This window comes from Phyllobates terribilis, unplaced genomic scaffold (assembly GCF_046119375.1).
Source record: "Phyllobates terribilis strain yellow unplaced genomic scaffold, ASM4611937v1 Scaffold_12__6_contigs__length_324123572, whole genome shotgun sequence".
Taxonomy (NCBI): domain Eukaryota; kingdom Metazoa; phylum Chordata; class Amphibia; order Anura; family Dendrobatidae; genus Phyllobates; species Phyllobates terribilis.
This window is the reverse complement of record NW_027362772.1, coordinates 151380463-151505760: the sequence shown is the minus strand read 5'-3', so window position 1 is coordinate 151505760 and position 125298 is coordinate 151380463. Positions and strand designations below refer to the sequence as shown.

Here is a 125298-nt window from a genome sequence, read left to right as displayed (position 1 = left end):
GTGACCGACAGTACGGTCATGTGACCAGTGATGAAGTAGCACAATCATAATGGTATACGGCATGTAAAACATTATCTCACGTTGTAGCAGGACCTTCAATTTTAATAGCGAGCATTTTTATTGGTATATGGTCTCCCATGCTGGTATTTGTGTTGCCCCATCCTGTCGCCATCATCCTGTTATGTGCTGCCCCCATCCTATCCTGGTATGCATGGCACCCCTCATCCCTATCCTGGTATGCATGGCACCCCTCATCCCTATCCTGGTATGCATGGCACCACTCACCCTCAATCCTAGTATGCATGGCACCCCTCACCCCCCCAATCCTGCTATGCACGGCACCCCTCACCCCCCAATCCTGCTATGCACGGCACCCCTCACCCCCCAATTCTGGTATGCATGGTCCCCTCATCCCCAATCCTGGTATGCATGGCACCCCTCACCCCCCAATCCTGGTATGCATGGCACCCCTCATCCCAATCCTGGAATGCATGGCGCCCCTCATACCCAATTCTGGTATGCATTGTACCCCATCCCTCATCCCTATCCTGGTATGTATGGTACCCCTCATCCCTATCCTTATATGCATGGCCTCTCATCTGAATCCTGGTATGCATGGTACCCCCCTTCCCCAATCCTGGTATGTGTTGCCCCCTCATTTCCCAATCCTGGTATGCGTGGCCCCCTCACACCTTACACGCTGCACACATACAAAAAAAAAACCACTTATACTCACCTTTCTTCCCTGTGCTCCAGCGCTGCTATGTCCTGTTCTGCCGGAGGCCGGGGGAGGAGTGTAGTGCCGGAGTACGCGCGTGCCCATACCGTGCTGTCCGGCGCCATTTTGCTGAAGACACACTGCAAATGTGTCTTCAGTAAAATGGCGCCAGATAGCACTATGCGCATGCGCCGATTCAGACGGCGCATTCATCTCCCGATTACCGGCCCAAACACACGGTGCGCTTTCCCGGATAGGTGAGTTGTTAGGGGGAGGGAGATCGCGGTATGCGTTCAGTGCTAACGCATACTGCGATCTCCGGGGCCACAATCCTCATCCTAAACTCCACGTTTAGGATGTGATTGAATTCCTCTGTGGGGTCCAGACTGCTCAGGCTTGTTGCGCTTGCGCAGTCTATAGAGGTTTCAGACAGAGGGATGCTTGTAAGATTATATTTTCGATATAATATAATTTTTTTTTTCATTTAAAAAATTACAAAGAGGAAAATGGGCTGATGCAAAAGTTTTGGCACCCTTGAAGATTTGTTTGTTCAGATAACTTTAGCCAAGGTTTCAGACCTTAATTAACCTGTTAGGGTTGTGGCTTGTTCACCATCATCGTTAGGAAAGGTCAGGTGATGCAAATTTCCCAGCTTTATAAAACCCAGCCTCCTCTAACCCTGTGCCAAAAAACAGCAGCCGTGGGTTCTTCTATGCAGCTGCCTAGCACTCTGAAAATAAAAATAGTGGAGGCCCACAAAGCAGGAGAAGGCTATAAGAAGATAGCAAAGCGTTTTCAAGTTGCCCTTTCCTCAGTTCGAAATGTAATTAAGAAATAGCAGTTATGAGGAGCAGTGGAGGTCAAGATAAGGTCTGGAAGACCAAGCAAAATTTCAGTGAGCGCTGCTCGTAGGACTGCTAGTGAGGCAAATCAGAACCCCCTCTTGACTGCAAAAAACCTTCAGAAAGATTTAGCAGACTCTGGAGCTGTTGTACATTGTTCTACTGTTCAGAAACACCTGCACAAATATGGCCTTCATGGAAGAGTCATCAGAAGAAAACGTCTCCTGCATCTTCACCATAAAATTCAGTATCAGAAGTATGAAAAAGAACATCTAAACAAGCTTGATGCATTTTGGAAAACAAGTCCTGTGGACCGATGAGGTTAAAATAGAACTCTTTGGCCACAATGATCAAAGGTATGTGTGGCGAAAAAAGGGCACAGAATTTCATTAAAAGAACATCTTGCCATCCATTAAGCATGAGGGTGGATCAATCATGCTTTTGGGTTGTGTTGCAGCCAATGGCATGGGAAAGATTTCACAGGTAGAGGGAAGAATGAATTCAATGAAATTTGAAATGTATTACCATATTTGTAAAAACTAATAAGAGTGTACACAGGAAAATGTATGCTAAAATAAACGCCATCAGCCCTTTCTGACATTTGACATGTACATGAACAGCACATGTTGTGTGCACGAGTCAGGGGCGAGCTCATGCCCTGTAATCACAGCAATCAGAGCGAGTCTAGCCTCTGTTAACCCTAGAAAAGCGTTTGTACCCCTATAAAGCCCTGCAATCCAATAAATACACATTGCTGTAAGAAATAATCAGGTTTTGAAGTCTCAGGTGAGGAGAAATTAAAAAGGGGGAAAAAAAAATACCAGACTCTCACCTCCACAAAATAAGAAGCCCTCATACAAATGAAAGTTATGGGTCTCAGAAAATTATACCTAAGTTTTATTTCTTTCTGTAAAACAAACAGAAAAGTAAACTTTACGTCGCTATAATTGCACTGACCTGCAAAATAAAATGTACCAGGTTATTTTTACTCTACAGGGCTCTTTCAGAAGACCGCGATAATCGGTCCGATGTCGGATCACAATGACTGGACTGGCCGCACATCTCCTGACCTGAGTGTGACCGCTTCATAGAATATATGAAGCTGTCACGCTCGGGTTACAAGATGTGTGACCAGTCCATGCATTGCTATCCATCATCGGATTATCACGGACATCTGAAAGAGCCCTAATGGCGAAACCCCAGTAACAGTGGTGGAATGACATTTTTACATTTTTCAAAGATTTTTTTTTTTTACTCCCCATTTCTCAGTAGAAAACATAACAAAAAAAAGTGAATTGTGTCATTCAAAAAAAGAAGCCTTCATATAGCTATAGTGGCACAAAAAATAATTAAAAAAAAATATTTATAGCTTTTGGAAGACCAGACTGGGGTTGAAAGCAAAAATAAAAAAATCTAAAGCTGAAAAAGATGGCTAGTTATCGTTAACAATTCGCAGAATACAGTTAGCTCACTTAAAAAAAAAAAAAAAAAGAAATTCAGAACTATTGCTGATTAGCAACTACCAAAATAGTGGCATTAAAAAATACAAAAACAAGCCCTACATCAACGGAAAAGTAAAAGGTATGACTCTCACAATATGGAAATAAAAAAAAATATATATATAAAAAAAAAAACACCTAACATGGCTGCTTCCTTCGCAGGTTATACATCTGGTGTATCTGTTGTAGTGAATGCTTGTAGTCTGACACACAGGTAAGTATATAACTTTACCTCCGAGCCGTAACCTGACGCCGTGTCTCCAGCCTTCTGCACTCGGCCCTGCAGCCATTATACGGTACGGTATGTTTTTTTTTGTTTTTTTTTACCAAATGCTAAAACTGACCTGTCATTATGATTCTCCAGATCATTACGAGTTTGTAGATGCCAAACATGTTTAAGTGGTGAAAGAAAATCCAAAGTTTGTAAAAAAAAAAAAAAAAAAAAACATGCCGCCATTTTCCGAGACCCGTAGCGTCTCCATTTTTCGGGATCTGGGGCCAAGCTGACGTTTTTATTGATACCATTTTGGGGTAGATACGATCTTTTGATCGCCCGTTATTGCATTTTATTGCAATGTTGCTTCGACCAAAAAAACGTAATTCTGGCGTTTCGATTCTTTCTCCTCGCTACGCCGTTTACCGATTGGATTAATTATTTTTATATATTGATAGATTGGGCGATTCTGAACACGGCGATACCAAATATGTATATTTTTTATTTTACTTTAAATAGTGCAAAAGGGGGGGGTTTGAACCTTTATATTTTTAAAAACTGTTTTTTTTTTTTACTTTACACATTCTTCAATAGTCTCCATGGGAGACTTGAAGCTGTGATCATCTGATTGCTTGTGTTACACATAGCAGGGCTTCAGCCCTACTATGTGTAACAAATATGCTGATCTGCTATGAACGCCGATCGCTGGGCGGCGCTCATAGCAGATCGGCTATGACAACCAGAGGGGTCTCCTGCAGACCCCGGGTTGTCTTGCCAACCAATCAGTGGCCTGCAATCATGTGACGGGCGCACCGATGGACAGGATTAGTGACGCGCTTCCGGCACGGCCTTGTTAAATACCGCTGTCGGAGTTTGACAGCGGCATTTAACATGTTAACAGCCGCAGGTGGATCGCGATTCCACCCATGGCTGTTAGGGGCACATGATAACTGATCAGATCAGCTGTCATGTGCCGGGAAAAATGCGGGCTCAGCACTGGAGTCCACATGAAAGGGAGGGAGACAACCTTGGACGTACCTATACATCCAAGGTCGTAAAGGGGTTAAGGAAAAGGCACCACTAACCAAACAACACCATGAAGACCAAAGAGATCTCCAAACAAGTCAGGGACAAAGTTGTTGGGAAGTACAAGTCAGGGTTGGGTTAAAAAAAATATCCCAATCTCTGATGATCCCCGGAGCACCATCAAATCCATTATCATCCAATGGAAAGAACATGGTACCACAACAAACATGCCAAGAGAGTGCGCCCACCAACCAAAATTCTCAGCCCGGGCAATAAGGGCATTAATCAGAGAGGCAGCACAGAGACGAAAGGTAACCCTGAAGGAGCTGCAGGGTTCCCAAGCAGAGACTGGAGTATCTGTCCATACGACCACAATAAGCCGTACACTCCATAGAGGCGGCCTCTATGGAAGAGTGGACAGAAAAAAGCCTTTACTTAAACACAAAAATTGTAAAGCTCATTTTGAGTTTGCCAAAACACATATGGGAGAGTCCCCAAATGTATGGAGGAAGATGCTGTGGTCAGATGAGACCAAAATTGAACTTTTTGGCCACCAAGGTAAACACTATGGTGCCAAACCAACAGCTCATCACCCCAAGAACAGCATCCCCACAGTGAAACATGGTGGTGACAGCATCCTGCTGTGGGGATGTTTTTTGGCAGCAGGGACAAGGAAAATGGTCCGAGTTGAGGGGAAGATGGATGGCGCGAAATACAGGGATATTCTTGAGCAAAACCTGTTTCAGTCTCTCAGTGATTTGAGACTGGGATAGAGGTTCACCTTCCAACAAGACAATGACCCAAAGCATACTGCTAAAGCAACACTCGAGTGGTTTAAGGAGAAATGTGTAAATGTTTTGGAGTGGTCTAGTCAAAGCCCAGACCCTAATCCAACTGAGAATCTGTGCTCAGACTTGAAGATTGCTGTTCACCAGAGGAAACCATCTAACTTGAAGGAGCTGGAGCAGTTTTGCCTTGAGGAATGGGCAAAATCCCAGTGACAAGATGTGGAAAATTCATAGAGACTTATCCCAAGCGACTTGCAGCTGTAATTGCCACAAAACGAGGCTCTTCTAAAAGTACTGACTTTAGGAGGGGGTGAATAGTTATGCTCACTGAAGTTTTCAGTTATTTTGTCCTATTTGTTGTTTGCTTCACAAAAAACACAAATGTTCCCAGTTGTAGACGTGTCCTTTACATGAACTGATGCAAACCTTAAAAAAAATAGTGAGATTCAAGGTTGTGAGGTAGCAATATACGGAAAATGCCAAGGGGGTGAATACTTTCACAAGCCACTGCAGAAGGGCTCATGCACTGCTATGTATAGCACAAGCAGTCAGACCGTTGCAGTTTCAAGTGCCCTAAGGGCACTTATTAAATACAATAAGAAGTAAAAAATAAAAAGTTTTAAAAAATATGAAAAATGAAAAAAACAAAAAGTTCAAATCACCCTCTCTTGCCCCATTAAAAATAAAGCAAAAAAATTCCCACATATTTGGTATCGCTGTGTTAGTAAAAGTCCAATTTATCAAAATATAAAATTAATCCGATTGGTAAACGACATAATGAGAAAAAAAATCGCCAGAGTTAAGTTTTTTCGGGAAGCCACAACATTGCAATAAAATGCAATAAGAGGCGATCAAAACATTGTATCTTCCCCAAAATGGTATCAGTAAAGACATCAGAGCGCAAAAAATCAGCCCTCACCCAGCCCCAGATCCTGAAAAATTAAAACGTTTCGGATATCGGAAAATGGCGACACAAGCAAATTTTTTATTTTCTTTTTTTTACAAATGTCTGAATTTTTTTCACCATTTAAATAAAAAAAAAACTATACATATTTGGTATCTGCGTACTTGTGCTGACCTGGAGAATGATATTGCCAAGTCAGTTTTAAAATATAGTGAACATGGTAAAAAAAAAGAATAGTAATTTTACATCATTTAGACGCCGCCACAGAGTTTTCCCAGGTGAAGCCGCTTCGGAAAAACACTAGTGATGGTTTCCTAGTAGTGTGTGTCCACACTGAGTCCTTTTAAGTGAAACTCCAAATTTTTGAGGAGAAGTTTGGAGAGCTTCTGCTCCAAAAACTTACCAAAAAGACCCTGTGTGAACATACGCTTACGTAAGTTTCTATATGAAGCATTGATACATGAGTAAGACCGACTGGCCATGCAGGGGTATGGAAAAAGCTGCCTGACAATCCCTGAGCAGTAATTACAGCAGCCTTGGTTGTCAGACACTTTTCCCGAGAGCACATTGTCACCAAATTATAGAGGGACGTAGACGACTCCAGGATTGTCAGAGCCGTCTGCAGTTGGTTGTGTTTGGCTTCGTCTCTAGGTCACTCGTTGGCACCCTGGTACATTTACATTGCATCACGCCTAATCCTGATTCTCGCCCGACCACTTTTTTTTTTTCTCCATCTCCTCCAATAACTGTCAGTCAGTCTTCTCGGCTGTTCCGTCCTGAGGATGTCACTCAGGGGCCAACCCTGTTTTATGAGCCTTATAAATGCCAGCAATAAATCATTAACCCGCCGCTATCACTGAGGTGACACATTGACTCCGGCACGGCTTCCTTATTTGTGACTTTACTGAAATATACAAGGAACTGAGGGGATTGTCTGAATATTTCCTGACCCTGTTAGACACAGTTGGATATTTACTTTCAAGATGGATCGTATTGAAGATGGGGATTCAGAATACAATTCACATCCATTTGGAACAGGTAGGTAACAAGTTATTTGTCTGAGAATTTAACATTTTTCCAGTCTGCAGTATTTTATAGATCAGCTGTCTCCAACCTGGGGCTCTCTAGGCATTTTGCAAATACAACACCCAGCGTGTCCTCACGGAAACTGGACATTGGAGACCTCTGGTTGTCACATAGTTTGTTGGCTAGAAGCTCGATAAGAGGGTCAAGTCATTGGGTTGGTGTTATGGTTGGCGTTGCTTCCCACTTGTTTCATATGACAATTCAAGTGATGAGTAAAGCTGGTCATACAGATGCAAGACCCGGGGACCATAGCCGGAGACGAGACCAGATCAGTGTCGGCCCAGACCGGCGATTCCCAGCTCCGCTGCAGAAGACTAACCGGTGTTTCCCAAATTGCGGAATGGTGTCGGACTACTCTCATTTCCGGCTTTAATCCAGATTTTCTAACTACCCTTTCCCTGAAACTCCAAAGCGTTTAATTGTGTAGCCAGGCTCTTATTTATGCCGCCCATGTTTTGGACAATAGAAATTGGCAGACATGTTCCCTTTTATTTTTTGCGATTTCCATTTTTCCTCTCCTTTTTCAAAGAGTCATAACTTTTCTTGTTTTTGTCCGCTGACATAGACACGTGATGGCTTGTTGTTTTGCACAACGAGTTGTTGTTCATTCCTTTTACCATACAGAGTAGGGGCTTATTCACACATCAGTATTCGGTCAGTATTTTTCATCAGTATTTGCATGCCAAAACCAGGAGTGGAACAATCAGAGGAAAACTAAAATTTAAAGAGTGACACCTGTTTTGTGTTTGGGAGATACTTCTGATTTTGGCTTGCAAATAATGAGAGAATGGCAAAAAAAAAAATTCCAAGTGTGATAAAATTGTGAAAAACACAATTGTTTTTTTTTTTTTTGGGGGGGGGGGGTGTTTTTAGGGCTTTAATTGTGCAGTAAAACTGACCTGACAACATGATTCTCCAGGTCAGTATCATTACGGTGATACCAAACCTTATATAGTCACTTGTTATTTAGTGGCTTAAAAAAAATGGGATTGTGCCGCCATTTTCCAAGACCCATAACTTTTTTTTTTCCTCTTCAATGGGGCTTGTTTTTTTTTAGCATGGAGTGATAGTGTTTTTATTTATACCATTTTGGAGCAGTTTTTACATTCAATGGTTACATAGTTACATAGTTTATAAGGCCGAAAAAAGACAAGCGTCCAACAAGTTCAGCCTATTTCTTGTGCACTGCAGCTATTCCGCAGCGTTGATCCAGGGGAAGGCAACAAAAAACCATGCGGTATAGGCCAATTTACATCATTGAGGAAAAATTCACTTCCCGACACCAATCTGGCAGTCAGATTAAATCCCTGGATTAATTAACTAAGCATAAAATGTAATTTTATTGTTCTCAAGAAAGGCGTCCAGGCCTCTCTTGAACTCTTTAAGTGTTGAGCGGAATGTTTACACTGAGCGATGATCGGGAACAACAACGTTTGTAAATACAGTAGTTTGTAAAAGAACCTTAACCAAATCAATCCTCTAGTAACGAGATACCATCTTGGGATTTATTTACAAACATTTGGAAAACTTTTTTTTTTTTTTACCAAACTTTCTTCCTTTTTAAGACAAGCGCCTTAGGTAATGCAGCAGAACAATCCCAAGTTAAATGCTTATTCCAGGGCTACTATCTATCGGAAACCTCATCAACATAATAAAGGTGATCTTTACAGTGCCAGTAATTTGTGAGTGGGGAGAGGAAATGGGCTGATAAACACCCAGTCGCCTCTGTTGTGTCTCCATTGACAGTATACAGATGTGCTGGTGGTGGGGGAAAGGAGTTGTGAGAAATTTGATGCTATCCTCTATCAGGGATCATACACAAAGTACTGTGCAAACGTTTTAGGCAAGTGTAGAAAAAATGCTGCAAAGTTAGAATGGTTTCAAAAATAGAAGGGTTAATAATTTATTTTTATCAATTAAAATGCAAAGTGAAATTAAATCAATATTTGCTGTGATGGCACTTTCCATTGAAAACAGCATCAATTCTTCTGGGTACACTTGCGCAAAGTCTTAGATTTTGAAGGATGATAGTCAGGTGCATGAGTAATCAATTATACCAAACGTGAGGATGATCGTCATTTTCATATGTTGGTTGAAACACAGTCGTTAACAGAAACAGCTGTGTAGGAGGCTTAAAACTGGGTGAGGGACAGTTATACTCTGCTACAAAGGTGAGGTTGTAGAAGACGATCACAGGTCAGCAACAAGACACAAGGTAGTTATAGTGCATCAGCAAGGTCTCTCCCAGGCAAAGATTTCAAAGCAGACTGGGGTTTCCAAGATGTGCTGTTCAAGCTTATATGAAGAAGCACCTTTTGTTGCCATATTAGTGTAACATATTCTTAGGGGAATACAGTACACTAAGGCTGTATAGAGTTTCTGTAAAAATCTACACACTTTGTACAAATAGTTTTATCACATACAGGAGGCCTAATACATTGCTTCTTCAAAAGAAAGTATTCTGACAAAAAGTTGTTGTTACGGACTTACTTGGCGAGGTGGCTTCTGTAAGCTGTAGGTCAGGGTGATCAGTATGGACTGGAGGTGATGATGCAGCAGAAGTGAACTTGCCGGACAGCACATGGATTAGCGAGGACCAAGACAGCGGGGTCTGCAGGACTGCAGATGGGCAAGAAAACTCATAGCTGCCTGATCTGGCTTTAGAAAACTTTGGATGATGACATCAGAGATGATTGTTGGGCTACCAGAGGGAGCTGGTCATAGGAGAATGGAGCAAGGCCTGGCGCTGGAGCCAGGACAGGTGAGTCACAGATTGTATATTAGGCAATACCTCATAACTCCTTTCCTTCCCCCAAAAATCTATTTTACTATGCACCCTCCATTTTAACATATGTAGTGGATATCATTAGTCCACTTAGTCCAGAAAATCCAAAGGTCTTTGAGTCGGACTGCCCAGATTGGGGAGTACCATTTTTTACTTATGGACCAGTGGACCAAAACAATCCTGGCCTGCTGTGTAATATCCCTCAAATAAATGTAGACAATATTTATGCAGATAGAGAATGTGGTACAAATTAGAACAAAGACGGGCATGAGATGCGGGAGTCATAGAGGTTGGACCACAACTAATCAATATTTGATGGGTCTCTTTAAATTGGATTGGCAGACTTTGAAACTCCATATCATTCTATATAATTCTGTATAATCCTTTTTGAAAGTCTTTCCCAATATTAAAAAGATTTTCATTGGTCTCGATGGGTTTTGTTGTAATTTTTTTTAGATTTTTTTACCATTAGAGTTCTTTTCGTCTTCTATCTTGAGGAGCACAATGCTCCCTAGCCTCCCGACTTGCTGCTTGCTGGGAGCGGTGTGCTCCTGAAGATTAACAGCTCTGGTGTGGTTGAGCAGCCGGCATAAATTGAGTGTCCTGTAGTGCTGCTGACAGTGGCAACATTACCTCTGTAGCATCAGAGAAGAGTCGTTACATTGAACAGAGATCTGGCCAGGTTCAGAGCAGCACTTGCAAGCTCTATAGCAAAGAGCTTGCAAGCGCTGCACTCCTTGCCAAGGAAACCAGCCACCAATGATAGGAAAGGTGGACGGTAATCAACGAGCTGTAAACTATAGAATTACAAATTCCTCTGTTCTTGAGATTTTTATACAGAGGTAAATTCCAAAGTTTCTTGTTTTTATTCTACCCATTGACCAAAATAAGACAAAATCCCTTTACGGTCAATGGGCAACAGACTAAAAAACTGTTATAGTTAGAAAGTCGTCATCTTCAGAGTTAAAACCTACTGCAAACAACCTGATAGAAAAGCAGCAACACAACTGTATTCTGCAGTTTCCTCTGCAAGGACAAGGTTTTTTTTTTTTACACTTTTCAATTAAGAACAATCAAATAATTGGTGCATCTTTAAGTCCCATAGTGGGATTAAAAATAGTTTAAATAAAGTTTAGTAAAATTTAATTTAAAAAAATGTCCATAATTAAAAATAAATAAATAAATTGTAAGTTTTCAAAAAGACCCATAAATTAAAGTTAACATCACACAGTGAAAGATACAAAAAACGAAATATCAACAGCATCATTGCCATTGTTTCCCAACCTCCTACTTCCCCCAAAACATATTTCAAACTATTAAGTTACTTAATAATTTTTAAAAATTAGAAATGGTTCTATTAAACATGGCTTTAAAATAAAAGTAAACTTAAGACTATTGAAACATTTTAAAAAATATATCCGACACCCACAGAACTTATTTATCAGCCATTTTTTCTCTTTGGTGACATGTAATTTTTATCCTAATTCAGTAAATTCTTACAGCTACGGGGTTAATTCTATGAGGGACAAAACATTAACCACAAATATATGTATATAATCTGCAGATGTGATGTGGAAGACAGATGAGTCCCCAGAGTCGTCACTACGTTACCGGGGTCCTGAACAGCAGACATGGGCTGAAACCTTCCCGCCAACCAGGGAGAATGTTCTAGAAGACAAGTGGGTGGATATGTGGCTAGAGGATGAAAAGAAGCCCATAAAAGACCTTTACTGCTCTATGCAGAAGAAGAGAGAAATAAGGTAACTTCTCTATGACCAATTGTTTAAATCCAGTTTTTGGGTTAAATATATTTTTAAATATTTTTGGATTTTGGGCAATTATTTATTTATTTTTTGTACATATCACAATCTGTGTTAAAAAAAATAGAAATCTTATAATATCCCCAGTTGCCATTTAGGCTTTTTTTTTTAGACTCAACTTTCTGTTATTTCAGGAAACAACACATGTACATAGCTACAATGATCAGATCCTGACCATTCAGGTCTAATGAGAGTGTGAAAAGGTCATTATGAATGGTGGGAGAGCAGGGTCAGATTTGACATCACCTTTTGTGATTGGTGAGTCCTGTGTTATCAGCTGTGTATAGAGGTGTTACCAGTTATTGTAATCCTGCCTCTGCTGATAAGGAGTCTGCTGAAAGCTCTTACTGAAAGGTTTATAAGCACAAGCCCATTACAAGCTCACTAACTAATGCACCTAAGACTAAATTCACACATCCATTGGTCACGGTCCGTTTTTTTTCCTTGAATATATAGGAAGAAACAGGAGAGAAAAATTGCAAAGAAGACAGGATGGGAGTCCTGGAAAGAAGAACAGAGAAGATCCAGCCGAAAATTCAAGAGTATAGCATCAGGTGGTCTACAATACCTGGTTCTCTGGAAAGGCACCCTGCAAACTATAGGAGGTATGTGAGTAATAAAGGGGAATAACTAAACCAAATATTGAGGCTGATGATGGTTGTAATAGCACCAACATCCCAGGCTTTAATGACATCTCCTCTCTGCACAGTGACCTCTGCACAGGGTTCGGAGCATGCTCACAAAGCTCTTCTATAGGAGCGAATGAACATCTCTGGACCATGGATTACTGTGGTCCCTGTCCCTATTATAAAGCATATCTCTTAGGCAACATAGACCGCCTTACATCTACCATGTATGATTTAGAATACTGATGTCCTCCTAGGTGACAGAAGGTCCTGGGTGTGACTGCTACTTACACCCCAGTAGTAAATATAGAAATGGCTAAAAATTACAATCTGTCTTCATGAATATAATTTTTCTATCTACTATAGGTCAATTTGGCACCGGGATCCAATCATACTTCAGTTTTCTAAGGTTCTTGGTGCTCATGAACTTTGTGACATTCCTCCTGGTGGCCGGATTCATTGTGATTCCCAACATCGTCTTTAATGAATCGGGTTCAGAGCAGACTGTTATCATGGCTAACAGAAGCGGTGAGTTCTGTAAAGTCTGTGAATGGACTTGTAAGATAATGTCATGGGCTAGTTATATAGTATATGATGGGGTTAGGGGTCAGGCTGGGCAGCCGCATCCTTCACCACCAGAGCTCAGCTTTCATCTTCGTTTATTGGTCATTGTGCTTTAATCAAATGCTAGTTCTGATTTGCTGCAAAAGGCTTGGGTGTAATTGCTGGGGTAACATGGGTATAATTGCTGGGGTAACGTGGGTGTAACTGCTGGGGTAACATGGGTGTAACTGCTGGGGTAACATGGGTGTAACTGCTGGAGGTTACATGGGTGTAATTGCTGGGGTAACATGGGTGCAACTGCTAGGGTAACATGGGTGTAACTGCCGGGGTAACATGGGTGTAACTGCCGGGGTAACATGGGTGTAATTGCTGGGGTAACATGGGTGTAACTGCTGGGGTAACATGGGTGTAACTGCTAGGGTAACATGGGTGTAACTGCTAGGGTAACATGGGTGTAACTGCTAGGGTAACATGGGTGTAACTGCTGGGGTAACATGGGTGTAACTGCTGGGGTAATATGGGTGTAACTGCTGGGGTAACATGGGTGTAATTGCTGGGGTAAAATGGGTGTAACTGCTGGGGTAACATGGGTGTAACTGCTGGGGTAAAATCGGTGTAACTGCTTGGGTAACATGGGTGTAACTGCTAGGGTAACATGGGTGTAACTGCTAGGGTAACATGGGTGTAACTGCTGGGGTAACATGGGTGTAACTGCTGGGATAACATGGGTGTAACTGCTGGGGTAACATCGGTGTAACTGCTGGGGTAACATCGGTGTAACTGCTAGGGTAACATGGGTGTAACTGCTGGGGTAACATGGGTGTAACTGCTGGGATAACATGGGTGTAACTGCTGGGGTAACATCGGTGTAACTGCTAGGATAACATGGGTGTAACTGCTGGGATAACATGGGTGTAACTGCTGGGGTAACATGGGAGTAACTGCTGGGGTAACATGGGTGTAACTGCTAGGGTAACATGGGTGTAACTGCTAGGGTAACATGGGTGTAACTGCTAGGGTAACATGGGTTTAACTGAAAGGGTAACATGGCTGTAACTGCTAGGGTAACATGGGTGTAACTGCTGGGGTAACATCGGTGTAACTGCTAGGGTAACATGGGTGTAACTGCTGGGGTAACATGGGTATAACTGCTGGGGTAACATGGGTGTAACTGCTGGGGTAACATGGGTCTAACTGCTAGGGTAACATGGGTGTAACTGCTAGGGTAACATGGGTGTTACTGCTAGGGTAACATGGGTGTAACTGCTAGGGTAACATGGGTTTAACTGAAAGGGTAACATGGCTGTAACTGCTAGGTTAACGTGGGTGTAACTGCTAGGGTAACATGGGTGTAACTGCTGGGGTAACATGGGTGTAACTGCTAGGGTAACATGGGTGTAACTGCTGGGGTAACATGGGTATAACTGCTGGGGTAACATGGGTGTAACTGCTGGGGTAACATGGGTGTAACTGCTAGGGTAACATGGGTGTAACTGCTAGGGTAACATGGGTGTAACTGCTAGGGTAACATGGGTGTAACTGCTAGGGTAACATGGGTGTAACTGCTGGGGTAACATGGCTGTAATTGCTGGGGAAACATGGCTGTAACTGCTGGGGTAACATGGCTGTAACTGCTGGGGTAACATGTGTGTAACTGCTGGGGTAACATGGGTGTAACTGCTGGGGTAACATGGGTGTAACTGCCGGGGTAACATGGGTGTAACTGCTGGGGTAACATGGGTGTAACTGCTGGGGTAACATGGGTGTAACTGCCGGGGTAACATGGGTGTAACTGCCGGGGTAACATGGGTGTAACTGCTGGGGTAACATGGCTGTAACTGCTAGGGTAACATGGGTGCAACTGCTGGGGTAACGTGGCTGTAACTGCCGGGGTAACATGGCTGTAACTGCCGGGGTAACATGGCTGTAACTGCCGGGGTAACATGGCTGTAACTGCCGGGGTAACATGACTGTAACTGCCGGGGTAACATGGGTGTAACTGCTGGGGTAACATGGGTGTAACTGCTGGGGTAACATGGGTGTAACTGCTGGGGTAACATGGGTGTAACTGCTAGGGTAACATGAGTGTAACTGCTAGGGTAACATGGGTGTAACTGCTGTGGTAACATCGGTGTAACTGCTGAGGTAACATTGGTGTAACTGCTGGGTTAACATGGGTGTAACTGCCTGGGTAACATGGGTGTAAATGCCGGGGTAACATGGGTGTAACTGCCTGGGTAACATGGGTGTAAATGCCGGGGTAACATGGGTGTAACTGCTAGGGTAACATGGGTGTAACTGCTGGAGTAACATGGGTGTAATTTCCGGGGTAACATGGGTGTAACTGCTAGGGTAACATGGGTGTAACTGCGGGGGTAACATGTGTGTAACTGTTGAGGTAACATGGGTGTAACTGAAAGGGTAACTTGGTTGTAACTGCTGGGGTAACATGGGTGTAACTGCTGGGTTAACAGGGGTGTAACTGCTAGGGTAACATGGGTGTAACTGCTAGGGTAACATGGGTGTAACTGCTAGGGTAACTTGGGTGTACCTGCTGGGGTAACATGGGTGTAACTGCTGGGGTAACATGCGTATAACTGCTGGGGTAACATGCGTGTAACTGCTGGGGTAACATGGGTGTAATTGTTAGGGTAACATGGGTGTAACTGCTGGTGTAACATGGGTGTAACTGCTGGGGTAACATGCATGTAACTGCTAGCTTAACAAGGGTGTAACTGCTAGGGTAACATGGGTGTAACTGCTGGGGTAACATGGGTGTAACTGCTGGGGTAACATGGGTGTAACTGCTGGAATAGCATGGGTGTAACTGCCGGGGTAACATGGGTGTAACTGCCGGGGTAACATGGGTGTAACTGCTAGGGTAACATGGGTGTAATTGCTGGGGTAGCATGGGTGCAACTGCTAGGGTAACATGGGTGTAACTGCCGGGGTAACATGGGTGTAACTGCTAGGGTAACATGGGTGTAATTGCTGGGGTAACATGGGTGTAACTGCTGGGGTAACATGGGTGTAACTGCTAGGGTAACATGGGTGTAACTGCTAGGGTAACATGGGTGTAACTGCTGGGGTAACATGGGTGTAACTGCTGGGGTAATATGGGTGTAACTGCTGGGGTAACATGGGTGTAATTGCTGGGGTAACATGGGTGTAATTGCTGGGGTAAAATGGGTGTAACTGCTGGGGTAACATGGGTGTAACTGCTGGGGTAAAATCGGAGTAACTGCTTGGGTAACATGGGTGTAACTGCTAGGGTAACATGGGTGTAACTGCTAGGGTAACATGGGTGTAACTGCTGGGGTAACATGGGTGTAACTGCTGGGATAACATGGGTGTAACTGCTGGGGTAACATGGGTGTAACTGCTAGGATAACATGGGTGTAACTGCTGGGGTAACATGGGTGTAACTGCTGGGGTAACATGGGAGTTACTGCTGGGGTAACATGGGAGTTACTGCTGGGGTAACATGGGTGTAACTGCTAGGGTAACATGGGTGTAACTGCTAGGGTAACATGGGTTTAACTGAAAGGGTAACATGGCTGTAACTGCTAGGTTAACGTGGGTGTAACTGCTAGGGTAACATGGGTGTAACTGCTGGGGTAACATGGGTGTAACTGCTAGGGTAACATGGGTGTAACTGCTAGGGTAACATGGGTGTAACTGCTAGGGTAACATGGGTGTAACTGCTGGGGTAACATGGGTGTAACTGCTGGGGTAACATGGCTGTAACTGCTGGGGTAACATGGCTGTAATTGCTGGGGTAACATGGCTGTAACTGCTGCAGTAACATGGGTGTAACTGCTGGGGTAACATGGGTGTAACTGCCGGGGTAACATGGGTGTAACTGCTGGGGTAACATGGGTGTAACTGCTAGGGTAACATGGGTGCAACTGCCGGGGTAACATGGCTGTAACTGCCGGGGTAACATGGCTGTAACTGTCGGGGTAACATGGGTGTAACTGCCGGGTGTAACATGGGTATAACTGCCGGGGTAACATGGGTGTAGCTGCTGGGGTAACATGGGTGTAACTGCTAGGGTAACATGGGTGTAACTGCTGGTGTAACATGGGTGTAACTGCTGGGGTAACATGCATGTAAGTGCTAGGTTAACAAGGGTGTAACTGCTAGGGTAACATGGGTGTAACTGCTGGGGTAACATGGGTGTAACTGCTAGGGTAACATGGGTGTAACTGCTGGGGTAACATGGCTGTAACTGCTGGGGTAACATGAGTGTAACTGCTGGGGTAACATGGGTGTAACTGCTGGGGTAACATGGGTGTTACTGCTGGGGTAACATGGGTGTAACTGCTGGGGTAACATGGCTGTAAATGCTGGGATAACATGGGTAGAAACTGCTGGGGTAACATGGGTGTAACTGCTGGGGTAACATGGGTGTTACTGTTAGGATAACATGGGTGTAACTGCTGGGGTAGCTTGGGTGAAACTGCTGGGGTAAAATGGATGTAACTGCTAGGGTAACATGGCTGTAACTCCTGGGGTAACATGGGTGTAACTGCTGGGGTAAAATGGGTGTAACTGCTAGGGTAACATGGGTGTAACTGCTAGGGTAACATGGGTGTAACAGCTGGGGTAACATGGCTGTAACTGCTGGGGTCACATGGCTGTAATTTCTGGGGTAACATGACTGTAACTGCTGGGATAACATGGGTGTAACTGCTAGGGTAACATGGGTGTAACTGCTAGAGTAACATGGGTGTAACTGCTAGAGTAACATGGGTGTAACTGCTGGGGTAACATGGGTGTAACTGCTGGGGTAACATGGGTGTTACTGCTGGGGTAACATGGGTAGAAACTGCTAGGGTAACATGGGTGTTACTGCTAGGATAACATGGGTGTAACTGCTGGGGTAACATGGGTAGAAACTGCTAGGGTAACATGGGTGTTACTGCTAGGATAACATGGGTGTAACTGCTGGGGTAACATGGGTGTAACTGCTGGGGTAACGTGGGTGTAACTGCTGGGGTAACATGGGTGTAACTGCTGGGGTAACATGGGTGTTACTGCTAGGATAACATGGGTGTAACTGCCAGGTTAACATGGGTGTAACTGCTGGGGTAACATGGGTGTAACTGCTGGGGTAACATGGGTGTAACTGCTGGGGTAACATGGGTGTAACTGCTAGGGTAACATGGGTGTAATTGCTAGGGTAACATGGCTGTAAGTTCTGGGGTGACATGGGTGTAACTGCTGGGGTAACAAGGGTGTAACTGCTGGGGTAACATGGGTGTAACTGCTAAGGTAACATGGCTGTAACTGCTGGGGTAGCATGGGTGTAACTGCTGGGGTAACGTGTGTAACTGCTGGGGTAACATGGGTGTAACTTCTAGGGTAACATGGGTGTAACTTCTGGGGTAACATAGGTGTAACTGCTAGGGTAACATGGGTGTAACTGCTAGGGCAACATGGGTGTAACTGCTGGGGTAACATGGGTGTAACTGCTGGGGTAACATGGGTGTAACTGCTGGGGTAACATGGGTGTAACTTCTAAGGTAATATGGGTGTAACTGCTGGGGTAACATGGGTGTAACTGCTAGGGTAACATGGGTGTAACTGCTGGGGTAACATGCGTGTAACTTCTGGGGTAACATGGGTGTAACTGCGGGGGTAACATGGGTGTAACTGCGAAGGTAACATGGGTGTAACTGCTGGGGTAACATGGGTGTAACTGCTGTGTTAACATGGGTGTAACTGCCGGGGTACCATGGGTGTAACTGCCAGAGTAACATGGGTGTAACTGCCGGGGTAACATGGGTGTAACTGCTGAGGTAACATGGGTGTAACTGAAAGGGTAACTTGGGTGTAACTGTTGGGGTAACATGGGTGTAACTGCTGGGGTAACATGGGTGTAACTGCTGGTGTAATATGGGTGTAACTGCTGGGGTAACATGGGTGTAACTGCTAGGGTAACATGGGTGTAACTGCTGGGAGTAACATGGGTGTAACTGCTAGGGTATCATGGGTGTAACTGCTGGGGTAACATGGGTGTAACTGCTGGGGTACCATGGGTGTAACTGCAAGGGTAACATGAGTGTAACTGCTAGGGTAACATGGCTGTAACTGCTGGGGTAACATGGCTGTAACTGCTGGGGTAACATGGGTGTAACTGCCGGGGTAACATGGGTGTAACTGGTGGGGTAAGATGGGTGTAACTGCTAGGGTAAGATGGGTGTAACTGCTGGAGGTAACATGGGTGTAATTGCTGGGGGTAACATGGATGTAACTGCTGGGATAACATGGGTGTAACTGCTAGTGTAACATGGGTGTAACTGCTGGGGTAACATGCATGTAACTGCTGGGGTAACATGGGTGTAACTGCCGGGGTACCATGGGTGTAACTGCTAGGGTAACATGGGTGTAACTACTGGGGCAACATGGGTGTAACTGCCGGGGTACCATGGGTGTAATTGCTGGGGTAACATGGGTGTAACTGCTAGGGTATCATGGGTGTAACTGCTGGGGTAACATGGGTGTAACTGCCGGGGAACCATGGGTGTAACCGCTAGGGTAACATGGGTGTAACTGCCGGGGTAACATGGGTGTAACTGCTGGGGTAACATGGGTGTAACTGCCGGGGTAACATGGGTGTAACTGCTGAGGTAACATGGGTGTAACTGCCGGGGAACCATGGGTGTAACCGCTAGGGTAACATGGGTGTAACTGCCGGGGTAACATGGGTGTAACTGCTAGGGTAACATGGGTGTAACTGCTAGGGTAACATGGGTGTAACTGCTAGGATAACATGGGTGTAACTGCTAGGGTAACATGGGTGTAACTGCTAGGGTGACATGGGTGTAACTGCTAGGGTAACTTGGGTGTAACTGCTGGGGTAACATGGGTGTAACTGCTAGGGTTACATGCGTGTAACTGCTAGGGTAACATGGGTGTAACTGCTAGGATAACATGGGTGTAACTGCTAGGGTAACATGGGTGTAACTGCTAGGGTGACATGGGTGTAACTGCTAGGGTAACTTGGGTGTAACTGCTGGGGTAACATGGGTGTAACTGCTAGGGTTACATGCGTGTAACTGCTAGGGTAACATGGGTGTAACTGCTAGGTAACATGGGTGTAACTGATAGGGTAACATGGGTGTAACTGATAGGGTAACATGGGTGTAACTGCTGAGGTAACATGGGTGTAACTGAAAGGGTAACTTGGGTGTAACTGTTGGGGTAACATGGGTGTAACTGCTGGGGTAACATGGGTGTAACTGCTGGTGTAATATGGGTGTAACTGCTGGGGTAACATGGGTGTAACTGCTAGGGTAACATGGGTGTAACTGCTGTGGTAACATCGGTGTAACTGCTGAGGTAACATTGGTGTAACTGCTGGGTTAACATGGGTGTAACTGCCTGGGTAACATGGGTGTAAATGCCGGGGTAACATGGGTGTAACTGCCTGGGTAACATGGGTGTAAATGCCGGGGTAACATGGGTGTAACTGCTAGGGTAACATGGGTGTAACTGCTGGAGTAACATGGGTGTAATTTCCGGGGTAACATGGGTGTAACTGCTAGGGTAACATGGGTGTAACTGCGGGGGTAACATGTGTGTAACTGTTGAGGTAACATGGGTGTAACTGAAAGGGTAACTTGGTTGTAACTGCTGGGGTAACATGGGTGTAACTGCTGGGTTAACAGGGGTGTAACTGCTAGGGTAACATGGGTGTAACTGCTAGGGTAACATGGGTGTAACTGCTAGGGTAACTTGGGTGTACCTGCTGGGGTAACATGGGTGTAACTGCTGGGGTAACATGCGTATAACTGCTGGGGTAACATGCGTGTAACTGCTGGGGTAACATGGGTGTAATTGTTAGGGTAACATGGGTGTAACTGCTGGTGTAACATGGGTGTAACTGCTGGGGTAACATGCATGTAACTGCTAGCTTAACAAGGGTGTAACTGCTAGGGTAACATGGGTGTAACTGCTGGGGTAACATGGGTGTAACTGCTGGGGTAACATGGGTGTAACTGCTGGAATAGCATGGGTGTAACTGCCGGGGTAACATGGGTGTAACTGCCGGGGTAACATGGGTGTAACTGCTAGGGTAACATGGGTGTAATTGCTGGGGTAGCATGGGTGCAACTGCTAGGGTAACATGGGTGTAACTGCCGGGGTAACATGGGTGTAACTGCTAGGGTAACATGGGTGTAATTGCTGGGGTAACATGGGTGTAACTGCTGGGGTAACATGGGTGTAACTGCTAGGGTAACATGGGTGTAACTGCTGGGGTAACATGGGTGTAACTGCTGGGGTAATATGGGTGTAACTGCTGGGGTAACATGGGTGTAATTGCTGGGGTAACATGGGTGTAATTGCTGGGGTAAAATGGGTGTAACTGCTGGGGTAACATGGGTGTAACTGCTGGGGTAAAATCGGAGTAACTGCTTGGGTAACATGGGTGTAACTGCTAGGGTAACATGGGTGTAACTGCTAGGGTAACATGGGTGTAACTGCTGGGGTAACATGGGTGTAACTGCTGGGATAACATGGGTGTAACTGCTGGGGTAACATGGGTGTAACTGCTAGGATAACATGGGTGTAACTGCTGGGGTAACATGGGTGTAACTGCTGGGGTAACATGGGAGTTACTGCTGGGGTAACATGGGTGTAACTGCTGGGGTAACATGGGTGTAACTGCTAGGGTAACATGGGTGTAACTGCTAGGGTAACATGGGTTTAACTGAAAGGGTAACATGGCTGTAACTGCTAGGTTAACGTGGGTGTAACTGCTAGGGTAACATGGGTGTAACTGCTGGGGTAACATGGGTGTAACTGCTAGGGTAACATGGGTGTAACTGCTAGGGTAACATGGGTGTAACTGCTGGGGTAACATGGCTGTAACTGCTGGGGTAACATGGCTGTAATTGCTGGGGTAACATGGCTGTAACTGCTGGGGTAACATGGGTGTAACTGCCGGGGTAACATGGGTGTAACTGCTGGGGTAACATGGGTGTAACTGCTAGGGTAACATGGGTGCAACTGCCGGGGTAACATGGCTGTAACTGCCGGGGTAACATGGCTGTAACTGTCGGGGTAACATGGGTGTAACTGCCGGGTGTAACATGGGTATAACTGCCGGGGTAACATGGGTGTAGCTGCTGGGGTAACATGGGTGTAACTGCTGTGGTAACATCGGTGTAACTGCTGAGGTAACATGGCTGTAACTGCTGGGGTCACATGGCTGTAATTTCTGGGGTAACATGACTGTAACTGCTGGGATAACATGGGTGTAACTGCTAGGGTAACATGGGTGTAACTGCTAGAGTAACATGGGTGTAACTGCTAGAGTAACATGGGTGTAACTGCTGGGGTAACATGGGTGTAACTGCTGGGGTAACATGGGTGTTACTGCTGGGGTAACATGGGTAGAAACTGCTAGGGTAACATGGGTGTTACTGCTAGGATAACATGGGTGTAACTGCTGGGGTAACATGGGTGTAACTGCTGGGGTAACGTGGGTGTAACTGCTGGGGTAACATGGGTGTAACTGCTGGGGTAACATGGGTGTAACTGCTGGGGTAACGTGGGTGTAACTGCTGGGGTAACATGGGTGTAACTGCTGGGGTAACATGGGTGTTACTGCTAGGATAACATGGGTGTAACTGCCAGGTTAACATGGGTGTAACTGCTGGGGTAACATGGGTGTAACTGCTGGGGTAGCATGGGTGTAACTGCTGGGGTAACATGGGTGTAACTGCTAGGGTAACATGGGTGTAATTGCTAGGGTAACATGGCTGTAAGTTCTGGGGTGACATGGGTGTAACTGCTGGGGTAACAAGGGTGTAACTGCTGGGGTAACATGGGTGTAACTGCTAAGGTAACATGGCTGTAACTGCTGGGGTAGCATGGGTGTAACTGCTGGGGTAACATGGGTGTAACTGCTGGGGTAACATGGGTGTAACTTCTAGGGTAACATGGGTGTAACTTCTCGGGTAACATAGGTGTAACTGCTAGGGTAACATGGGTGTAACTGCTAGGGCAACATCGGTGTAACTGCTGGGGTAACATGGGTGTAACTGCTGGGGTAACATGGGTGTAACTGCTGGGGTAACATGGGTGTAACTTCTAAGGTAATATGGGTGTAACTGCTGGGGTAACATGGGTGTAACTGCTAGGGTAACATGGGTGTAACTGCTGGGGTAACATGCGTGTAACTTCTGGGGTAACATGGGTGTAACTGCGGGGGTAACATGGGTGTAACTGCGAAGGTAACATGGGTGTAACTGCTGGGGTAACATGGGTGTAACTGCTGTGTTAACATGGGTGTAACTGCCGGGGTACCATGGGTGTAACTGCCAGAGTAACATGGGTGTAACTGCCGGGGTAACATGGGTGTAACTTCTGAGGTAACATGGGTGTAACTGAAAGGGTAACTTGGGTGTAACTGTTGGGGTAACATGGGTGTAACTGCTGGGGTAACATGGGTGTAACTGCTGGTGTAATATGGGTGTAACTGCTGGGGTAACATGGGTGTAACTGCTAGGGTAACATGGGTGTAACTGCTGGGAGTAACATGGGTGTAACTGCTAGGGTATCATGGGTGTAACTGCTGGGGTAACATGGGTGTAACTGCTGGGGTACCATGGGTGTAACTGCAAGGGTAACATGAGTGTAACTGCTAGGGTAACATGGCTGTAACTGCTGGGGTAACATGGCTGTAACTGCTGGGGTAACATGGGTGTAACTGCCGGGGTAACATGGGTGTAACTGGTGGGGTAAGATGGGTGTAACTGCTAGGGTAAGATGGGTGTAACTGCTGGAGGTAACATGGGTGTAATTGCTGGGGGTAACATGGATGTAACTGCTGGGATAACATGGGTGTAACTGCTAGTGTAACATGGGTGTAACTGCTGGGGTAACATGCATGTAACTGCTGGGGTAACATGGGTGTAACTGCCGGGGTACCATGGGTGTAACTGCTAGGGTAACATGGGTGTAACTACTGGGGCAACATGGGTGTAACTGCCGGGGTACCATGGGTGTAATTGCTGGGGTAACATGGGTGTAACTGCTAGGGTATCATGGGTGTAACTGCTGGGGTAACATGGGTGTAACTGCTGAGGTAACATGGGTGTAACTGCCGGGGAACCATGGGTGTAACCGCTAGGGTAACATGGGTGTAACTGCCGGGGTAACATGGGTGTAACTGCTGGGGTAACATGGGTGTAACTGCTGTGTTAACATGGGTGTAACTGCCGGGGTACCATGGGTGTAACTGCCAGGGTAACATGGGTGTAACTGCCGGGGTAACATGGGTGTAACTGCTGAGGTAACTTGGGTGTAACTGAAAGGGTAACTTGGGTGTAACTGTTGGGGTAACATGGGTGTAACTGCTGGGGTAACATGGGTGTAACTGCTGGGTTAACAGGGGTGTAACTGCTAGGGTAACATGGGTGTAACTGCTAGGGCAACATGGGTGTAACTGCTAAGATAACATGGGTGTAACTGCTAGGGTAACATGGGTGTAACTGCTAGGGTGACATGGGTGTAACTGCTAGGGTAACTTGGGTGTAACTGCTGGGGTAACATGGGTGTAACTGCTAGGGTTACATGCGTGTAACTGCTAGGGTAACATGGGTGTAACTGCTAGGATAACATGGGTGTAACTGCTAGGGTAACATGGGTGTAACTGCTAGGGTGACATGGGTGTAACTGCTAGGGTAACTTGGGTGTAACTGCTGGGGTAACATGGGTGTAACTGCTAGGGTTACATGCGTGTAACTGCTAGGGTAACATGGGTGTAACTGCTAGGTAACATGGGTGTAACTGATAGGGTAACATGGGTGTAACTGCTGAGGTAACATGGGTGTAACTGAAAGGGTAACTTGGGTGTAACTGTTGGGGTAACATGGGTGTAACTGCTGGGGTAACATGGGTGTAACTGCTGGTGTAATATGGGTGTAACTGCTGGGGTAACATGGGTGTAACTGCTAGGGTAACATGGGTGTAACTGCTGGGAGTAACATGGGTGTAACTGCTAGGGTATCATGGGTGTAACTGCTGGGGTAACATGGGTGTAACTGCTGGGGTACCATGGGTGTAACTGCAAGGGTAACATGAGTGTAACTGCTAGGGTAACATGGCTGTAACTGCTGGGGTAACATGGCTGTAACTGCTGGGGTAACATGGGTGTAACTGCCGGGGTAACATGGGTGTAACTGGTGGGGTAAGATGGGTGTAACTGCTAGGGTAAGATGGGTGTAACTGCTGGAGGTAACATGGGTGTAATTGCTGGGGGTAACATGGATGTAACTGCTGGGATAACATGGGTGTAACTGCTAGTGTAACATGGGTGTAACTGCTGGGGTAACATGCATGTAACTGCTGGGGTAACATGGGTGTAACTGCCGGGGTACCATGGGTGTAACTGCTAGGGTAACATGGGTGTAACTGCTGGGGTAACATGGGTGTAACTGCCGGGGTACCATGGGTGTAATTGCTGGGGTAACATGGGTGTAACTGCTAGGGTATCATGGGTGTAACTGCTGGGGTAACATGGGTGTAACTGCTGGGGTAACATGGGTGTAACTGCTGGGGTAACATGAGTGTAACTGCTGAGGTAACATGGGTGTAACTGCCGGGGAACCATGGGTGTAACCGCTAGGGTAACATGGGTATAACTGCCGGGGTAACATGGGTGTAACTGCTGGGGTAACATGGGTGTAACTGCTGTGTTAACATGGGTGTAACTGCCGGGTTACCATGGGTGTAACTGCCAGGGTAACATGGGTGTAACTGCCGGGGTAACATGGGTGTAATTGCTGAGGTAACTTGGGTGTAACTGAAAGGGTAACTTGGGTGTAACTGTTGGGGTAACATGGGTGTAACTGCTGGGGTAACATGGGTGTAACTGCTGGGTTAACAGGGGTGTAACTGCTAGGGTAACATGGGTGTAACTGCTAGGGTAACATGGGTGTAACTGCTAGGATAACATGGGTGTAACTGCTAGGGTAACATGGGTGTAACTGCTAGGGTGACATGGGTGTAACTGCTAGGGTAACTTGGGTGTAACTGCTGGGGTAACATGGGTGTAACTGCTAGGGTTACATGCGTGTAACTGCTAGGGTAACATGGGTGTAACTGCTAGGATAACATGGGTGTAACTGCTAGGGTAACATGGGTGTAACTGCTAGGGTGACATGGGTGTAACTGCTAGGGTAACTTGGGTGTAACTGTTGGGGTAACATGGGTGTAACTGCTAGGGTTACATGCGTGTAACTGCTAGGGTAACATGGGTGTAACTGCTAGGTAACATGGGTGTAACTGATAGGGTAACATGGGTGTAACTGATAGGGTAACATGGGTGTAACTTCTAGGGTAACATAGGTGTAACTGCTAGGGTAACATGGGTGTAACTGCTAGGGTAACAACGGTTTAAATTTTGGGGTAACATGGGTGTAACTGCTAGGGTAACATGGGTGTAACTGCTGGGGTAACATGGGTGTAACTGCTGGGGTAACATGCGTGTAACTTCTGGGGTAACATGGGTGTAACTGCTAGGGTAACATGGGTGTAACTACGTGGGTAACATATGTGTAGCTGCGAAGGTAACATGGGTGTAACTGCTGGAGTAACATGCTTGTAACTGCTGGGGTAACATGGGTGTAACTTCTGGGCTAACATGGATGTAACTGATAGGGTAACATGGGTTTAAATGCTAGATTAACATGGGTGTAACTGCTAGGTTAACATGGGTGTAACTGCTAGGGTAACATGGGTGTAACTTCTAGGGTAACATCGGCGTAACTGCTGGGTTAACATGGGTGTAACTGCTGGGTTAACATGGGTGTAACTGCTGGGGTAACATGGGTGTAACTGCTGGGGTAACATGGGTGTAACTGCTAGGGTAACATGGGTGTAACTGCTGGGGTAACATGGGTGTAACTGCTGTGGTAACATGGGTAGAAACTGCTGTGGTAACATGGGTAGAAACTGCTACGGTAACATGGGTGTAACTGCTGGGGTAACATGGGTAGAAACTGCTACGGTAACATGGGTGTAACTGCTGGGGTAACATGGGTAGAAACTGCCAGGGTAACGTGGGTGTAACTGCTGTGGTAACATGAGTGTAACTGCTGGGGTAACATGGGTGTAACTGCCGGGGTACAATGGGTGCAACTGCTAGGGTAACATGGGTGTAACTGCTGTGGTAACATGGGTGTAACTGCCGGGGTACCATGGGTATAACTGCCGGGGTACCATGGGTGTAACTGCTGGGGTACCATGGGTGTAACTGCCGGGGTACCATTGGTGTAACTGCCGGGGTAACATAGGTGTAACTGCTGGGGTAACATGGGTAGACACTGCTACGGTAACATGGGTGTAACTGCTGGGATAACATGGCTGTAACTGCTGGGGTAGCATGGGTAGAAACTGCTGGGGTAACATGGTTTTAACTGCTGGGGTAACATGGGTGTAACTGCTGGTGTAATATGGGTGTAACTGCTGGTGTAATATGGGTGTAACTGCTGGGGTAACATGGGTGTAACTGCTGGGAGTAACATGGGTGTAACTGCTAGGGTATCATGGGTGTAACTGCTGGGGTAACATGGGTGTAACTGCTGGGGTACCATGGGTGTAACTGCAAGGGTAACATGAGTGTAACTGCTAGGGTAACATGGCTGTAACTGCTGGGGTAACATGACTGTAACTGCTGGGGTAACATGGGTGTAACTGCCGGGGTAACATGGGTGTAACTGGTGGGGTAACATGGGTGTAACTGCTAGGGTAAGATGGGTGTAACTGCTGGAGGTAACATGGGTGTAATTGCTGGGGGTAACATGGGTGTAACTGCTGGGGTAACATGGGTGTAACTGCTAGTGTAACATGGGTGTAACTGCTGGGGTAACATGCATGTAACTGCTGGGGTAACATGGGTGTAACTGCTGGGGTAACATGGGTGTAACTGCCGGGGTACCATGGGTGTAATTGCTGGGGTAACATGGGTGTAACTGCTGTGGTAACATGGGTGTAACTGCTAGGGTAACATGGGTGTAACTGCTGGGGTAACATGAGTGTAACTGCTGAGGTAACATGGGTGTAACTGCCGGGGAACCATGGGTGTAACCGCTAGGGTAACATGGGTGTAACTGCCGGGGTACCATGGGTGTAATTGCTGGGGTAACATGGGTGTAACTGCCGGGGTAACATGGGTGTAACTGCTGGGGTAACATGGGTATAACTGCCGGGGTACCATGGGTGTAACTGCTAGGGTAACATGGGTGTAACTGCTGGGGTAACATGGGTGTAACTGCCGGGGTACCATGGGTGTAATTGCTGGGGTAACATGGGTGTAACTGCCGGGGTAACATGGGTGTAACTGCTGGGGTAACATGGGTGTAACTGCTGGGGTAACATGGGTGTAACTGCCGGGGTACCATGGGTGTAACTGCTGGGGTAACATGGGTAGACACTGCTACGGTAACATGGGTGTAACTGCTGGGGTAACATGGCTGTAACTGCTGGGGTAACATGGGTAGAAACTGCTGGGGTAACATGGGTAGACACTGCTACGGTAACATGGGTGTAACTGCTGGGGTAACATGGCTGTAACTGCTGGGGTAACATGGGTAGAAACTGCTGGGGTAACATGGGTGTAACTGCCGGGGTACCATGGGTGCAACTGCTAGGGTAACATGGGTGTAACTGCTGTGGTAACATGGGTGTAACTGCTGGGGTACCATGGGTGTAACTGCTGGGGTACCATGGGTGTAACTGCCGGGGTACCATGGGTGTAACTGCCGGGGTACCATGGGTGTAACTGCTGGGGTTACATAGGTGTAACTGCTGGGGCAACATGGGTAGAAACTGCTACGGTAACATGGGCGTAACTGCTGGGGTAACATGGGTGTAACTGCTGAAGTAACATGGGTGTAACTGCCGGGGTACCATGGGTGTAACCGCTAGGGTAACATGGGTGTAACTGCTGGGGTAACATGGGTGTAACTGCTAGGGTAACATGGGTGTAACTGCTGGGGTAACATGGGTGTAACTGCTGGGGTAACATGGGTGTAACTGCTGAGGTAACATGGGTGTAACTGCCGGGGAACCATGGGTGTAACTGCTGGGGTAACATGGGTAGACACTGCTACGGTAACATGGGTGTAACTGTTTGGTAACATGGCTGTAACTGCTGGGGTAACATGGGTAGAAACTGCTGGGGTAACATGGTTGTAACTGCTGGGGTAACATGGGTGTAACTGCTGGTGTAATATGGGTGTAACTGCTGGGGTAACATGGGTGTAACTGCTGGGAGTAACATGGGTGTAACTGCTAGGGTATCATGGGTGTAACTGCTGGGGTAACATGGGTGTAACTGCTGGGGTACCATGGGTGTAACTGCAAGGGTAACATGAGTGTAACTGCTAGGGTAACATGGCTGTAACTGCCGGGGTAACATGGGTGTAACTGCCGGGGTAACATGGGTGTAACTGGTGGGGTAACATGGGTGTAACTGCTAGGGTAAGATGGGTGTAACTGCTGGAGGTTACATGGGTGTAATTGCTGGGGGTAACATGGGTGTAACTGCTGGGGTAACATGGGTGTAACTGCTAGTGTAACATGGGTGTAACTGCTGAAGTAACATGCATGTAACTGCTGGGGTAACATGGGTGTAACTGCTGGGGTAACATGGGTGTAACTGCCGGGGTACCATGGGTGTAACTGCTAGGGTAACATGGGTGTAACTGCTGGGGTAACATGGGTGTAACTGCCGGGGTACCATGGGTGTAATTGCTGGGGTAACATGGGTGTAACTGCTAGGGTACCATGGGTGTAACTGCTGGGGTAACATGGGTGTAACTGCTGGGGTAACATGGGTGTAACTGCTGGGGTAACATGGGTGTAACTGCTGAGGTAACATGGGTGTAACCGCTAGCGTAACATGGGTGTAACTGCTGGGGTAACATGGGTGTAACTGCCGGGGTACCATGGGTGTAACTGCCGGGGTACCATGGGTGTAACTGCTGGGGTAACATGGGTGTATCTGCCGGGGTACCATGGGTGTAATTGCCGGGGTACCATGGGTGTAACTGCTAGGGTACCATGGGTGTAACTGCTGGGGTAACATGGGTGTAACTGCTGGGGTAACATGGGTGTAACTGCTGGGGTAACATGGGTGTAACTGCTGAGGTAACATGGGTGTAACCGCTAGCGTAACATGGGTGTAACTGCCGGGGTAACATGGGTGTAACTGCTGGGGTAACATGGGTGTAACTGCTGGGGTAACATGGGTGTAACTGCCGGGGTACCATGGGTGTAACTGCTGGGGTAACATGGGTAGACACTGCTACGGTAACATGGGTGTAACTGCTGGGGTAACATGGGTTTAACTGAAAGGGTAACATGGCTGTAACTGCTAGGTTAACGTGGGTGTAACTGCTAGGGTAACATGGGTGTAACTGCTGGGGTAACATGCATGTAACTGCTAGGGTAACATGGGTGTAACTTCTGGGGTAACATAGGTGTAACTGCCGGGGTAACATGGGTGTAACTGATAGGGTAAGATGGGTGTAACTGCTAGGATAACATGGGTGTAATAGCTGGGGTAACATGGGTGTAACTGCTCGGGGGGCTCATCTCCACTCAAACATAAGGTGCAGTCTGTAATGACTATAGATGATAAATCTGACATCAGTGCATTTTCCCGTACTGTGACATCACTGTGTTTATTATTCCTGTACTGTGACATCACTGTGTTTATTATCCCTGTACTGTGACATCACTGTGTTTATTATCCCTGTACTGTGACATCACTGTGTGCACTATCCCTGTACTGTGACATCACTGTGTGAACTATCCCTACTGTGACATCACTGTGTGCATTATCCAACCATGACACCACTGTGTGCATTATCCAACTATGACACTACTGTCTGCATCATGCAATTGTGACATCACTATGTGCACTATCCCTACTGTGACATCACTATGTGCACTATCCCTACTGTGACATCACTGTGTGCACTATTCCTACTGTGACAACACTGTGTGCACTATCCCTACTGTGACATCACTGTGTGCACTATCTCTACTGTTACATCACTGTGTGCGCTATCTCTACTGTTACATCACTGTGTGCGCTATCTCTACTGTGACATCACCGTGTGCACTATCCCTACTGTGACATCACCGTGTGCACTATTCCTACTGTGACATCACTGTGTGCACTATCCCTACTGTGACATCACTGTGTGCACTATCTCTACTGTTACATCACTGTGTGCACTATCTCTATTGTGACATCACTGTGTGCATTATCCAACTGTGACATCACTGTGTGCATTATCCAACTATGACACTACTGTCTGCATCATGCAATTGTGACATCACTATGTGCACTATCCCTACTGTGACATCACTATGTGCACTATCCCTACTGTGACATCACTGTGTGCACTATTCCTACTGTGACAACACTGTGTGCACTATCCCTACTGTGACATCACTGTGTGCACTATCTCTACTGTTACATCACTGTGTGCACTGTCTCTACTGTGACATCACTGTGTGCGCTATCTCTACTGTGACATCACCGTGTGCACTATCCCTACTGTGACATCACTGTGTGCACTATTCCTACTGTGACATCACTGTGTGCACTATCCCTACTGTGACATCACTGTGTGCACTATCTCTATTGTGACATCACTGTGTGCATTATCCAACTGTGACATCACTGTGTGCATTATACAATTATGACATCACTGAGTGCACTGTCCCTACTGTAACACCACTGTGCGCATTATCCAAATGTGACATCATTGTGTGCACTATTCCTACTGTGACATCACTGTGTGCACTATCCCTATTGTGACATCACTGTGTGCATTATCCAACTGTGACATCACTGTGTGCACTATCTCTACTGTAACACCACAGTGCGCATTATCCAAATGTGACATTATTGTGTGCACTATTCCTACTGTGACATCACTGTGTGCACTATCCAAATGTGACATCACTTTGCAATAGTCACACTTTTATTTTCTTTTGTTGCCTTGGCGACCAACCACTGCTGCTAGACAGCAGAGCATACACAGTTTTGACAGGATGTAAAATTCTTGGTTAAGTTGTAGCAAAATCTCTGCCTATTGCTGTAGTAATTTTCCCTGTGAGGCAGCGCTGATCACAGTCACCCTGGGTTTTGTTCACGTCATCTGGACCAAATGTCTGAATCAGACTGGTTGTAGAAGATCTAACTGCACAGGATTCAAAAAACCTTCCGTATCTTCTCGACCATTTTTATTGCTGATGAGCACATTATCCTGCTTTCCCAGCAATAATGAGTTGTACTAAATGCTCAAGCAGACCAACACTGACCCTGACCCATCTAGCATCAACCAGAATTGCCAGATACGCAGTCTGACCCTGCCTGGTCTTTATCTCTTCCTTGTGGGACATCTCATGCCCTGAATACTTGGCTATCTTGAATATCACACATCACATGACTTTTATTTCTGCTGGCTCGCTGGTTCCACCACCTTCCCTATCCCGTAAAGGATTGTGTTGCACATGCTGGGCAGCAGATAATGCCAGAGAGACAGTGACCTAAAAAATAGCAGAGCCAAATGAGAGTAAATACAGCACTAAAGCCTGCCATACACATTATATGTGAATGTCACGCTCTCTCCCTTAATAATCCATGTCTCCCATACACAGGTGCGCTTGTTCAAGTTAGTGCTCCTGTGTTCTCTATGAGAGAACCTATGCCAAACATGTCTGGCAGCTGCTTATTTCCGGGAGAACATGCTAGTTTTTGGTGATCCAAAAACTAGCATGATCAATCAATATCTCTCCCGACAATCAGTTGTCCAGGACCTCCATACACATTAGACTAATCTTGATTGAATCCACCAATATCGACTGGTTCGGCCGACATTAGTCTAATGTGTACGGGGGCCTTTACTTACCATATCTAATAGAGGGGCATGCTGGTTATGTCTGTGAAAAGGTAAAAGAGGGCTCAAGGGGACAATTTTTTAGAGTGGTAATCCCACCCACAGCCAAGTCATGGCAATATTCAAACAAAAGTCTATTAAATAGCTGGGCAGTGCCTGCAAGGGCATACACCAGAGCATTTTGCATCGTTAATTGCCCACCGATTGGTAAATACTTACTGATGGGTGGAGATGTGCACTAAACACCCAGTAACAAGTTGCTCACACTGTATAGACTGACATTGTTCTAGGCAGCACAGGTCCTGTACAATGTGCTGCCGAGACCTTTTGTGCAAATCAAAAGATCATTTCACCTGACGAACAAGCGTTTTATTGTGAATTAAGATGGAGAAAGGGTTGATTTGTGCTGGTCCAGGGCAGCCAAAGGAAAGGATGGTGGCTGGGATACACCAAAGCGGGAGCCTTATTTGACCTGGAGCTTGTGGGCAGCACAGCCTGTACTTCCCCAACTGCAACTGTTATAGTTTTATTTGCATTAATATTATGTTACTTGCTGCAGGTAAATGATATTGTAGTTGCATAAAGGCTTGTACGTAACTACTGGCACCAAGCCAGGGCTAACACATAGGATCATTGTAACCAGGAACTAAACAATTTATTCCAGGCAAACAAGATATTATGCAAATCTGTTTCCAATAAAGTCACATTAAGCTATAATATATAGCGGCAAAACAAAAGTTTTATTTCAAGTATCCAACATTTAGGGGTTTAAGGAAATCCTGTGCAAACACTGATAAGTTTTGCCTGAGTTTCCCTTCAACAGCAAATGTGTCACAACATTTATCAATGCTAACTGCACACTTTATTAAAAATAAAAATTAGACCTGATGAGGATGGTGTACTTACTTTGGAAATCTATCTCAGAATGTCTTTAAAATCATTTTGTAAATTCTGCCATAGAGTGAGAGAGCTCATGAGTCCAAGTGTATTCAATATCCTCCTACCCAGCCTGACTGACAGCTGCAGCTTGTACTTAGTGGTGTGAGATCTCAGCAGCAGCAGGGGGAGGGGCGCTGATTAACTGTCAATTAAGCTGATTAGGTGGAGACTGAGTTTAAACTTTCAAAAAGCATTATACAGCCATTCTAACAAGGATTAGTAAAATAAGTGCACCAGCCTCATCAGGTCTAAGGGTAGGAGCGTTTCTATTGCAATCACAGAGGGTGTGTTTGCTTGAGTTTCCTCCAGGTATTCCAGTTTCCTCCCACACTCCAAAGGGTATTTAGATTGTGAGGCCCAAAGGGGACAGCGATGATGATGTTTGTAAAGCGCTGCAGAATATGATGGCATTCGTGACGACACAGCATTTATTCTTAATTAGGCCAGATTTATTTTTCAGTAGGTCAGGAGACATAGACCATTGTTCATATGAGGTTGATCGTTGACTCTTGAATTGATGTTTAGCCTTGGGAGACAGCAACGCAGGGTAACTGAACAATTGATGTTTGCTATGTTGATTACCCATTGTATCAGTCCACGCAAATGGATGACCTGCAAACATTGACAAACAAACCTATGCAGGTTGATTGAATACTCAAACAATGAGAGTTGACCTCATCCCACCTTCACCCTGATCAGGCCATTATCCACAGAAGGACAGATGTGTGTATTAAAAGGGACCTCTATCCTTCTGCACAGACACTCTGCATGACAGTAGCCAAGGTAGCTTGGCACCAACCAAAAGAATACAGATTTGAGACACTCTACAGGACGCCAGCTTAAGGGACCACGGCCCCAGCTGGAGGAATATAGATCTGCTCCATTGACCATCACTGAACCCATGGAGACGTTCGGAGAAGCCAGGTTGGGATCATCAGGTCACCTGGCCGTGTACCTCAATAGACTGTCAGCTTCCTAAGCTTGTCGTTACCTTCTCTCTGTGGGTGCCCTTCAAAAGCAAAGGGGGTACTGGTGGGGGTAGTCAGTCCTGAAAACCCCGAAATTGCAGCTGCTCTAATCCTGGTGAGACTCTGTAATTTGCACCATCTTGTGTATTTACTGGTACTGTTCTATATGTTATTGTCTGTTGGTTCAATAAAGTATTGCCACACTGTTTTACCCTCACCCTGTGTTGTCTGAGTAGTATTCTGCCCACAGGAAAGGATTACAGGTGTTCAGTGGGATGAGCCCCGGTCCATGTGATCCTTCTAAAGACAGCCGGGCCAGTGAGAGCACCCACTAACCCCTGCGTCTCCACAGCGCTATATAAACAAAGCATAATAATAAATAAAGGATGAAGGATATTATTATAGGAGTGCCTAGGAAGCAGGACATTATTACATGATGGGGAACATTACACCAGGAAGGGGCCCCGGATGGAGGACATTGTTATAGAATGGGATCCAGGATGGGGGGCATTATTACTGGAAGGAACCAGGATGGGGACATTATTACTGGAATGAGCCATGATGGGGAACATTACACCAGGAAGGGACCCAAGATGGAGGACATTGTTATAGAATGGGATCCAGGATGGGGGGCATTATTACTGGAAGGAACCAGGATGGGGACATTATTACTGGAATGAGCCATGATGGGGACATTATTATTGGAAGGGGCCCAGGATGGGAGACATTATTACTGAAATGAGCCATGATGGGGACATTATTACTGGAAGGAACCAGGATGGGGGACATTATTACTGGAAGGTGCCCAGGATGGGGGACATTATTACTGAAATGAGCCATGATGGGGACATTATTACTGGAAGGAACCAGGATGGGGACATTATTACTGGAATGAGCCATGATGGGGACATTATTATTGGAAGGGGCCCAGGATGGGGGACATTATTACTGAAATGAGCCATGATGGGGACATTATTATTGGAAGGTACCCAGGATGGGGACATTATTACTGGAATGAGCCATGATGGGGACATTATTACTGGAAGGAGCCCAGGACGGGGGACATTATTACATAGGGTGCGAACACATCTCTTTATAGGATTTAGAACATTACAAAGGCCCATTATATTCACCTCTGATGTATTTACAAGCCAGCTGTTATTTTTTCTTTTTAGATGTTTGCTTTTACAAGTACAATCCAAATCCACAAGGACTAGAGAGATTTTACATCTTCATCATTGACATCCTGATGGGAACGGTGAGGATAAAAACAGATGATATTTATTGTGCTTCATGTGACATGGGGTCTATTTTTTTTCTATGTCAATTTGTAACCCCTTCCTGACAGTCAATTTTTATTTTTGTGTTTTCTTCCCCTTCCATAACCTTTTTTTTTTTTTTTTTGTGGGACAAATTGTATATTTGAGAGTTAAACCATTTATTTTACCCTACAATGTACTGGAGAACAGGAAAAAACATTCCAAGTGCGGTGAAATAGCCCAAAAAAAATGCAATTCCAACATTGTTTTTTGGGGGTGGGTTTTGTTTTCATGACGCCGTTCACTAAGTGGTAAATGTGTCCAGGCATCACGATTCTCCAGATCAGTGCGAATATGGTGATACCAGTCATGTATATATATTTTTATAATTTTAGTGAAATTTGTAAAACGATATATATTTTTTATTACTTGTGTCGTCATTTTCTGAGACTCCTGTAATTTTTTAATTTTTACAATGATTGAGCTATTTGCGAACTTGTTTTTTTTTTGCAGGGCAAGCTGACATTCTGTTTTATATCATCTTGGCCTACATGCAATGTTTTGATAAGTTTGTCTTCCGAGTGCAGTCCGATGATTTCCACAAACTCATTGACTTGCATGGTTGAGAGCGATCTGAATATCTGAATATCAGATCAAACTTGAGCATGCAGCAATTTTTTCCTTGAACAGGCCGTGTCCAAGGAAAAAAAAAAATCAGACATGTGCTCGGACTCATAGGATAACACTGCTCCAACTGCGATCTGATGTTTTGTCGGATAGCACTCTGACCAAAAATACGCTTCTCTCACGAGCCCTTAGGGCAGGGATGTCAATCTCAAACACACAGAGGGCCAAAATTAAAAATTTGGACAAAGCCGCAAGCTAACCAGTATAAAGTATAATGGGCCCATATAGTCCTCCATACAGAATAATGGGCCCAACATAGTCCTCCATACAGAATAATGGCCCCATAGAGTCCTCCATACAGAATAATGGCCCCACATAGTCCTCCATACAGAATAAGGGGCCCACATAGTCCTCCATACAGAATAAAGGGCCCCAAATAGTCCTCCATATACAATAACATCCCCATATAGTCCTCCATACAGAATAATGGCCCCACATAGTCCTCCACACAGAATAATGGGCCCACATAGTCTTCCATACAAAATAGTGAGACCCATATAGTCCTCCATACAGTATAATGGGTCCACATAGTCCTCCATACAGTATAATGGTCCCCACATAGTCCTCCATACAGTATAAGGGGCCCACATAGTCCTCCATACAGTATAAGGGGCCCACATAGTCCTCCATACAGTATAAGGGGCCCACATAGTCCTCCATACAGTATAATAGGCCCCACATAGTCCTCCATACAGTATAATGGGCCCCACATAGTCCTCCATATAGAATAACATCCTCATATAGTCCTCCATGCAGAATAATGAACCCCACATAGTGCTCCATACAGAATAATATCCCCACATATTGCTTCATACAGAATAATGTACCCACATAGTCCTCCATACAGTATAAGGGGCCCACATAGTCCTCCATGCAGAATAATGAACCACACATAGTGCTCCATACAGAATAATGTCCCCATATATTCCTCCGTAAAGAATAAAGGCCCCACATAGTGCTCCATGCAGAATAATGTCCCCATATAGTCCTCCATACAGAATAATGGGTACCACATAGTCCTCCATACAGAATAATGGCTCCACATAGTCCTCCATACAGTATAATGGGCCCCACATAGTCCTCCATATAGTATAATGGCCCCACATAGTCCTCCATACAGTATAATGGGCCCCACATAGTCCTCCATACAGTATAATGGGCCCCATATAGTCCTCCATACAGTATAATGGGCCCCACATAGTCCTCCATACAGAATAATGGGCACCACATAGTCCTCCATACAGAATAAGGGGCACAGACAGTCCTCCATACAGTATAATGGGCCCCACATAGTCCTCCATATAGAATAATGTCCCCTTATAGTGCTCCATACAGAACAATGTCCCCACATAGTCGTCCATACAGAATAATGGGCCCACATAGTCTTCCATACAAAATAATAACACCCATATAGTCCTCCATACAGAATAATGAGCCCCACATAGTCCTCCATACAGTATAATGGTCCCCACATAGTCCTTCATACAGTATAAGGGGCCCACATAGTCCTCCATACAGTATAATGAGCCCCACTTAGTCCTCCATATAGAATAACATCCGCATATAGTCCTCCATGCAGAATAATGAACCCCACACAGTGCTCCATACAGAATAATGTCCCCACATAGTCCTCCATACAGTATAAGGGGCCCACATACTCCTCCATGCAGAATAATGAACCCCACATAGTGCTCCATACAGAATAATGTCCCCACATAGTCCTTCATACAGAATAATGGGCCCCACATAGTCCTCCATACAGAATAATGGCCCCACATAGTCCTCCATACAGAATAATGGGCCCCACAAAGCCCTCCATACAGAATAATGGCCCCACATAGTCATACATACAGAATAATGGGCCCCACATAGACCTCCATACAGAATAATGGCCCCACATAGTCCTGCATACGGAATAAGGGGCCCACATAGTCCTCCATACAGTATAATGGGCCCCAAATAGTCCTCCATACAGAATAAAGGGCCCCACATAGTCCTCCATATAGAATAACGTCTCCATATAGTGCTCCATACAAATAATGGGCCCCACATAGTCCTCCACACAGAATAATTGGCCCACATAGTTTTCCATACAAAATAATGAGACCAATATAGTCCTCCATACAGTATAATGGGTCCACATAGTCGTCCATACAGTATAATGGTCCCCACATAGTCCTCCATACAGTATAAGGGGCCCACATAGTCCTCCATACAGTATAAGGGGCCCACATAGTCCTCCATACAGTATAATGGGCCCCACATAGTCCTCCATACAGTATAATGGGCCCTACATAGTCCTCCATATAGAATAACGTCCCCATATAGTGCTCCATGCAGAATAATGAGCCCCACATAGTCCTCCATACAATATAATGGCCCCACATAGTCCTCCATGCAGAATAATGTCTCCACATAGTCCTCCATACAGAATAATGGGCACCACATAGTCCTCCATACAGTATAATGGCCCCACATAGTCCTCCATACAGTATAATGGGCCCACATAATCTTCCATACAATATAATGGCCCCACGTAGTCCTCCATACAGAATAATTTGCCCCACATAGTTCTCCATAAAGTATAAAGGGCCCACATAATCCTCCATACAGCATAATGCCCCAAATAGTCCTCCATACAGAATAATGGCCCCACATAGTGCTCCATACAGAATAATGCGCCCACATAGTCCTCCATAGAGAATAATGGGCCCACATAGTCCTCCATACAGAATAATGGCCCCACATAGTCCTCCATACAGAATAATGGCCCCACATACTCCTCCATACAGTATAATGGGCCCCACATAGTCCTCCATACAAAATAATGGGACCCATATAGTCCTCCATACAGAATAATGAGCCTCACATAGTCCTCCATACAGAATAATGGCCCCACATAGTCCTCCATACAGAATAATGGCCCCACATAGTCCTCCATAAAGAATAATGGCCCCACATAGTCCTCCATACAGTATAATGGGCCCCACCTTGCTCTCCATACAGAATAATGGGCCCCACTTAGTGCTCCATACAGATAATGGGCCCCACATAGTCCTGCATATAGAATAACGTCCCCATATAGTGCTCAATGCAGAATAATGAGCCCCACATAGTCCTCCATACAGAATAATGGGCCCACAAAGTCCTCCATAAAGAATAATGGACCCACATAGTGCCCCATGCAGAATAATGTCCCCATATAGTCCTCCATACAGAATAATGGGCACCACATAGTCCTCCATACAGAATAATGGCCCCACATAGTCCTCCATACAGTATAATGGCCCCACATAGTCCTCCATACAGAATAATGGCCCCACATAGTCCTCCATACAGTATAATGGGCCCCACATAGTCCTACATACAGTATAATGGGCCCCACATAGTCCTCCATACAGAATAATGGGCCCCACATCGCCCTCCATACAGAATAATGGGCACCACATAGTCGTCCATACAGAACAAGGGGCCCAGATAGTCCTCCATACAGTGTAATGGGCCCCACATAGTCCTACATATAGAATAACATCCCCTTATAGTGTTCCATACAGAATAATGTCCCCACATAGTCCTCCATACAGTATAATGGCCTCACATAGTCCTCCATACAGAATGATGAGCCCCACATAGTCCTCCATACAGTATAATGGTCCCCACATAGACCTCCATACAGAATAAGGGCCCCCACATAGTCCTCCATACAGTATAAGGGGCCCACATAGTCCTCCATACAGTATAATGAGCCCCACATAGTCCTCGATATAGAATAACGTCCTCATATAGTCCTCCATGCCGAATAATGAACCCCACATAGTCCTTCATACAGAATAATGGGTCCACATAGTCGTCCATACAGTATAATGGTCCCCACATAATCCTCCATACAGTATAAGGGGCCAAAATAGTCCTCCATACAGTATAAGGGGCCCACATAGTCCTCCATACAGTATAAGGGGCCCACATAGTCCTCCATGCAGAATAACGAGCCCCACATAGTCCTCCATACAGAATAACGGGCCCACAAAGTCCTACATAAAGAATAATGGCCCCACATAGTGCTCCATGCAGAATAATGTCTCCACATAGTCCTCCATACAGAATAATGGGCACCACATAGTCCTCCATACAGTATAATGGCCCCACATAGTCCTCCATACAGTATAATGACCCCACATTGTCCTCCATACAAAATAATGGTCCCACATTGTCCTCCATACAGAATAATGGGCACCACATAGTCCTCCATACAGTATAATAGGCCCCACATCGCCCTCCATACAGAATAACGGGTCCCACATAGTCTTCCATACAGAATAATGGGCCCCACATAGTCCGCAATACAGAATAATGGCCCCACATAGTCCGCAATACAGAATAATGGCCCCACATAGTGCTCCATACAGAATAATGGGCCTCACGTAGTTCTCCATACAGAATAATGGCCGCACATAGTCCTCCATACAGTATAATGGGCCCCACATAGTCCTCCATACAGAATAATGGTCCCCACATATCCTCCATACAGTTTAATGGGCCCCACATAGTCCTCCATACAGTATAATGGGCCCCAAATGATCCTCCATACATATAATGGGCCCCACATAGTCCTCCATACAGTATAATAGGCCCCACATCGCCCTCCATACAGAATAACGGGCCCCACATAGTCTTCCCCACAGAATAATGGGCCCCACATAGTCCGCAATACAGAATAATGGCCCCACATAGTCCGCAATACAGAATAATGGCCCCACATCGTCCTCCATACAGAATAATGGGCCCCACATAGTTCTCCATACAGAATAATGGCGCACATAGTCCTCCATACAGAATAATGGTCCCCACATAGTCCTCCATACAGTATAATGGGCCCCACATAGTTCTCCATACAGTATAATGGGCCCCACATAGTCCTCCATACAGTATAATGGGACCCACATAGTCCTCCAAACTGAATAATGGGCCCCACATAATCCTCTATACGGTATAATGGTCCCACATAGTCCTTCATACAGTATAATGGGCACCACATAGTTCTCCATACAGAATAATTGGCCCCACATTGTCCTCCAAACAGAATAATAGGCCAACATAATCCTCCATACAATATAATGGGCCCCACATTGTTCTCCATACAGAATAATGGGCCCTCATTGTCCTCCATACAGGATAATGGCCCACATAGTCCTCCATGCAGTATAATGGCCCCACATAGTCCTCCATACAGAATAATGGGCCCCAAATAGTCCTTCATACAGTATAATGGCCCACATAGTCCTCCATACAGTATAATGGGCCCCACATAGTCCTCCATAAAGAATAATGGCCCCACATAGTCCTCCGTACAGTATAATGGACCCCCACATTGTCCTCCATAAAGAATAATGGCCCTACAAAGTCCTTTATACAGAATAATGGGCCCCACATAGTCCTCCATACAGAATATAGGGTCCCACATAGTCCTATATACAGATTAATGGGCCCAACATAGTCCTCCATACAGAATAATGGGCCCCATATAGTCCTCCATACAGATTAATTGCCCCACATAGTCCTCCACACAGAATAATGGTCCCGACACAGTCCTCCATACAGAAAAATGGGCCCACATACTCCTCCACACAGAATAATGGCCCCACATAGTCCTCCATACGGAATAATGGTCCCGACATAGTCCTCCATACAGAATAATGGGCCCACATAATCCTCCACACAGAAAAATGGCCCCACATAGTCCTCCATACAGAATAATGGGCCCCACGTAGTTCACCATACAGAATAAAGGCCGCACATAGTCCTCCATACAGTATAATGGGCCCCACATAGTCCTCCATGCAGCATAATGGTCCCCACATAGTCCTCCATACAGTATAATGGGCCCCACATAGTCCTCCATACAGTATAATGGGCCCCACATGATCCTGCATACATATAATGGGCACCACATAGTCCTCCATACAGAATAATGGTCCCACATTGTCCTCGATACAGAATAATGGGCACCACATAGTCCTCCATACAGTATAATAGGCCCCACATCGCCCTCCATACAGAATAACGGGCCCCACATCGCCCTCCATACAGAATAACGGGCCCCACATAGTCTTCCATACAGAATAATGGGCCCCACATAGTCCTCCATACAGAATAATGGGCCCCACGTAGTTCTCCATATAGAATAATGGCCGCACATAGTCCTCCATAAAGTATAATGGGCCCCACATAGTCCTTCATACAGAATAATGGTCCCCACAAAGTCCTCCATACAGTATAATGGGCCCCACATAGTCCTCCATACAGTATAATGGGCCCCACATGATCCTTCATACATATAATGGGCCCCACATAGTCCTCCATACAGTATAATGGGCCCCACATGATCCTGCATACATATAATGGGCACCACATAGTCCTCCATACAGAATAATGGTCCCACATTGTCCTCGATACAGAATAATGGGCACCACATAGTCCTCCATACAGTATAATGGGCCCCACATAGTCCTCCATACAGTATAATGGGCCCCACATGATCCTGCATACATATAATGGGCACCACATAGTCCTCCATACAGAATAATGGTCCCACATTGTCCTCGATACAGAATAATGGTCCCCACAAAGTCCTCCATACAGTATAATGGGCCCCACATAGTCCTCCATACAGTATAATGGGCCCCACATGATCCTTCATACATATAATGGGCCCCACATAGTCCTCCATACAGTATAATGGGCCCCACATAGTCCTCCATAAAGAATAATGGCCCCACATAGTCCTCCATAAAGTATAATGGACCCCCACATTGTCCTCCATAAAGAATAATGGCCCCACAAAGTTCTTTTATACAGAATAATGGGCCCCACATAGTCCTCCATACAGAATAATCGGTCCCACATAGTCCTTTATACAGAATAATGGGCCCCACAAAGTCCTCCGTACAGAACAATGGGCCCCATATAGTCCTCCATACAGTATAATGGACCCCACATAGTCCTCCATACAGAATAATGGCCCCATAGAGTCCTCCATACAGAATAATGGCCCCATATAGTCCTCCATACAGAATAAGGGGCCCACATAGTCCTCCATACAGTATAATGGGCCCCAAGTAGTCCTTCATACAGAATAAACAGTCCCACATAGTCCTCCGTATAGAATAACATCCCCATATAGTCCTACATACAGAATAAAGGGCCCCACATTGTCCTGCACACAGAATAATGGGCCCACATAGTCTTCCATACAAAATAGTGAGACCCATATAGTCCTCCATACAGTATAATGGGTCCACATAGTCCTCCATACAGTATATTGGTCCCCACATAGTCCTCCATACAGTATAAGGGGCCCACATAGTCCTCCATACAGTATAAGGGGCCCACATAGTCCTCCATACAGTATAATGGGCCCCACATAGTCCTCCATACAGTATATTGGGCCCCACATAGTCCTCCATATAGAATAACGTCCTCATATAGTCCTCCATGCAGAATAATGAACCCCACATAGTGCTTCATACAGAATAATGTCCCCACATAGTACTCCATACAGTATAAGGGGCCCACATAGTCCTCCATGCAGAATAATGAACCCCACATAGTGCTCCATACGGTATAATGGGCCCAACATAGTGCTCCATACGGTATAATGGGCCCAACATAGTCCTCCATACAGTATAATAGCCCCACATAGTCCTCCATACAGTATAATGGGCCCCACATAGTCCTCGATACAGTATAATGGGCCCCATATAGTCCTCCATACAGTATAATGGGCCCCACATAGTCCTCCATACAGAATAATGGGCACAACATAGTCTTCCATACAAAATAAGGGGCCCAGACTGTCCTCCATACAGTATAATGGGCCCCACATAGTCCTCCATATAGAATAACGTCCCCTTATAGTGCTCCATACACAACAATGTCTCCACATAGTCGTCCATACTGAATAATGGGCCCACATAGTCTTCCATACAAAATAATAACACCCATATAGTCCTTCATACAGAATATTGAGCCCCACATAGTCCTCCATACAGTTTAATGGTCCCCACATAGTCCTCCATACAGTATAAGGGGCCCACATAGTCCTCCATACAGTATAATGAGCCCCACATAGTCCTCCATATAGAATAACGTCCTCATATAGTCCTCCATGCAGAATAATGAACCCCACATAGTGCTCCATATAGAATAATGTCCCCACATAGTCCTTCATACAGAATAATGGGCCCCACATAGTCCGCCATACAGAATAATGGCCCCACATAGTCCTCCATACAGAATAATGAATCCCACAAAGTCCTCCATACAGAATAATGGCCCCACATAGCAATACATACAGAATAATGGGCCCCACATAGTCCTCCATACAGAATAATGGCCCCACATAGTCATCCATAAAGAATAATGGCCCCACATAGTCCTCCATACAGAATAAGGGGCCCACATAGTCCTCCATACAGTATAATGGGCCCCAAATAGTCCTCCATACAGAATAAAGGGCCCCACATAGTCCTCCATATAGAATAATGTCTCCATATAGTGCTCCATACAGAATAATAGGCCCCACATAGTCCTCCACACAGAATAATGGGCCCACATAGTCTTCCATACAAAATAATGAGACCAATATAGTCTTCCATACAGTATAATGGGTCCACATAGTCGTCCATACAGTATAATGGTCCCCACATAGTCCTCCATACAGTAGAAGGGGCCCACATAGTCCTCCATACAGTATAAGGGGCCCACATAGTCCTACATACAGTATAATGGGCCCCACATAGTCCTCCATACAGTATAATGGGCCCTACATAGTCCTCCATATAGAATAATGTCCCCATATAGTGCTCCATGCAGAATAATGAGCCCCACATAGTCCTCCATACAGAATAATGGCCCCACATAGTCCTCCATACAGTATAATGGCCCCACATAGTCCTCCATGCAGAATAATGTCTCCACATCGTCCTCCATACAGAATAATGGGCACCACATAGTCCTCCATACAGTATAATGGCCCCACATAGTCCTCCATACAGTATAATGGGCCCACATAATCTTCCATATAATATAATGGCCCCATGTAGTCCTCCATATAGAATAATTTGCCCCACATAGTCCTTCATAAAGTATAATGGGCCCACATAATCCTCCATACAGCATAATGGCCCCACATAGTCCTCCATACAGAATAATAGCCCCACATAGTGCTCCATACAGAATAATGCCCCCACATAGTCCTCCATACAGAATAAAGGGCCCACATAGTCCTCCATACAGAATAATGGCCCCACATAGCCCTCCATACAGAATAATGGCCCCACATACTCCTCCATACAGTATAATGGGCCCCACATAGTCCTCCATACAAAATAATGGGACCCATATAGTCCTCCATACAGAATAATGAGCCTCACATAGTCCTCCATACAGAATAATGCGCCCAACATAGTCCTCCATACAGTATAATGGGCCACACATAGTCCTCCATACGGAATAATGGGCCCACATAGTGCTCCATGCAGAATAATCTCCCCATATAGTCCTCCATACAGTATATTGGGCCCCACCTTGCTCTCCATACAGAATCATGGGCCCCACTTAGTGCTCCATACAGATAATGGGCCCCACATAGTCCTCCATATAGAATAACGTCCCCATATAGTGCTCAATGCAGAATAATGAGCCCCACATAGTCCTCCATACAGAATAAGGGGCCCAGATAGTCCTCCATACAGTGTAATGGGCCCCACATAGTCCTCCTTATAGAATAACGTCCCCTTATAGTGCTCCATACAGAATAATGTCCCTACATTGTCCTCCATACAGTATAATGGCCTCACATAGTCCTCCATAGAGAATGATGAGCCCCACATAGTCCTCCATACGGTATAATGGTCCCCACATAGACCTCCATACAGAATTAGGGCCCCCACATAGTCCTCCATGCAGTATAAGGGGCCCACATAGTCCTCCATACAGTAAAATGAGCCCCACATAATCCTCCATATAGAATAACGTCCTCATATAGTCCTCCATGCAGAATAATGAACCCCACATAGTGCTCCATACAGAATAATGGCCCCACATAGTCCTCCATACAGTATAAAGGGCCCACATAGTCCTCCATGCAGAATAATGAACCCCACATAGTGCTCCATACAGAATAATGTCCCCACATAGTCCTTCATACAGAATAATGGGCCCCACATAGTCCTACATACAGAATAATGGCCCCACATAGTCCTGCATACAGAATAATGGCCCCACATAGTCGTCCATACAGAATAATGGCCCATAAAGTCCTCCATAAAGAATAATGGCCCCACATAGTCCTCCATACAGAATAAGTGGCCCACATAGTCCTCCATACAGTATAATGGGCCACACATAGTCCTCCATACGGAATAATGGGCCCACATAGTGCTCCATGCAGAATAATCTCCCCATATAGTCCTCCATACAGTATATTGGGCCCCACCTTGCTCTCCATACAGAATCATGGGCCCCACTTAGTGCTCCATACAGATAATGGGCCCCACATAGTCCTCCATATAGAATAACGTCCCCATATAGTGCTCAATGCAGAATAATGAGCCCCACATAGTCCTCCATACAGAATAAGGGGCCCAGATAGTCCTCCATACAGTGTAATGGGCCCCACATAGTCCTCCTTATAGAATAACGTCCCCTTATAGTGCTCCATACAGAATAATGTCCCTACATTGTCCTCCATACAGTATAATGGCCTCACATAGTCCTCCATAGAGAATGATGAGCCCCACATAGTCCTCCATACGGTATAATGGTCCCCACATAGACCTCCATACAGAATTAGGGCCCCCACATAGTCCTCCATGCAGTATAAGGGGCCCACATAGTCCTCCATACAGTAAAATGAGCCCCACATAATCCTCCATATAGAATAACGTCCTCATATAGTCCTCCATGCAGAATAATGAACCCCACATAGTGCTCCATACAGAATAATGGCCCCACATAGTCCTCCATACAGTATAAAGGGCCCACATAGTCCTCCATGCAGAATAATGAACCCCACATAGTGCTCCATACAGAATAATGTCCCCACATAGTCCTTCATACAGAATAATGGGCCCCACATAGTCCTACATACAGAATAATGGCCCCACATAGTCCTGCATACAGAATAATGGCCCCACATAGTCGTCCATACAGAATAATGGCCCATAAAGTCCTCCATAAAGAATAATGGCCCCACATAGTCCTCCATACAGAATAAGTGGCCCACATAGTCCTCCATACAGTATAATGGGCCCCAAATAGTCCTCCATACAGAATAAAGGGCCCCACATAGTCCTCCATATAGAATAACATCTCCATACAGTTCTCCATACAGAATAATGGGCCCCACATAGTCATCCATATAGAATAAAGGGTCCACATAGTCGTCCATACAGTATAATGGTCCCCACATAATCCTCCATATAGTATAATGGGCCAAAATAGTCCTCCATACAGTATAACTGGCCCACATAGTCCTCCATACAGTATAAGGGGCCCACATAGTCCTCCATGCAGAATAACGAGCTCCACATAGTCCTCCATACAGAATAACGGGCCCACAAAGTCCTCCATAAAGAATAGTGGCCCCACATAGTGCTCAATGCAGAATAATGTCTCCACATAGACCTCCATACAGAATAATGGGCACCACATAGTCCTCCATACAGTATAATAGCCCCACATAGTCCTCCATACAGAATAATGGTCCCACATTGTCCTCCATAAAGAATAATGGGCACCACATAGTCCTCCATGCAGAATAACGGGCCCCACATAGTCTTCCATACAGAATAATGGGCCCCACATAGTCCTCCATACAGTATAATGGCCCACATAGTCCTCCATACAGTATAATGGGCCCCACATAGTCCTCCATAAAGAATAATGGCCCCACATAGTCCTCCGTACAGTATAATGGACCCGCACATTGTCCTCCATGAAGAATAATGGCCCCACAAAGTCATTTATACAGAATAATGGGCCCCACATAGTCCTCCATACAGAATAATGGGTCCCACATAGTCCTTTATACAAAATAATGGGCCCCACATAGTCCTCCATACAGAATAATGGGCTCCATATAGTCCTCCATACAGTATAATTGTCCCACATAGTCCTCCACACAGAATAATGGGCCTGACATATTCCTCCATACAGAGTAATGGGCCCCACGTAGTTCGCCATACAGAATAATGGCCGCACATAGTCCTCCATACAGTATAATGGGCCCCACATAGTCCTCCATAAAGCATAATGGTCCTCACATAGTCCTCCATACAGTATAATGGGACCCACATAGTCCTCCATACAGTATAATGGGCCCCACATGATCCTCCATATATATAATGGGCCCCACATAGTCCTCCATACAGTATAATGGGCCCCACATAGTCCTCCAAACTGAATAATGGGCCCCCTCATAATCCTCTATACAGTATAATGGTCCCACATAGTCCTCCATACAGACTAATGGTCCCACATTGTCCTCCATACAGAATAATGGCACCACATAGTCCTCCATACAGAATAATGGCCCCACATAGTCCTCCATACAGATTAATGGGCCCCACGTAGTTCTCCATACAGAATAATGGCCGCACATAGTCCTCCATACAGTATAATGGGCCCCACATAGTCCGCCATACAGAATAATGGTCCCCACATAGTCCTCCATACAGTATAATGGGCCCCACATAATCCTCCATACAGTATAATGGGCCCCACATGATCCTCCATACATATAATGGGCCCCACATAGTCCTCCATACAGTATAATGGGCCCCACATCGCCATCCATACAGAATAACGGGCCCCACATAGTCTTCCATACAGAATAATGGGCCCCACATAGTCTGCAATACAGAATAATGGCCCCACATAGTCTGCAATACAGAATAATGGCCCCACATAGTCCTACATACAGAATAATGGGCCCCACGTAGTTCTCCATACAGAATGATGGCCGCACATAGTCCTCCATACAGTATAATGGGCCGCACATAGTCCTCCATACAGAATAATGGTCCCCACATAGTCCTCCATACAGAATAATGGTCCCCACATAGTCCTCCATACCGTATAATGGGCCCCACATAGTCATCCAAACTGAATAATGGGCCCCACATAATCCTCTATACAGTATAATGGTCCCACATAGTCCTCCATACAGTATAATGGGCCCCACATAGTAGTCCATACAGAATAATGGGCCCCACATTGTCCTCCATACAGGATAATTGCCCACATAGTCCTCCATGCAGTATAATGGCCCCACATAGTCCTCCATACAATATAATGGGCCCCACATAGTCCTCCATACAGTATAATGGGCCCCACATAGTCCTCCATACCGTATAATGGGCCCCACATAGTCCTCCAAACTGAATAATGGGCCCCACATAATTCTCTATACAGTATAATGGTCCCACATAGTCCTCCATACAGTATAATGGGCCCCACATAGTTCTCCATACAGAATAATGGGCCCCACATTGTCCTCCATACAGGATAATGGCCCACATAGTCCTCCATGCCGTATAATGGCCCCACATAGTCCTCCATACAGTATAATGGGCCCCACATAGTCCTCCACACAGTATAATGGCCTACATAGTCCTCCATACAGTATAATGGGCCCCACATAGTCCTCCATAAAGAATAATGGCCCCACATAGTCCTCCATAAAGAATAATGGCCCCACAAAGTCCTATATACAGAATAATGGGCCCCACATAGTCCTCCATACAGAATAATGGGTCCCACATAGTCCTTTGTACAGAATAATGGGCCCCACAAAGTCCTCCATACAGAATAATGGGCCCCATATAGTCCTCCACACAGTATAATTGCCCCACATAGTCCTCCACACAGAATAATGGGCCCCACATAGTCCTCCATACAGAATAATGGGCCTACATAGTCCTCCATACAGAATAATGGCCCCACATAGTCCTCCATACAGAATAATGGGCCCCACGTAGTTCTCCATACAGAATAATGGCCACACATAGTCCTCCATACAGTATAATGGGTCCCACATAGTCCTCCATACAGAATAATGGTCCCCACATAGTCCTCCATACGGTATAATGGTTCCCACATAGTCCTCCATACAGTATAATGGGCCCCACATAGTCCTCCAAACTGAATAATGGGCCCCACATAATACTCTATACAGTATACTGGTCATACATAGTCCTCCATACAGCATAATGGGCCCCACATTGTTCTCCATACAGAATAATAGGCCCCACATAGTCCTACATACAGGATAATGGCCCACATAGTCCTCCATGCAGTATATTGGCTCCACATAGTCTTCCATACAGTATAATGCCCCACATAGTCCTCCATATAATATAATGGGCCCCACATAATCCTCCATACAGAATAATGGCCCCACATAGTCCTCTATACAGTATAATGGACCCCCACGTTGTCCTCCATGAAAAAATAATGGCCCCACAAAGTCCTTTATACAGAATAATGGGCCCCACATAGTCATCCATACAGAATAATGGGTCTCACATAGTCCTCCATACAGAATAATGGGCCCCATATAGTCCTCCATACAGTTTAATTGCCCCACATAGTCCTCCACACAGAATAATGGGCCCCACATAGTCCTCCATACAGAAAAATGGGCCCACATAGTCCTCCATACAGAATAATGGCCCCACATAGTCCTCCATACAGAATAATGGCCCACATAGTCCTCGATACAGTATAATGGGCCCCACATAGTCCTCCATAAAGAATAATGGCCCCACATTGTCCTCCATACAGTATAATGGACCCCCACATAGTCCTCCGTACAGTATAATGGGACCTACATTGTTCTTCATAGAGGACAATGGGCCGCACATAGTCCTCCATACAGAATAATGGGCCCCACATTGTCCTTCATACAGAATAATGGGCCACACATAGTCTTCCATACAAAATAATGGGCCCCACATAGTCCTCCATACAGAATAAGGGGCTCCACATAGTCCTCCATATAGTACAATGGCCCCACATAGTCCTCCATACAGAATAATGGGACCCACATAGTCCTCCATACAGTATAATGGACCCCACATGGTCCTCCATACAGTATAATGGCCCCACATAGTCCTCCATACAGAATAATGGGCCCCACCTAGTCCTCCATACAGAATAATGGGTCCCACATAGTCCTTTATACAGAATAATGGACCCCACATAGTCCTCCATACAGAATAATGGGCCCCACATACTCCTAAATACAGTATAATTGCCCCACATAGTCCTCCATACAGATTAATGGGCCCCACATAGTCCTCCATACAGAACAATGGGCCCCACATAGCCCTCCATACAGTATAATGGGCCCCACATAGTCCTCCATAGAGAATAATGACCCCACATAGTCCTCCATACAGAATAATGGCCCCACATAGTCCTCCATACAGTAATATGGCACCACATAGCCCTTCATACTGTATAATGGGCCCACATCGTCCTCCATACAGAATAATGGCCCCACATAGCCCTCCATACAGTATAATGGCACCACATAGCCCTCCATACAGTATAATGGGCCCCACATAGTCCTCCATAGAGAATAATGACCCCACATAGTCCTCCATACAGAATAATGGCCCCACATAGTCCTCCATACAGTAATATGGCACCACATAGCCCTTCATACTGTATAATGGGCCCACATCGTCCTCCATACAGAATAATGGCCCCACATAGTCCTCCATACAGTATAATGGCACCACATATTCCTCCATACAGAATAATGGCCCCACATAGTCCTCCATACAGTATAATGGCACCACATAGCCCCCCATACAGTATAATGGGCCCCACATAGTCCTCCATACAGAATAATGGCCCCACATAGTCCTCCATACAGAATAATGGACCCACATAGTCCTCCATACAGTATTATGGCACCACATAGCCCTCCATACTGTATAATGGGCCCACATCGTCCACCATACAGAATAAAGGCCCCACATAGCCCTCCATACAGTATCATGGGCCCACATAGTCCTCCATACAGTATAATGACCTCACATAGTCCTCCATACAGAATAATGAGCTCCACATTGTCCTCCATACAGAATACTGGGCTCCACATAGTCCTCCATACAGAATAATGGGCCCCACATAGTCCTCCATACAGAATAATGGCCCCACATAGTCCTCCATACAGAATAATGGCCCCACATACTCCTCCATACAGTATAATGGGTCCCACATAGTCCTTTATACAGAATAATGGGCCCCACATAGTCCTCCATACAGAATAATGGGCCCCACATAGTCCTCCATACAGTAGAATTTCCCCACATAGTCCTCCATACAGATTAATGGGCCCCACATAGTTCTCCATACAGAATAATGGGCCCCATATAGTCCTCCATACAGTATAATGGCCCCACATAGTCCTCCATACAGAATAATGGCCCCACATAGTCATCCATACAGATTAATGGCCCCACATAGTCCTCCATACTGTATTATGGCACCACATAGCCCTCCATACTGTATAATGCGCCCACATCATCCTCCATACAGAATAATGGCCCCACATAGCCCTCCATACAGTATAATGGGCCCACATAGCCCTCCATACAGTATAATGGCCTCACATAGTCCTCCATACAGAATAATGAGCTCCACATTGTCCTCCATACAGAATACTGAGCTCCACATAGTCCTCCATACAGAATAATGGGCTCCACATAGTCCTCCATACAGAATAATGGGCCCCACATAGTCCTCCATACAGAATAATGGCCCCACATAGTCCTCCATACAGTATAATGGCACCACATAGCCCTCCATACAGTATAATGGGCCGACATAGTCCTCCATACAGTATAATGACCCCACAGAGTCCTCTATACAGTATAATGGCTCCACATAGTCCTCCATACAGTATAATAGCCTCACATAGTCCTCCATACAGAATAATGAGCTCCACATTGTTCTCCATACAGAATACTGGGCTCCACATAGTCCTCCATACAGAATAATGGGCCCAACATAGTCCTCCATACAGAATAATGGCCCCACATAGTCCTCCATATAGTATAATGGCACCACATAGCCCTCCATACAGTATAATGGGCCGACATAGTCCTCCATACAGTATAATGACCCCACAGAGTCCTCTATACAGTATAATGGCTCCACATAGTCCTCCATACAGAATAATGGGCCCCACATAGTCCTCCATACAGTATAATGACCCCACATAGTCCTCCATACAGAATAATGGCCCCACATACTCCTCCATAGAGAATAATGGCCCCACATAGTCCTCCATACAGAATAATGGCCCCTCATAGTCCTCCATACAGTATTATGGCACCACATAGCCCTTCATACTGTATAATGGGCCCACATCGTCCTCCATACAGAATAATGGCCCCACATAGCCCTCCATACAGTATAATGGGCCCACATAGTCCTCCATACAGTATAATAGCCTCACATAGTCCTCCATACAGAATAATGAGCTCCACATTGTTCTCCATACAGAATACTGGGCTCCACATAGTCCTCCATACAGAATAATGGGCCCAACATAGTCCTCCATACAGAATAATGGCCCCACATAGTCCTCCATACAGAATAATGGCCCCACATAGTCCTCCATACAGTATAATGGACCCCCACGTTGTCCTCCATAAAGAATAATGGCCCTACAAAGTCCTTTATACAGAATAATGGGCTCCACATAGTCCTTCATACAGAATAATGGGTCCCACATAGTCGTTTATACAGAATAATGGGCCCCACATAGTCCTCCATACAGAATAACTGGCCCCATATAGTCCTCCATACAGTTTAATTGCCCCACATAGTCCTCCACACAGAATAATGGGTCCCACATAGTCCTTTATACAGAATAATGGGCCCCACATAGTCCTCCATACAGAATAATGGGCCCACATAGTCCTCCATACAGAATAATGGCCCCACATAGTCCTCCATACAGAATAATGGCCCACATAGTCCTCCATACAGTATAATGGGCCCCACATAGTCCTTCATAAAGAATAATGGCCCCACATAGTCCTCCATAAAGTATAATGGACCCCCACATAGTCCTCCTTAAAGTATAATGGGACCTACATTGTCCTCCATAGAGGACAATGGGCCACACATAGTCCTCCATACAGTATACTGGGCCCCACATAATCCTACATAGAGTAATGGGCCCCATATAGTCCTACATACAGAATAATGGGCCCCACATTGTCCTTCATACAGTATAATGGGCCCCACATGGTCCTCCATACATTATAATGGGCCCCACATAGTCCTTCATACAGAATAATGGGCCACACATAGTCTTCCATACAAAATAATGGGCCCCACATAGTCCTCCATACAGAATAAGGGGCACCACATAGTCCTCCATATAGGATAATGGCCCCACATAGTCCTCCATACAGAATAATGGGACTCACATAGTCCTCCATACAGAATAATGGACCCCACATAGTCCTCCATACAGTATAATGGCCCCACATAGTCCTCCATACAGAATAATGGGCCCCATATAGTCCTCCATACAGAATAATGGGCCCCACATAGTCCTTCATACAGAATAATGGGCCACACATAGTCTTCCATACAAAATAATGGGCCCCAAATAGTCCTCCATACAGAATAAGGGGCGCCACATAGTCCTCCATATAGTATAATGGCCCCACATACTCCTCCATACAGAATAATGGGACTCACATAGTCCTCCATACAGAATAATGGACCCCACATAGTCCTCCATGCAGTATAATGGCCCCACATAGTCCTCCATACAGAATAATGGGCCCCATATAGTCCTCCATACAGTATAATGGGCCCCACATAGTCCTCCATACAGAATAATGGGTCCCACATAGTCCTTTATACAGAATAATGGGCCCCACATAGTCCTCCATACAGAATAATGGGCCCCACATAGTCCTCAATACAGTATAATTGCCCCACATAGTCCTCCATACAGATTAATGGGCCCCACATAGTCCTCCATACAGAATAATGGGCCCCACATAGTCCTCCATACAGTATAATGGCCCCACATAGTCCTCCATACAGAATAATGGCCCCGCATAGTCCTCCATACAGTATAATGGCACCACATAGCCCTCCATACAGTATAATGGGCCCCACATAGTCCTCCATAGAGAATAATGGCCCCACATAGTCCTCCATACCGAATAATGGCCCCACATAGTCCTCCATACAGTATTATGGCACCACATAGCCCTTCATACAGTATAATGGGCCCACATCGTCCTCCATACAGAATAATGGCCCCACATAGCCCTCCATACAGTATAATGGGCCCACATAGTCCTCCATACAGTATGGTGGCCTCACATAGTCCTCCATACAGAATAATGAGCTCCACATTGTCCTCCATACAGAATACTGGGCTCCACTTAGTCCTCCATACAGAATAATGGGCCCCACATAGTCCTCCATACAGAATAATGGCCCCACATAGTCCTCCATACAGAATAATAGCCCCACATAGTCCTCCATACAGTATAATGGCACCACATAGCCCTCCATACAGTATAATGGGCCACACATAGTCCTCCATACAGAATAATGGCCCCACATAGTCCTCCATACAGAATAATGGACCCACTTAGTCCTCCATACAGAATAATGGGCACCACATAGTCCTCCATACAGTATAATGGCCCCACATAGTCCTCCATACAGTATAATGGGCCCACATAATCTTCCATATAATATAATGGCCCCACGTAGTCATCCATATAGAATAATTTGCCCCACATAGTCCTCCATAAAGTATAATGGGCCCACATAATCCTCCATACAGCATAATGGCCCCACATAGTCCTCCATACGGAATAATGGCACCACATAGTGCTCCATACAGAATAATGCCCCCACATAGTCCTCCATACAGAATAATGGGCCCACATAGTCCTCCATACAGAATAATGGCCCCACATAGTCCTCCATACAGAATAATGGCCCCACATATTCCTCCATACAGTATAATGGGCCCCACATAGTCCTCCATACAAAATAATGGGACCCATATAGTCCTCCATACAGAATAATGAGCCTCACATAGTCCTCCATACAGAATAATGCGCCCAACATAATCCTCCATACAGTATAATGGGTCACAAATAGTCATCCATACGGAATAATGGGCCCCACATAGTCCTCCATACAGAATAATAGCCCCACATAGTCCTCCATAAAGAATAATGGCCCCACATAGTGCTCCATGCAGAATAATCTCCCCATATAGTCCTCCATACAGTATATTGGGCCCCACCTTGCTCTCCATACAGAATAATGGGCCCCACTTAGTGCTCCATACAGATAATGGTCCCCACATAGTCCTCCATATAGAATAACGTCCCCATATAGTGCTCAATTCAGAATAATGAGCCCCACATAGTCCTCCATACAGAATAAGGGGCCCAGATAGTCCTCCATACAGTGTAATGGGCCCCACATAGTCCTCTTTATAGAATAACGTCCCCTTATAGTGCTCCATACAGAACAATGTCCCCACATTGTCCTCCATACAGTATAATGGCCTCATATAGTCCTCCATACAGAATGATGAGCCCCACATAGTCCTCCATACGGTATAATGGTCCCCACATAGACCTCCATACAGAATTAGGGCCCCCACATAGTCCTCCATACAGTATAAGGGGCCCACATAGTCCTCCATACAGTAAAATGAGCCCCACATAATCCTCCATATAGAATAACGTCCTCATATAGTCCTCCATGCAGAATAATGAACCCCACATAGTGCTCCATACAGAATAATGTCCCCACATAGTCCTTCATACAGAATAATGGGCCCCACATAGTCCTACATACAGAATAATGGCCCCACATAGTCCTGCATACAGAATAATGGCCCCACATAGTCCTACATACAGAATAATGGGCCCCATATAGTCCTCCATACAGAATAATGGCCCATATAGTCCTCCATAAAGAATAATGGCCCCACATAGTCCTCCATACAGAATAAGAGGCCCACATAGTCCTCCATACAGAATAAAGGGCCCCACATAGTCCTCCATATAGAATAACATCTCCATACAGTGCTCCATACAGAATAATAGGCCCCACATAGTCATCCATAGAGAATAATGGGTCCACATAGTCGTCCATACAGTATAATTGTCCCCACATAATCCTCCATATAGTATAACGGGCCAAAATAGTCCTCCATACAGTATAAGGGGCCCACATAGTCCGCCATACAGTATAAGGGGCCCACATAGTCCTCCATGCAGAATAACGGACCCACAAAGTCCTCCATAAAGAATAATGGCCTCACATAGTGCTCCATGCAGAATAATGTCTCCACATAGACCTCCATACAGAATAATGGGCACCACATAGTTCTCCATACAGTATAATGGCCCCTCATAGTCCTCCCTACAGTATAATGGCCCCTCATAGTCCTCCATACAAAATAATGGTCCCACATTGTCCTCCATACAGAATAATGGGCACCACATAGTCCTCCATACAGTATAATAGGCCACACATCGCCCTCCATACAGAATAACGGGCTCCACATAGTCTTCCATACAGAATAATGGGCCCCACATAGTCCACAATACAGAATAATGGCCCCACATAGTCCGCAATACAGAATAATGGCCCCACATAGTCCTCCATACAGAATAATGGGCCCCACGTAGTTCTCCATACAGAATAATGGCCGCACATAGTCCTCCATACAGTATAATGGGCCCCACATAGTCCTCCATACAGAATAATGGCCCCCACATATCCTCCATACAGTTCAATGGGCCCCACATAGTCCTCCATACAGTATAATGGGCCCCACATGATCCTCCAGACATATAATGGGCCCCACATAGTCCTCCATACAGTATAATAGGCCCCACATCGCCCTCCATACAGAATAACGGGCCCCACATAGTCTTCCACACAGAATAATGGGCCCCACATAGTCCGCAATACAGTATAATGGCCCCACATCGTCCGCAATACAGAATAATGGGCCCCACGTAGTAATCCATACAGAATAATGGCGCACATAGTCCTCCATACAGTATAATGGGCCACACATAGTCCTCCATACAGAATAATGGTCCCCACATAGTCCTCCATACAGTATAATGGGCCCCACATAGTCCTCCATACAGTATAATGGGCCCCACCTAGTCCTCCATACAGTATAATGGGACCCACATAGTCCTCCAAACTGAATAATGGGCCCCACATAATCCTCTATACAGTATAATGGTCCCACATAGTCCTTCATACAGTATAATGGGCCCCACATAGTTCTCCATACAGAATAATGGGCCCCACATTGTCCTCCAAACAGAATAATAGGCCAACATAGTCCTCCATACAGTATAATGGGCCCCACATTGTTCTCCATACAGAATAATGGGCCCTCATAGTCCTCCATACAGGATAATGGCCCACATAGTCCTCCATGCAGTATAATGGCCCCACATAGTCCTCCATACAGTATAATGAGCCCCAAATAGTCCTCCATACAGTATAATGGCCCACATAGTCCTCCATACAGTATAATGGGCCCCACATAGTCCTCCATAAAGAATAATGGCCCCACATAGTCCTCCGTACAGTATAATGGACCACCACATTGTCCTCCATAAAGAATATTGGCCCCACAAAGTCCTTTATACAGAATAATGGGCCCGACATAGTCCTCCATACAGAATAATGGGTCCCACATAGTCCTATATACAGATTAATGGGCCCCACATAGTCCTCCATACAGAATAATGGGCCCCATATAGTCCTCCATACAGTTTAATTGCCCCACATAGTCCTCCACACAGAATAATGGTCCCGACATAATCCTCCATACAGAATAATGGGCCCACATAGTCCTCCACACAGAATAATGACCCCACATAGTCCTCCATACAGAATAATGGGCCCCACGTAGTTCACCATACAGAATAATGGCCGCACATAGTCCTCCATACAGTATAATGGGCCCCACATAGTCCTCCATGCGGCATAATGGTCCCCACATAGTCCTCCATACAGTATAATGGGCCCCACATAGTCCTCCATACAGTATAATGGGCCCCACATGATCCTCCATACATATAATGGGCACCACATAGTCCTCCATACAGTATAATGGGCCCCACATAGTCCTCCAAACTGAATAATGGGCCCCACATAATCCTCTATACAGTATAATGGTCCCACATAGTCCTCCATACAGAATAATGGTCCCACATTGTCCTCCATACAGAATAATGGGCACCACATAGTCCTCCATACAGTATAATAGGCCCCACATCGCCCTCCATACAGAATAACGGGCCCCACATCGCCCTCCATACAGAATACCGGGCCCCACATAGTCTTCCATACAGAATAATAGGCCCCACATAGTTCTCCATACAGAATAATGGCCGCACATAGTCCTACATAAAGTATAATGGGCCCCACATAGTCCTCCATACAGAATAATGGTCCCCACAAAGTCCTCCATACAGTATAATGGGCCCCACATAGTCCTCCATACAGTATAATGGGCCCCACATGATCCTTCATACATATCATGGGCCCCACATAGTCCTCCATACAGTATAATAGGCCCCACATCGCCCTCCATTCAGAATAACGGGCCCCACATAGTCTTCCATACAGAACAATGGGCCCCACATAGTCCGCAATACAGAATAAAGGCCCCACATAGTCCGCAATACAGAATAATGGCCCCACATAGTCCGCAATACAGAATAATGGTCCCCACATAGTTCTCCATACAGTATAATTGGCCCCACATAGTCCTCCATACAGAATAATGGTCCCCACATAGTCCTCCATACAGTATAATGGGCCCCACATAGTCCTCCATACAGTATAATGGGACCAACATAGTCCTCCATACAGTATAATGGGCCCCACATAGTCCTCCAAACTGAATAATGGGCCCCACATAATCCTCTATACAGTATAATGGTCCCACATAGTCCTCCATACAGTATAATGGGCCCCACATAGTTGTCCATACAGAATAATGGGCCCCACATTGTCCTCCATACAGAATAATCGCCCACATAGTCCTCCATGCAGTATAATAGCCCCACATAGTCCTCCATACAGTATAATGGGCCCCACATAGTCCTCCATACAGTATAATGGGCCCCACATAGTCCTCCATACATTATAATGGCCTACATAGTCCTCCATACAGTATAATGGGCCCCACATAGTCCTCCATAAAGAATAATGGCCCCACATAGTCCTCCATAAAGTATAATGGACCCCACATAGTCCTCCATACAGAATAATGGCCCCATAGAGTCCTCCATACAGAACAATGGGCCCCATATAGTCCTCCATACAGAATAAAGGGCCCCACATAGTCCTCCACACAGAATAATGGGCCCACATAGTCTTCCATACAAAATAGTGAGACCCATATAGTCCTCCATACAGTATAATGGGTCCACATAGTCCTCCATACAGTATATTGGTCCCTACATAGTCCTCCATACAGTATAAGGTGCCCACATAGTCCTCCATACAGTATAAGGGGCTCACATAGTCCTCCATACAGTATAATGGGCCCCACATAGTCCTCCATACAGTATATTGGGCCCCACATAGTCCTCCATATAGAATAACGTCCTCATATAGTCCTCCATGCAGAATAATGAACCCCACATAGTGCTTCATACAGAATAATGTCCCCACATAGTCCTCCATACAGTATTAGGGGCCCACATAGTCCTCCATGCAGAATAATGAACCCCACATAGTGCTCCTACAGTATAATGGGCCCCACATAGTCCTCCATACAGTATAATGGGCCCCACATAGTCCTCCATACAGTATAATGGGCCCCACATAGTCCTCGATACAGTATAATGGGCCCCATATAGTCCTCCATACAGTATAATGGCACCACATAGCTCTCCATACTGTATAATGGGCCCACATCGTCCTCCATACAGAATAATGGCCCCACATAGTCCTCCATACAGTATAATGGCACCACATAGCCATCCATACAGTATAATGGGCCACACATAGTCCTCCATACAGAATAATGGCCCCACATAGTCCTCCATACAGAATAATGGACCCACTTAGTCCTCCATACAGTATTATGGCACCACATAGCTCTCCATACTGTATAATGGGCCCACATCGTCCTCCATACAGAATAATGGCCCCACATGGCCCTCCATACAGTATCATGGGCCCACATAGTCCTCCATACAATATAATGACCTCACATAGTCCTCCATACAGAATAATGAGCTCCACATTGTCCTCCATACAGAATACTGGGCTCCACATAGTCCTCCATATAGAATAATTGGCCCCACATAGTCCTCCATACAGAATAATCGCCCCACATACTCCTCCATACAGTATAATGAGACCCACATACTCCTCCATACAGTATAATGAGCCCCACATAGTCCTTTATACAGAATGATGGGCCCCACATAGTCCTCCATACAGAATAATGGGCCCCAAATAGTCCTCCATACAGTATAATTGCCCAACATAGTCCTCCATACAGATTAATGGGCCCCATATAGTCCTGCATACAGAATAATGGACCCCACATAGTCCTCCATACAGTATAATGGCCCCACATAGTCCTCCATACAGAATAATGGCCCCACATAGTCCTCCATACAGAATAATAGCCCCACATAGTCCTCCATACAGTATTATGGCACCACATAGCCCTCCATACTGTATAATGGGCCCACATCATCCTCCATACAGAATAATGGCCTCACATAGCCCTCCATACAGTATAATGGGCCGCACATAGTCCTCCATACAGAATAATGGGCCCCATATAGTCCTCCATACAGAATAATGGGCCACACATAGTCCTCCATACAGTATAATGGGCCCCACATAGTCCTCCATACAGAATAATGGGTCCCACATAGTCCTTTATACAGAATAATGTGCCCCACATAGTCCTCCATACAGAATAATGGGCCCCACATAGTCCTCAATACAGTATAATTGCCCTGCATAGTCCTCCATACAGATTAATGGGCCCCACATAGTCCTCTATACAGAACAATGGGCCCCACATAGTCCTCCATACAGTATAGTGGCCCCACATAGTCCTCCATACAGAATAATGGCCCCACATAGTCCTCCATACAGTATAATGGCACCACATAGCCCTCCATACAGTATAATGGGCCCCACATAGTCCTCCATAGAGAATAATGGCCACACATAGTCCTCCATACAAAATAATGGCCCCACATAGTCCTCCATACAGTATTATGGCACCACATCGCCCTTCATACAGTATAATGGGCCCACATCGTCCTTCATACAAAATAATGGCCCCACATAGCCCTCCATACAGTATAATGGGCCCACATAGTCCTCCATACAGTATGGTGGCCTCACATAGTCCTCCATACAGAATAATGAGCTCCACTTTGTCCTCCATACAGAATACTGGGCTCCACTTAGTCCTCCATACAGAATAATGGGCCCCACATAGTCCTCCATACAGAATAATGGCCCCACATAGTCCTCCATACAGAATAATGGCCCCACATAGTCCTCCATACAGAATAATGGACCCACTTAGTCCTCCATACAGTATTATGGCACCACATAGCCCTCCATACTGTATAATGGGCCCACATCGTCCTCCATACGGAATAATGGCCCCACATAGCCTTCCATACAGTATCATGGGCCCACATAGTCCTCCATACAATATAATGACCTCACATAGTCCTCCATACAGAATAATGAGCTCCACATTGTCCTCCATACAGAATAATGGGCCCCACATAGTCCTCCATACAGAATAATCGCCCCACATAGTCCTCCATACAGTATAATGGGCCCCACATAGTCCTCCATACAGAATAATGGGTCCCACATAGTCCTTTATACAGAATGATGGGCCCCACATAGTCCTCCGTACAGAATAATGGGCGCCACATAGTCCTCCATACAGTATAATTGCCCCACATAGTCCTCCATACAGATTAATGGGCCCCACATAGTCCTGCATACAGAATAATGGGCCCCACATCGTCCTCCATACAGTATAATGGCCCCACATAGTCCTCCATACAGAATAATGGCCCCATATAGTCCTCCATACAGAATAATGGCCCCACATAGTCCTCCATACAGTATTATGGCACCACATAGCCCTCCATACTGTATAATGGGCCCACATCATCCTCCATACAGAATAATTGCCCCACATAGCCCTCCATACAGATTAATGGGCCCCACATAGTCCTGCATACAGAATAATGGGCCCCACATAGTCCTCCATACAGTATAATGGCCCCACATAGTCCTCCATACAGAATAATGGCCCCATATAGTCCTCCATACAGAATCATGGCCCCACATAGTCCTCCATACAGTATTATGGCACCACATAGCCCTCCATACTGTATAATGGGCCCACATCATCCTCCATACAGAATAATGGCCTCACATAGCCCTCCATACAGTATAATGGGCCAACATAGTCCTCCATACAGTATAATGGCCCCATATAGTCCTCCATACAGAATAATGGGCTCCACATACTGCTCCATACAGAATAATGGCCCCACACAGTCCTCCATACAGAATAATCGCCCCACATAGTCCTCCATACAGTATAATGGCACCACATAGCCCTCCATACAGTATAATGGGCCCACATCGTCCTCCATACAGAATAATGGCCCCACAAAACCCTCCATCAGTATAATGGGCCGACATAGTCCTCCATACAGTATAATGGCCCCACATAGTCCTCCATACAGAATAATGGGCCACACATAGTCCTCCATACAGTATAATGACCCCACATAGTCCTCCATACAGAATAATGGCCCCACATAGTCCTCCATACAGAATAATGGCCCCACATAGTCCGCCATACAGTATTATGGCACCACATAGCCCATCATACTATATAATGGGCTTACATCGTCATTCATACAGAATAATGGCCCCACATAGCCCTCCATACAGTATAATGGGCCCACATAGTCCTCCATACAGTATAATGGCTTCACATAGTCCTCCATACAGTATAATTGCCTCACATAGTCCTCCATACAGAATAATGAGCTCCACATTGTTCTCCATACAGAATACTGGGCTCCACATAGTCCTCCATACAGAATAATGGGCCCCACATAGTCCTCCATACAGAATAATGGCCCCACATAGTCCTCCATACAGAATAATGGCCCCACATAGTCCTCCATACAGAATAATGGCCCCACATAGCCCTCCATACAGTATAATGGGCCCCACATAGTCCTCCATACAGAATAATGGCCGCACATAGTCCTCCATACAGAATAATGGCCCCACATAGTCCTCCATACAGTATTATAGCACCACATAGCCCTCCATACTGTATAATGGGCCCACATCGTCCTCCATACAGAATAATGGCCCCACATAGCCCTCCATACAGTATCATGGGCCCACATAGTCCTCCATACAGTATAATGGCCTCACATAGTCCTCCATACAGAATAATGAGCTCCACATTGTCCTCCATACAGAATACTGGGCTCCACATAGTCCTCCATACAGAATAATGGGCCCCACATAGTCCTCCATACAGAATAATGGCCCCACATAGTCCTCCATACAGAATAAGGGCCCCACATAGCCCTCCATACAGTATAATGGGCCCACATAGTCCTCCATACAGTATGGTGGCCTCACATAGTCCTCCATACAGAATAATGAGCTCCACATTGTCCTCCATACAGAATACTGGGCTCCACTTAGTCCTCCATACAGAATAATGGGCCTCACATAGTCCTCCATACAGAATCATGGCCCCACATAGTCTTCCATACAGGATAATGGCCCCACATAGCCCTCCATACAGTATATTGGGCCCACATAGTCCTCCATACAGTATAATGGCCCCACATAGTCCTCCATATAGAATAATGGGCTCCACATAGTCCTCCATACAAAATAATGGGCCCAAGATAGTCCTCGATACAGAATAATGGCCCCACATAGTCCTACATACAGTATAATGGGCCCCACATAGTCCTCTATACAGAACAATGGGTCCCATCTAGTACTCCATACAGTATAATGGGCCCCACATAGTCCATCATAGAGAAATGGGCCCATATAGTCCTCCATACAGAGTCCTCCTATGATCCTTCTGTGATACAGAACAATGGGCCCCACATTGTCCTCTATACAGAATAATGGGCCCTACATAGTCCTCCATACAGTATAATAGGCCCACATAGTCCTCCATACAGAATAATGGGCCCCACATAGTCCATTTTACAGAATAATGGACCCAGCATAGTCCTCTATACAGAATAATGGGCCCCACATAGTCCTCCATACAGTATAATGGCCCCACATAGTCCTCCATACGGAATAATGGCCCCACATAGTCCTTCATACAGAATAATGGCCCCCCATAGTTCTCCATACAGTATTATGGCACCACATAGCCCTCCATACAGTATAATGGGCCCACATAGTCCTCCACACAGTATAATGGCCTCAGTCCTCCATACAGAATAATGAGCTCCCCATTGTCCTCCATACAGAATACTGGACTCCACATAGCACTCCATACAGAATAATGGGCCCCATATAGTCCTGTATACAGAATAATGGCCCCACATAGTCCTCCATACAGAATAATGGCCCTACATAGTCCTCCATACAGTATAATGGCACCACATAGCCCTCCATACAGTATAATGGGCCCACATCGTCCTCCATACAGAATAATGGACCCACAAAACCCTCCATACAGTATAATGGGCCGACATAGTCCTCCATACAGTATAATGGCCCCACATAGTCCTCCATACAGAATAATGGGCTCCACAATGTCCTCCTTATAGAATACTGGGCACAACATAGTCCTCCATACAGAATAATGGGCCCCACATAGTCCTCCATACAGTATAATGGCCCACATAGTCCTCCATACAGTATAATGGGACCCACATAGTCCTCCATACAGTATAATGCTCTCCACATAGTCCTCCATACAGAATAATGGGCCCCACATAGTCCTCCATACAGTACAATGGCCCCACATAGTCCTCCACACAGAATAATGGGCTCCACATACTGCTCCATACAGAATAATGGCCCCACACAGTCCTCCATACAGAATAATGGCCCCACATAGTCCTCCATACGGTATAATGGCACCACATAGCCCTCCATACAGTATAATGGGCCCACATCGTCCTCCATACAGAATAATGGCCCCACAAAACCCTCCATCAGTATAATGGGCCGACATAGTCCTCCATACAGTATAATGGCCCCACATAGTCCTCCATACAGAATAATGGGCCACACATAGTCCTGCATACAGTATAATGACCCCACATAGTCCTCCATACAGAATAATGGCCCCACATAGTCCTCCATACAGTATTATGGCACCACATAGCCCATCATACTGTATAATGGGCCTACATCGTCCTTCATACAGAATAATGGCCCCACATAGCCCTCCATACAGTATAATGGGCCCACATAGTCCTCCATACAGTATAATGGCTTCACATAGTCCTCCATACAGTATAATTGCCTCACATAGTCCTCCATACAGAATAATGAGCTCCACATTGTTCTCCATACAGAATACTGGGCTCCACATAGTCCTCCATACAGAATAATGGCCCCACATAGTCCTCCATACAGAATAATGGCCCCACATAGTCCTCCATACAGAATAATGGCCCCACATAGCCCTCCATACAGTATAATGGGCCCCACATAGTCCTCCATACAGAATAATGGCCGCACATAGTCCTCCATACAGAATAATGGCCCCACATAGTCCTCCATACAGTATTATAGCACCACATAGCCCTCCATACTGTATAATGGGCCCACATCGTCCTCCATACAGAATAATGGCCCCACATAGCCCTCCATACAGTATCATGGGCCCACATAGTCCTCCATACAGTATAATGGCCTCACATAGTCCTCCATACAGAATAATGAGCTCCACATTGTCCTCCATACAGAATACTGGGCTCCACATAGTCCTCCATACAGAATAATGGGCCCCACATAGTCCTCCATACAGAATAATGGCCCCACCTAGTCCTTCATACAGAATAAGGGCCCCACATAGCCCTCCATACAGTATAATGGGCCCACATAGTCCTCCATACAGTATGGTGGCCTCACATAGTCCTCCATACAGAATAATGAGCTCCACATTGTCCTCCATACAGAATACTGGGCTCCACTTAGTCCTTCATACAGAATAATGGGCCCCACATAGTCCTCCATACAGAATCATGGCCCTACATAGTCTTCCATACAGGATAATGGCCCCACATAGCCCTCCATACAGTATATTGGGCCCACATAGTCCTCCATACAGTATAATGGCCCCACAAAGTCCTACATACAGTATAATGGGCCCCACATAGTCCTCTATACAGAACAATGGGTCCCATCTAGTACTCCATACAGTATAATGGGCCCCACATAGTCCTTCATAGAGAAATGGGCCCATATAGTCCTCCATACAGAGTCCTCCTATGATCCTTCTGTGATACAGAACAATGGGCCCCACATTGTCCTCTATACAGAATAATGGGCCCTACATAGTCCTCCATACAGTATAATAGGCCCACATAGTCCTCCATACAGAATAATGGGCCCCACATAGTCCACTTTACAGAATAATGGACCCAGCATAGTCCTCTATACAGAATAATGGGCCCCATATAGTCCTCCATACAGTATAATGGCCCCACATAGTCCTCCATACGGAATAATGGCCCCACATAGTCCTTCATACAGAATAATGGCCCCCCATAGTTCTCCATACAGTATTATGGCACCACATAGCCCTCCATACAGTATAATGGGCCCACATAGTCCTCCACACAGTATAATGGCCTCAGTCCTCCATACAGAATAATGAGCTCCCCATTGTCCTCCATACAGAATACTGGACTCCACATAGTACTCCATACAGAATAATGGGCCCCATATAGTCCTGTATACAGAATAATGGCCCCACATAGTCCTCCATACAGAATAATGGCCCTACATAGTCCTCCATACAGTATAATGGCACCACATAGTCCTCCATACAGAATAATGGGCTCCACAATGTCCTCCATATAGAATACTGGGCACAGCATAGTCCTCCATACAGAATAATGGGCCCCACATAGTCCTCCATACAGTATAATGGCCCACATAGTCCTCCATACAGTATAATGGGACCCACATAGTCCTCCATACAGTATAATGCGCTCCACATAGTCCTCCATACAGAATAATGGGCCCCACATAGTCCTCCATACAGTATAATGGCCCCACATAGTCCTCCACACAGAATAATGGGCCCCACATAGTCCTCCATACAGGATAATGGGCCCCACATAGTCCTCCATACAGTATAATGGCCCCACATAGTCCTCCATACAGAATAATGGCCCCACATAGTCCTCCATACAGAATAATGGCCCCACATAGTCCTCCATACAGAATAATGGCCCCACATAGTCCTCCATACAGTATTATGGCACCACATAGCCCTCCATACTGTATAATGGGCCCACATCGTCCTCCATACAGAATAATGGGCCCCACATAGTCCTCCATACAGTATAATGGCCCCACATAGTCCTCCATACAGAATCATGGCCCCACATAGTCTTCCATACAGGATAATGGCCCCACATAGCCCTCCATACAGTATATTGGGCCCACATAGTCCTCCATACAGTATAATGGCCCCACATAGTCCTCCATATAGAATAATGGGCCCAAGATAGTCCTCGATACAGAATAATGGCCCCACATAGTCCTCCATACAGTATAATGGGCCCCACATAGTCCTCTATACAGAACAATGGGTCCCATCTAGTACTCCATAAAGTATAATGGGCCCCGCATAGTCCTGCATAGAGAAATGGGCCCATATAGTCCTCCATAATGAGTCCTCCTATGATCCTTCTGTGATACAGAATGATGGGCCCCACATTGTCCTCTATACAGAATAATGGGCCCTACATAGTCCTCCATACAGTATAATAGGCCCACATAGTCCTCCATACAGAATAATGGGCCCCACATAGTCCACTATACAGAATAATGGGCCCCACATAGTCCTCCATACAGTATAATGGCCCCACATAGTCCTCCATACAGAATAATGGCCCCACATAGTCCTTCATACAGAATAATGGCCCACATAGTCCTCCATACAGTATTATGGCACCACATAGCCCTCCATACAGTATAATGGGCCCACATAGTCCTCCATACAGTATAATGGCCTCAGTCCTCCATCCAGAATAATGAGCTCCCCATTGTCCTCCATACAGAATACTGGGCTCCACATAGTCCTCCATACACAATAATGGGCCCCATATAGTCCTCTATACAGAATAATGGCCCCACATAGTCCTCCATACAGAATAATGGCCCCACATAGTCCTCCATACAGTATAATGGCCCCACATAGTCCTCCATACAGTATAATGGGCCCACATCGTCCTACATACAGAGTAATGGCCCCACAAAACCATCCATACAGTATAATGGGCCGACATAGTCCTCCATACAGTATAATGGCCCCACATAGTCCTGCATGCAGAATAATGGGCTCCACAATGTCCTCCATACAGAATACTGGGCTCCGCATAGTCCTCCATACAGAATAATGGGCCCCACATAGTCCTCCATACAGTATAATGGCCCACATTGTCCTCCATACAGTATAATGGGACCCACATAGTCCTCCATACAGTATAATGCGCTCCACATAGTCCTCCATACAGAATAATGGGCCCCACATAGTCCTCCATACAGTATAATGGCCCCACTTAGTCCTTCATACAGAATAATGGGCCCCACATAGTCCTCCATACTGAATAATGGGCCCCACATAGTCCTCCATACAGTATAATGGCCCCACATAGTCCTCAATACAGAATAATGGCCCCACATAGTCCTCCATACAGAATAATGGCTCCACATAGTCCTCCATACAGAATAATGGCCCCACATAGTCCTCCATATAGTATTATGGCACCAGATAGCCCTCCATACTGTATAATGGGCCCACATCGTACTCCATACAGAATAATGGCCCCACATAGCCCTCCATACAGTATAATTGTCCCATATAGTCCTCCATAAGTATAATGGCCTCACATAGTCCTCCATACAGAATAATGAGCTCCACATTGTCCTCCATACAGAATACTGGGCTCCACATAGTCCTTCATACAGAATAATGGACCCCACATAGTCCTCTATGCAGAATAATGGGCCCCACATAGTACTCCATATAGAATAATGGGCCCTACATAGTCCTCCATGCAGAATAATGGGCCCCACATAGTCCTCCATACAAAATAATGGCCCCACATAGTCCTCCATACATAATAATGGCCCCACATAGTCCTCCATACAGTATAATGGCACCACATAGCCCTCCATACAGTATAATGGGCCCCACATAGTCCTCCATACAGTATAATGGGCCCCACATAGTCCTCCATACAGAATAATGGCCCCACATAGTCCTCCATACTTTATTATGGCACCACATAGCCCTCCATACTGTATAATGGGCCCACATCATCCTCCATACAGAATAATGGCCCCACATAGCCCTCCATACAGTATAATGGGCCTACATAGTCCTCCATACAGTATAATGGCCTCACATAGTCCTCCATACAGAATAATGAGCTCCACATTGTCCGCCATACAGAATACTGGCCTCCACATAGTCCTCCATACAGAATAATGGGCCCCACATAGTCCTCCATACAGAATAATGGCCCCACATAGTCCTCCATGCAGAAAAATGGCCCCACATACTCTTCCATACAGAATAATGGGCCCCACATAGTCCTCCATACAGAATAATGGGTCCCACATAGTCCTTTATGCAGAATAATGGGCCCCACATAGTCCTCCATACAGAATAAATGGCCCCACATAGTCTTCCATACAGTATAATTGCCCCACATAGTCCTCCATACAGATTAATGGGCCCCACATAGTACTCCATACCGAATAATGGGCCCCACATAGTCCTCCATACAGTATAATGGCCCCACATAGTCCTCCATACAGAATAATGGCCCCACATAGTCCTCCATACAGAATAATGGCCCCACATAGTCCTCCATACAGTATTATGGCACCACATAGCCCTCCATACTGTATAATGGGCCCACATCGTCCTCCATACAGAATAATGGCCCCACATAGCCCTCCATACAGTATAATGGGCCGACATAGTCCTCCATACAGTATAATGGCCTCACATAGTCCTCCGTACAGAATAATGAGCTCGACATTGTCCTCCATACAGAATACTGGGCTCCACATAGTCCTCCATACAGAATAATGGGCCCCACATAGTCCTCCATACAGAATAATGGCCCCACATAGTCCTCCATACAGAATAATGGCCCCACATAGTCCTCCATACAGTATAATGGCACCACATAGCCCTCCATACAGTATAATGGGCCCATATCGTCCTCCATACAGAATAATGGCCCCACAAAACCCTCCATCAGTATAATGGGCCGACATAGTCCTCCATACAGTATAATGACCCCACATAGTCCTCTATTCAGTATAATGGCCCCACATAGTCCTCCATACAGAATAATCGCCCCACATAGTCCTTCATACAGAATAATGGCCCCACATAGTCCTCCATACAGTATTATGGCACCACATAGCCCTCCATACTGTATAATGGGCCCACATCGTCCTCCATACAGAATCATGGCCCCACATAGCCCTCCATACAGTATAATGGGCCCACATAGTCCTCCATACAGTATAATGGCCTCACATAGTCCTCCATACACAATAATGAGCTGCACATTGTTCTCCATACAGAATACTGGGATCCACATAGTCCTCCATACAGAATAATGGGCCCCACATAGTCCTCCATACAGAATAATGGCCCCACATAGTCCTCCATACAGAATAATGGCCCCACATAGTCCTCCATACAGAATAATGGCCCCACATAGTCCTCCATACAGAATAATGGCCCCACATAGTCCTGCATACAGTATAATGGCACCACATAGCCCTCCATACAGTATAATGGGCCCATATCGTCCTCCATACAGAATAATGGCCCCACAAAACCCTCCATCAGTATAATGGGCCGACATAGTCCTCCATACAGTATAATGACCCCACATAGTCCTCTATTCAGTATAATGGCCCCACATAGTCCTTCATACAGAATAATGGCCCCACATAGTCCTCCATACAGTATTATGGCACCACATAGCCCTCCATACTGTATAATGGGCCCACATCGTCCTCCATACAGAATCATGGCCCCACATAGCCCTCCATACAGTATAATGGGCCCACATAGTCCTCCATACAGTATAATGGCCTCACATAGTCCTCCATACACAATAATGAGCTGCACATTGTCCTCCATACAGAATATTGGGCCCCACATAGTCCTCCATACAGAATAATGGGCCCCACATAGTCCTCCATACAGAATAATGGCCCCACATAGCCCTCCATACAGTATAATGGGCCCACATCATCCTCTATACAGAATAATGGCCTCACAAAACCCTCCATACAGTATTATTGGCCGACATAGTCCTCCGTACAGTATAATGGCCCCACATAGTCCTCCATACAGAATATTGGGCTCCACATTGTCCTCCATACAGAATACTGGGCTCCACATAGTCCTCCATACATAATAATGGGCCCCACATCGTCCTCCATACAGTATAATGGCCCACATAGTCCTCCATACAGTATAATGCGCTCCACATAGTCCTCAATACAGAATAATGGGCCCCACATAGTCCTCCATACAGAATAATGGGCCCCACATAGTCCTCCATACAGTATAATGGGCCCCACATAGTCCTACATACAGAATATTGGGTCCCACATAGTCCTTTATACAGAATAATGGGCCCCACATAGTCCTTAATACAGTATAATGGCCCCACATGGTCCTCCATACAGAATAATGGGCCCCACATAGTCCTCCATACAGAATAATGGGCCCCACATAGTCCTCCATACAGTATAATGGCCCCACATAGCCCTCCATACAGTATATTGGGCCCAAATATTCCTCCATACAGTATAATGGCCCCACATAGTCCTCCATATAGAATAATGGGCTCCACATAGTCCTCCATATAAAATAATGGGCCCAAGATAGTCGTCGATACAGAATAATGGCCCCACATAGTCCTCCATACAGTATAATGGGCCCACATAGTCCTCTATACAGAACAATGGATCCCACCTAGTCCTCCATACAGTATAATGGGCCCCACATAGTCCTACATAGAGTAATGGGCCCCATATAGTCCTCCATACAGAGTCCTCCTATGATCCTTCTGTGATACAGAATAATGGGCCCCGCATTGTCCTCTATACAGAATAATGGGCCCTACATAGTCCTCCATACAGTATAATAGGCCCACATAGTCCTCCATACATAATAATGGCCCCACATAGTCCTCCATACAGTATAATGGCTCCACATAGTCCTCCATACATAATAATGGGCCCCACATCGTCCTCCATACAGTATAATGGCCCACATAGTCCTCCATACAGTATAATGCGCTCCACATAGTCCTCAATACAGAATAATGGGCCCCACATAGTCCTCCATACAGAATAATGGGCCCCACATAGTCCTCCATACAGTATAATGGGCCCCACATAGTCATCCATACAGAATATTGGGTCCCACATAGTCCTCCATACAGAATAATGGGCCCCACATAGTCCTTAATACAGTATAATGGCCCCACATGGTCCTCCATACAGAATAATGGGCCCCACATAGTCCTCCATACAGAATAATGGGCCCCATATAGTCCTCCATACAGTATAATGGCTCCACATAGCCCTCCATACAGTATTTTGGGCCCAAATATTCCTCCATACAGTATAATGGCGCCACATAGTCCTCCATATAGAATAATGGGCTCCACATAGTCCTCCATACAAAATAATGGGCCTAAGATAGTCCTCGATACAGAATAATGGCCCCACATAGTCCTCCATACAGTATAATGGGCCCCACATAGTCTTCTATACAGAACAATGGATCCCACCTAGTCCTCCATACAGTATAATGGGCCCCACATAGTCCTACATAGAGTAATGGGCCCCATATAGTCCTCCATACAGAGTCCTCCTATGATCCTTCTGTGATACAGAATAATGGGCCCCGCATTGTCCTCTATACAGAATAATGGGCCCTACATAGTCCTCCATACAGTATAATAGGCCCACATAGTCCTCCATACATAATAATGGCCCCACATAGTCCTCCATACAGTATAATGGGCCCCACATAGTCCTCCATACAGAATATTGGCCCCATATAGTCCTCCATACTTTATTATGGCACCACATAGCCCTCCATACTGTACAATGGGCCCACATCGTCCTCCATACAGAATAATGGCCCCACATAGCCCTCCATACAGTATAATGGGCCTACATAGTCCTCCATACAGAATACTGGGCTCCACATAGTCCTCCATACACAATAATGGGCCCCATATAGTCCTCTATACAGAATAATGGCCCCACATAGTCCTCCATACAGAATAATGGCCCCACATAGTCCTCCATACAGTATAATGGCCCCACATAGTCCTCCATACAGTTTAATGGGCCCACATCGTCCTACATACAGAATAATGGCCCCACAAAACCATCCATACAGTATAATGGGCCGACATAGTCCTCCATACAGTATAATGGCCCCACATAGTCCTGCATGCAGAATAATGGGCTCCACAATGTCCTCCATACAGAATACTGGGCTCCGCATAGTCCTCCATACAGAATAATGGGCCCCACATAGTCCTCCATACAGTATAATGGCCCACATTGTCCTCCATACAGTATAATGGGACCCACATAGTCCTCCATACAGTATAATGCGCTCCACATAGTCCTCCATACAGAATAATGGGCCCCACATAGTCCTCCATACAGTATAATGGCCGCACTTAGTCCTTCATACAGAATAATGGGCCCCACATAGTCCTCCATACTGAATAATGGGCCCCACATAGTCCTCCATACAGTATAATGGCCCCACATAGTCCTCAATACAGAATAATGGCCCCACATAGTCCTCCATACAGAATAATGGCTCCACATAGTCCTCCATACAGAATAATGGCCCCACATAGTCCTCCATATAGTATTATGGCACCAGATAGCCCTCCATACTGTATAATGGGCCCACATCGTCCTCCATACAGAATAATGGCCCCACATAGCCCTCCATACAGTATAATTGTCCCATATAGTCCTCCATAAGTATAATGGCCTCACATAGTCCTCCATACAGAATAATGAGCTCCACATTGTCCTCCATACAGAATACTGGGCTCCACATAGTCCTTCATACAGAATAATGGACCCCACATAGTCCTCTATGCAGAATAATGGGCCCCACATAGTACTCCATATAGAATAATGGGCCCTACATAGTCCTCCATGCAGAATAATGGGCCCCACATAGTCCTCCATACAAAATAATGGCCCCACATAGTCCTCCATACATAATAATGGCCCCACATAGTCCTCCATACAGTATAATGGCACCACATAGCCCTCCATACAGTATAATGGGCCCCACATAGTCCTCCATACAGTATAATGGGCCCCACATAGTCCTCCATACAGAATAATGGCCCCACATAGTCCTCCATACTTTATTATGGCACCACATAGCCCTCCATACTGTATAATGGGCCCACATCATCCTCCATACAGAATAATGGCCCCACATAGCCCTCTATACAGTATAATGGGCCTACATAGTCCTCCATACAGTATAATGGCCTCACATAGTCCTCCATACAGAATAATGAGCTCCACATTGTCCGCCATACAGAATACTGGCCTCCACATAGTCCTCCATACAGAATAATGGGCCCCACATAGTCCTCCATACAGAATAATGGCCCCACATAGTCCTCCATGCAGAAAAATGGCCCCACATACTCTTCCATACAGAATAATGGGCCCCACATAGTCCTCCATACAGAATAATGGGTTCCACATAGTCCTTTATGCAGAATAATGGGCCCCACATAGTCCTCCATACAGAATAAATGGCCCCACATAGTCTTCCATACAGTATAATTGCCCCACATAGTCCTCCATACAGATTAATGGGCCCCACATAGTACTCCATACCGAATAATGGGCCCCACATAGTCCTCCATACAGTATAATGGCCCCACATAGTCCTCCATACAGAATAATGGCCCCACATAGTCCTCCATACAGAATAATGGCCCCACATAGTCCTCCATACAGTATTATGGCACCACATAGCCCTCCATACTGTATAATGGGCCCACATCGTCCTCCATACAGAATAATGGCCCCACATAGCCCTCCATACAGTATAATGGGCCCACATAGTCCTCCATACAGTATAATGGCCTCACATAGTCCTCCGTACAGAATAATGAGCTCGACATTGTCCTCCATACAGAATACTGGGCTCCACATAGTCCTCCATACAGAATAATGGGCCCCACATAGTCCTCCATACAGAATAATGGCCCCACATAGTCCTCCATACAGAATAATGGCCCCACATAGTCCTCCATACAGTATAATGGCACCACATAGCCCTCCATACAGTATAATGGGCCCATATCGTCCTCCATACAGAATAATGGCCCCACAAAACCCTCCATCAGTATAATGGGCCGACATAGTCCTCCATACAGTATAATGACCCCACATAGTCCTCTATTCAGTATAATGGCCCCACATAGTCCTCCATACAGAATAATCGCCCCACATAGTCCTTCATACAGAATAATGGCCCCACATAGTCCTCCATACAGTATTATGGCACCACATAGCCCTCCATACTGTATAATGGGCCCACATCGTCCTCCATACAGAATCATGGCCCCACATAGCCCTCCATACAGTATAATGGGCCCACATAGTCCTCCATACAGTATAATGGCCTCACATAGTCCTCCATACACAATAATGAGCTGCACATTGTTCTCCATACAGAATACTGGGATCCACATAGTCCTCCATACAGAATAATGGGCCCCACATAGTCCTCCATACAGAATAATGGCCCCACATAGTCCTCCATACAGAATAATGGCCCCACATAGTCCTCCATACAGAATAATGGCCCCACATAGTCCTCCATACAGAATAATGGCCCCACATAGTCCTGCATACAGTATAATGGCACCACATAGCCCTCCATACAGTATAATGGGCCCATATCGTCCTCCATACAGAATAATGGCCCCACAAAACCCTCCATCAGTATAATGGGCCGACATAGTCCTCCATACAGTATAATGACCCCACATAGTCCTCTATTCAGTATAATGGCCCCACATAGTCCTTCATACAGAATAATGGCCCCACATAGTCCTCCATACAGTATTATGGCACCACATAGCCCTCCATACTGTATAATGGGCCCACATCGTCCTCCATACAGAATCATGGCCCCACATAGCCCTCCATACAGTATAATGGGCCCACATAGTCCTCCATACAGTATAATGGCCTCACATAGTCCTCCATACACAATAATGAGCTGCACATTGTCCTCCATACAGAATACTGGGCCCCACATAGTCCTCCATACAGAATAATGGGCCCCACATAGTCCTCCATACAGAATAATGGCCCCACATAGCCCTCCATACAGTATAATGGGCCCACATCATCCTCTATACAGAATAATGGCCTCACAAAACCCTCCATACAGTATTATTGGCCGACATAGTCCTCCGTACAGTATAATGGCCCCACATAGTCCTCCATACAGAATATTGGGCTCCACATTGTCCTCCATACAGAATACTGGGCTCCACATAGTCCTCCATACATAATAATGGGCCCCACATCGTCCTCCATACAGTATAATGGCCCACATAGTCCTCCATACAGTATAATGCGCTCCACATAGTCCTCAATACAGAATAATGGGCCCCACATAGTCCTCCATACAGAATAATGGGCCCCACATAGTCCTCCATACAGTATAATGGGCCCCACATAGTCCTACATACAGAATATTGGGTCCCACATAGTCCTTTATACAGAATAATGGGCCCCACATAGTCCTTAATACAGTATAATGGCCCCACATGGTCCTCCATACAGAATAATGGGCCCCACATAGTCCTCCATACAGAATAATGGGCCCCACATAGTCCTCCATACAGTATAATGGCCCCACATAGCCCTCCATACAGTATATTGGGCCCAAATATTCCTCCATACAGTATAATGGCCCCACATAGTCCTCCATATAGAATAATGGGCTCCACATAGTCCTCCATATAAAATAATGGGCCCAAGATAGTCCTCGATACAGAATAATGGCCCCACATAGTCCTCCATACAGTATAATGGGCCCACATAGTCCTCTATACAGAACAATGGATCCCACCTAGTCCTCCATACAGTATAATGGGCCCCACATAGTCCTACATAGAGTAATGGGCCCCATATAGTCCTCCATACAGAGTCCTCCTATGATCCTTCTGTGATACAGAATAATGGGCCCCGCATTGTCCTCTATACAGAATAATGGGCCCTACATAGTCCTCCATACAGTATAATAGGCCCACATAGTCCTCCATACATAATAATGGCCCCACATAGTCCTCCATACAGTATAATGGCTCCACATAGTCCTCCATACATAATAATGGGCCCCACATCGTCCTCCATACAGTATAATGGCCCACATAGTCCTCCATACAGTATAATGCGCTCCACATAGTCCTCAATACAGAATAATGGGCCCCACATAGTCCTCCATACAGAATAATGGGCCCCACATAGTCCTCCATACAGTATAATGGGCCCCACATAGTCATCCATACAGAATATTGGGTCCCACATAGTCCTCCATACAGAATAATGGGCCCCACATAGTCCTTAATACAGTATAATGGCCCCACATGGTCCTCCATACAGAATAATGGGCCCCACATAGTCCTCCATACAGAATAATGGGCCCCATATAGTCCTCCATACAGTATAATGGCTCCACATAGCCCTCCATACAGTATTTTGGGCCCAAATATTCCTCCATACAGTATAATGGCGCCACATAGTCCTCCATATAGAATAATGGGCTCCACATAGTCCTCCATACAAAATAATGGGCCTAAGATAGTCCTCGATACAGAATAATGGCCCCACATAGTCCTCCATACAGTATAATGGGCCCCACATAGTCTTCTATACAGAACAATGGATCCCACCTAGTCCTCCATACAGTATAATGGGCCCCACATAGTCCTACATAGAGTAATGGGCCCCATATAGTCCTCCATACAGAGTCCTCCTATGATCCTTCTGTGATACAGAATAATGGGCCCCGCATTGTCCTCTATACAGAATAATGGGCCCTACATAGTCCTCCATACAGTATAATAGGCCCACATAGTCCTCCATACATAATAATGGCCCCACATAGTCCTCCATACAGTATAATGGGCCCCACATAGTCCTCCATACAGAATATTGGCCCCACATAGTCCTCCATACTTTATTATGGCACCACATAGCCCTCCATACTGTACAATGGGCCCACATCGTCCTCCATACAGAATAATGGCCCCACATAGCCCTCCATACAGTATAATGGGCCTACATAGTCCTCCATACAGTATAATGGCCTCACATAGTCCTCCATACAGAATAATGAGCTCCACATTGTCCGCCATACAGAATACTGGCCTCCACATAGTCCTCCATACAGAATAATGGGCCCCACATAGTCCTCCATACAGAATAATGGCCCCACATAGTCCTCCATGCAGAAAAATGGCCCCACATACTCTTCCATACAGAATAATGGGCCCCACATAGTCCTCCATACAGAATAATGGGTCCCACATAGTCCTTTATGCAGAATAATGGGCCCACATAGTCCTCCATACAGAATAATGGGCCCCACATAGTCCTCCATACAGTATAATTGCCCCACATAGTCCTCCATACAGATTAATGGGCCCCACATAGTACTCCATACCGAATAATGGGCCCCACATAGTCCTCCATACAGTATAATGGCCCCACATAGTCCTCCATACAGAATAATGGCCCCACATAGTCCTCCATACAGAATAATGGCCCCACATAGTCCTCCATACAGTATTATGGCACCACATAGCCCTCCATACTGTATAATGGGCCCACATCGTCCTCCATACAGAATAATGGCCCCACATAGCCCTCCATACAGTATAATGGGCCCACATAGTCCTCCATACAGTATAATGGCCTCACATAGTCCTCCGTACAGAATAATGAGCTCGACATTGTCCTCCATACAGAATACTGGGCTCCACATAGTCCTCCATACAGAATAATGGGCCCCACATAGTCCTCCATACAGAATAATGGCCCCACATAGTCCTCCATACAGAATAATGGCCCCACATAGTCCTCCATACAGTATAATGGCACCACATAGCCCTCCATACAGTATAATGGGCCCATATCGTCCTCCATACAGAATAATGGCCCCACAAAACCCTCCATCAGTATAATGGGCCGACATAGTCCTCCATACAGTATAATGACCCCACATAGTCCTCTATTCAGTATAATGGCCCCACATAGTCCTCCATACAGAATAATCGCCCCACATAGTCCTTCATACAGAATAATGGGCCCACATAGCCCTCCATACTGTATAATGGGCACACATCGTCCTCCATACAGAATCATGGCCCCACATAGCCCTCCATACAGTATAATGGGCCCACATAGTCCTCCATACAGTATAATGCCTCACATAGTCCTCCATACAGAATAATGAGCTGCACATTGTCCTCCATACAGAATACTGGGATCCACATAGTCCTCCATACAGAATAATGGGCCCCACATAGTCCTCCATACAGAATAATGGCCCCACATAGTCCTCCATACAGAATATTGGCCCCACATAGTCCTCCATACAGTATAATGGCACCGCATAGCCCTCCATACAGTATAATGGGCCCACATCATCCTCTATACAGAATAATGGCCTCACAAAACCCTCCATACAGTATTATTGGCCGACATAGTCCTCCGTACAGTATAATGGCCCCACATAGTCCTCCATACAGAATATTGGGCTCCACATTGTCCTCCATACAGAATACTGGGCTCCACATAGTCCTCCATACATAATAATGGGCCCCACATCGTCCTCCATACAGTATAATGGCCCACATAGTCCTCCATACAGTATAATGCGCTCCACATAGTCCTCCATACAGAATAATGGGCCCCACATAGTCCTCCATACAGAATAATGGGCCCCACATAGTCCTCCATACAGTATAAAGGGCCCCACATAGTCCTCCATACAGAATATTGGGTCCCACATAGTCCTTTATACAGAATAATGGGCCCCACATAGTCCTCCATACAGAATAATGGGCCCCACATAGTCCTTAATACAGTATAATGGCCCCATATGGTCCTCCATACAGAATAATGGGCCCCACATAGTCCTCCTTACAGAATAATGGGCCCCACATAGTCCTCCATACAGTATAATGGCCCCACATAGCCCTCCATACAGTATATTGGGCCCAAATATTCCTCCATACAGTATAATGGCCCCACATAGTCCTCCATATAGAATAATGGGCTCCACATAGTCCTCCATACAAAATAATGGGCCCAAGATAGTCCTCGATACAGAATAATGGCCCCACATAGTCCTCCATACAGTATAATGGGCCCCACATAGTCCTCTATACAGAACAATGGATCCCACCTAGTCCTCCATACAGTATAATGGGCCCCACATAGTCCTACATAGAGTAATGGGCCCCATATAGTCCTCCATACAGAGTCCTCCTATGATCCTTCTGTGATACAGAATAATGGGACCCGCATTGTCCTCTATACAGAATAATGGGCCCTACATAGTCCTCCATACAGTATAATAGGCCCACATAGTCCTCCATACAGAATAATGGGCCCCACATAGTCCTCCATACAGAATAATGGGCCCCACATAGTCCTCTATACAGAATAATGGGCCCCACATAGTCCTCCATACAGTATAATGGCCCCACATAGTCCTCCATACAGTATTATGGCACCACATAGCCCTCCATACTGCATAATGGGCCCACATCATCCTCCATACAGAATAATGGCCCCAGATAGCCCTCCATACAGTATAATGGGCCCACATAGTCCTCCATACAGTATAATGGCCTCAGTCCTCCATACAGAATAATGAGCTCCCCATTGTTCTCCATACAGAAAACTGGGCTCCACATAGTCATCCATACAGAATATTGGGTCCCACATAGTCCTCCATACAGAATAATGGGCCCCACATAGTCCTTAATACAGTATAATGGCCCCACATGGTCCTCCATACAGAATAATGGGCCCCACATAGTCCTCCATACAGAATAATGGGCCCCATATAGTCCTCCATACAGTATAATGGCTCCACATAGCCCTCCATACAGTATTTTGGGCCCAAATATTCCTCCATACAGTATAATGGCGCCACATAGTCCTCCATATAGAATAATGGGCTCCACATAGTCCTCCATACAAAATAATGGGCCTAAGATAGTCCTCGATACAGAATAATGGCCCCACATAGTCCTCCATACAGTATAATGGGCCCCACATAGTCTTCTATACAGAACAATGGATCCCACCTAGTCCTCCATACAGTATAATGGGCCCCACATAGTCCTACATAGAGTAATGGGCCCCATATAGTCCTCCATACAGAGTCCTCCTATGATCCTTCTGTGATACAGAATAATGGGCCCCGCATTGTCCTCTATACAGAATAATGGGCCCTACATAGTCCTCCATACAGTATAATAGGCCCACATAGTCCTCCATACATAATAATGGCCCCACATAGTCCTCCATACAGTATAATGGGCCCCACATAGTCCTCCATACAGAATATTGGCCCCACATAGTCCTCCATACTTTATTATGGCACCACATAGCCCTCCATACTGTACAATGGGCCCACATCGTCCTCCATACAGAATAATGGCCCCACATAGCCCTCCATACAGTATAATGGGCCTACATAGTCCTCCATACAGTATAATGGCCTCACATAGTCCTCCATACAGAATAATGAGCTCCACATTGTCCGCCATACAGAATACTGGCCTCCACATAGTCCTCCATACAGAATAATGGGCCCCACATAGTCCTCCATACAGAATAATGGCCCCACATAGTCCTCCATGCAGAAAAATGGCCCCACATACTCTTCCATACAGAATAATGGGCCCCACATAGTCCTCCATACAGAATAATGGGTCCCACATAGTCCTTTATGCAGAATAATGGGCCCCACATAGTCCTCCATACAGAATAATGGGCCCCACATAGTCCTCCATACAGTATAATTGCCCCACATAGTCCTCCATACAGATTAATGGGCCCCACATAGTACTCCATACCGAATAATGGGCCCCACATAGTCCTCCATACAGTATAATGGCCCCACATAGTCCTCCATACAGAATAATGGCCCCACATAGTCCTCCATACAGAATAATGGCCCCACATAGTCCTCCATACAGTATTATGGCACCACATAGCCCTCCATACTGTATAATGGGCCCACATCGTCCTCCATACAGAATAATGGCCCCACATAGCCCTCCATACAGTATAATGGGCCCACATAGTCCTCCATACAGTATAATGGCCTCACATAGTGCTCCGTACAGAATAATGAGCTCGACATTGTCCTCCATACAGAATACTGGGCTCCACATAGTCCTCCATACAGAATAATGGGCCCCACATAGTCCTCCATACAGAATAATGGCCCCACATAGTCCTCCATACAGAATAATGGCCCCACATAGTCCTCCATACAGTATAATGGCACCACATAGCCCTCCATACAGTATAATGGGCCCATATCGTCCTCCATACAGAATAATGGCCCCACAAAACCCTCCATCAGTATAATGGGCCGACATAGTCCTCCATACAGTATAATGACCCCACATAGTCCTCTATTCAGTATAATGGCCCCACATAGTCCTCCATACAGAATAATCGCCCCACATAGTCCTTCATACAGAATAATGGGCCCACATAGCCCTCCATACTGTATAATGGGCACACATCGTCCTCCATACAGAATCATGGCCCCACATAGCCCTCCATACAGTATAATGGGCCCACATAGTCCTCCATACAGTATAATGGCCTCACATAGTCCTCCATACAGAATAATGAGCTGCACATTGTCCTCCATACAGAATACTGGGATCCACATAGTCCTCCATACAGAATAATGGGCCCCACATAGTCCTCCATACAGAATAATGGCCCCACATAGTCCTCCATACAGAATATTGGCCCCACATAGTCCTCCATACAGTATAATGGCACCGCATAGCCCTCCATACAGTATAATGGGCCCACATCATCCTCTATACAGAATAATGGCCTCACAAAACCCTCCATACAGTATTATTGGCCGACATAGTCCTCCGTACAGTATAATGGCCCCACATAGTCCTCCATACAGAATATTGGGCTCCACATTGTCCTCCATACAGAATACTGGGCTCCACATAGTCCTCCATACATAATAATGGGCCCCACATCGTCCTCCATACAGTATAATGGCCCACATAGTCCTCCATACAGTATAATGCGCTCCACATAGTCCTCCATACAGAATAATGGGCCCCACATAGTCCTCCATACAGAATAATGGGCCCCACATAGTCCTCCATACAGTATAAAGGGCCCCACATAGTCCTCCATACAGAATATTGGGTCCCACATAGTCCTTTATACAGAATAATGGGCCCCACATAGTCCTCCATACAGAATAATGGGCCCCACATAGTCCTTAATACAGTATAATGGCCCCATATGGTCCTCCATACAGAATAATGGGCCCCACATAGTCCTCCTTACAGAATAATGGGCCCCACATAGTCCTCCATACAGTATAATGGCCCCACATAGCCCTCCATACAGTATATTGGGCCCAAATATTCCTCCATACAGTATAATGGCCCCACATAGTCCTCCATATAGAATAATGGGCTCCACATAGTCCTCCATACAAAATAATGGGCCCAAGATAGTCCTCGATACAGAATAATGGCCCCACATAGTCCTCCATACAGTATAATGGGCCCCACATAGTCCTCTATACAGAACAATGGATCCCACCTAGTCCTCCATACAGTATAATGGGCCCCACATAGTCCTACATAGAGTAATGGGCCCCATATAGTCCTCCATACAGAGTCCTCCTATGATCCTTCTGTGATACAGAATAATGGGACCCGCATTGTCCTCTATACAGAATAATGGGCCCTACATAGTCCTCCATACAGTATAATAGGCCCACATAGTCCTCCATACAGAATAATGGGCCCCACATAGTCCTCCATACAGAATAATGGGCCCCACATAGTCCTCTATACAGAATAATGGGCCCCACATAGTCCTCCATACAGTATAATGGCCCCACATAGTCCTCCATACAGTATTATGGCACCACATAGCCCTCCATACTGCATAATGGGCCCACATCATCCTCCATACAGAATAATGGCCCCAGATAGCCCTCCATACAGTATAATGGGCCCACATAGTCCTCCATACAGTATAATGGCCTCAGTCCTCCATACAGAATAATGAGCTCCCCATTGTTCTCCATACAGAAAACTGGGCTCCACATAGTCCTCCATACAGAATAATTGGCCCCACATAGTCCTCTATACAGAATAATGGCCCCACATAGTCCTCCATACAGAATAATGGCCCTACATAGTCCTCCATAAAGTATAATGGCACCACATAGCCCTCCATACAGTATAATGGGCCCACATCGTCCTCCATACAGAATAATGGCCCCACAAAACCCTCCATACAGTATAATGGGCCGACATAGTCCTCCATACAGTATAATGGGCCCCACATAGTCCTCCATACAGAATAATGGGCTCCACAATGTCCTCCATACAGAATACTGGGCTCCACATAGTCCTCCATACAGAATAATGGGCCCCACATAGTCTTCCATACAGTATAATGGCCCACATAGTCCTCCATACAGTATAATGGGACCCACATAGTCCTCCATACAGTATAATGCGATCCACATAGTCCTCCATACAGAATAATGGGCCCCACATAGTACTCCATACAGTATAATGGCCCCACATAGTCCTCCATACAGAATAATGGGCCCCACATAGTCCTCCATACAGAATAATGGGCCCCACATAGTCCTCCATACAGTATAATTGGCCCCACATAGTCCTCCATACAGAATAATGGGCCCCACATAGTCCTTTATACAGAATAATGGGCCCCACATAGTCCTCCATACAGAATAATGGGCCTCACATAGTCCTCCATACAGTATAATGGCCCCACATAGTCCTCCATACAGAATCATGGCCCCACATAGTCTTCCATACAGTATAATGGCCCCACATAGCCCTCCATGCAGTATAATAGCCCCACATAGTCCTCCCTACAGAATCATGGCCCCACATAGTCTTCCATACAGTATAATGGCCCCACATAGCCCTCCATACAGTATATTGGGCCCACATAGTCCTCCATACAGTATAATGACCCCACATAGTCCTCCATACAGAATAACGGGCCCAAGATAGTCCTCGATACAGAATAACGGCCCCACATAGTCCTCCATACAGTATAATGGGCCCCACTTAGTCTTCTATACAGAACAATGGGTCCCACATAGTCTTCCATACAGTATAATGGGCCCCACATAGTCCTACATACAGTAATGGGCCCCATATAGTCCTCCATACAGAGTCCTCCTATGATCCTTCTGTGATACAGAATAATGGGCCCCACATTGTCATCTATACAGAATAATAGGCCCTACATAGTCCTCCATACAGTATAATAGGCCCACATAGTCCTCCATACAGAATAATTGGCCCCACATAGTCCTCTATACAGAATAATGGGCCCCACATTGTCCTCCATACAGTATAATGGGTTCCACATAGTCCCACGTACAGTATAATAGGCCCACATAGTCCTCCATACAGAATAATGGGCCCCACATAGTCCTCCATACAGTATAATGGGCTCCACATAGTCCTCCATACAGAATAATGGGCCCCACATAGTCCTCCATACAGTATCATGGCTCCACATAGTCCTCCATACAGTATGATGGACCCCACATAGTCCTTCAAACAGAATTATGGGCCCATATACGGATTATTATGAAGATAATCTGGGCTACCTCCGGGGGGCCCGGGGCTCCGGGGGGTCCATGGCCAGATTGGCCTCATTATAATATGTGTGGCGCTGCGGCACATACCGACAGAGGCGGGGGGGCCCCGGACCGCTCCCCCAGCAGCGGCGCACGGCCACTGCTTCTTCTTCGGCCGGTCCTGCACTGCACCTGTTAACTTCCCTGTGTGCTGGCCGCGTCACTGCTAGGAGATACGGCCCTGTGCGCGGTCGTGTCTGCTAGTGTGACGTCACACAGTGTGTGCCCTGCACTGCTACTTACCACCGGAGAGGAGCTGGACGACAGGAGCCAGGGGATGGTGAGTGATTGAGTGAGTGTGTGTGTGCAGGCAGATATCATTGTGTCATGTCTGTTTATATGTATTTTTGTGTTTCAAATGTGTTTATGTGTGTATGTATGTATATGTCTGTATATGTTTGTGTGTGTGTGTGTGTGCGTGACTGCGTGCGGCCTCCCGCTGTCTCTGGGGGGGCGCCGTGCGGCCTCCTGCTGTTTCTGGGGGCGCTGTGCGGCCTCCCACTGTGTATAGATGTCACCGTTCGGCCCCCTGCTGTGTATAGATGGTGCCATGCGGCCCCCTGCTGTGTATAGATGGTGCCATGCGGCCTCCTGCTGTGTATAGATGGCACCATGCGGCCCCCTGCTGTGTATAGATGGCTACGTGTGGCCTCCCGCTGTGTATAGATGGCACCATGCAGCCTCCCACTGTATCTGGGGGGCGCCGTGCGGCCTCCTGCTGTGTATAGATGGTGCCGTGCAGCCTCCGGCTGTATATAGATGGCTACATGCAGCCTCCTGCTGTGTACAGATGGCTATGTGTGGCCTCCCGCTGTGTATAGATGGCACCGTGCAGCCTCCTGCTGTGTATAGATGGCTACATGCGGCCTCCCGCTGTGTATAGATGGCTACGTGCGGCCTCCCGCTGTTTATAGATGGCATCGTGCGGCCCCCTGCTGTGTATAGATGGCTACGTGCAGCCCCCTGCTGTGTATAGATGGCTCCGTGCAGCCTCCCGCTGTGTATAGATGGCTACGTGCGGCCTCCCGCTGTGTATAGATGGCTACGTGCGGCCTCCTGCTGTGTATAGATGGCTACGTGTGGCCTCCTGCTGTGTATAGATGTCACCGTGCGGCCTCCTGCTGTGTACAGATGGCTATGTGCGGCCTCCTGCTGTGTATAAGAGGATTATGTGGCAGCTCATATTGTGTGTAGTGTCTCATACTGTATATAGGGGATGTCAGCATACTTAATTGTGCTCAATATTAAGTCATACAATTAATGTAAAAAAAAATTATTATAATTAATATATTAATATTGTGCCAAATTAATTTCACGTGAACTATCACATGATCTATCATGTGATACATCATTTGTGTGTGTGTGTGTGTGTGGGGGGGGGATGCGCCTTCTAAACTGCCCGGGGCCCTTGCTACTCTTAATCCACCCCTGAATGGGCCCCACAGTGTTCTCCATATAGAACAATGGCCCCCCATAGGGGTGGTGGTTCTTGTGTTGTGGGCCATATTTGCCATGTGTGCCTTAGGGTGAGTATATCTGATCTGGTATTTTGGATCCAGTCACCTGACAGTAAAATAATGAAGATAGATGGAAATAATATAAAACATTGAATAATTTGTGGAGTCTCCGTACTTTTCACTCTCCTTTATTTTGTTTCCCTCCAGGGTTTTATGGAGTTCACGTACATGTTTTATGGATACTACAAGAACACGTCTGTAAATCTGGTTGCTTTTTCCTATAACATTCCTCTGGCTTATCTCGTAACGACTCTGATTTACTTTCTTCTCAGTCTGTTGTGGATTGTGATCAGGTAAGAAAAGAAGATTCGGCACACAAGAAGATTACATTTTATTACTATCCACTCCAGTGAATGAGGCTAGGCAGCCATACCAGGCACAACCCTTATAGAAGGTGGCACTGTGTGTAGAGATAAGAAAAAACAAGCCCTATTCCTGTAATCCTGCACACCCCATTTAATTACATATATCTAAAACACAAATCATTTTATAACTCCCCATTGACAAGGGACGGGCTGTCAACATCCAATGACTAAAGTCTACTATTCGGTATGTGGACAAATAATGGAAGATTTCTACTGAATCACTGTATCCAATGCTCGGCATTGTGCTTGGTGATGTACGGCTGCATGCAACTGCTCAGCTATGAAGCTCACAGTGGGGGCGCCGTCTTTGTGCTGATGTTATACCAGATGAGGTCTGGATTCTGCAGTTATGGAGTTTTCTGCCCTCTGCTCCTCAGCACTCGGCCCCCCGCTCTGTAACATTATGGGGTCTTTATTTTGTGGCTGAGTTGCAACGGTTGCTTCCACTCCTCAATAATATCACTGACAGGTCATGGGAGAAGATTTAGGAGAGAAGAAATGTCATGAACAGACTTGTTACCCTGGTGGCTACTTTTACAGGACCGCACTGGTATCAGTGACCTGTGCACCACCAGGCACGTAAGTAAAGGCAGATGACATGGTGGGGGCCAGGAGGTTATACAATGGGGGCAATGGGGCTTGATATCATACATAGGGGGGCGCGAGGGTCTGGATGTTATATACAGGGACACAAGGTGCCGGGTGAACAAAGGGCCGGATGTTTTACACCAGGGGGCCGATGAGCCGGATGTTATACACTGGGGAGGCAAGGGGCTGGATGTTATACACCGGAAGGATGGGGGGGGGCGAGGGGCCAGATGTTATACACTAGGGGGACAAGGGGCCGGATGTTATACACTGGGGGGGGGGCAAGGGGCTGGATGTTATACACTGGGGAGACAAGGGGCCGGATGTTATACACTGGGGCACAAGGGGCCTGATGTTATACAGTGGGGGGACAAGGGGCTGGATATAAACACTGGGGGGACAAGGGGTCGGATGTTATACACTGGGGGGGGACAAGGGGCCGGATGTTATACATTGGGGGGGGGACAAGGGGCCGGATGTTATACACTGGGGGGGACAAGGGGCCGGATGTTATACACTGGGGGGACAAGGGGCCGGATGTTATACACTGGGGGGACAAGGGGCCGGATGTTATACACTGGGGGGACAAGAGGCCGGATGTTATACACTGGGGGGGACAAGGGGCAGGATGTTATACACTGGTGGGACAAGGGGCCTGATGTTACACACTGGGGGGGGGCAAGGGGCTGGATGTTAGATACTGGGGAGGGAAGGGGCCGGATGTTATACACTGGGGGAGGGGGGACAAGTGGCCTGATGTTATACACTGAAGGGGTGAAGGGCCAGATGTTATACACCAGGGAGTGGGGGGCTGGATGTTATACACTGGGGGAGGCCGAGGGGCCGGATGTTATACCCTGGAGGCAATGGACTGAATGTAAATCCTGAATTACATGATTACGAGGTGTGTGACAGAACTTTTCTGTTTGGTTCCAGAGATGTCCTACTTAACCCTTTGTGACTTCTGTGACTTCTATAAGTCCATTATTTCACCTCATACACGAGCACACGGATTTTATGTGAATCTGTGAAATCATAAAAGGCTCCAGGGTTTTGTTTATCCTATTGGTATTTTTCTGTGGTAGCATTTCTTCTAGGAATACCGTAACCCATAAAAGCACAATATGATGACAGACTGCATACAGGCCTGTAATAATGGACCCCAAATGCCATCTAGAAGGGCCCATACAGAAGCCATTGTGTGGGGCAAGAGCCCTTACGCTAAGTTTAATGTTCTTTTCTCTTCAGATCAGTGCAAGGTTTCAAGCAGAGTTTGGTAACAGAAGATACATCGATGACTAATTACACAAATAAGGTCCTGGCTGGTTGGGATTTCTGCATTAAAGATGAGAAGATCATAAAGCTGAAGCAGAGAAGTATTCGATATGAGTTAAAGGTCAGCGCTTCTTACTGCCGCCCCTGTGACTGATTTGTGCTGCATTTTAAAAAAAATGTTCTTTATTAAAAGAAAAACTAAATTAGACTATGTGCCCGCGATGCAAAAATGCTCCGGATTTTTTCCTGAGCGTTTCTGCATCTCCCTGGCAGAAAAAAACGCATGCGGATTGTACATGCGGATTGTACATGCGGATTGTACATGCGGATTGTACATGTGGATTGTACATGCGTTTTCCTGCCAGGGACGAGCGGATGGGAAGCGTTCTTCACATGTATTTCCGCATGTGGGTTGTCAAGCGCTTTCCAAGCGATTTTAGCATTACTTGAAAAGTGCTTGACAACTTGGTCACACTATATAAATCCATGCCAACAGCACTTAAAATGGGCAAGGGACGGGGAACTGGACCTGATGGTGATGGTGCATGCAGAGGCCGAGGCCGTGGGCAAGCTGAAATTGTGCCACAACAAACACCCACATCTTCTCGCCTGACCTTCCTGTCCCAATTAATAGGGGACCGCAGATCACCACTATTGAACACAGAGCAGTGTGAAAAGGTTATTGGTTGGATAGCAGATAATGCTTCCAGTCACTTAGCCACCACCCTGTCTTCCACACGGTCAAGTCTCAGTAGCCATGAGTCTGGACCGCATATTCCTCACCCTGATCCTCCTTCCTCCCACCATGCCGAGTGCCCAGAGACAACTGATCCCACACTTGGACACTCTGAAGAGCTGTTCACTTTTCCATTTATAGATTCGGGCCTCTCGCCCGGTCCACTTAAAGTGGGGCAAGAGGAGATCGCATGTAGCGATGCCCAAATATTTGAGCAGCCACGGTCATATGAACGCAACGGTGGGAAAGTGTCACAAGAGGTGGACAATGATGAGACACAATTGCCAGAAAGTCAGGAGGAGGACCAGAGTGCGGAAGTGGCAGACAAGGTGGTGGATGATATAGTAACTTACCGAATGTGGCAGGAGGACATGCAGAGCGAGAACAGCAGCACACAGGGGGAGGAAGGCAGAGCACCCCAACAGGCAGGAAGAAGCAGTGTGGTGGCCGCAGACAGAAGGCAGGCAACCGTTCCCCGTAACACCAACATGCCGGAAGTTGCCAGTACAACTGTTAAGTCTTCCCGAGTCTGGTTGTTTTTTTAAAGACTCTGCCGATAACCCCAAAAAGGCCATTTGCACCACCTGCAAAACTAGCAGCCTGACCACCACAAGCATGATCAGGCACATGGCAGCAAAGCACCCAACTAAGTGGGCCGAACCCCAGGATCCAGGAACAGTGTCTGCAGGTGGCACCACTGCTTCTTCCGCTGTTGTGCGTGCAAGCCAATCCCCTGTCCATAGTGCATGCGAAGATGCCTCCTGCCCTGCACCTGTCATTGCACACTCTCAACTAGCACCATCAACAAGCACATCCTTGTCCCAGCGCAGCGTTCAGTTGTCCATACCCCAGTCCTTGGAATGCAGGCGCAAATACGCAGCCAACGCCCCACAGGCCACACCACTAAATTCCCACATTTCGCGACTGCTTGCGCTTGATATGTTGCCTTTCAGGCTCGTGGAGACGGAAGCTTTCCGCAACCTGATGGTGGCGGCTGTCCCTTGGTACTTGGTCCCCAGCCGCCACTATTTCTCCCGGTGTGCCGTCCCCGCACTACACCAGCACGGGTCTCACAACATTAGCCGTGCCCTCAACAATGCAGTTACAGGGAAAGTCCACCTAACCACGGACACGTGGACAAGTGCTTGTGGGCAGGGACGGTACATCTCGCTGATGGCACACTGAGTTAACATAGTGGAAGCCGGGACCCAGTCTGACCTTGGGATGGAACACATTTTCCCCGACGCCGAGGATTGCAGGCCCTAGGTCAATCAGGTTTGCCCCCACAGTCTACAGCTCCTGCACCTCATCCTCCTCAGCCTCCTCCACCTCTTCAGCCTCCATCTCCGAAATGACCACTTAAGTCACAAGCTGGAAGCACTGCAGCACTGCCTCGGCCAAGCGGCAACAGGCTGTGCTGAAGTTAATATGCTTAGGTGACAAACCGCACAATGCTGAAGAGTTTTGGACAGCTCTGAAAGAGCAGTCAGATCTGTGGCTCACACCGCTGAACCTACAGCAAGGCATGGTCATGTGTGACAATGGCTGGAACCTGGTGGCGGCTCTGAGGCGAGGCGAGGTCACACATGTGCCATGCATGGCCCATGTGCTTAACCTCATGGTTCAGCGGTTTCTCAAAAGCTAACCGGAGCTGCCGGATCTGCTTGTCAAAGTATGCCACCTGTGTGCCCATTTTAGAAAGTCACCTACAGCTTCCGCCGCCCTTGCCGTGTTTCAGCAGCGTTTACAGCTTCCGGCTCACAGACTGGTGTGTGATGTCCCCACGCGTTGGAACTCTACACTGCAGATGTTGGGAAGAATTTGTGAGCAGAAGAGGGCAGTTGTTGACTACCAGCATCAACAAGGCCGTCGGTATTCAGTTCAGACTCCACACATAAGACCTCAGGAGTGGACATGGATGTCAGACATATGTACCATCCTCCAAAACTTTCAGGACTCCACCAAGATGGTGAGCAGCGATAATGCCATAATTGGCGTCACCATCCCGCTTCTCTGTCTTCTGAAACACTCTCTGCTCACAATCAAAGAGGATGCATTGCAGGCGGAGCACGATGAGATGGAGGAAGGAACCATACAGGGTGATTACACACAGCCCAGCCTCATCTCATTCCAACGTGGATTGGGTGACAATGAGGAAGAGGAGGAGGAAGAAGAGGAGCTAGTTTCATGCGCTATAGACGGTACTACCTGCACAACTGTCATATCGTCTGTTCAGCGTGGATGACCCTAGGACAGGGAGGAGGAGGAGAAGGAAGAGAGCATGGTCAGTCATCCTGTTGGTGAGGACACGGAAGTCTTGCCTGTTAGCGGTCTGGCACGCATGGCTGAGTTTATGTTACGCTGCCTTTCCCGTGACCCTCGCGTTCTCAAAATTTTGGGTGACAGTCAAGGAGAACTTTATATCTCTTATTCCTGAGGCAGACAGGTCTACAAAAATGGGGCAGAGGTCACAGTTCGTTGGACAACCAAGGAGTACAGGCAAGAGAGACACAACTCCAATCACCTGTCAAAGTTCTAGGACCATTTTCTCAGACCCTCCCATCGCACAGACCCTGAGGCGCGGGGTACTCTCACAAGGAGTGCAAAGTTTGGGAAGATGCTGAGGGAGTACCTTGCCAACCGTACCAACGTCCTCCATGATTCCTCTGTGACTTATAATTATTGGGTATCCAAGCTGGCTACTTGGAATGAACTGACTCTGTACGCCTTGGAGGTCCTGGCCTGTCCTGCCGCCAGCGTTTTATCAGGGTGGGTTTTTAGTGCCGCTGGTGTAATTATAACTGATAAGCGCATCCACCTGTCAACTGAAAATGCTGACAGGCTGACTCTTATAAAAATGAACAAGGGCTGGATTGGGCCAGACTTCTCAACACCACCGAATGATAGTAGCGTAACATAGACTCAAATCCAGTGTCCTTTTTGGGAGGTGTATTCCCATGCACCTTTTCACACCCACACATGGGTAAACGCTTCCTGATTTTGACTATTTGCTTATCCTCACCCTCCTCCTTATCCTCATCCTCATCCTCCACCACCATATCACCAGGGTGACCGTGGTCTGTGATGCAACACCCACATAATTTTTTTAAATGATGTTTATGATGCCCGTAAAAAAAATTTTTTATACAGTATGTTCATGTATACCCCCCAGGGGTAAATGTTTGTCAGCCCATACACTTAGTGCATGGCCATTACAAGTATAGGAGGCCCGCTCCTTTCTAATGGGAACATTTTTTTATGAGGTCCTCCTCCACGTCTTTTCCAAGGTGCATTGGAGTGCCTCCCAATTTTTGGCAGCCCTTGCATTCACTGCATAGGCCAACACTATGGGAGACCCACTTCCTAATAATGGGAACAGTTTTTCATGAGGCCCTCTACATCTCTTCCAAAGGGCATTGGAGTGCCTCTAAATTTTTGGCAACCCTTGCATTCACTGCATAGGCAAACACAATGCGACACCCACTTCCTAATAATGGGAACATTGTTTTCAGGAGGCCCTCCTCTAAGTCTCTTCAAAGGGGTATTGGGGTGCGTCCAAATTTTCAAAGGGGTATTGGGGTGCGTCCAAATTTTGGGCAGACCTGCCACTCACTGCACACGCAATAACAGTATAGGAGACCCACTCTTTAGTAATGGGAATAACAAAGCATAGCCGGCTGATGGCTCTCTAAGAATAGCGAGAGCCGACTGCTGGCCCTTTAAGAATAGTAAAGGCCGCCTGATGGCCCTATAAAAATAGGCTTTGTGACTTTCAGAGTGAAACACGATGTGTCTGATGATATCTCACACACCACATGGCCAGATAAGGTTGTAAAATGTTAAAATGACATTTCCCAGTGAATGAATTTGTCACTCTTGAAAGCAATGCAAAAGTGCAAAAACACATACAAAACACTACGTGTAAACATAGCCTAAGGTGTGGGGGATTATTTTTGGTTTTGGTTATTTATTTTGCCTTATATACAAGTCATTACCCTGAAAAGGATGTTCCTTAATATATTTCCCAGGAAAATCCATTTTGGTTTTGTTTTTGTATGTTTTATTGTGAGTCCGTAAAAGTGGCATAATACTCTGACCACGTTGCTGACAGCAGTGATCTGGGAGTCAGAGATGCTTCCAGGGGTCTTCCCCATGCTGTTCCCATGTCATTTGAGCACTGTTCCCATCGATTTGGACAATTTTTAGACCCTCTGCAGACCGCCGGGTGGAGCCGCTTGAAAAATGCTGGAGTTTCCCATAGACTTACATTGGGCTCGTTGCTCGGGTCGAGCACCCGAGTATTCCAATGTGCTCGACCCGAGCAACGAGTACCCGAGCATTTTAGTGCTCGCTCATCACTAGACATAATATGTCCTCAGAGTTACTGAATTTAATACTATTCTTCTACTAATTCCACTAAATAGATTATGCCACCAGCTACATTTATTCCCTATCCTCAGTAAGGCTGGGTCCACACGAGCATATTTCATGGTCTGAATACAGGCCACAATGACTGACTACCAGGGGTCTCCCGACCTGAACTTTCAGCCAAATAGGCACATATAAGGCTTTATGTTCAGGTCAGAAGACCCCCGCAGTCAGTCCGGGCACTGTGGTCCGTATATGGGTCATGAAATAGGATCATAGGAGAGCGGCCTAAAAGGTGATATATGGACGACTGTGGGGCTTCAACTGAAGAGATTAAGTTTTATTTTTTAACACTTTTTTGATACTTTTTCATTTTTTTTAGCCCCACTAATGCAATTGACCTCTGGTATATACAGTACCATAATAAATCTGTCCTAACAGGAGTACAAAGAAGACTTTATTAGGGCCCCAGCTTCTAGGAAAACCCATCGGCACTCTGCATTGGCATCACAGAGTGCTGAATTAGTGAGCAAACGTACGTCCTATGACTTTAACCACATAGCACCAGTGCTGAAAATATATGACAGATGACGCTCAGTGGCTAAAGTTCACTTGCTCTCAGTTATTCACATTTGTCAGACAACTACGATTGTATAAAGCTTTTGAAAACCTCAATAAGATAGTCCATACCAATGTGTATTATTAGGGCATATGGAAATCATGGGGGGTCTTCAGATTTGGAACACCATCTATGAGCCAGATTGGAGGGCCATCAAGTAAGACTTTTGCCAGAACCGGCTTGTCAGTGAATTGTCGACCATGTAATACTTCTTTACCCCTACAGCGGATGTTGTCCAAAGGACCTCAGGGGTTGGATCATAGAAGCTCTTTAAAAAACAGACATTAATACAGTGGTGTGAAAAAGTGTTTTCCCCCTTCTTGATTCCTTATTCTTTTGCATGTTTGTCACACATCACAAAACAAATGTAAATATTAGATAAAGATAACACAAATAAACACAAAATGCAGTTTTTAAATGAAGGTCTTTATTATTAAAGGGAAATAACGTTATTATAAATGAAAATAACGTGTTTGTGATGCACATTGCATCACTAACAACGCACTGGGGACAGTTTAGATGTTTGAAATGACATGACAGGTTCCCTTTAAAGGAAAAATAAATCCAAACCTACAGGGCCCTGTGTGAAAAAGTGATTGCCCCTAAACCTAATAACTGGTTGTGCCCATAGCAGCAACAACTGCAATCAAGTGTTTGCAATAACTGGCAATGAGTATTTACAACGCTGTGGAGGAATTTTGGCCACTCATCTTTGCAAAATTGTTGTAATTCAGCCACATTAGAGGGTTTCCAAGCATGAATCGCCTTTTTAAGGTGATGCCACTGCATCTAAATCGGATTAAGGTCAGGACTTTGAATAGGCCACTCCAAAGTCTTCATTTTGTTTTTCTTAAGCCATTCACAGGTGGACTTGCTGGTGTGTTTTGGATCATTGTCCTGCTGCATAACCCAAGTGCGCTTCAGCTTGAGGTCACGAACAGATGGCCGGACATTCTCCTTCAGGATTTTTTGGTAGAGAGCAAAATTCATGGTTCCATTTACCACAGCAAGTCTTCCAGGTGCTGAAGCAGCAAAACAGCCCCAGACCATCACACTACCACCTACCACCACCATATTTTACTGTTGGTATGATGTTCCTTTTCTGAAATGCTATGTTACTTCTACGCCAGACGTAATGGGACATACACCTTCCAAAAACTTAAACTTTTGCCTCGTCAGTCCACAGAGTATTTTCCCAAAAGTCTTGGTGATCATCAAGATGTTTTCTAGCAAAACTGAGACAAAGCCTTTATGTTTTTTTCTCAGCAGTAGTTTTCGTCTTGGAACTCTTTCTTATAGTGGAGTCATGAACACTGACCTTAACTGAGACAAGTGAGGCCTGCAGTTCTTTGGATGTTCTTGTGGGGTCTTTTGTGACCTCTTGGATGAGTTGTCACTGCGGGCTTGGCAGGGCCTGCTCCAGGTTTTCGTAGGCCCTGGGCGAAACAGTCTCAGTGGGCCCCTTTAACACATACCACCATTCATGATGCACAGATATGGGGGTGAAATATAGGTATAGTACACAGGGCCCAGCCTGCCCACTCATCCTTCACATATGCAGACATGCACACACACACATAGTACGCAGACATGCACACAGTATGCAGACATGCACACACATACACACATGCACATAGTACACAGAAATACGCACATACAATACACAGACGCACATGCACAAATACGTGCACATACTGGCATACATACATATTTGAACACAAATTCTTAAAAACACATATAAAACGAATATAAATATATATACAGAGTCATACACAGACATTTACATCATACATGCCCACACACACATTAGAAATATTTTTAATATGGGGATTTGGGAAGCTGGCAACAAGCCTCCAGTCCAGCTCCTCTGCCATGTGGCTGTGCAGGGCCACCGGCGTGTCACAAACATTGGGCCCTGGACCATCAAAGGGGCCCACTCGCTGTCGGGACCCGGGCTGCTCCCCCAGCATCTGTGCAGGACCTCCGGCAGTGTTTGATTTCCGGCACTTCAGACATGGCCGCGCGCAGTGCGCTGTGCTGCTGTGACTGATATTAATGGTGCGACAGGAGCGACACACAAGCCAAATTAAAGGCGTAGTGTCACCCCTTCCGAGTGCCATGTCATTACTACCAGACACAGCCGCACTGCACACTGCGCACAGCCATGTCTGAAGAGCCGGAATCAAACACCGCCGGCGGTCCTGGCTGCACAGATGCTGGGTAAGCGGCATGGGCCCCGACAGCAAATGGGCCTCTCTGATGGTCCAGGGTCCAAGCACTTGCCCGGGTAAGCCGGGTGCTGATGCCAGCCCTGGGTCTTGGGGTAATTTGGTCGGCCGGCCACTCCTGGGAAGGTTCACCACTCTTCCATGTTTTCGCCATTTGTGGATAATGGCTCTCACTGTGGTTTGCTGGAGTCCCAAAGCTTTAGAAATGACTTTATAACATTTTCCAGACTGATAGATCTCTATTACTTTGTTTCTCAATTGTTCCTGAATTTCTTTGGATCGCAGCATAATGTCTAGCTTTTGAGGATCTTTTGGTCTACTTCATTTTGTCAGGCAGCTCCTATTGAAGTGATTTCTTGATTGAGAACAGGTGCGTGGCTAAGGAAATTGAACTCCGTTTCCCAAAGAAGTGATAAACCAAAGTTAAAACTTAAATTAAGTGAGGGGGGGGACAATCACTTTTTCACACAGTACCCTGTAGGTTAGGATTTCTTTTTCCCTTAATGATAAAGACCTTCATTTAAAAACTGCATTTTGTCCTTACTTATGTTATCTTTGCCTAATATTAAAATTTGTTTTATGATCTGAAACATTTAAGTGTGACAAAAGAATATGAAATCAGGAAGAGGGCAAATACTTATTCACACCATTGAGGTGTAATGAAAGCAAGGCTCCTATACCAGAACTTATACCACTGTGTCTTTAATTTGTGATACGCAGCCATGTGATGTTTCTTTCGTCATTGACTATGGTTCTGGTTGATCTAGGTTGATCTTGAAGAAGCAGAAATGAGGCGTCTTCATGCCCAGCGTACCATGAGACAAAGAATTGGGATTTACTCTCTTCGAATTTTCATCAATTTCATTGTGATTATCCTTATATGTGTCGCTTTCTATTGCATCTACCGCTCTACACAAGAATCACAGAGACTTCTTGAATTGGTAAGAACTGACATATAATTCTCGCTCCGCTCTTATTGGTGACTACTGTATCTCATACAGAGGAACCAATGTGACAAGGGAGGACTGAGACCACTGCCCATGAGGAACCGCCTAAGATTTCTCAGGAACACTAAACACTAGTTTCTGGCTATAGATTACATTTGCAGCAGGTTATAACAGCCAGAGGTGCTCTACTAAGTATTAAAGGTACTTGTCAGAAAGGAGTTCAATCATTCTGAAACCACTTCCCCAAATTTTCTCGGCAGGAGATTCACGCTAAGTATATTTTCACATGGACATTTTGACCTGAATTTCTTTAGGTTGAAAAATCACCTTTATAAAAAGGAAAGAGAAATTCGTAAATCTTGGTGGACTGATAGGAACCCTTCCCTCAAAGAAACTTAAGCACAAATTTATAATTTGCCTTTTTTAAGTCACTTTTCTTGTTTTTTGTCTTGAGATGTTTGTTGTCTTTTTTTTTTTGCACTAAATTATTTAAAATGCATAGTTAATGAATTTTCCACAAAATCAAAAATGTTCTTTATTTTTCACTGCTACATTTTTTTGGCGACTATTTAGACATTCCTCTAAAAAAAAAATCTCACAAAATTTGAGAAAAATTTCAGGACTAATTATAAGATCACTCCAACATTTACACAAAAAATGTAGCTACTTTTTCAAAAGTTCCAATTGATGAATTGGCCGCAAACATCTGGTAAACAAAAATCCTTTCCCACATTGGCGAACATAATAAAAAAAAGCAAACACATAAAAGTGGATTTAAAAGAAAAAAATTTAGAGAAAAATTTGGCAAAAATTAAAAACATCAAAAACTAGAATAGGCATGAAAATGTAATTTCAAGTGTATAGGGCTCCTTTTTCTCCTTAAATTGATTCATTGGTCAAATTTATTTATTTATATTTTTTTTATGCAGAAATGCCACATATGTTACATCTTTCCACCTGGAAAAAAACTGCACCATGTGAACTATAGGCGAGTTTTTCCCAATAAAATGAATAGGAAGTTTATTCAAAGAGCATTTAAAGTAGATATAAGTATGGAATTTGGAGCAGATTGCGCTCCAAAATCCATGCCAAAAAAACTCTGTGAGAACATACCCGCGATGAGTTTTTGATGCTGCAGATTTTCTGCACCTATTAAGTAAAATACGCAGCGTAAAAAAACTCACCAAAAACTCAACGTTTGGACCTCGTTGATAAGGAATATGTAGAAATGGTTGGGTAATACGCGCCTTGTATATTTTATAGAGCACAGTGAAGGGTAACTTCATCCTGGAGCTGCTGACCGGCTATCTGCCTTCGATCGTCATCACCACCGCCAACTTTATTCTGCCATTGTTTTTCAATATCAGCATTAAGTGGGAGAAGTACAACCTCAGTGTGGAGATCAGACTGACACTATTCAGGTCTGTAGAGGAATGAGTGCATCCAATCTCATCGTCATCCATTGCTGTGATTGGTGGAGGAAAATCTTTACCAAAAATCATCATATCGTGTGGTTAAAGGGGTTGTCCCATTTCAGCCACCTTTTAACCTATAGGTCCAGTCATGTACTGAAAAAACCCAAATTAAGCTTTCCTTGCCCTTCCTGAGCCCAGCGCTGCCTCTCTCTGCTGCCCCGGTCTTTGTAGTGGGGTCATGTAGACAGCGCTGCAGCCAATCACTGTGCAGACCCATTCATTTCTAAATGGGGAAAGGCTTAAACAGCAGGGCTTAGCTAGAGATGCAGAATGTAGTGATGTTTTGCCCTACTGCAGGTAGAGCAGAGGGGGGAGGCTCCTGCTGCAGCTGGTGGTCTTACCAGACACAGGATAGTGTGGTGGAAGATGAGGGATCTCATCACCTAGGACACACAGAGACAATTTTTGAATATATTTCTGAGTTTTAATTCTAATGTAAGACTGGATTGAATCAGAGGAGAGGAGGCTTAAATGGTTTGTTCATGTCCCAAAAGACAGTTTCATATTACTGTTAATTTTACTAGTAATAAATAGTAATTTTATTAAAGGGAATCTGTCACAAGGTTTTTGCTTACAGCATGATGTAGGGGAAGAAATCCTGATTTCAGTGATATATCACTTACTAGGCTGCTTGCTGTACTTTTGATAAAATCACTGTTTTATCTGCTGTAGATCTAGCAGTTCTCTGCATAACCCCGCCCACACCACTGATTGGCTGCTTTGTGTGTACACAGGCAGAAAGCTACCAATCAGTGGAGTGGGCGTGGTTGGACTACATGGCAGCCGGTTTATTAGTCCTCTAGTGATAATTTCCTGCTGATAAAACAGTGTATTTTATCAAAAGTACAGCAAGTAGCCTAGTAAGTGATACATCATTGGAATCTGGAGCTCTGTCTCTACAACATGCTGCTCTCAGATTAGGGGGCAAAAACTTGGTGATGGATTTTTTTTATTGGTTATTATTGATATAAATGTTGAAATTTGGTATAGTCCTTCAGAGTGGGGAGCGGTTACAAAGAGCATCTATCACATTGGGGTCTTATACTGTTTCCACAGACAACCCATTGATCTAAATGGGAACAGTGAAATAGAAACTGAGCTAAGTTTTTGAAGAGGATTTTGGAGAGTTATCTCTCCAAAAACTCAGCAAAAAAACTCAATGTGAACACACTCTTATAAAGTGTACCATGCAGGGTTACCAGAATTCTACTTGACTGTCCAGGTGTGTTCTTTCCAGGTGTGTATTTCTGCGGCTCGCTAGTCTGGGGATGTTACTATACTCTCTATGGAACAACATCACTTGTGGAGATACCGAAAATAAAACCCCTTGTGACCTGTGCGGATACAACTATGTGGACAACAAAGTAAGTAAGGTCAACCTACAAACTGTAAGGACCGCGAAGAATATCCAAGGGTTGTCTGATCGATAGGGGTCCCACCGGTGGAAAACAATTTATTTGGTGTATATACTTATTTTAAGGCGAGGGAATGAAAAAAATATGATTTTTTTGCTTTTTAATTCAAAAAATGAAATTCAGATAAACACAACCATTTTCTACTGCTATATAAAAATTTGACAACTCATCCAACAAAAATCAGGATTTTATACAGCTATGTAAAAAAAAGTAGATAAAAAAGTAACAGATTCTAAAATGTTGATAAAATACCGCCAAAAATAATTCAGCCCAAAAATTGGTATGGTCCAATAGGCTAAATGGTTTTTCAATTAGAAACCACTTAAGGAAGTACTTCTTTTTTTTTAGGAGCGTTTTTTCTTATTCCTAGAGTGGTTTTGTAGAGTTTTTCAAGAGTTTTTCCTGAAGCATTTTTTTGCAGCCTTTTAATTGAATAATGTTTAATTTAGGATCTGTGACATGCACTTTCTATTTATCCACCAGAAAATCTATTCAGGCAAAAAAAAAAAGCCCCGAAAACTCCTCATATGAAAAGCAAAGTGGATTTCTCATAGTAATGATAAGGTTATGTTTTTAAAACAATGTTTTTGAAGAGTTTTAGGGCCTGTGCACACGTTGCTTTTTTTGTTACTTTTTTCTGTGCAGTTTTGTCACAAAACCTGAAGAATTTCCCAGCTCCAGTAAAGTGAATGAGAATCCTGAAGTTTCATGCACACGTTGCTTATTTTTCCCGTGCAGATTTAAATCTGCCACATGTCAATTCTTTTAACATCTTTGCTGCAGATTTTACCCATACTAATGAGTGGGGGAAAATGTGCAACAAAAAAACAAAGCAAAAATGCCACAAAAAAGAGCTTATTTTATGCAGCGTTTTTCTGCCAACACATCAGGATTTGCAGCAAAATTTTCTACTACAATCCTGAACTTGTGCACATAGCCTTAAGATTTCGAGGAGGATTTGGAGAGTGTCCACTCAGTTTCTGTTCCAAAAACTCCTTGAAAAACTCATAGCCTAAGGAAGAGTTTTTCGAGGACTTAGTAGCAGATCTGTTCCAAAAAACCTCTGTGCAAACATAGCCATATAGGGAATGGAGCAGAATGTCCATTTGGTGATTTATCCCATGTGAATGTACGGTGGAACATCACATTGTAAGGGGATCAACACTATAAAAGCTTATTCACTCTTCTCTTGCATGTGCAGTGCTGGGAGACAAGGGTCGGTCAGGAGATGTATAAACTGCTGATCTTCGATTTCCTCACTGTCTTGGTGATGATACTACTTGTGGACTTCCCTCGGAGGTAAGAACAACTAAAACATAATTATTTATTACCAGTGTCGGACTGAGATGCCAAGGGCCCACCAGTGGCCAACTCCAGCCCCACTTTTCAGCTACATACAAATGTGACATTTTCCTCAATCATAACTTTATATAACAATGAACTGGGTAGATTGTTAGATGAATAAGATGCTGCCTTTGTACATAGTGATTCAAGTATATTGTGCCAAGTACTGCTCCTATAAGAGGGGGCCCACCGGAGGATTCTCCTGTTCTCTGGTTGGCCAGTCCAAGCCTGCATCTACCTGGTTCCTGCCCTTTTTTAAATGCTTTTCCTGGAGGGCATAATACTGATGTTCCGTAATTTGCAGGTTTGCCCCAAAGAATCATTATTATATTAACCAGATCCTGAAGAAGACTGCAGGTCAGTATAATTTTTTGTAAGCAATGTTTCCGGTAACACAGACCCTTCATCAGGGATGGCGGGATAAATCAGAGGAGCATGGAGAGAGTACAAGCGATGTAGTGCTTACAAAAAAATATACTGACACCCACAGTGTTTTTTCTGGATAATATCATACAGATGTTTTGTAGCAAACTTGCAAGATAAGGAGCGCTGATCTATCCTCTCTCACAAGGTATGATCCAAATTAGAGGATCCCACTAAACTGTACTCAATATCTTCGCTTACTGCATCCATCTTAGTAGAAGGACCAAGGATTTATTTTATCTTAACGGCCTTCAGCTCGATCTCCAGCCTCGGCGACTTGATGGATTAACGCTCTGTAGTAAGATCGATCTTGTGCAAGCCTAGATGGGTCCACCAGGGTCTGTTCCGCCGTTGTCTTGATTGTATCAAGCCATCAGGTTGCTGGTCTTCCTCTTAGCTTTGTTCCTTCTATTCTTCCCACCATGATGTTCTTCTCCAGTGATTGCTCTCTTCGTATGATGTGTCCAAAGTAGGCAAGTCGTAGCTTGGTGATCCTTGCTTCTAGTGACATGTCTGGCTTGATTTGTCCATGAATATTTAGATTGAAAGGGTTTTCTCCAGAATCTGGCTGATCGTGGAATACAAGGGGTTCAGCAAAGATCCAGTACTCCATGATGCTACAACACCAAGCTAGAGGAAAGTGTCACCACCATTGTATTGTCTAGGGGAAATACATTCCAAGCTTGAGTTGATTTGAATTTATATCTACTGGACCATACATGGTATCACGTGTTGGACATCATTGAACCTCAACACTTTTCTATAGGTTGGACCTGAGGTTTTATCCCATTCAGCAGTGACTCCACCAAAGCTAAATGATTGATGTGGCACCAAACCTATCTGGATTCTTACCAGGGGTGCAATGACTTGTCCTTACGGAGGATGTACATGGTACTGCAGCACAATCTCATTCACTCCTCCGGGTGTCAAATATTGATGGTCGATGGTCTATCCTACAGCATACTGTACTTGCCAACTCTCCCGAAACACCCATAAGGCTCCTGGAAAAAGAGACCACCAAGACTCCAGGAAGGGTTTGCAAATTTCTCTGCGATGGCGAATCTGCTTCCAGACAATTTGTTGGAAAAAATGAGAATGGACTGAAAAATAATGTTTGGTTGATGGGAGACCATTTTTAGGAATGTGCTTCATGCAGAGTACAAGCTGTTATTCTGGAGTTACCCTTCTGAAAGTTGGCTAGATTGTTCTAAAGAAAAGGAAGTAAATGTTTGGTCCTCAGAAAAGTAAAAAAAACATCAAAGGTTGACCGAAATCATATTTTGAGAGCAGTTAGGACTCCAGAAGGCTACATCCACACGTTGAGTATTTGCAGCAGATTCTTCTGCAGGAAAAATGTTGCACAAAATACATTGTCTTCTCCTCTACTGTTGTTTCAGGATGATTGTTGACTGCTGCTCGTGTAAGCCTGTCCAGTTATGGGGCCAGCAGGAGTTTGTGGTCCCCCAGTTTGTGCTGGACATTATCTATGGGCAGACGGTTTGCTGGATCGGGACCTTCTTCTGCCCTTTCCTTCCTCTGCTCAACACAATAAAATATTTCATCATATTCTACATGAAAAAGGTAAGAAAAATATTCTATTACTGGAAGGAGTGGAAAAAGGAGGCCGGGAACCAGTGATACCCACAATATATGTCTTTACAGTTAACGCTATTCAGCAACTGCAAACCGGCCGATCGCACGTTTCGGGCGTCCAGTGCAAACTTCTTTTTCCTGCTGGTTCTGCTCCTTGGTTTGGCCATTTCTTGGGTGCCAGTCTTATATAGCATGTTTGGGTAAGTATAAGAAAAATAGACACCTACTTCTTTGATTGAAATTACAGGAACCAAGCCTGAAATTCCGCTTTTCCTGTGTCCCTATGATAACACTTACTGTTCTATGCTTTGACACCGTTATCATAGGCATATTGTGAAGATCCAAACCATCATACTAAATTCACTCCCTACATGTTACCAAATGGAAAAATGTCATCTCTCATGGTTTGTGATCAAAATATTTTTAAGTCGGCATTTATTTTGTTTCCCAAATAAGAACAGGGGAGAGGTAAAGTGACCGGAGGATAATTAGGAGAGCAAATATTGGAGGGGCAAAATGACCATATAGGTTTAGAGGAAGAGAGGGTTAAGGGGTAAAGAAAAAGTGGTCTAAAGGGGATGTTTAATAACTTTTGTCAAACTCCCAGAAAAAGCACCACTCTTTTCCACACGTTGTGTCTGATACTGACACATATCCTCATTCACTTGAAAATAGTTGAACTGCAATACCATCCACAATGCATATCTGCTGGCACTGAAAGTCAGCAAACAAGGGCACAGCATAGGAATTTTATAAATTATGATACTTCAAGTTCCACAGCGCTCCCTACACAGTATGATACCTCCACGGTGCCTCGAGACAGTATGATACCTCCACAGTGCCCCCTACACAGTATGATACCTCCACAGTGCCACCACACAGTATGATACCTCCACAGTGCCCCCTACACAGTATGATACCTCCACAGTGCCCCCACACAGTATGATACCTCCACAGTGCCTTGTAGACAGTATGATACCTCCACAGTGCCCCCTACACAGTATGATACCTCCACAGTGCCCCCACACAGTATGATACCTCCACAGTGCCCCCTACACAGTATGATACCTCCACAGTGCCCCCTACACAGTATGATACCTCCACAGTGCTCCCTACACAGTATGATACCTCCACAGTGCCTTGTAGACAGTATGATACCTCCACAGTGCCCCCTACACAGTATGATACCTCCACAGTGCCCTCTACACAGTATGATACCTCCACAGTGCCTCGAGACAGTATGATACCTCCACAGTGCCCCCTACACAGTATGATACCTCCACAGTGCCCCCTACACAGTATACCTCCACAGTGCTCCCTACACAGTATGATACCTCCACAGTGCCTTGTAGACAGTATGATACCTCCACAGTGCCCCCTACACAGTATGATACCTCCACAGTGCCCTCTACACAGTATGATACCTCCACAGTGCCTCGAGACAGTATGATACCTCCACAGTGCCCCCTACACAGTATGATACCTCCACAGTTCTCCCATACAGTGCGATACCTTCACAATGCCCCCACACAGTGTGATACCTCCACAATGCCCCCACACAGTGCGATACCTTCACAGTGCCCCCAGTGTGATACCTCCACAGTGCTCCCACACAGTGTGATACCTCCAGTGCCCCCATACAGTATGGTACCTTCACAATGCGATACCTCCACAGTGCCCCCACACAGTGTGATACCTCCACAGTGCCCCCACACAGTGTGATACCTCCACAGTGCACCCATACAGTGTGATACCTCCACAGTGCTCCCGACACGGTATGATACCTCCACAGTGCACCCATACAGTATGATACCTCCACAGTGCTCCCGACACGGTATGATACCTCCACAGTGCCCCCACACAGTGTGATACCTCCAGTGCCCCCACACAGTGTGATACCTCCACAGTTCTCCCACACAGTGCGATATCTCCACAATGCCCCCACACAGGGTGATACCTCCACAATGCCCCCACACAGTGCGATACCTTCACAGTGCCCCCAGTGTGATACCTCCATAGTGCCCCCACACAGTGTGATATCTCCAGTGCCCCCACACAGTATGATACCTCCACAATGCGATACCTCCACAGTGTGATACCTCCACAGTGCCCCCACACAGTGTGATACCTCCACAGTGCACCCATACATACAGTGTGATACCTCCACAGTGCCCCACACAGTGTGATACCTCCACAGTGCCCCCACGCAGTGTAATACCTCCACTGTGCCTCGTAGACAGTATGATACCTCCACAGTGCCCCCTACACAGTATGATACCTCCACAGTGCTCCCGACACAGTATGATACCTCCACAATGCTCCCACACAGTATGATACCTCCACAATGCCCCCACACAGTATACCTCCACAGTGCCGCCACACAGTGTGATACCTGCACATTTCCCCCACACAGTATGGTACCTCTACATTGCCCCCACACAGTATGATACCTTCACAATGCGATACCTCCACAGTGCCCCCACACGGTGTGATACCTCCACAGTGCCCCCACACAGTGTGATACCTCCAAAGTGCCTCGAGACAGTATGATACCTCCACAGTGCCCCCTACACAGTATGATACCTCCACAGTTCTCCCACACAGTGCGATACCTCCACAATGCCCCCACACAGTGTGATACCTCCACAATGCCCCCACACAGTGCGATACCTTCACAGTGCCCCCAGTGTGATACCTCCACAGTGCCCCCACACAGTGTGATACCTACAGTGCCCCCACACAGTGTGATACCTACAGTGCCCCCATACAGTATGATACCTCCACAATGCAATACCTCCACAGTGCCCCCACACAGTGTGATACCTCCACAGTGCCCCCCACACAGTGTGATACCTCCACAGTGCACCCATTCAGTGTGATACCTCCACAGTGCCCCCACGCAGTGTAATACCTCCACTGTGCCTCGTAGACAGTATGATACCTCCACAGTGCCCCCTACACAGTATGATACCTCCACAGTGCCCCCTACACAGTATGATACCTCCACAGTGCCCCCTACACAGTATGATACCTCCACAGTGCCCCCCACACAGTATGTTACTTCCACAGTGCCCCCACACAGTATGATACCTCCACAGTGCTCCCGACACAGTATGATACCTCCACAGTGCCCCCACACAGTATGATACCTCCACAATGCCCCCACACAGTATGATACCTCCACAGTGCCCCCACACAGTATGATACCTCCACAGTGCTCCCACACAATGCGATACCTCCACAATGCCCACACACAGTGCGATACCTCCACAATGCCCACACACAGTACGATACCTCCACAGTGCCCCCAGTGTGATACCTCCACAGTGCCCCCACACAGTGTGATACCTCCACAGTGCCCCCACACAGTGTGATACCTCCACAGTGCCCCCACACAGTGTGATACCTCCACAATGCCCCCACACAGTGCGATACCTCCACAATGCCCCCACACAGTGCGATACCTCCACAGTGCCCCCACACAGTGTGATACCTTCGCAGTGCCCTCACAGTGTGATACCTCCACAGTGCCCCCACACAGTGTGATACCTCCACAGTGCCCCCACACAGTGCGATACCTCCACAATGCCCCCACACAGTGCGATACCTCCACAATGCCCCCAGTGTGATACCTCCACAGTGCCCCCACACAGTGTGATACCTCCACAGTGCCCCCACACAGTGTGATACCTCCACAATGCCCCCACACAATGCGATACCTCCACAGTGCCCCCACACAGTGTGATACCTCCACAGTGCACCCACACAGTGTGATACCTCCACAGTGCCCCCACGCAGTGTGATACCTCCACAGTGCCTCGTAGACAGTATACCTTCACAGTGCCTCCTACACAGTCTAATACCTCCACAGTGCCCCCACACAGTATGATACCTTCACAGAGCCGCCACACAGTGTGATACCTCCACATTGCCCCCACACAGTATGATACTTCCACAATGCCCTCACACAGTATGATACCTCCACAGTGCCTCACAGTGTGATACCACCACAGTGCCCCCACACAGTGATACCTCCACAGTGCCCCACACAGTATACCTCCACAGTGCCCCCACACAATATGATACCTCCACAGTGCTGCCACACAGTGTGATACCTCCACAATGCCCTCACACAGTATACCTCCACAGTGCCCCCACACAGTGTGATACCTCCACAGTGCCCCCACACAGTGTGATACCTCCACAATGCCCCCACACAGTGCGATACCTCCACAATGCCCCCACACAGTGCGATACCTCCACAGTGCCCCCAGTGTGATACCTCCACAGTGCCCCCACACAGTGTGATACCTTCGCAGTGCCCTCACAGTGTGATACCTCCACAGTGCCCCCACACAGTGTGATACCTCCACAGTGCCCCCACACAGTGTGATACCTCCACAGTGCCCCCACACAGTGTGATACCTCCACAATGCCCCCACACAGTGCGATACCTCCACAGTGCCCCCACACAGTGTGATACCTCCACAGTGCACCCACACAGTGTGATACCTCCACAGTGCCCCCACGCAGTGTGATACCTCCACAGTGCCTCGTAGACAGTATGATACCTTCACAGTGCCTCCTACACAGTCTAATACCTCCACAGTGCCCCCACACAGTATGATACCTTCACAGACCCGCCACACAGTGTGATACCTCCACATTGCCCCCACACAGTATGATACCTCCACAATGCCCTCACACAGTATGATACCTCCACAGTGCCTCACAGTGTGATACCACCACAGTGCCCCCACACAGTGATACCTCCACAGTGCCCCACACAGTATACCTCCACAGTGCCCCCACACAATATGATACCTCCACAGTGCTGCCACACAGTGTGATACCTCCACAATGCCCTCACACAGTATACCTCCACAGTGCCCCACACAGTCTGATACCTCCACAGTGCCCCCACACAGTATGATACCTCCACAGTGCCCCCACACTGTATGATACCTCCACAGTGCCTCCACACAGTATGATACCTCCACAGTGCCCCCACACAGTATGATACCTCCACAGTGCCTCCACACAGTATGATACCTCCACAGTGCCTCCACACAGTATGATACCTCCACAGTGCCTCCACACAGTATGATACCTCCACAGTGCCCTCACACAGTATGATACCTCCACAGTGCCCTCACACAGTGTGATAATTCAACAGTGCTTCGTACACAGTATGATGCCAACACAGTGACCACACATAATATGATGCACACCCACAGAGTACAATGCCCACACAGGTTCCTCTTCCACCCCCACATTATGTTGCCCACACACAGTATGATGCCTCCAGTGGCCCTCCTTCCCCGGCATGTTGTCCCTCAACTTCACTGGAAAATGTAGAAAAATACTTACCCAGCTCTATTCCCACGATGAGAGAAACAGATTTCCGACCTGTTCTGTGTGTTGCTGCAGTGACATCATTGCATCCCTTGCACCGAGCCTTAGACAGCACATGATGATGATGAAGATGGGAGATGACGACTCCCTGCTCCACCATCATATTCAGGTACCTCTTAGGACAGCGCCACAATCCAGGACTGTTCTGCTGGATCCAGGATGGTTGGGAGACATGATAATACACAAGAGCGGTGCTATTTCTAGAAATAAAAAAGCAGACACTTTCTTCTAATTCTTCATAAACTCTAGATCAGTCTTGTGAGTTATTAACTAAAACAGTGCAATGTAAACATTATAATAAAGCATTTCTTGTATTTATATGTAAATATTCAGGGAAATCCTTCCACATTGGCCACTACCCACTAATTATTTTTGGGTTATTCATTTTAACCTTCACCCATTATGTAAAATGCCGGCATTGTTACCTTTCTCTTTCCAGTATGACTCCATCAAAAGTCTGCGGTCCCTTTAGAAACCAGGTGCTCATCTGGGACACAATCTCCGCATCAGTGGAAACACTGCCAGAAGCGGCGAAGGAGTTCTTCCAGTTTATTGGCTCGCAGGCGTTTGTGATACCATTGTTCTTTTTTTCTTGGTGAGATGAATAAAGTATCTGACGATTTTTACATTGCACATTCAAGCCGATGTCAGATGTTTCTAGTGTAACATCTACATAACAGAATCCATGTTTTTTTGCCCTACAGCATTATCTTGTTTTACCTCATGGCACTTGGAAGTTCATATGGGAAATTAGTGAACAGGCTCAAAGAACAGCTGCAAATGGTGAGATGAGAGACACAACATATAAGTATATAGAGACTGCTGAACATACATCACATAGGATACACCGAGACTACTGTATATATATCACAAAGGAAACACTGAGACTGCTGTTTATATATCACATAGGAAACACTGAGACTGCTGTTTATATATCACATAGGATACACTGAGACTGCTGTATATATATCACATAGGATACACTGAGACAGCTGTATATATATCACATAGGATACACTGAGACTGCTGTATATATATCACATAGGAGACATTGAGACTTTTGTATATACATCACAGAGAATACACAGAGATTTCTGTATAAACATCACATAAGATACAGAGACTGCTGTCTATACATCACATAGGACACACCGAGACTGCTGTATATTCATCACATAAGATACACAGAGACTGCTGTATATACATCACATTCAAGACACTGGAACTGCTATATATACACATCATGTAGGATACACTGAGACTGCTGTGTACATGACATAGGAGACACTGAGGCTGCAGTATATACACTACCGTTCAAAAGTTTGGGGTCACCCAGACAATTTTGTGTTTTCCATGAAAACTCATACTTTTATTTATCATATGAGTTGCTAAATGAATGGAAGATATAGTCCAGACATTGACAAGGTTAGAAATAATGATTTTTATTTGAAAGAATCATTTTCTCCTTCAAACTTTGCTTAAGCCAAAGAATGCTCCCTTTGTAGCAATTCCAGCCTTGCAGACCTTTGGCATTCTAGCTGTTAATTTGCTGAGGTAATCTTGAGAAATTTCCCCCATGCTTCCTGAAGCCCCTCCAACAAGTTGGATTGGCTTGATGGGCACTTTTTGAGTACCATACGGTCAAGCTGCTCCCACAACAGCTCAATGGGGTTGAGATCTGGTGACTGCGCAGGCCACTCCATTACAGATAGAATACCAGCTGCCTGCTTCTTCCCTATAGTTCATGCATAATTTGGAGGTGTGCTTTGGATCATTGTCCGGTTGTAGGATGAAATTGGCTCCAATCAAGCGCTGTCCACAAGGTATGGCATGGTGTTGCAAAATGGAGTGATAGCCTTCCTTATTCAAAATCCCATTTATCTTATACAAATCTCCCACTTTACCAGCACCAAAGCAACCCCATACCATCACATTACCTCAACCATGCTTGACAGATGGCATCAGGCACTCTTCCAGCATCTTTTCAGTTGTTCTGCGTCTCATAAATGTTCTTCTGTGTGATCCAAACACCTCAAACTTTGATTCATCTGTCCATAAAACTTTTTTCCAATCTTCCTCTGTCCAATGTCTGTGTTCTTTTGCCCATATTAATCTTTTCCTTTTATTAGTCAGTCTCAGATATGGCTTTTTCTTTGCCACTTTGCCCTGAAGGCCATCATCCTGGAGTCGCCTCTTCACTGTAGACGTTGATACTGGCGTTTTGCGTGTACTATTTAATGAAACTGCCAGTTGAGGATCTGTGAGGCGTCGATTTCTCACACTAGAGACTCTAATGTACTTGTCCTGTTGCTCAGCTGTGCAGCGGGGCCTCCCACTTCTCTTTCTACTCTGGTTAGAGCCTGTTTGTGCTCTCCTCTGAAGGGAGTAGTACACACCGTTGTAGGAAATCTTCAGTTTCTTGGCAATATCTCGCATGGAATAGCCTTCATTTCTAAGAACAAGAATAGACTGTCGAGTTTCACATGAAAGTTCTCTTTTTCTGGCCATTTTGAGAGTTTCATAGAACAAACAAATGTAATGCTCCAAATTCTCAACTAGCTCAAAGGAAGGTCAATTTTATAGCTTCTCAAATCAGCCAAACCGTTTTCAGCCGGGCTAACATACTTGTGCAAGGGTTTTCTAGGGTTTTCTAAACATCTATTAGCCTTCTTACACAGTTAGCAAACACAATGTACCATTAAAACACTGGAGTGGTGGTTGTTGGAAATGGGCCTCTATACACCTATGTAGATATTGCAATAAAAACAAGACGATTGCAGCTAGAATAGTCATTTACCACATTAACAATGTATAGAGTGTATTTCTGATTCATATAATGTTAGCTTCATTGAAAAAAAATGTGCTTTTCTTTCAAAAATAATGACATTTCTAAATGACCCCAAACTTTTGAACGGTAGTGTACATCACATGAGATACACAGAGACTGCTGTACAGGATAGACAGACTGCTGTACATACATCACATAGGATACACTGAGATTGTACTGTACATACATCACATAGGATACACTGAGATTGTACTGTATATACATCACATAGGAGACACTGGGACTGTACTGTATATACATCACATAAAAGACACTGGGACTGGTATATATACATTATATAGGATAAACAGACTGCTGTATACATAACATATGAGACACTAAGACTGCTGTATACACATCTCATAGGAGACACAGACTGCTGTATATGCATCACATAGGATACACTGAGCCTGCTGTATAGGATACACTGAGACTGCTGTATAGGATACACTGAGACTGCTGTATTTACATCACATAGGATACACTAAGACTGCTGTGTTTACATCACATAGGATACACTGAGACTCTGCTATATATACATCATATAGGATACACAGACTGCTGTGTATACATCACATAGGATATACTGAGACTGCTGTATATACATCACATAGGATACACTGAGACTGCTTTATATACATCACATAGAAGACACTGGGACTGCTGTATATACATTATATAGGAGATACAGGCTGCTGTATGCATTACATACAAGACACTGCAACTACTGTTTTCATCATCGGAACGGGAGCTCAGAGGGCGGTAACTCCGTCCACAAAGGACATAATAGTGACACTTTGTGCTCGCAGTCTAGGGAGAAACTAAAGGGTGGTAAAACTATTCCGGCGGCCCAAGCAGTGCGACCCCAGGTATTCTGACCGAGGCCAGAGGAAATGCCATTTGCGGCCGGAGGTTCACCACCCCTGCTATGAATAATAGTTGCCCAATTTTTGGTGCTATTTGTAGTGTATTGTTAAAAAATTATTAGTCCACAAAAATCTTTTCTGACTTTTTGGAAGTAAAAAAAAACAACTAAATAAATACATTAATAAATAAAACCCTGGCAGTTGTATGTGTAGCTCGGCCCCTGATATGGGCATGTTATATTTAAAATAAAACATGGCGATTTTCCGTTTTCCCTTCTTTCAAGAGCCATGACTTTTTTATTTTTCCGTCAATATAGCCGGTTGAACGTTTGTTTTTTTGCGGGATGAGTTGTACTTTTGAATGACACCATTAACTTTACCAAAAGGTGTACTGGTAAACGGTGTGGGGTTTCTACTCACTTGGTTGTGTTGGGAGGCCAACAGGAAGTGTTTTCATTTAAATGTCCATGTCTGTTTATTGCTTAATAAACCAGCCAAAAACAAAAGGAAAACAAACGGCCTTTAGTGCTTTAAGCACAGTCTCTGGCTACCTAGTCCTGTGGGCACACAGGCTGGATAGCATCCAGAACACGGGTTTCGTCTGGAGACAACAACACACAGGAGAGGCCTTTTCCCTCCAAACACAGATCATGTGTCAAACAAAGGACTCCATTTTAAAGTCTTAACCATACCCAGAAATGAGGTATGTGGGCAGCCAGATCCGCCCATCTCTCTTGGCTGCCCGTAACCTGGCCCCAGATGCACCAAACAGTCCTCTGAGTGCTTAGGTGCACTAGAGCAACATTCCTGATTACATCACAGAGGATAGCCATCTCTGTGATACATACCTCCCATCGACTGTGTCCGTGAGCTATCTTACATTACCCCCCCCCTCTGCCTAAAGCCATGGGGCTTGGCACCTTCTACTACTAGACAGGGGATACTTGAGAGGGCATCAGCATTCCCATGTAGTTTCCTGGCTCTATGTTCCCCATGGAAGCTGAAATCCTGTAGGGCTAGAAACCAGCAGGTGACTCTAGTATTCTTCCCCTTTTTCTCCCTCATCCACCTGAGTGGGGCATGGTCTGATACCAATTTAAACTTTTGTCCCAATAGATAGTACCGTAGTGTGTCCACCGCCCACTTTATGGCCAACCATTCCTTTTCTATGACAGCATAATTCTTTTCACACAAGGACAGCTTCCTACTCACGTAGAGAACAGGGTGCTCCTCCCCGTGTATCTCCTGGGAAAGGACCGCTCCTAAATCGACATCTGAGGCATCTGTTTGGAGTATAAATTCTTTCTTGAAGTTGGGGGCAACCAGAACTAGTTGCTTACACAGAGCCCCTTTCATTTCTTGAAAGGCCGTCTCCGCCTCTGCAGTCCATTTGGCCATTACGGATTTCGTCCCCTTAAGGAGGTCAGTCAGGGGTGTGGCCATCATGGCAAAGTTTGGGATGAACCTCCTGTACTATCCCATGATTCCTAGGAAGGCTCTCACTTGCTTCTTCAATAGGGGTCTCGGCCAGGTTTGGATTGCCTCCACTTTACTGATTTGGGGTTTGATCTCGATTCTACCCACTACATATCCCAGGTATTTGGCTTCTTCTTTCCCAATGGCACATTTTTGGGGTTTATTGCCTTCCTTAGAGCATCAAACACTGCCTGAACCTTTCCCAGATGACTTCCCCAATCTGGGCTGAAGATTACAATATCGTCCAGGTATACCGCGGTGTATTTCTTATGGGGAGCAAGGATTCGGTCCATTGCCCTCTCGAAGGTGGCCGGGGCTCCTTGCAATCCAAACGGCATCCGGACATATTGGAAGCATCTGTCTGGCGTAGAAAACGCAGTCTTCTCCTTGGTTTCTGGTGACATGGGGATCTGCCAATATCTCTTAGTTAAATCCAAGGTGGTTATGTACCTTGGTGGCCCAAGTCTCTCGATCAGCTCATCGACACGCGGCATCAGATATGCGTCGAATTTGGAGACCTCATTCAATTTCCGATAGTCATTGCAGAATCTTCACTCGCCATTGGGTTTTGGGACCAGGACAATCGGGCTCGACCAACCGCTCTTGGATTCCTCAATGACCCCGAGTTTCAACATCCGAACCAGTTCCTTGGAGACTAATTCTTGTCGGGCCTCCAGAATTCGATAGGGCTTCAAGTTCACCTGCACATGTGGCTCTGCCAGAACCTCATGTTCTATGACCTTCGTGCAACCAGGCAATTCCGAGAACAGATCCCTGTTCTTCTGCAGCAATTCCCGATACTGCTGTTTTGGGCCTTCGTCAGAGTCTCCGCTATTGCGACTCCTTCAACCTTGCCTTCTGGTTTGACCAGCAAGCACGGGGCTTCAACAGGCCACCTGTCTTGCCATGGCTTAATGAGATTGATGTGGTAGATCTGGTATGGCATCCGTCTTCCTGGTTGATGAATCTTATAATTCACCTCACCAAGTTTTTCCACCACCTCATACAGCCCTTGCCACTTAGCCAAGAATTTACTTTCCATGGTAAGAATCAGCACGAGGACTCGGTCTACAGGATTGAACTGCCTTATTCTGGCTAACCATTTGTAGACCCTGGCCTGAGCCTCTTGTGCCTGGAGGAGATGTCCTTTTACAATAGACATCACCTTTGCAGTCCTCTCCTGCATCAGTGCAACGTGCTCGATGACGCTTCTGCGTGGCGTGACTCCGGCTTCACAGGTTTCCTTTGCTATATCAAGGAGACCCCGCGGATGTCGCCCATACAGGAGTTCAAATGTCGAGAATCCCATAGAGGCCTGTGGAACCTCACAGATAGAGAACAACAGATACCATAGGAGACAATCCCAGTCTCTACCATCCTTTTCTATGGCCTTCCTCAGCATACTCTTCAGAAATTTATTAAACACAAGGCCATCTGTCTGAGGATGGTATACTAAAGTCCTCAGTTGGGAGATTTGCAGGACCTTGCATAACTCCCTCATCACCTTACTCATAAAGGGTGTTCCCTGGTTGGTTAGGTCTCCTTTGGTAAAACTGTCGGGGAAAAGACGTGGACCAATTTGCGGGCCAGTTCTGCCCCCTTTGAGATCTTCTCTCCCCTTCCATGATATATCTGTGTACAGCCCCCTCCCTCCTGCTATCTTTATTTCATTCAGGCATCTATTTTTCACTTATGAGTTCTATCCCAGTTATTCAAGGATAGAACTCATCCTCATTATAGTCTATGGAGCTGGTCACACGTCTATGTTTCTTTACGGACCAAAGGTGCCACCAAAAAAACAGAGACATGTTATGGATCAAACTCACCATTTCAAATCAATGGGTCAGTGAAAAACTCGACTACCACCCTGATGGCATCCTAGTGCTGTCCATTTCTTACTGACTGTTCGTTGCGAGAAGTTCTAGAAAGCTCCACCAAATCTGACACACAAATACGGATGAGAAATCCGTAGAGTTTTGTTGGATGAAAAACTGACAATTTTTCAGATACTCGTGTGAACATCGCCTTACGCTGAGAGCGGGGGAAGCAGACAGCTGTCAGGAGAAGATTTCTGCTACATAACGAACTTATAGAGGCTCTGCAGCAGCAAAATGCAGACAATTTTTAATGAAGACTACTTAGAAAGTTGCTTAACTTTGCATTTAGGAACGTGAACAATAAAAATAATTCTGTCTAAAGGTGCTAAACAACCAAGAAGCAATAAGGGGTTAATACACCTTCCCCACTTTTACGAAAATAATCTCAGTATTGTCTGTCTTTTTTTTTCCTCCAGGAAAGAAGCAGAACGATATTTCTGAATCAGGCGTACCACTAAAAAAAAAATTAGGATCTTCAGTGAGAACATTGTGCAAGTTCCAACAATTGGAAATGGATGTTATTTTCCCGCAAGCCTTCACATATAGAACAGAAAATAGAAGCCATATGTTTGACATCAGAATAACCACAATGTTATTGGTCACGGCGAATAAGACTGTAAGAGGTTGTGAAGGTCCCGCCTCCGAGGAGCCAACTTTGATTCTTGTACATTGGGCTACAATCGCCGATCACAATGAGAATTGTGTTTTCTATTCTCTAGTTCCACTGTAAATAGTAATCTTCAATATATGGTACTGGGGTCTATGCTGATACACCCCAAATCTCTAGACTTGAAGGGGGAGCTGTGTTCTAGTTTCCTAAATAGATGACACTTTCATTGACATGAATGAGGCTGTAATTCGCAGGACGGGAAAGTATCAGACCCACAGACATGGAAATCTCTGAAAAAATTCACCGTTCCTTCTGTGAGCGTCATCTGTTTGTTGCCCCCAACATTATTATTTCTATGACATGTGAGAAGACAACTGAATCTTTACTTAATATTGAGAATGAGATAATCCTTTATGTGACATAGGAAAGTGTTTGATATAATTTCGATTGACTGATTCATGCATTTATTGCTCATTTTTTTTTCTTTAATATAAACAAAAAATTTAAAGGAGTCGTAAAGTTTCCTAAACAAAGCAAAGAAATCTTACTACTGGGGTTGGAGTGAATGGATTCGCAAGACCCGGTCCATCGGACATGTCAGTCATCTGTAGCCACAGGAAGAGAGCTGGAGAACTGCCTCCTACCTGATGACATCCACGGCTCTTCTTTTTATTAGATGTCAGATGTGCATCACTCCAGGCCGGCTAATAAAGAAAAGAGCCGCGGATGTCACCAGATAAGAGGAAGTTCCCAGGGTCTCTATCCAACAGCTACAGATTACTGATGTATCCAATGAACCAAGTCATGTGAATTTATTCACACCATATCTAACTAGTACTTATCTATATCCAGTGCATACAGTGGCATGTAAAAGTTTGGTCAAAACTACTGTTAGGTTAAGTGCCCACGTAGCGTTTTTGCTACGTTTTTACGGCTGCGAAAATGCTTGTAAAACAGTCTGCCATGCAAAGCAATGTGAATTTGGATGTGCTGTGCACATGATGCTCTAATTTGCGCGCCAAATTCGCATTGTGTTGCAAAACGCAGAATGACCATTTCTACCGTGATTGCGCTGCAAATTCGCGGCCATTGAGGAACATTGAAACGCAGCAAACCCGCAGGTATATGTGGATTTGCTGCGTTTCAATTAAATTCAATGGCCGCGAATTTGCAGCGTAATCGCGGTGCGTGTGGTACCCGGGATGAAGAGGAGACTACAACTCCTCTTCATCCCGGCTACCACGCGGTGAAAAAAAGAAATAAAAAAGTTAAAAATAAACAAAACCTGTATATTCACCTCTCCGGCGGCCCCCGTTCTGCTCCCGTCCACGCCCTCTCTGCTTGGCGTCCCACAGTGTACTGTCGGGACCTGCGGTGACGTCATTTAGTCACCTGATGGTCACGCGACCGCTGACGTCGGCGGTCAGGTGATGGTCGCGTGACCATCAGCTGACTAAATGATTGGACATATCAGAAAAAGCGGATGGCGAGGGGGTGCGGGGGTGACGTGAGGACGACGGCCGATTCACGCACCAAGTTGCGCTTGGACCCGTAGAAGCGCAACTTGGTGCGTGAAACGGCCGTCGTCCTCACCCCCGCGCCATTCGCTGTTTCTGATATGTTCAATCTGGAATAAAGGACTTGCAGGGTGCCCAATCTTTTGCATCTGCCCATTTTACTTTTTGTAATTTTTAAAATGTAAAAGATGAAAATATATATTTTTTTGCGTAAAATACAAAGGAAATTTGTTATCTTTAACTTTAGGCCTTTTAGACATTGTTTCATCTTCAACTTGCAGCCGGCGCTGACATCTGCTGACGTCACAACAAGTCCAGGCTGCAGCCGAGGGTCCCTCTTCCGCGTTCCACCGATGGCTGCTGGGTTGTGGGTGGGGTTACCCCACGTGTCACACCCGGCATCCACCGCGCGCTCTGCCTCTCCCCATTCATTGGAAAAGCGCGCGGTGGATGCCGGGTGTGATGTGCGGGGTAACCCCGCCCCCAAAACCCAGCAGCCACCGTGGGGACCCCAGCGCTGAGTCACGCCTCACTTGTCGTGACATCAGCGCGGGGTCACGTGATACCTGTGAGGGGCTAGTGATAGCGCCGCTCACAGGCAGTATCTGCAAGGGAAGGTATTTACAGAGACACTTATGCCCACATGCTGAATACATTGGGCAATTTTAAAAAAGTACCGGACAACTTCTTTAAGTGTGCTAAGGTGCCCATATACATGAGAGAGTCTTTGGCCAAGTTGTCTTTTGGCCAACAGTTATTTCACCTGACTTCCACATGCCCGTGAAAGCTGAGCTCAGACAAGTATTTGTGTTTTTGGTGGGGAGAATGAAGCGGCTACATTGAAAATGAGTAAGGGTTTATGAATTACAGCTCTTTAATAAGTAGCTGCCTCTTTTTCAAGGGACTAAATGTAATTGCATCTCAAAATCTCTTTAATGGTCTATATGGGCTATTCCCTTGTTAATCCATTATCAATTAAGCAGGTAAATGGTCTGGAGCTGATTCCAAATGTGACATTTGTATTTGGAAGCTGTTGCTGTGAACACACAACATGCGGTCAAAGGAGCTCTCAATGGAAGAGAAACAGACCATCATTAGGCTGAAAAAAAGAAGAAATTCATCAGTTTGATACATTCTGCAAAAAAAGAGGGCACTTGTGAGCATGGGAATTCAAAAAAGGCCTGGACGTCCACGGAAGACAACAGTAGTGGATGATCACAGAATTCTTTCCATGGTGCGGAAAATCCCCTTCACAACATCCACCCAAGTGAAGAACACTCTCCAGGAATTGTAGAGAAATGGCTGCAATTCCTAAAAGTTTCACAGGATATTTTTGTTAAACTCCTTTAATTAAATCTGAAAGTCTCCACTTCAATTGCATCTCAGTTGTTTCATTTTAAATCCAAAATAGTGGCCTGCAGAGCTGAAATCATGGAGATCAGGGAAAAGGTATGATAGAAACAAGTCACCAATTCTGCATTTATCACCCACTCCTGGGTTTGGCTCCCACTCCTGAGAAAAAATATTGACCAAATACTGGTAGCGGGGCTGTGGCCTAAAACACAGCTCCACTGCCTTTCCTGTGGGATAGTGGAAGCAGGAGAAAGGATTGATCTGAGCAGAGGAGACAAAGGGAAGCAAACAGAGGGCACCAGGTAAGCTGACCATACATGAGAAACATCTAGTCACTTTTCAATCCTAGGTTCTGTTACTGTCCTCAGCACTGACACTATGTAGACAGAGCTGCAGACAATCAGTGAGCTCGGGGCTCTGAACAGTTTGTGCTGTCAACACAGGCAGAACTGCTGCGCTCACTTGAGCAACAGCAGAGACTCGGTGCTGGACCGGAGAAGGATAAGCTAAGCACAGGTTGTTTATTAAAAAATGAACTGCATCTGGGAACCCAAAGATGCCAACTTTTTGATGGGAGGTGAGGTGGGTAGTTTTGTGACGTTACGCAGCCGGCTGCAAAGTGTGAACAGTAGCCGCTCCCTCTTTTAGTGGTGGAACTCCCTCTATATATAGTAATGTAGCAGGAAGAGGCATACAGGTACATCTCACTAAATTAGAATATCATCAAAAAGTTAATTTATTTCAGTTCTTCAATACAAAAAGTGAAACTCATATATTATATAGAGTCATTACACACAGAGTGATCTATTTCAAGTGTTTATTTCTGTTAATGTTGATGATTATGGCTTACAGCCAATGAAAACACAAAAGTCATTATCTCAGTAAATTAGAATACTTTATAACAGCTTGAAAAATGATTTTAATATCCGAAATGTTGGCCTACTGAAATATATGTTCAGTAAATGCACTCAATACTTGGTCGGGCTCCTTTTGCATCAATTACTGCATCAATGCGGCGTGGTATGGAGGCGATCAGCCTGTGGCACTGCTGAGGTGTTATGGAAGCCCAGGTTGCTTTGATAGCAGCCTTCAGCTCGTCTGCATTGTTGGGTCCGGTGTCTCATCTTCCTCTTGACAATACCCCATAGATTCTCTATAATAGATTCTCTATGGGGTTAAGGTCAGGCGAGTTTGCTGGCCAATTAAGCACAGTGATGCTGTTGTTTGTAAACCAGGTATTGGTACTTTTGGCCGTGTGGACAGGGGCCAAGTCCTGCTGGAGAATGACATTTCCATCTCCAAAAAGCTTGTCGGCAGAGGGAAGCATGAAGTGCTCTAAAATTTCCTGGTAGACGGCTGTGCTGACTTTGGTCTTGATAGAACACAGTGGACCTCCACCAGCAGATGTCATGGCTCCCCAAACCATCACTGATTGTGGAAACTTCACACTAGACCGCAAACAGCTTGGATTGTGGCCTCTCCACTCTTCCTCCAGACTCTGGGACCTTGATCTCCAAATGAAAATTGGAACTCTGGGACCTTGTGGAGTGTGTCAATGACTGCCTTCTGGACATCTGTCAAGTCAGCAGTCTTCCCCATGATTGTGGAGCCTACTGAAACAGACTAAGGGACCTTTTTAAACGCTTAGGAAGCCTTTGCAGGTGTTTTTCGTTAATTATTTTAATTTACTGAGATAATGACTTTTGCGTTTTCATTGGTTGTAAGCCATAATCATCAACACTAACAGAAATAAACACTTGAAATAGATCACTCTGTGCATAGGCGGATTATAATGAGGGCAATCCGGGCTACCGCCTGGGCCCTCGGGGCTCCAGGGGGCCTGAGGCTCCGGGGTGTCTATGGCCAGATTGCCCTCATTATATGTGCGGCGCCGCGGCACAAACTGGCAGACAGTGGCGGGGGGGCCCCCGGACCGTTCCCCCAGCAGCGGCGCACGGACGCTGCTTCTTTTCCGGCCGGGCCAGCACTGCAGCAGTTAACTTCCCTGTGCTGGCCCGGCCGCGTCACTGCTAGGAGACACGGCCCTGTGCGCGCCCTGCACTGCTACTTACCACCGGAGAGGAGCAGGACTGGAGCCGAGCCGGGGGATGGTGAGTCTGTGTGTGTGTGAGAGAGAGTGTGTATGAGTGAGAGTGAGTGTGTGTATGTGTGACTGAGTGAGTGTGTGTGTGTGTGTGTGTGCAGGCAGATATCATTGTGTGATGTCTGTTTATATGTATTTTTGTGTTTCAAATGTGTTTATGCGTGTATGTATATGTCTGTATATGTTTGTGTGTGCGTGACTGCGTGCGGCCTCCCGCTGTCTCTAGGGG

At 45.7% G+C, this 125298-nt stretch overlaps 1 protein-coding gene across 1 annotated transcript; it reads left to right on the top strand.

Moving 5' to 3' along the window:
* The first annotated feature begins 6720 nt into the window (after nt 1–6720).
* TMC4 (transmembrane channel like 4) lies at nt 6721–121839 on the top strand. Its single transcript, XM_073656392.1, has 16 exons — nt 6721–7029; nt 11427–11622; nt 12139–12287; nt 12675–12836; nt 35892–35974; nt 89796–89941; nt 91850–91997; nt 100595–100768; nt 102038–102195; nt 103487–103613; nt 104866–104963; nt 106829–107012; nt 107094–107224; nt 112879–113034; nt 113144–113222; nt 119902–121839. Exons 1-16 carry the CDS (start codon nt 6975–6977, stop codon nt 119941–119943), a joined length of 2088 nt encoding a protein of 695 aa, XP_073512493.1. The 5' UTR covers nt 6721–6974; the 3' UTR covers nt 119944–121839.
* The last annotated feature ends 3459 nt before the right edge of the window (nt 121840–125298 follow it).

What these genes read in the sequence shown, in the direction of transcription:
- TMC4 (XM_073656392.1), top strand. Translation starts at nt 6,975, where the DNA reads ATGGATCGTATTGAAGATGGGGATTCAGAATACAATTCACATCCATTT. An exon ending in TTCACATCCATTTGGAACAG is followed by an intron (nt 7,030 to 11,426) that starts GTAGGTAACAAG and finishes TATAATCTGCAG; the next exon opens with ATGTGATGTGGAAGACAGAT. An exon ending in CACCCTGCAAACTATAGGAG is followed by an intron (nt 12,288 to 12,674) that starts GTATGTGAGTAA and finishes TATCTACTATAG; the next exon opens with GTCAATTTGGCACCGGGATC.